This window comes from Trifolium pratense, linkage group LG7, assembly GCF_020283565.1.
Source record: "Trifolium pratense cultivar HEN17-A07 linkage group LG7, ARS_RC_1.1, whole genome shotgun sequence".
Taxonomy (NCBI): Eukaryota; Viridiplantae; Streptophyta; class Magnoliopsida; order Fabales; family Fabaceae; genus Trifolium; species Trifolium pratense.
The window spans coordinates 9,626,979-9,748,064 of record NC_060065.1 but is presented as its reverse complement, the minus strand read 5'-3'; the positions used below and the strand labels follow the sequence as shown (position 1 = coordinate 9,748,064).

At 32.5% G+C, this 121,086-nt stretch overlaps 11 protein-coding genes and 2 long non-coding RNA genes across 20 annotated transcripts; 9 read left to right on the top strand and 4 right to left on the bottom strand.

Annotated features, from left to right (window-relative positions):
• Positions 1 to 4,664: 4,664 nt before the first annotated feature.
• Positions 4,665 to 6,525, top strand: LOC123894855 (BTB/POZ domain-containing protein At3g56230). 2 transcript variants are annotated; one of them, XM_045944935.1, is made up of 3 exons: positions 4,665 to 5,010; positions 5,108 to 5,284; positions 5,915 to 6,525. In XM_045944935.1, the coding sequence occupies exons 1-3, from the start codon at positions 4,828 to 4,830 to the stop codon at positions 6,377 to 6,379; spliced, it is 825 nt and encodes a 274-aa protein (XP_045800891.1). In that variant the 5' UTR covers positions 4,665 to 4,827; the 3' UTR covers positions 6,380 to 6,525. The 2 variants fall into 2 exon arrangements, with proteins under 2 accessions (XP_045800891.1, XP_045800892.1); XM_045944936.1 differs by having other exon boundaries at positions 4,840 to 5,005.
• Positions 6,526 to 11,184: 4,659 nt separating this feature from the next.
• On the top strand, positions 11,185 to 13,791 carry LOC123894854 (7-deoxyloganetin glucosyltransferase-like). Its single transcript, XM_045944934.1, has 2 exons — positions 11,185 to 11,830; positions 12,583 to 13,791. The coding sequence occupies exons 1-2, from the start codon at positions 11,311 to 11,313 to the stop codon at positions 13,509 to 13,511; spliced, it is 1,449 nt and encodes a 482-aa protein (XP_045800890.1). The 5' UTR covers positions 11,185 to 11,310; the 3' UTR covers positions 13,512 to 13,791.
• A 6,071-nt stretch (positions 13,792 to 19,862) lies between these two features.
• LOC123895809 (protein FAR1-RELATED SEQUENCE 5-like) lies at positions 19,863 to 20,645 on the bottom strand. The gene is made up of 2 exons (XM_045946294.1): positions 20,624 to 20,645; positions 19,863 to 20,539 (listed from the first exon to the last, which is right to left on the bottom strand). Exons 1-2 carry the CDS (start codon positions 20,643 to 20,645, stop codon positions 19,863 to 19,865), a joined length of 699 nt encoding a protein of 232 aa, XP_045802250.1.
• Positions 20,646 to 21,133: 488 nt separating this feature from the next.
• On the top strand, positions 21,134 to 23,932 carry LOC123894853. Its single transcript, XM_045944933.1, has 6 exons — positions 21,134 to 21,404; positions 21,525 to 21,591; positions 21,910 to 22,017; positions 22,131 to 22,229; positions 22,895 to 23,020; positions 23,663 to 23,932. The coding sequence occupies exons 1-6, from the start codon at positions 21,375 to 21,377 to the stop codon at positions 23,806 to 23,808; spliced, it is 576 nt and encodes a 191-aa protein (XP_045800889.1). The 5' UTR covers positions 21,134 to 21,374; the 3' UTR covers positions 23,809 to 23,932.
• Positions 23,933 to 25,712: 1,780 nt separating this feature from the next.
• LOC123894852 (amino acid transporter AVT6D-like) lies at positions 25,713 to 30,702 on the bottom strand. 2 transcript variants are annotated; one of them, XM_045944932.1, is made up of 7 exons: positions 30,156 to 30,599; positions 28,476 to 28,479; positions 27,866 to 28,311; positions 27,434 to 27,586; positions 26,971 to 27,174; positions 26,408 to 26,873; positions 25,713 to 26,090 (listed from the first exon to the last, which is right to left on the bottom strand). In XM_045944932.1, the coding sequence occupies exons 1-7, from the start codon at positions 30,514 to 30,516 to the stop codon at positions 25,964 to 25,966; spliced, it is 1,761 nt and encodes a 586-aa protein (XP_045800888.1). In that variant the 5' UTR covers positions 30,517 to 30,599; the 3' UTR covers positions 25,713 to 25,963. The 2 variants fall into 2 exon arrangements, with proteins under 2 accessions (XP_045800888.1, XP_045800887.1); XM_045944931.1 differs by lacking the exons at positions 27,866 to 28,311; positions 28,476 to 28,479 and having other exon boundaries at positions 30,156 to 30,702.
• Positions 30,703 to 35,334: 4,632 nt separating this feature from the next.
• LOC123894851 lies at positions 35,335 to 37,526 on the top strand. Its single transcript, XR_006803929.1, has 2 exons — positions 35,335 to 35,425; positions 36,109 to 37,526. It is a non-coding gene; the product is annotated as an uncharacterized LOC123894851 (long non-coding RNA).
• A 262-nt stretch (positions 37,527 to 37,788) lies between these two features.
• LOC123894850 lies at positions 37,789 to 39,096 on the bottom strand. Its single transcript, XR_006803928.1, has 4 exons — positions 38,377 to 39,096; positions 38,174 to 38,304; positions 37,977 to 38,073; positions 37,789 to 37,871 (listed from the first exon to the last, which is right to left on the bottom strand). It is a non-coding gene; the product is annotated as an uncharacterized LOC123894850 (long non-coding RNA).
• A 10,702-nt stretch (positions 39,097 to 49,798) lies between these two features.
• Positions 49,799 to 55,478, top strand: LOC123894849 (alpha-soluble NSF attachment protein 2). The gene is made up of 9 exons (XM_045944930.1): positions 49,799 to 50,240; positions 50,808 to 50,857; positions 50,948 to 51,020; positions 52,500 to 52,579; positions 52,786 to 52,937; positions 53,382 to 53,541; positions 53,628 to 53,675; positions 53,804 to 53,884; positions 55,134 to 55,478. The coding sequence occupies exons 1-9, from the start codon at positions 50,096 to 50,098 to the stop codon at positions 55,212 to 55,214; spliced, it is 870 nt and encodes a 289-aa protein (XP_045800886.1). The 5' UTR covers positions 49,799 to 50,095; the 3' UTR covers positions 55,215 to 55,478.
• A 2,455-nt stretch (positions 55,479 to 57,933) lies between these two features.
• LOC123894848 lies at positions 57,934 to 60,852 on the top strand. Its single transcript, XM_045944929.1, has 2 exons — positions 57,934 to 58,366; positions 58,809 to 60,852. Exon 2 carries the CDS (start codon positions 59,095 to 59,097, stop codon positions 60,595 to 60,597), a length of 1,503 nt encoding a protein of 500 aa, XP_045800885.1. The 5' UTR covers positions 57,934 to 58,366; positions 58,809 to 59,094; the 3' UTR covers positions 60,598 to 60,852.
• A 9,059-nt stretch (positions 60,853 to 69,911) lies between these two features.
• Positions 69,912 to 72,645, top strand: LOC123894847. The gene is made up of 5 exons (XM_045944928.1): positions 69,912 to 69,991; positions 70,676 to 70,733; positions 70,972 to 71,019; positions 71,126 to 71,309; positions 72,498 to 72,645. Exons 1-5 carry the CDS (start codon positions 69,956 to 69,958, stop codon positions 72,580 to 72,582), a joined length of 411 nt encoding a protein of 136 aa, XP_045800884.1. The 5' UTR covers positions 69,912 to 69,955; the 3' UTR covers positions 72,583 to 72,645.
• A 5,749-nt stretch (positions 72,646 to 78,394) lies between these two features.
• On the top strand, positions 78,395 to 79,307 carry LOC123894846 (wound-induced protein 1). The gene has a single exon (XM_045944927.1). It carries the CDS (start codon positions 78,658 to 78,660, stop codon positions 78,985 to 78,987), a length of 330 nt encoding a protein of 109 aa, XP_045800883.1. The 5' UTR covers positions 78,395 to 78,657; the 3' UTR covers positions 78,988 to 79,307.
• Positions 79,308 to 93,198: 13,891 nt separating this feature from the next.
• LOC123895808 lies at positions 93,199 to 95,070 on the top strand. Its single transcript, XM_045946293.1, has one exon. It carries the CDS (start codon positions 93,199 to 93,201, stop codon positions 95,068 to 95,070), a length of 1,872 nt encoding a protein of 623 aa, XP_045802249.1.
• A 15,783-nt stretch (positions 95,071 to 110,853) lies between these two features.
• LOC123894845 (transcription initiation factor TFIID subunit 4b-like) lies at positions 110,854 to 119,077 on the bottom strand. Of its 6 annotated transcripts, none has more exons than XM_045944925.1 (16): positions 118,810 to 118,958; positions 118,553 to 118,634; positions 118,360 to 118,444; positions 117,265 to 117,752; positions 117,033 to 117,128; positions 116,040 to 116,936; positions 115,074 to 115,192; positions 114,873 to 114,960; positions 114,654 to 114,789; positions 114,477 to 114,532; positions 114,343 to 114,399; positions 114,118 to 114,258; positions 113,883 to 113,948; positions 113,544 to 113,805; positions 111,909 to 112,082; positions 110,854 to 111,609 (listed from the first exon to the last, which is right to left on the bottom strand). In XM_045944925.1, exons 2-15 carry the CDS (start codon positions 118,589 to 118,591, stop codon positions 111,913 to 111,915), a joined length of 2,700 nt encoding a protein of 899 aa, XP_045800881.1. In that variant the 5' UTR covers positions 118,592 to 118,634; positions 118,810 to 118,958; the 3' UTR covers positions 110,854 to 111,609; positions 111,909 to 111,912. The 6 variants fall into 6 exon arrangements, with proteins under 6 accessions (XP_045800881.1, XP_045800882.1, XP_045800878.1 ...); XM_045944922.1 differs by having other exon boundaries at positions 110,891 to 111,673; positions 118,810 to 119,077; XM_045944924.1 differs by having other exon boundaries at positions 110,891 to 111,602; positions 118,810 to 119,077.
• Positions 119,078 to 121,086: the final 2,009 nt, after the last annotated feature.

Sequence of the window (121,086 nt, the reverse complement as noted above, 5' to 3'; positions counted from 1 at the left end):
TTTTACCCTTATTATTTTAACTAAAATCACATTTACCCTTTATAATTTATTATCATTAGAATTTAAAATAAAATAAGTAAATACATGTTTTAACATTGCTTCATCACATGTATATAGTATGTTTTAATGTTGTCTTATTATCTATTTTCAAATATGAAGGCTAAAGCATATTTTTTTTTTTTATCAATTCATAGATACGTACCTTACTATAATTTTTTTTAAACAACGTACCTTACTATAATTAACCATTATATTATTATATTGTGAATATATTTTCTTGTTATTTTTTATCTATTGGAGATCTGCGGTTAACACAATAATCTCCAATGTTTCTTTATCTGGCAATTTATCTAAAAAAGCTTCTTTCATTTCTATGCAGGAATTCGTCATTTTGAAAGCTTTTAATGTCAGTGTCCATCATCCCAAAGCACCTGTCATTAAAGAAGTATGGTGGCATCCTCCGCTTTATAATAATTGGGTTAAATGCAACACAGATGGTTCCGCGTTGGGTAGCCCTGGTCTTGCTTCTTGTGGGGGTCTTTTTAGAGATTACAATACTACTTTTCTTGGAGGTTTCTCTATTAATATTGGAAACTCTTACGCCCTCCATGCTGAACTTATAGGTGTTATGAATGCTATCGAGATCGCTCATTCAAAAGGGTGGAACAATCTTTGGCTTGAATCTGATTCACATTTGGTTAATTTAGCTTTTAAGTCCTCCCTCATTGTTCCTTGGAAGCTCCGTAATAGATAGTTCAATTGCTTGGAGTTGACTAAAATCATGCATTTTAGAGTCACTCACATTTATCGTGAAGGAAACTATTGTGCAGATAGAATGACTGCTTTAGGCATCAATGTTAATGGTTTTTTCTGGTGGGATAGTGTTCCGCCTAGTGTTCAGGGAGATTATATTAATAATTTAATGGGTCTTCCGTCTTTTAGATTTCATTAAATCCACCGCACTCTTTTTTCCTTATCCTTGGTTTTATCCCTTGGGGTTTTCCAGGAAAAGTTTTTAATGAAGCAGTGGCAGGTTCCCTATATTATTGTTTTCTTGGGTTTTGGTCTAGTCCCCCCAAGTTTGTATTTTCTTTCTTTTTAATAAATTTATTAGGGTGCTGCAAATGATAGGTGATGATTATGGGGTGCCAACATTGTTAGGATGTCATAGTTATCATGTGATGCCTATGCACGCTAATGTTTTTTTAAAAAAATATTTTCTTGTTATTTTTTCATAAAGTATATCAACTGAAATGAAAATATTTTTTTTAAAAAAAATTCAGCATATAAAAATTAGTTTAATAATAATATTTGAAAGATATATTTATTGAATTAATAAACTTAAAATATTGTACCAAAAAAAAACTTAAAATATTAAATTATAAGTATCTTAAATAGTATTAATTTGATAAAAAAAATTATTGAATTAAAGATGTCATTTTATGTCATTTTATATTTATCAGTCAGTTGAACCGCTAATTTTTTTTTTTTTTGGCTTACAATGAGCTAGGGATCGAACCCAGGACCTATAACGTACAACCCAAACCCCTCACCACTAGACCAAACCTGGTGGCTTGTTAAACCGCTAATTTTACCAAACACTTCAATCAGCTTATCAACTAGAAGCTATCAGCCATCAGTCATCATAGCTTATCAGCTATAAGCTATTTTTGCCAAACATAGCCTAAATATGCAATTTGGTCTTTATACTACATATGCTACCTAAAACGACTTGTCTCTAAATTTTTGAAATCTTTTTTTGGCATCCTACCAACTTCTCGCGGCCTTTTAGTTTTATATTTTACTCTTCCGCTACTTAAGTAGTGGACGTTATGAAAATGAGAAATTTGAGGAAAAAACACTCCTACATGAAATTCAAGATTTTAAACGTCACTAACGTAAAAAAAAATAAAATTTTAAAAGTCATCTACTTAAGTAGTGAATTATGTCTGCTACTTTACTTAAGTGGCGGACGTTATAAAAATGAGAAATTTGAGGGGGGAAAAACCCCAAACATGAAAATTTCATGATTTTAAACATCATCTACTTAAGTAGCGGAGCCGTTATAAAAATGAAAAAGTTGAGGGAAAAAACACCCCCCATAACATAAAATTTTCAAGATTTTAAATGTCAACTATCTCGCCATATTTTTATAATTTTGTAGGTCACGCAAGAAATCAGGTAAGGTATCAAACGAAATTTTCAAATTTTTAACATGGCATGACAGCCCAAAATGGCTTAACCACGTGAATGATACATTAATGACTCAAAATGATGCATAAGCGGCCTAGACAAAAAAGTGAGGATATGTGGCCTTGGAGGCAGCAAAAAAGAACGTGAAAAGGAGAAAATTTAATGTGCACGAGGAAATATATAAGAAAGCGTTTGAATTTGTGTTTCTCCTTTTAAATTATTTTTTTAATAAAAATAAATATTCATTCATTCAAATTGAAACATATATAGATCATTACAAATTTAAGATCGCTAAAACTTAAAAAAAATGTGAATTTACAAACAATCTTACAGCACCTAGGTTAATGACATACAACGGCATCATGAAAGTGACTACAAATATGACAAAATAAATGTAACCGGAATATTCATACTCCCGAATCTGCAACGTTGATGTCCGAGTCTTCATCAGATCTGTAATGAGTTGAGGTGGATATGTCAATTTGAATCAACGAAATACGGTACCAAAACAAAAAACTAACAAACGCCGCACAAAATGATGACAAACAGAAAATCATGAAAAAAATGAAATAGATGTGAAAATCACTTACTTGAATAAAAAGAAAGGGGGAAAAAATTTAGAGGGGTGATTTTGGGTCAAAATTTGACCCTAAAACTACCTCTCTTTTGGTGATGAAGAAGAAGAGAAACTAGGGTTTGAGGAAAAAATGGGGCGACTGTGAGAGAGAGAAAAAAGAGTATTCATTTTAAAAAAAATTTAAACAATTATAAAATTATGTTACAATAGAGTAGAACTTTGGAACATAGAAATAAGTAATAAAATAAATGTTACAATGACTAATTTTAACATGAACATATTTTGCTGAGTCAAAAAAAAAAAAAATTTGCAAAGAAATATATCCAGAATAATTTTGCCTTCGAACCTTAGAAAGACTTCATCAATTATATAATCCCCTTATTACAATTACTAGGACTAGGATAATACCATATCCTAGATTTCCTACCTTAAACTAAAGATTTCCAGCTAATGAAACTTCAAATAGGATTTCTTGCATCACAAGACTTCCTTGTTTAAGATAAGTTGTTGCCACTAATGGGTGGGCTACAGAGTGAGTTTGTATATATGTGAATGTGATACAAATCATATTCTAGAATTCTAATTCACATATAGTGGAAGACTTGGAGATGAAAGGGAAGTTTTACATACTACCTGCACAAATAGCCGAATAAGAAAAAGAGTTATAGATCATGACTTTTCTGGTCAATAGAGCTAAATGATTTTTAATTTTTTTTAAAAATTTTATATGAATGATCTATATGATATAAACTTTCAATCCAACGTGAATTTGTAAAATTCATATTCGTTATAGGATTATTGATAAGTGGTGCACCGTGCACCGCTTAATCAACTTTTGCATGTCGCCAACTAACATAAATACTTTCGTCCAAAAAAAAAAAAAAAACTAACATAAATACTTATAAATTATCCACTAACAAAATTTTAAACAGCAAAGAGTTCAACTTTCTTTCTATAATTCTTGTGAAATACTAAGTTGAAACTTCACAAAACTTTTGGACAAAGTTGTTGACGCTAAGTTCAATCCTTCGTGCTGTTCTATTCCCAAATGACAACAAGTGAACATGATTGGCCAATTAATCATGTCATCAAAAAATGTTATTGCAGCTTGTACCATTAGTTATCCAGGCTGGCCTTAAATACATGATCAAAACTCTATATTAAATTAATCTTCAAATTAATAATTAATACTAGTGGTTATGGCTTTTCAAGAACTACATGAAGGGAATGAATGATAACAACAAAAGTGGTTACAACTTACATGGATAGAGAATTTTATTTGCTCTTTGTTTGATATTGTATGGTTGGAAAGTCTTCTTCTTCCTAACTAATTGATTCGTTTTGTTAACTATTTTACTAACAACTACTCTAAAGAGATACCCTACCAAACCACTTCCTAATTTACACCAATCTCATTCTCAAATTCACTTTCATCTAATATTTAATTTCTATAAAAAAAATCAACAAAAAGATAATGATTGGAGATCTAAATATTGTTACGTGGTTACATCCAGCCTACTTCTTTTTTTTTTTTCTCTCCAATAAATCAGGTATCATCTGCACGCAACTACAGAGAGTCATCCCTTTAGTCTTGTGAAACTCAAATGGATGACAAATTCTCCTTAAAAGTTTTAACTCTGTTGCATGCTCAAGTCAATGATCGAACCAAAAATTTTGGTTAAGTTAGAAGAGATCCGCGTCATCTCATGTAAGTATTTTTGGGTCGGCTATTAATAAAGGATAATGAAATATATGCAAGCTATTAATAAAGGATAATGTCATAATTAATGATGTATTTTAACTAAATTAATTGGACATGAGACATGAATCATTTCTAATAGGGTCAAAGGATCATATATTATATATTTATTTTTGAAAAAAAGGGGAACATATTATATAGTAAACACTAAACAATAAAGGTAGGTGGCAACTAAATATTTATATATATATATAACAAGTTCAGAAGAAACATATATGTATATTATCTCCTTCAATTCCTTCTTCAATATTATTGTGTGATTCAAGAAAGCAGAGGAGGGAAATTCTAAGAAGCAAGAATGGATTGTTGTGTGTGCACAACTATGCCATTGATATTAAGGCCACCAAGGAATACAATATGTGGTGCATGTTATGAAGGAGTTAGGAGCATAATCAACATGATGAATAATCTTGAAAGTGAGAAAGCAAAAGCAATCACGAATCCAAATGGTTCTCCAGTTTCGCCGCGAAATTCGAGTAAGGCAAGCTCTAATTCTTTTCATGATTCATATTATTGATTTTTAAAAAGTTTATAATCAGAAAGAGGTAATCATGAACAATATAATTTTTCCACTGCAGTCACTTGATGATTGTATAAGATGGTGTTCAGAACAAATAGACCAATTTAATCAACAAAAACAAGATTTGGCTTTTCTTAGAGGCTTTGTTGATGCCTTCAAAGAGCAGATTCACACAGATATATTGATAACTCCAGGCAATCATGGTCCACCTATACCTGCACATAAATCTGTTTTGGTGAGTTCTTATTGTTTTTCCTATTATATATTTTCCATAACTATTCTTTAAAAATTTTGATTATTCTTTGGCCATGTTTGGATGAGCAGTACAGGTAAGCACTTATAGTATAAGTGCTCATGCTTAAATTATTTCTATGGCAAAAGATAAAAATTAAAGTTGAACAAACTGTTTTTAAATAAATTTCATAAGTTATTTTCATAACCTATTCTGAGGAGCTTACTGAAATAAGTGAAACATCGTAAGTTGTTTTCGTAAAGTATTCCAAATAATCTTACAAATGCGGAAACATATTAAATTTAATCACTAATTGAAGCAGTTAGGTGCGGTCATCAATTGTGAACCGTTCAATCAATATCAGACGGTTTAGATCTTAAATAAATTTTTTATTTTTTTATTTAATAAAATTTGAGGTTGAAATCTGAACTATCTAATCTTGATCGGACAGTCTTAACTGTACCAACTACATGACTGCAAAGCTTTTTGACTTTAATGCTTATGTCAATATATAAAGAAACTTTCAAGTATACCCTTTTTTGTATTTTGTCAAAAAAAGAAATTTGAGTTTTGTATATATCTAATGAGTATATATATATATATATATATATATATATATATGTTATAATATAGGCTGCAAGATCAGAAATTTTTAAGAACATGCTAGAATGTGATGAATGTAAAGCTGCACCAACTTGTAACACAATAACAATACCTGATTTGAACCATGAAGAACTAGAATCTCTTCTAGAGTTTCTCTATGGTGGGACATTACCTTTGGAAAAATTGGAGAAACATGTATATGCTTTATCACAAGCAGCTGATAAGTACATTATTCCACACTTGATGAAATATTGTGAAAGATACTTATTCAATTCACTTAGCACTTCTAATGCATTTGAGACATTAGAGATTGCTGATACTTGTTCAAACAACAATTTGAAGGAGACAACTTTTAATTTCTTAGTTAAAAATATTGAGTATATGGTTTCTTCTCCTAAATTTGAAGCTTTTGTGCATAGGAGTCCACATTTAACTGTGCAATTAGTTACAAGAGCATTTGTGAATGGTTCTAAATTAGTATCAAATTCTGTCTAAGTGTGAAAGAGTCTCATATGTTTTTGTTTTGATTTTGAATTTTGTTTTTTCATTGTGTATTTATTGAAATATATTCATGTGATTGTAAAGCAGAAAAAATAATACTACATACGTCATTCCTATAAAATTGGTCTCTGGTTTGTTAACATGTTATCTCCCATTTTCGTTTCTTTTTTCTTTTTTTTTTACTTGTACATGATACAGTTAAAGAGTTTTGGCCTACTCATTCAAAAATCATATTTCAAACCTTAGTTAAGGAGTTTACTACTCCATGTTTATAGTAGTAAAAAATCTTGATGTAGGACTAATTTAGTTTTCTACTCGATCCATGCTAATTTTTAAATTGGTCACGAAATAAGTCGGCCTCTAATTCGTCGCTAAATGATAACTTCCCGGGAACTTAGGCTAAACTTCGACGAGGATAATCATCAAGAGCTCTATCAGCATAGTACATCAAGTAGAACATCCAGCTCGCGATGGGTGTTCACGCCATGGGGTTGAGAACCAAATTGTGTTACTCCATTTGTATACCCATTTAGAAGAAACAGCTCCAAACGAGACATGAAGGCCGCAATTGTCATGGCATTATCATCCATATGTTATACAAAGCAACGGAGACAAACACTCAATTAGTTTGTCTATCTAGCAAAGTTCGGCAAGACAAAGTCACCTCAACGGTCTACGCCTATGTCACGGGGTAGAAAGCTTCCACCGATTCCACCATGTACTGTCAGTATGTCATGTATCACAAGTATTGCCGCAACAAACAACGGTCGTTTGGTTGAGAGAGAATCTCGACTCTCACCTCAGCGAGTCTATTCGACATTAATCAAAGAAATCATGATATAAGTGATAGGGGAAAGAAAAGTTTGAGAAATTTTGTATTGGAATTAATAGAATTGATACAAATGAAATTTTGTTCGGCATTATGTTTAGTATTTGTATTATAAAATTGATACTCCCATGAGGTGCTATCGTCACCGCCGTGAGCCGTTTGCAATTATGTTTTGTTGAGATGAGTACTACGAGGAGAGTGAAATACAAAATTTAAAAAAAAAAAAAAAAGAAAAAAAAAAAAAAAGGCTAATAGATCTTTACCCCCTTCAATCTTATGTGATAGCACAAGTGATATAAATCTTTCTAAAAATTAATTTTACTTATTAACAAGAGAGTGCAACAGACTTATCATAAAGTAATTTTACTTATTAACAAAGGGGAATATCGGGGTCGAACTTCTGATTATTAGAATCCCTTGAGACTCTTAACACATCTCTTCACACGGCCCAACACTATTGGGCTTGGTACGTGAATATAAACAGTGGGTGGCCCGAAGGCGGAAACCTGATAACAATTGGCCCAGCGGATTGTGGAGAAACTCCAATACCATATTAGATTTTGATATTGGGTCTAACTCATCTTACAAAACCGGCTTGTAAGGTGAGGATTGTCTCTTCCTTATAAACACATATTCAGGTCATCTCGCAACTGATGTGAGACTCTTAACACAGGTTGGGTCTCGGGTCAACAATCTCATATACTCTTCTCTTTGTTGTTTTTATCCATATTTTGATATAAGAAAGAAATGTTATATTTTACAAAGCTTATAAATTATAATATGTTGATGAAGAAGATGCGAAAGATATTCTAATATATATTCTAGATCTATTTTAATTTCTAATTATCTTCTACTGGATCCTTCTTCTTTGTTTTTTTAATTTAGTTCGTCTATCTTTTGTTGCATTGTGTATGATGTATTGAACTATTCGAAAATTAGGAATTTTTATATAATGGAAGAGTTTTAGATACAAACAAAGTTTTAATCTAACTCGTAATAACCGACTCGTTCAACTCGACACTCGTACAATCTGACACCCGAACAAACCGAGGATGTAGTCAGGCAAAATCAGTCCAATTTAAATGATGGCAGTTTATAGAATTTTTTTTTCTACCCCAACAATCTTCACTTTAACCCAACAATCATATTTGAAATGACAAATATACCCTCATATATAATGTAAAACTGAAAAAAAAAAAAAAAAAAAACATTATTTACCCTAGTCAAACAAAGTGTACCGGTGTGAGTTTGGAGTTTTAGGAAAAGTAAGTGTACACTTTTTTACATACCGGTACACTTTTTTGAAGTGGGCCGGTTCGATTTCTTCACCGGTACACTTGAAAGAAAGTGTACCGGTATGCATATTATATATTTAATTTTCAATATTTTATTTCAGTTACCAAATATTTTGTATAATTCAAATAAACACTCGATAAAAAAATACAGAGTTGTTTCCAATCCACGACATCCAGTCACACTTGATGCAACAAGTGTGGAAAAGTATCTATCAATGGGTAGGCTGTGCGTATCATCATTATGAGGAAGGATGGAAGCATTTTAATTTCTTTGGTGATATTGTTAAATCGAAAAAGGGATCGAAAGTGAAACATTTGATATGGCTAGCAACCACTTGGTGTACTTGGAGGGTACGGAATAACATCATTTTTAGGGGTACTATATTTGATTGTAATCAGTTGGTAGATCAAATTAAGTTCATTTCGTGGTTTTGGTTTATTGGTCGGTCGGGTAGAGATTGCTCCTATTCGTACTATGACTGGTGTGTTAATCCTTTAGAATGTATTCTTAGCATTTGAGGAATTTCATTGTATTGTAAGGATTTGAGTACTTCTTGTACTCCTTATTAATACAATTTTTTGCTTATCAAAAAAAAAATTGTCTTTAATCAGTAACCTGTTACGAAAATGCGTCACCAAATTGAAGATAAGCGTTAAACTCATTTAATTATAAAAAGTTCCATAATTTTTTTTGGTACATAAACTTCTCATAATTTAATTATGGCTAAATATGTACCAAATTTTTTTTAATTATGGATAAATTATATTTTTTGTCCTTAAATTAATTTTATGTTAGTTTTGAGTCCCTTAAGTTGTTTTTATTTCATTTTAATCCATTAAGTTACAAATATTTTACAATTTCGTTCTAGCTATATGTTTATTTTCTGTATTTTAGACCCTTGAGTTATGAATAGTAGACACTTTGATTTGTTAAGTTATAAACTTTAGTCAATTTTATAGTACTCCTATTAGAAGATCAAAATATCTTAATATTTGTAATTTATGGGATCAAAATGAAACTTAAAATTAATTTAAGGGCAAAACTATAATTTGGCCTTTAAATATTGTATATTGAGAATTTTTTTTTTTTAACTATTACATTATATTAGAAGTCACAAAATAATTACTATTAACTATTTATTGTAACAAGATAAATAAGTCAAATAAGATGATAAATAGTTAAAAGTATTATAAAAAATAATTTAATAAAAGTAATCTTAAGTAAGGACTAAATTTAGAAGTCACCATTTTATAAGGACCAAAAACATATTTAATCCTTAATTTTATTTAACATGTACTATTAAATATAAAATGACAATTAGAAATACCTGAAGAGAACATGTAATAACTAGCTAGATGGTCATTGTCAATATTATAAAGCGCAACATTTTTTTCTGGACTTAAATTTGAAATTTCACAATTATGTATAATTGTTTTAGATATTTGTCTAAGAGTGCCTCCGGGATACTTAATAAGAATTCTATTTAATTTTTTTTACTATTAAAAAAAGTTCAATACATTAACTCCACAGATTTTTATAAAAAACTACTATTTAAAATATTCAAGAATATTCCACAAACTCTCGTTAGCTGATAGACTACTTGACCAAACAAAAAATTATAAAAATAATACTTATTTCGACCTTAACTATAGATCAAATACATTAGTTATCTAATGAATTTAAAAATTAAATCTAGATGAAGTATATAATGACAAATCCCTCTTCCCGATATATCCCACCCCACCATCCACTTGATAACATTGTTTATTGTTTTAAAAATAAAAACTTGTCACCGACTCACCAATAATAAATTGTTCTAAGTGTTAAGAATTTTTTATCCCTTAAATAAGTGGTTAGTGCGTAAAAAAAGAAGTAGTTAGGAGGTCGACCATTTTTTTTTTATATAAAAAACATTTGGTTAGGGGAGAGAACAAAAACACACTTGTATATCTGCTAAATTTTTCAACAAAAATTAATCATTGTTAAAATAATATAGTAAAAAATAAACTTGTCACCGTCCCATTTCATCTATAAATCTGTGGAATTTTGATTTTCTCATGCTTTCATTCAGCACCAATCTCAATCATTCATTCATTTTTTTTTTCCTCTTCTAATTTTTTTTTCCTTCTCTATGAATTTTCACCCTTAAATAAGGAGGAAAATGAGAGAGGGGAAGGGGACCACCGAATCAGCACGAGGATCCAAACTAGTCACGCTGTCCCATTTAGCGTGTGTTTGGTTCTGCGGCGGAGAGAATTGATTTTGGCAGAATTGATTCTGTAAAATTGATTCTGGCCAAAATTGATTTTAAGCTGAAGTGGTTTATGTTTGGATATATTCATGAAAAAGTGAGTTGAACAAAAAATTTGAGTGTAAAAATCAATTCTAGAATCAGAAGCTACGATTTCTAGCTTCAAGTAGAATCAATTCTGGAGGCAGAATCAATTCTACTTTTGAGAAACTAAACAAGTCAGAATCAATTCTACACGTCCAGAATCAATTCTGGATGCTCCAGAATTGAAACCAAACATACACTTATACTACTTGCACGTTCTTTGAACAAAACAAAAGGTCAATTTGTATTCTGCAGTACAAATTCAAGCTATCCAAATCCAATTTGTATCTTTCCTCTTCTTGATATATCCAACCCACCATCCACTTGATGTATTGTTTATTAATTTTTAAAAAAATTTCACTGTCCAATTTCATCTATAAAATATCTAGTTTATTGGTTGTTTGAACACAACAAAACATTATCGATCTTTTTTTTTTTTTTTTCTCTTACCTAGGGGATAACAAAATGGGTTCTTTGGACACAACAAAGAAGACTATACCTCATGTTGTATGTATCCCATACCCAGCACAAGGTCACATAAATCCAATGCTTAAATTAGCAAAACTTCTTCATTTCAAAGGTGGTTTTCATGTTACCTTTGTTAACACTGAATTTAACCACAAACGTCTTCTAAAAGCTAGAGGTCCTAATTCTCTAAATGGCCTCTCATCTTTTCGTTTTGAAACTATTCCTGATGGTCTACCTGAGTCCGATGTCGATGCGACACAGGATATTCCTTCCTTGTGTGAGTCTACTAGTAAGACTTGCTTACCTCACTTTAAAAATCTTCTTTCTAAACTTAATAATGCTATAGACACCCCTCCTGTTACTTGCATAGTGTCTGATGGTGCTATGACTTTTACTTTGGATGCTGCTGAAGAACTTAATATCCCAGAAGTGCTTTTTTGGACAACAAGTGCTTGTGGCATTATGTGTTACATGCAATATCGTCATCTCGTAGAAAAGGGCTTAACACCATTCAAAGGTAAATCGTTTTATGTTACATTAAAAATTGTTGGCTAGACTCTGTTCGATAAAAATAGTGGATTGATAACATATAGTAGTTTATAGCTTATGACCGATAACTTATGGTGTACATTAATATTATAATAGTAGGCTACAAAATAGGATCATTCTCAAACTTTTTTTTTTTAAAAAGCTAAATTAGCTTATTCAAATTGGCATCAGAGAAGATCATTCTCAAACTTAACTCTTGATTATAAGTTGAATTGCATTTTTGTCCTTCTAACTTTCACAAACTTGCAATTTTGCCTCCTTAACTTTCATAATAGTACTTTTAGTTCCTTAACTTTCACAAATTTGTGATTTTGACTTCTAACTTTAGCCTATTTGCAAAAAGATACCCAACCAATTTTGACCAAGTCAACACACATGTGGAAAATCATTCACATGTGACATCAGCATGTCTTTTCATGAGGACAATGACTTACATGTCACATCAGCATGACTTACCACATATGGTGTATAAATTAGCATAATTTATTGTAAAAGTACGATTTAGCCTTAATCATATAATAATAGTAGTACTAATATATTACCATTCATATGCCTACATTTATTTAATAAGTCATAAGTTATAAACCAGTTTATTTGTATCGGTCTCTATATCTTAAAAAAAAAATTATAGTAGTTTACACCATGAACCTGACAAACTTTTCTAAAGTACAATTATATATGTAATGTTTAATGAAGTAAATTATGTATGTTGACATGCAGAATCAAGTTTTATGACAAATGGATATTTGGAGACTACTATAAATTGGGTGCCAGGCATAAAAGAAATACGATTAAAGGATATTCCAAGTTTTATCAGAACTACAGATCCAAATGATCTTATGACTAATTTTTTAATAGGGGAGTGTCAGAGAGCTCAAAAATCATCAGCAATAATTCTTAACACATTTGATAATCTAGAACACAACGTTTTAGAAGCATTCTCTTCCATTAATAATTTGCCTCCAGTTTATTCAATTGGTCCCTTGAATTTACTCTTAAAAGATGTAACTCATAAGGAGTTGAACTCAATTGGTTCCAACCTTTGGAAAGAAGAGACAGAGTGTTTGGAATGGCTAAACAAAAAAGAACCAAACACTGTGGTTTATGTCAATTTTGGAAGTATAACTGTTATGACAAGTGAACAAATGATTGAATTTGCTTGGGGATTAGCTAATAGTAAAAAAACATTTTTATGGATAATAAGACCAGATCTTGTGGCTGGTGAAAATGCTGTTTTACCCCAAAAGTTTTTGGATGAGACCAAAAATAGAGGATTATTGTCAAGTTGGTGTGCACAAGAGGAAGTGTTGAATCATTCAGCAATTGGTGGGTTTTTGACACATAATGGTTGGAATTCAACGTTGGAAAGTGTGTGTAGTGGTGTTCCAATGATATGTTGGCCTTTTTTTGCAGAACAACAAACTAATTGTAGATTTTGTTGTAATGAATGGGAGATTGGTTTGGAAATTGAAGATGCTAAGAGAGATAAGATAGAGGATCTTGTGAGGGAATTGATGGATGGAGAAAAAGGTAAAGAGATGAAACAAAAGGCTTTGGAATGGAAGAAATTGGCACAAAATGCTTCTTCTGGTCCACATGGATCATCTTTTGTGAATCTTGAGAATCTCATTTGTGATGTTCTCTTGTAAGAGAGGTTCAAATTTGTCTTGTGATTTTACTACATGTCAATGATTGAATATTAGATTATATTTTTATTTTGGCCGTCACCAGTCCACTAGTTGAATCTAATTTGAGTGTCGCAGTTCCGATATCAAGTGGTTTCAGCTCCCTCCCGATCGTAGTTGAATATTAGATTATATTATTATTACAAGGTGAAAGTGGCATTTGGTTGATTTATCTAGAATTTAACTTTGTAAAATTAATTTTAATAAAAGTGTGTGCGCGTGAATTTCTCTTTTTTATTTGAAATTATTTATATATATGTTTCAAAGGTAATATTATCACAATTAGTGATTAAGTAAAAAAAACCAACATTAGTGTTCATAATAATGTTTCAATCAACGAATTACGCAACAATTTCCAACAATTAGGGCTCCTCATGGATGTGTTTTCATTAAAACAAAATCAATAGCAAAGGTTAAGTGTTTAGATTTGTGAGGTAAAATAATGTGAATGACATAGATAGAATGGATCAAACTATTCATAATACATGGTTTAGATAATTCAAAACTTGGACAGAGGAGGAGCATTCGATAAAGAAGTAGCCATAGTCGTGAAAGCTGATTATCAAAGGAAAATGATAATGATTAGGGTATAAAAAGGTGTCCAAAATGTGGGAGAAGCCAAAACCAAAACCAAAGTTACGAGTATAAGGAAGGATGAGGTATTTAGAAACACAACTTAAGAAAACAATGATTTTTATTTTATTTAGTTCAAAAATCGAAGTGGTTTGGTTTGGTTGCCAGTTATAGTTTTTAGAAACTGCCAAACCAAGAAATCGAACCGATGACTACGACTTGACAAGTGCACCAGTCTGTCGTCGAGTAATAATATTTATAAAAGATTCGTCTCCACATGGATTGTGCCAAAGTGACTAGTTTCGTTTAGAAATTTGAATAGTTTTGCATTGGCTTTTAAGTTTGATAAATAAATAGAGAAAATAAAGGTTAAGTGAGATCACGAGAGAAAACTAGGTTAAGTGTTTTTGAATCCCTCCCCTACTCCCGCTTGAAAATTTGGCGTTATATTATTTACTATTATTTTTATTACCTAACGGATTAACACTAATGTAGTGAAATGTGTTTTCACATACTAAAATCACTCTATTGCAATTGAGGACGTTGATACTAAATCAAGGAGAATCCATGTTGTCAAGTTTTATACTTGTACATGCTCTCACGTTAATACCTACATTGGTTGAACAACTGTAAACATGCAGAAATTAACAAGTGTTCGTTAATCCTATAGCCCCCAACCTCGGGATCTTGAGTTACCTTTCCGAATGCTGGCTATAGCTTTATATCTCAGTTCGAGATTAGTAATGTAGTCGCGAGATAACCTAATCCTATAGACTTATTAAACATATGGCCGATATTTTGAATAAGAAAGAAGTAAAGCAGTAGATAATGAAAGATAATAAACTGAATAGTTATTAATATAAACTTTTTCTAACCAAATTACATAGTCTCAAGCATTCATTGAAGAGTTCATCTACTCGACTTAACCTAAATAAGTTTAGCTACTCATAGACATAATTAAAACAAAAAAGTAAAATTATGCATGCAAAGTAACCTTGATTCCTTGTGGAGAAATTACCTCTCCAGATGGTGGGGAGAATGTCTTCCCTTGAGAGATCCTTGCCTCTTTGTTGCTTCTTCTTTGCTCCTTAAGAGGCTTGTATTTCTCTGAATTTCTGAATGAATAATTGTGGAGGAGAAGAACTCTATTCATGGGATTTTTAACAGACTTGAGCTTTGTCATCGTGTGAGTCGTGCCACGATGACGATGAGGTAGATTTTCTTCCAAAATTTTGTAGATTTTCTTCAAATAAATATCCTGCCCACAGTGGCGGATCCAAGACCTAGGGTCAGGGGGTGCAATTTTTTTCTTATTAATAATTATTTTCATATATATAAAATAAATAATTTATTTTTTTATTCTCATTTTATTGTTTATTTAAACTACTAAATTTTATTAGATTTTATATTTTTGTCAAGTGACCTAATAGTTAGAGTCACATTTTAAATTCTAACTTCGAACTCAGACCCCTACTACTAGCAGAGCATGTCTTTGGTCCTTAGATAGATTCCGAAAAAAGGGAAGAATTATAATTGAAGACTAATTCTTGTAATTTCTTTGAGAATCTTTGTGTAACGAAACACTTTTGATTAGTGGAACGGAGAACCGCTCACTCCTAAACGAAGATAATATTTGAACTGAACTAACAAACATCATGGATTTTAGTGTTTCTTTTCCTTTGCCTTGTTTAATTTCTGTTTGTGATTATTATTGCGCCCCTTTGATTTAGCTGCTATTAATTTTACTCTCATAGTATTAATGAGATTTTTCTTCTGAATTCACAATATTAATAGTTATTAATTGTTTTTAATCTATTCAAAAGAAAATGGGAAAAAATCTAAGAAACAACCTTAGAAAAGAAAACGACAAAGAAGTCGATGTATAAAAAATTGGACTAGTTATCTGCCAAGTTGGGCTACTTATGGGTCAGGTCTCCACAAAAGCTTGTGTGTTAGCAACTAAAGTGAGACTTAAGAAATATTTTAGTGGTGCAGAATAATAAAGTGAGGGTGTGCAAAACATAAACCATATAGGATAATTGCTGTAAATTTTAAAAAACCAGGGTGTGCAAGTGCACACCCTCACATGAGAGTAGATCCGCCCCTGCCTGCCCATCGTGGGACGATTTTTTCAGTTATTTTCTTCAATTTTTGCTATTTTCTTTTACTTTTGTTTATTAGTCAAGTAACTTCACTTCGTTAAGGATTTAGTTGCATTTGGTCTTGAAAAACTACTAAAACTAATAAAAACTAACTTAAAAACTACCTAAAAACATATATAAATTTCTGTCATTAAATAATTAATAAAAAATACTAAACAGTGTTCTAATCAAGGCGCCTTCTACCGTGGGCAAGCTATTCATATAGCTCACGGGTGCACCATTTAATAATTAATCCTAACCGTTTATTCATATGATTACAAGATACATGTAAAGCACCTGAATATAGTTCATGCTTTCTCATATTAAATTTTCTAATTCAACGTTTTGTCATTATTTTTTTTTATAATAATTCAACATAAATTGAGCAATAAATTTGAAAAAAAAAAATCAACAACATTTTATTTTTAAGGATTCTATTTTATAAAAAGGAAAATGATAACTAAAAGGCTAGTTGAGGATACCAAATATAGTAAAACTACATATCATTTTAGTATCATTAACTAGTTCCCGGGGACATCAGTTAGCATCATTATAAAAATTATTTATTCCAAAAATTAAGTATTTGAAATTTATTTTTTTTGGATAAATATTTTAAATCTTAACACATTGACTCCAGATACTTTTACAAATATTTACTACTCCCACCGTTTTTTTATAAGTGTCCCTTTAAAATAGTAATACCAAATTAAGAAAGTGTATTTTTGCACCTTATCTTCATATTATACCTTAATTTTAATCCACCAAATTAAGAAAGTGCATTTTCTCTTTCCAATAAATTTAATATATTATGTAAAAAAAATAAATTAATATGTTATGTGCCAAGTCTAATAATATTGGTTTGGGACCTGAGAATGTGCTCTTCCTTAAAGTCTCAAGTTCGATTTTCTCTAGTGTCAATTTTGGTTGACTAATTTAGCTTTTTTTAAAAAAAATATGTTATGTACAAAAAAAAATTTAAAAAAATTAGTTTTTCAAATATATAGCATTAATTAGTTTTATTAAAAAAGATAAGAGTAATTCACAAATAGTACAATTGACAAATCGTACATTTAAAATACCTAACGGACAGTTAAATAAAAATGCTAAATCCGACGTAAATGGACAATTAAAGAAAAACAAAGGGAATATTTAAATTTCCCGATGGTCATTATTTTCATAAAGCAAAATAAGAATTACTGACTTATCTAATGAAAATAGTATTAATAAGAGAGTATAATATTTAAAAATAATAGAAACACAATAAATAAATAAAAAAGTAAATATGACTCTATTGATTAAATCACGAGAATTAATAAAGTTGGTGATAGTACTAATAAATTTATCGATAATTGATGTTATTTTTATAAATGAGTTTTTCTAGTATGTGCAATTTTAAACACGTTACGAAGTTCATTGTATAATTTATATTAAATGCATAATTTTTTGATAAATAATTGTTGTTTTTTAATAAAAAATTACTATTTTTAGTTGCTTTAAAATGTGTGCCATTTATCAATCGTTAGTTGATTCAGTGGTGATTGGTACTGAACTTGGTAGGGATGATCACGATTTTTGTATCCCACAACTGCGATCGGGAGAGGGCTGCAGCCAATTAATGTCAGAACTGACCCGTGAACCAGATTAAACTGGTGGTAAAAAAAAGTGCACACTTTATAAATTCATCGCGTAAGAGAGAGAATTTATTTATGTTTATTTTTTGTAGATAGATGAAATGATAAAACTATTATAAACTCACACACTCGAGTAAAATTTACTTGAGAAATTTCATGCAACAACAAGAACCATTATTTCTTCAAATTAGGTATGATTTTATGGAGGATTCGTTCTCCTTAAATAGCATATCTGACCAAAGAGTTTATTGCTTTAAGATGATGCAATCCCTCTTAAGATCTTTCTGCTTAAAAGCTCAATATCTTCTGGCGAATGTTTTATCAAGGGGGTGTACCGTAAGTCCAAGACATCATTTCTGCTAATCAATCCTTTTAAAAGAACAAACAAGAACTTACATGTTTAGTTATTATAACCATGTATTGCTTGCTAATCAATCCTTTTAAAAGAACTTACATGTTTAGTTATTATAACCATGTATTGCTTGCTTTTAGCAAATGCTCTAAGGAATTTGTTCTTGTGATTTTATGCACACAATCCAACTGTTTGTGTGTCTATCAATCTCGAAACTGTGGTTGCGTTACTTTTTCTTCGAAGATGTGAAATTAAGAGCGGGTTGTTCACTATGTGGTTTTGCGTAATATAATAATAGATTTATGTAAAAACAAAAAAAAGTTGAATATATAATAATAGAATATAGAAATAAAAATATAAGCAATAACTATATTATAAAAATAAATAAATTAGTCACCTTGTGAAACATCATATTCTCTTTCAACATGTTCAAAATATGATGGATCACGATACACATCATAACCCTTTGGTGCTTTTCTTTTATCTTTGTTCTTCACTCCTCCTCTGGTTTTTATTTTTTCAGATGGTGGACACAATGAACTTGAGGCTGGATAAGCAAGTTCAAACACTTTACTCTTCAACGCTCTTTTACCAACAATATCAAGTGACCGAAATCGAGTCCATATTGCCTCTATTGCATTACTCATGTCCAACTCATATTCATCCTCTGTGTCATCCTCCAATGGTTCTTCCATAGTTAATTTCTTCCAGTGACCGTGAACTGAATCTAATGGTATCGGTACACCGCTGGTTGTATATCCACTCAATTCACAAGCACAAGGCAACTCACATGTTGACCTAAGTTTGCAACCACACAAGTTTTTATCTGTTCCAACAATGTCAATTCTCTTCATCTCATCAGAAATTAGTGTCATAGCAGCCCTGGAGACAAAGTTTCTCAAATATTGAAAAAATGGAGTGTTGTGTGTCTTCTCTAAATAATAAAAACTCTTTTGAAAAGACTTCTTAATTTTGTCAACTTGTAGTATTATGTTGTTATTCATTGCTTCCAAAGACTTGCATAAGTCTCATTTGCTGTGTTCCAACATTTGCTTCAGTTTCCAATGTGCAGACTCAACTCTAAATATCAAGTTGCAAACAATAGTCAATTAAACGCCAAAAAAAGAAAAATACAATTACAATTTTGAAATAAAAAAATCATACCTATTAGTCGTTGTGTTTCCTAAATGCATCACTTGATTGGTTCATGCTGTAGCAAATTGTTCTTTGTGAGGGGCCAACCAGGTGTTATTGACATAATCGACAAACTTGTTTGAATTAACACATGCTTGCTGAAACGCATTCAACCGCTGCTGGTACTCCACCTCATTTGGACTTTCAACATCTCTCCTTAAATTTTTCACCTTCTGTTGCATATCCTTAGGTATATGCAGGGTGCATCTCGTATTCACATTTTTGATTATGTGTCACGTACAAAGCATATTAGTAGTATGTGGAGATATATCTTTAATTGCATTCATCAAAGCAAACTCCCTATCAGTCAAAATTACTCTAGGAAATATATCTTGCTTAGTAACCAATTCCTTCAACTTACCTAACACCCAATGATAATTGTCCGTCTTCTCAGATTCCATGTAAGCAAATCCAACAGCAAATGTCATATGTTAGTTGACGTTATGCCAGTAATTTCAAGCAGTGGCTGTCTATATTTATTAGTTTTGTATGTGCAATCCATAACCAAAACAATGGGAAACAAGTTCAACAACTTGATTGAATCTGGATGCGCCCAAAAAATATCACTCAAAACATCGGAGTCATCATCTTTTCTTCTATTACAGCTGACATATTTTGTATCATCTAACCACTGCAGCAAGTGTTGCAGCTCTGTTTTGGAGCCTCTTTCCTGTATTTGCATCATGTGTCTTTTCCTATATATAAGTGTGGCATCAACAACAGACTCTGGATTTTGATCTTTCAAATCTAAAACAATGTGCCTTGGTGCTACTTTACGCTTTGTCAAATCTTGAACACGTTTGTTTTCATCAGCGGTTAAACGTGCCTTGCGAGGATGACCATGATATTGGTCAGGTAGCCCGTGGTTGTGAACTCCATGAATAACCTGAACTTTCCATCCTGAACCATCTGTTGAAGGTGCAGCTCTAATTTTAAATGGACAGTTACACTTTTTCGATGCAGTTGTCGTGGAACTTTCTGAAGAGTCATACTTTCCACCTTTGTCACAACCCAAAATCAACTTGTCATTTCTTCCTCTTATTCTGTTCTTTTTATCCGACCGAGTAATGATAATACCGACTTTATTGGCATCTCCAACATCTCAAGCCCATGTGACAACATCATCTGGGGTAGCAAATTTTTGATGAGTTGTAAAAACATCCGTAGTATCTACCAATATTTGACTTGTATCGCCGAGGTAAGCCATATCTGTTTAAAAATAAAAAAAACAAATTAAAATTAAAAAAATTATAATAACATACTGGTACACTTATTACATACCGGAACACTTTAACTACCGGAACACTTTAAAAAAGTGTACCGGTATGTATAACGATCACCGAAGACAATATAGCATACCGGAACACTTTTTAAAAAGTGTACCGGTAGAATTAACATACCGGTACACTTTTTAAAAAGTGTACCGGTAGAATTAACATACCGGTACACTTTTTAAAAAGTGTACCGGTAAAGTTAACTTACCGGTAACGATAAATACTTACCGGAATAGTTTTTTGGGAGGATGAAAATTCTACCGGAACAGTATAATACGACCAAAAAAAAATTAAAAATATATTAATTTTTAATAAGGGTGTATTGGGTATTTTAAAAAATATGTTGGGATAGATTGAAGTTTGTTGGGGTAGAAAAAACATTTTTGCAGTTTTTACCAGTTTGGTAATTTTAGGCCCGACCAATGCTCAGCCCTACTTTTCACAAATCTCAAGCCCAAACGTTGCTGGTCCACCGAATGTTCTCCTACGTCTGCATCCCAGAATCTTCGTGATTCGGGTTACCGTTTTCAAACCGACCCGGATACAACACACGAATCCGGATCTTCATCTTCGTAACATCAGTACTCTTGAAGTTGTTGAACCAATCTTGACACAGAGAGCATTGTCACTTCCGTTCGGCGAGTTTCAGCATCGATTGCACAATGCGCAACCTAGCACCTCAATTCTCTAACGTAATTTTTTCTCTAATCCCTCTTTGATCATATGCTCAATTTTAACCCTAATTTTACAATCCATTTTTCATTCATTTTCAAATTCATCTCAAAATTTGAATTTTATTTTTGCTTTTGCAGCATTTATTTAGAAGAAGAGTTGCGATCAATCAACAATCTCGTAATTTTTCATCTTCTAGTAGCAAAGGTATCACCTTGTTCTTTTTATAGTTGAAAATATTGGTGCAATATAAAATCTGTTGAGAACAAAAAAAAAAGCCCTCAAATTGAAGAACTAACTAATTTTCTGTGAAAAAGAATTGTACTTGTAGTAAATGATAGGTGCTTAATGCTGATTTTGGGGAACTTATGAGATTCAATTGTTATGTCAAAATCTGGAACTATAAAATGAAAATATATTAAACTGCAACAGAATTGTTGTTTAGGTTCAATCTGTATCATAAAATCGACATGAATTTGGTTTGATTGTGTGAATGAGCTGCTCTGTTATGTTGCATGACCACAGAAGAACTACTCTTGGAGCATGAAGTTGAGAGAAAATTTGGGTGGTTATTGAAGAGTCTATTTTTCGGGTCTGCACTTTATGCGGGATACCAGTTCTTTCCTTATATGGGTATTGATCATACAACTATTGACAGTTTTCATGCAACGATTTCCAGCTCATAAAGCCCTTGGTTAATCTTGGTGGTTTGAGCCTGACAGTGTTGTTGAAATAAAAAATTTCAGGGGAAAATTTGATGCAACAGTCGGTATCTCTTTTGCGTGTCAAGGATCCCTTGTTCAAAAGGATGGGAGCTTCTAGATTGGCCCGTTTTGCGAAAGATGGTAATTTGCAGTTGCACTATCTATATCTTTCTTCGCAAGTCACTTGGTATCTGTATTTTAATTATTTATGGACCATATTTATTTTTTTGAAAAGGAAAAAATATTTATGACCATATATTGAATCATTTTGTGGTCTATCAATCATTTGCATATTAGGTATTTGTTCTGCTAAACAAGTTTTGTGCATTTGTCTTGTGCTGGATTTGAGTAATATAGAGTACTAATCTCAGCTTGCTGATGAGATGACAAAATTCTGATTAAAGGAGAGAGTTGATGGGAGATTTTGCACTTAGATAAAAGAGTTATAGGATAAGATTTTGTGCTTGAACTGTTCCTGAAGGAATGAAACAGTTACTGAGATTTTAATCGACCGGGAACTGAAATTGTTGAGTTAATACTTAAAAGAGTTGCCATGTTGTCAGTTACGACCTATTTTGTTATTACTAAACACAGATGTTGCAATGATAAAAAACTGAGTTCTTTTCACCAACAAATAGCCTCATTTTGGTTTTAGCTAGATGGAGTATTCAATTATATTTGCTATGCTCACAAAATTTTAATTATATTATATACATCCATAGTTTTTCAATGTAAGGTATAGCTATTAGCTACCTTCCATGCCTGCATGTGCATATTCAAATTGTTCACTTTCCTTTTGCTCAAAGATGGAAGCAGGATGAAGATAGTTGAGTTGGGTGGAGATAAAGAGCTCATAAATATGTTAAGCACGGCTAAAGACGACCGTACACGGAAAGCAGCATTGAACGCTCTGGCTCAGCTGTCACACTCAGGTTGAACGTTAAATTATTAATTTAAATATCCTATGTAAATTACTTACCAGATTTTTGCTTCTGAGTAGACCATTTCTTTTTTATATGCTTATTTAACATGCTTATCACTCCACTCTCTAACTCGTCCACCCCAGCCACCAAGTCATCCTTAGAACTAATTTGCCATTTATTTATTTGTATAAAATATTCTAGTTGGAAATCAGCTGTAAGATCAAATCGTAATAAGAACTTCATAAAACTATTACTTGTTTCAAGTGTTTATCATCTTAATTCAATCCATATATTTGTCAATTGATTTTGGGACTATTACTTGTTTCAAGTGTTTGTCATCTTTATTCAATCCATATATTTGTCAATTGATTTTGGGACATTATATGCATAAGGCCTCGTGTATTTTAGCGAGGGAGTTGAACCCACAACCCCTTATCTCTCCAACCCTTATGTTCCTAGGTCCAAAACTACGAAAGCACGTTATAAGTCCTTGTATGATGATAAATTATCAACATATCTGTGTACAAATTGAATAAGAATCCAGTTCTTACAATATTACAAGGTTGAAAGATATGTAGCTGTACTAGGGAAGTGCTGCTAGCACTTGTCTTTTCTATTTTCTATTGACATGAATTATTTCATTTGTTATAGATGAAGTTCTTGCATCCTTGCATCGTGCTGGGGCCATTTCAGTTATTAGGTCTGCTCCGAGTTCACTTGAGGATGCAGATGTTGAGAAATTCAAGTTGAGCTTGATGAAAAGGTTCCAAGATCTTAAGTATGATGTGTCTTCATAAATTTTAATAGAGGTTCTATTTTTCCCCCCTCATAAGCCGTGAAGGCATTTTTAAGGTACACTGGAAATTGGTATGTATCTTTTGTCCAAAATTTAATAGAATATTAGAAATCGATTACCGGAAATTGTTGTGTGTTTTATGTCCATATTCTACTTCAAATAGTGTTTGAGTTTGTTATACATAACCTCCAACATAAAAGCAGACCTTCCTCTAACATATTATTCGCTTTAAAGCATGTTAATTCTTCTATAGTTACCGCTACAAATTCAATTTATTTAGGCGAGCACATATAAAATTACACATCATTTAATTATTTCAATAATAAAAAAAAAAATCTTTCTACTATTTTCCATTTTAGTGTTCTTAAATAATTTAGATAATTGATCATCCAAACAAATTTCAATAACTAAAGTGCTCTGTATCTATTATGCAATGTGAACATTTGGTTTATACAGTAAAATGTTTGATCAACCTCCTAAATCATGATAACCATTCAATGAGTCAACTCAAATAAGTAGTCAACAACATAATTTCTTAAGCAAAAAGTATATAATAACAGAAAGCAACAACATAACTTTCATAGTCAATGAATTTAAATTTGAAGAGCAAATTTGTGAACTTATCTTAATTTATCAGATTTTTTTAACAATTTTTAGAGACTAGTTATCCGGTTCAATACAAAGACAGATGTTTTATTGAGATTTTGGTTTATCCGATTTAATCTAGATCTTTCATGGGACTTGACTTTAGTTCAATTCGACTAATAAACCAGTAATCCAATACCATCATCGGTCTGATAACTAGTTCAATTTTTAAAACATTATCCACATCGGCATCATCTCATCATTGTTGAATAAACAAAAATCCATAACAATTGACGGCGTCATCGTTTTAAATACAGATGTTTTCTCTCCCCACCCCCCGTGATTCTTTTATACCCCCAATATTCCGATTTTGCCCTTGCAAAAAACTTCGATTCGCAGAAACCGAATTTTTTCTAGTACAAATTCAGAGTAAATTTCGGTTTTCAAGGCAAAAAAAACTTTGGTTTCTATAAACCGAAGTTTTTTGCAAGGGTAAAATTGGAAATTCAGGGGTATAAAAGAATCACGGGGGGGTGGCGAGAGAAAACATCTTAAATACACTTGCCGATTGGGGGCTAGATCACACAGTTTTGCATAAAATAATACCACCACCACATGCTTCATTTCTTTTTTGTTTTCAGCACCAGTTTAATCTGGTTTGGAAGTCAATTCTAGCATCAAGTGGTTCCAACCCTCCGATCGCAGTTGCGGGGAATCGAACTGTGGTCCTCTCTACCAAATTCAGAGTCAATCATCACTAAACCAACTAACAATAGGTATACTTCACTTCAACGGTACGTTTTTTAAATAATACTAATAATACAGCCTTTCTCTATAATACTCCAACATTATTATTTTGGATAAAGATTGCACAACATCAACATGGGACCAAACAAGATCATGGCATGGGACACTAATTGTAATAAGACACTTTTATGAAAGAAGTTTGTCATTTCAAAGAGTTTAAAACTACACACCGTAAATATAAATTAATTTTACACCAACAATCGATAAGAATGAAGCATTTTTCCACATCATATTAAGAAAGTATGGTGATGTGACAGAAAACATGGTTATATTGATTGACATCACATATTCTTTTTTCTCTTTTTTAAAACATATCCTTTATTAATATTTTTAATTTGTTTTGAAATATAAAAAGTCAACCATATTAATATTTTATTAATATTTTAAATTTGTTTTGAAATATAAAAAGTCAATCATAAATACATATATACACAAAAAGTAAACTCATAAATTAATTATGTGAAATTAATAAAATGACATAATTTAAAACAGAGATAGTAACACAGCCCAAACTTTGTCACCCTTCAACTACACTTCTGAATTTTATTACTTGGAATTGGATACTTTGATATTATACACAACAATTCCTTACAAGATTTCTACAACAATGCATCCAAAAAATAATCAAAGAAACTACACAACAAGGGGCCTAAACATACAAAGGCGCCTGGAATTTATGCCCCTTCCACGCCCCATTTCAACCAACGAAACTTTCTGTAGTAGAAAGCAACAACAAAAGAAAAGGGAAAAAGAGAGCACCAACATTATGATTTGCTACTTAAAGCATTGTATATGTTGGTGGAAATTGCAATTACACTTGTCACTACAGCTAGTATAATCATAACCAGAGCTATAATTTTGTCCTTTCTTGTTGATATACCAAGAGCATCCCTGTCATTATTGCAAACAAAGAAAATTAGGATCATGACTTATTCATTCATTCCTTTCATCTGTTTCCAATAATTTGTCATATTTAAAAGGAAGATAGTAACCTATGAAGCACAGACACTCCTCAAATTAGCCGTGTCCCGGTGTCAAACACGCGTCGGTGTCGAACACCGATACGACACCGACACTTTATGATTATACTAAATTATGTCATTTTCAAAAATTATTATGGGTGTCGACGTGTCAGTGTCTGTGTTATGTCCGGTGTCCGTGCTTCATAGATAATAACTAATCAGATTATGATAGATAGGTTAGGTTACCTTAAAGCAATAGTGCCTGGGAAGATAAAGGCAAGGCATAATGCAGTTGTTGATCCTAGAAACTGAAAGAAGTACCAAATATCTGGGATTGCTATAGCAGCTAGATAGGAGAATACTAAGAGCACAAGAGTGATAATTACAAATCTCTTGTTGTCTGTGGCTAATAGAGGCTTCTTAGGGAATAGTAGTTCATCAATGTTGGATCTTAAAGAGAAATTCAAAATAGGGAATACTAGCATGATGTGGAGTGCGTAGCTAACTCGAATTAAACTATTGCACAAGGAACCAACAGTAGAATCAGAACTTTGATCAAAATTGATTAGAATGTCTGACTGTGTTGAATCTCCAAATAAGAGGTAGCCAAATAAACCAATTGTGAAGTATATAAATGCACAAAACATTATTGCTAATCGAACTGCGGTTTTCATATCTGATGGCTTTGCAAGCTCAAACCCAATTGGATGCACTGCAAAGTAAAATAAAATGACTCATCAGTACACACAAAAAGAAAATGTTTGATTATTCACCACCAAATAATGCAATGCTAGTTAATTAGGGAGTACCATTGAAATGAAATGTGAATGCTGTGACTACAACAGGAACTGCAGTGAACAAATCAAAGAATGATGTTTGGTAATCTAATCGAGGAACCAATTTAGGAGTTTGTGTCTTTCCTTGCACCAAAGCAACAATAGCCAACCCAGAACAAATGGCAACAAATGCCACAGCAAGAAGAGTTGATATTGCAGAACTGTACTTCAAGGATTCTGAAAATTTTCAAAACAGCATAGAACCAAAAGCAAAAACAAATATGAGTCATATGCCATTAAATTCAATTCGAAATGAAAAAAGTGCATGTTCGGAATTACATGAATATGACAATCACAGTGGTACCATGATTTTGATCAAAACTCCAATATAATTTTTACCAAAATCACGGCGGCTCACACTGTGATTCTAACGAATTCACTGTCAATCCTAACAAACATGGGCTAAGAAATCATGGAAGAACATTAGAACACTTACCTACACGTCTGTACAAGACCAATGGAAGCATAACAAGAACCAAGGTGATGAGAAGAGCAACTTCTCTTGAATTCCACCAGTGAATCCCAAACCACTGCTGCAAAATTCCTAAGTGCACTTCATCTCCACTTTCCTTTCCAGATAGAACATCCCCTGTTATTCCATTACACACAATCATAAAAAAATAAAATTAAAAATTAAAACAAGTAACAACCCATTATTCAAAAACCTATCTTTACATCACAAAAAACAAAAAAGAACAAATCTTTAAAGTGAAAAAATTCACAACTCATCTGGGTTTGGCTCAAAAAGAAAATCCCAAGTTCTAAAAAGCTGTTTTGTGTTGTTTAGCTCTCTTAATTAACTTAATTAATAATTTAGAATTCAATTAAGAAGAAAACAAAGAAATGAAATTGGGTTCTAAGTTCTAACCGATGATAATAAGATAGAGAATTAAAGCACCAAAGTTTGTGACTATAACACAAACTTGAACAGATATTGCTCCATAGGACCCAAAAGCTTCCCTCATGACACCAGCGTAAGTCGTAGTTTCACCGGCATGTGTAAAACGCAAGAGAAATTCGACAGAAACTTCGGCTAACACGGCGACGATCAGAATTAAGGCGAAAGAGGGAAATACTCCGAGAACTTTTAGAATCGCCGGGATTGACATGATTCCGGCGCCAATTATTGTCGTTGCAACATTGAATACAGCGCCGGGAACTGAACCAGGCTCCGCCACCGAATTTGTTCCAGTTAATAGGGGGACGTGAGCTCCGGCAGACGGTGACATACCGGCGGTGAAATTATCGGGGAGAGTTGAAAGAGGAAAAGTGGAAAAGTGGAGTTGGTTACGTGCAAAACTACAATATGATGCACTTATGCTTATGCTCCATTTATATTTTAAAAAATAATAATTAAGGTAAAAAAATATTATTTTTTAGTGATTTTATAAAATAAATACAAGACCATTTGGTTAGATAGATATACGTCCACATCCATAAATTTCTTTTCATGAAACGTGAATTATCTCTTTTCGTACATCTCTAGGAAATCCTTTTGACTAGTTACATGACTTACATCTATTTAAGGAAGAATTTGCTTATAAAAAATAATATATTTAAGGAAGTAATATTAATATCTTTCACAAACATTATTCTCAAACAAAGTTTAGTACAAGTTAACTAATACAGAGTTCAAGTGATTAATGAATTCTTTTAAGATAAATTGTTTAAGAAAACTTTAATTTGATTCTTTGGAAAGAATTTTTTGTCATAATTTATTTATATCGTAGGCGAACTCTAGATTATATTACTATTACATATTTTCTCAATTCTAAAATTAAGTAATGATAAACCCGATTTCTGGTCAGAACAATTATTGATCAAAATTTACTTATTTCGCGGTCAAAGTTTATATTACTAGACCCCTTCTCGAAAGAACCAAATAATTAAAACAAAAATAAATAAAAATCAATTAATGTTTTAAAAAATTAATTAAAAATGATGTTAAACACAAACTGCAATTGAAAGATTTAAGATTCAACATGTTGTGGATTAGAATCCTCTCAAACAACAAAAATAATATAAGAAAGAAAATAAGGTGAATATTATTGAAATATAAAAGGAGATAGTATTAGTAATTGAAAAAGAAAAATTAAAGTAGAAAAAGTTGGCTAAGAGTTAAAATGTAAAATTTGAATAAATATGAGAAAGAAAAACAAAGAGGATTCATTTCCAACATGTTACACTGATTTTTTGGCTTTTAAAACAAAGTCTAAAGTATAAGAAGTTTTTTAGTAGATTATTTATCTCATTACAAACCTCTTTGAAATTTTGTTTATTGTATTAAAAAAATTAGTTTAATGGATATACATTGATAGTACTATAAATTAGTTTTATACTAAACATCTAATGGGGCATGCACAGCACAGTTAATTTTTCTTGTCAAACCACTATTTTTTATTTTTTTTTACAAAGTCAAACCACTAATTTAAAAAAAAAAATGTAAATTCATATTCTTATGTTATAGGAGTAAATTTGCAGATAACCATTTTTTGTTTCAATTTTTTTTTTTTTTGACAAAACTTTTTGTTTCAAAATTTTAGATAACTTTAATGTTTCTTTTGGGGTTTAAATACTTTAAACTAAGCATCTTGCATAGTTAAAGTTAGGTAAGTAAAATTGAAAAATAATTATATATGTTTACGTTTTTAATAAGAAAAAGAAAGACTAATAAAAACAATGGAAATTTTTTTTTCTTTCAACACCGGATCAATCCTAGCATAATGTGATTTCAGCCTCTGATGGCAACTTTAAAAAACAACTGGTCTCAGTTTTTAATCTTGAAAAATACTCGATCTATCCATTCTTTTTTAGATAAGTACATCAACTTCTATTGTAAAAAAGAGTATACATAGAGAATTTCAAAAAAAAAAAATATATACACATAAAGTAAACAAAATACTATATATACTCCTTCTATCCGAAAATATAAGTAAAATTGGGTCAAAGAAACTTGATGTATTTTGTTAAAGATTGAGACTAAATACATTCACTTTTTTTACCAACTTTTGTTTATATTCTTAGGATAGAGAGAATATATATGTGTGTGACTGTGTGTCATGTTTAAGTTTCATTTTTGGTACAGGTGTCATGTTTAAGTTTAACTCTAATGATATAGAATTTAATTACGAAAAGAAAGAAAGAAAATTAATTGTTACCTATAATAATAAGTAAGAGAATTAATCCGCCAAAGTTATTGATTATGACAAAAACTTTAGTGGTCAATGCTCCAACCGATCCAAAAGCCTCCTTCATAACACCGGCATACGTCGTTTTTGCACCGGCATCCGTAAAACGCATCAGAAAATCTACAGAAACTTCGGCAAGCACCGCCACGATCATAATCAATGCGATAGAAGGAAACACACCGAGAACTTTTAGAATCGCTGGAATTGACATGATTCCAGATCCAATTATGCTTGTTGCGACATTGAATACAGCGCCGGGGATTGTACCATGCTCCGCCGTTGATTTTGATCCAGGCAAAAGAGGGACGTGGATTCCGGCGGACGGTGACATCCCGGCGGTGAGATTATTGGGGAGATGGAGTTTGAGAAAGGAAAGTTGGAGGAATTGGTTACATGAGAAATTGCGTTTAACCATTCAGTTATTTATATATATTTAAAATTTAAAATAAATAAGTGCATGATCATTATTCATTTGGTTGGAATTGTGTCCACATTCATACATTTTTTTTCATGAAACACATTTTTAGTAATTTTTTATAAATATAAGATCATTTGGTTTGATTTGCGTCCACATGCATAATTATTTTTTTCATGGAACACATGTTGATTTACAGATCTACTAGAGAATTCAAGAGTAATAATCATTTTAAGGAGTAAACAATCAGTTTAAGGTAGTTAAATCAATATTCTTCTATAAATACATAATTAAACATTAACTAGAATTGTTTCTTGACTGCATAAACTAGATATTTTATCAAATCTAAAATCAATCTATAAAAATCAAACAAAACATTGAATCAGGACAAAATTATGTGGTAAGCAGGGCTCTTTGTAATAAAAAAAAAAAAAAGAAAAAAGGAAAAGTTAACTTGTAGCTTAAGATACTTTTTAGTGCACTATAAATAGTAATTTGTGTCTAAATAGTAATTAAGAGCATCTAGACATCAAGAAAAAGCCGGACATCCAAACTATGTTGGCACCCCTGGTATTCCCCATCTCTGCCATTGGCTCATAAATAGATATATAAAAATAGGAAAAAAGTATGTACAAGGTATTAAAATAATCAAATTAACCATACAGAAGATCGGTTTAATTAAGGTTAAATCAGTTAGTCAAAATTGATCTGATGCTCTTTTAAGTTTTGAGTTTGTAACATTAGATCATTTTTTTGTTTGGTAATAAATAGATTTTTAAGTTATAATTATTGCAACATTGCCCTATTTAACATTTTTCGTCCGAAAAACGTTTTTTTTTCTTTTTCAAGAAAGTTGTAAAATATAAAAACCATAAACATAAAAAAATAAAAAAAAATAAAAAAAAAAAAAAAAACACAATACGAGTCTGTTTGGATGAGGGAATATTTTGAGTTAATGTAATATTTTGAGGGAATTCAATTTTATTTTACTTTTGGCTTAATTACTATTTTAGTCCTTTGAAGAAATTTTTTGTTTTATATTGGTCCTTTAATGAATAAAAGTTTCACTTTGATCACTTAAAGTTATCTTTATTTTATTAGTCTTTTCCATAAAAAAAAATTCAAAAAGTTAATTCTTATTGACTTAATTGATGTCACTTTGTGACTGTCATATATTGTAATTGGTCCACCAAAAAACTCATTAATTTTTTAAATTTTAACCATTTATTTTTTTTGTTAAAAAGACAATCTCACATCTTGTAGGTCTAATGCATCCAATGATGAACCACCAATGCTTAAATGCTTAATCTTATTTTACTTTTCTCCATCTTCTTTCTTCCATTCATCTTCATCTTCAACAACATTTTCATATACTTAATAAAAAAAATTATCTTCAAGCAACCTCAAAAAACCCATATTTATTTTTCATTCCTTGCATGCTTCAGCTTCTTCTAGAATCAGCGGCACTCAATTCCTCCTCCGATCTGTCTGTTCACCATGGTGTTCTTCCATTCCTAAAATCATGACCACCATCTCAAAAACTTACTTTCAAATTCCCAATATCCCTTCTAACACCAACACTACTAGAATCTTTCATCTCTCCAATGATCCATCTTTCTCATTTCTCATCATTCCACCCCCAAATCAACAAACCCTAAACCCTTGGTTATTCAAAATCGGTCCTGATTCATGTGACCACATGACACACGTGATAGTGCTGCATATTTTGTTTCTACTTTCCATTTAGTTCGAAGCAATCTTGATCAGTTGTTTTCTGTATGTATGAATTTCTAGTTTCATCTATATTGTACGTTTGACATTGGTATCTCTGTTAAAAGGGTGTAACATCTGAACCTATCAATTTATCCGCGAAGGACCTCCAACCATTAGTTGCAAATAGCAAAAGCAAGAATACTAACACACGAATTTTTAATTCGGTACTCATTTGTGAGGTGGTGGTGCTAGTTACGGTGTTATACTTTCATGGAAGCTTAAATTGGTTGAAGTAACACCGCAAGTTATTATTTTCAATGTGAAAATGAATGTGAGTGAAGGTGCAACTGATGTTGTTTACAAATGGCGATTAATTGCTCCAAAATTGCACGTAGATATTGTTGTCGCGGATGACTGGAAAACAATTAACCGGAGGCGTGTAATCACTGAACTAAGGAATTATCCGCAAATATTGCGCAACTCCCCCAAAATACAACCGGTTCTTCTCGGTGATAAACGTACCGAGGCTATCAAGACACAAGAATATCAACAAGGTTGATAACTCAGACACTGTTTTATGATCTATTATTTGAAGTAAGCTATTGTGTGTTTATATAAAGAAAACATTTAACCGTTCCACACCAAAACCAATCATAAATCCTTTTTAGTATACCCGTTACATAATAATGAATCAATAAAAGTAATAATAACAAATTATTGAAAAGTTTAAGGAGTAATAATAAGCTATAAAATTGGTATTTGCTAACTGTCATATAGAAGATATTTATAATAATTCATTTGAATTAAGTGACCAGTGAAAGAAAACGTATAAGCATTATATATATATAAATTAATTCTAGAATAAAATTGATTAATTTGGATCACAATAAAAAGTTAAATAAAAATTAACTTTTGAAATAGTTAAAATATCCAACAATCCCCCACATATTTCAAAAGTTTTAAAGTCAATAATTAAACTAAAATTGTTTTAACATTGCCTGAGTTACTTTTGAGTGTGACACATCAAATTGGTGTAGCAAGCTATATGAACCAGTGCTAGAATGATAGACTTAACACACAGTGAAGTTGGTGTAGCAAGCTATATGAACCAAAGACACTTGACGTGTGTTAGCGGTCTACCACCCGCATCACACCCCCACAATTTTCGTGTTACGCGGTGTTGCGCATTTAGGCCGTGCGCGTGTCTGGTTTTCATGAGTGCTTTAGAGACCTGCCACAGTCTCATGCAAGCGGCCCCACTTGACACTCATATAGGTGATTCCATCTAGTGCATGCTACAACCATACACCACCCATAAGGGCTTATGGTAATCATTAAAAGCCTTTAAAGCTTACCCCTCAAATTTAATTTTAATTTAGCATTTCTCATAGCCATTATCATAACACATAGGATATGAACAAATTTTAGTGCTAACATAATTAACAAGTAACTTGTTTTTACCCATATGAACCTTCTTCATGGGATCTCCAATCACAAAGGTTGGGTTCCCATTACTTGTCGTTTTTCAGTGGCATAGTTCATTCCTATCAATTTTCTTCTCAGGGGTTAAGTCAACGGATCCGATCAATTCATACATATTGACTAAGACGTCTCAAAGTCAATTAATCTCAGATTTCTTCAAGTTTACAAGATAAACTTGGTTTTCACAATAAGTTTATATCAGTCTACTTAGATGGCTACTAAGTGACAACTTATTCATCAATAAAATAAATTTACTTATAAATTTATTCTTATCGGCTAATCTCTTTATCATCATCACTGTATTAATTATTTTAATACAATGGCTCCTTAATATCACTAGTGCAGAAAGGGGATTCCACTACTGGCCAAACGGACTTTCCACTACTGGCCGTGGCCGTAGTGAATGCTGGCGTCGTTGTAAGTCCAGACTTTCCACGTCGGGTCTTTTAATACCCGTCGTGGTATGTATATTTCTTCTTTAATTATTATTTAAAATTATGGACTTTCCACGTCGGTTTTTCCAATTACCCGTAGTGATATGTATGGGATTCCACGTCGGTTATAATGAATAACAGTAGTGGTATGTATGGTTTCAAATTTTTTTAATATAAATCATGGGGATTCCACTACGGGTATATACACATATCCGTAGTGGTATGTATGGTTTTCCAGTTTTTTTTTTTAAAGAATTGGGGATTCCACTACGGGTATTTACGCATATCCGTAGTGGTATGTATGGTTTCCAGTTTTTTTTTTTAAAGAAATGGGGATTCCACTACGGGTCATTACCTTTACCCGTAGTGGTATGCTTAGTTTTCACGCCTGTTTATTATAAATATCAGTAGTGGTATGTTAGTTTTAATTTATTTTTTTTCGTTTTTTTGTAGCTTCCTGTGCATTATTATAGAACATAATTTCAAGTCACTGGTAGCTAATAACGCACAACAAAATTACTAGTAGCTAATAACGCACAAGAAAATTGACATAAGTGATAAGGTTTAATTTATTGTAAATTTAATTTAACACAATAGATAGCCAATGTAATAAAATCTAAACACCAAAAAGTAATCAGCAAACAAATTTAAAGGGATACAACAGATAGAATTTCAATCAAAGGGGGGGGGGGGAGGAGAAGAATCCGTTATTCCACGAGGAGAAAAGCAAATCCATCAAAATGTGAAAAAGGACACAAATATGTTGCAGTGAGTTCTTAGCTATATCCCATTTGCTGCTGTTGCTGTTGTGGGTGTTGGTAACCAGCATAACCCGGATAACTTCCATACACGTTGGGATCTTGTCCAGCAGGAGCAGCAGCGTAACCATAATTTTCATAACTGTAACACCCCAAATTTTATAAACTAGTATTTTCCTTATATTATTAATTTTAATATTTTTATAAAATTAATTTGATCATTTAGTTATATTTTAATAATAATTTGTGAAAATAATATATTCAATGAATATACAATATCATGTTAGTTTGTCTAAAGTGTGAGAATGTTTAAGTAGAAGAGAAAACGTGGTCTCCTAATTGTCCACAATAATCATTCAAACTCCCCTATAAATAGAACCTTAATCTTTATCAATCCCACACAAACCATCACTGTCACACGAAGCTAGGAATTTCAAGGTTTGAATATTTTCTTCCTTTTCATATCTCCAATGTTTTCTTGTTCTGTTTGTTTATGTCTTTTTAAAACCTGTCTCTTTCATTCATTCTAAAAATCTTTAGACACTTAGTATTTTCAATAGCTTCCAAGACTTTTAAGTAGTTACTAGCTATAGTCTTATTACTTATGAAGGAAATAGAGCACTTACTCAAATGTTTTAGTTAATAGGTTGTCTTTTTAAAACCTGTCTCTTTCATTCATTCTAAAAATCTTTAGACACTTAGTATTTTCAATAGCTTCCAAGACTTTTAAGTAGTTACTAGCTATAGTCTTATTACTTATGAAGGAAACAGAGCACTTACTCAAATGTTTTAGTTAATAGGTTGTCTATTTTCACTTGAGAATGTTTACTCATGTTTAGTACCCTTATTGATTCTTTAAGTGATCACAAGTAAAGTGTAATTATGTAACAAGTTGGTAACAAGATACTTCTAAACTTTGGATTCATATGATGAGTTGAAAGTCTTTGTTTCATTTACTATGAAACCATATACACGTATGAGAATAATAAGTAGATGTCATGCAATTTTCTTAATTATGTTAGGTTCCTGTTCTTGCATAATTTCTTTTAATACATTAGTATTGTTAGAATTTAATTATAATTCTAGTTAGTTAAGAAATAGTTGTTTTGATGAGTTAATAGGTGTCCTAGATGAAGGTGATTGCTCGAGTTATTTTGGAAAACTTCGAGGTAAGGGGAATCGCTAATAATAAGTTTCGATGAGCACAAGAAATGTGTTACTTGTATATATATTATTAGTTATAACTAGGGGTGTTGTGTAATTTATATAGTAATTTATATTCATTAAGATATAAGCAAAATGTTAAATGATGAGTGATTGATTTTAGTTTGAATATATGCGTGAATAAATCTTCTGCAATATATGATTTGAAAATGTTCATGTGCTTGAGTGTTTATGGTGAAAGTTTGAGGTGATCTCATAAGTTGTACGGTGAGTTTTGAGGATTAATATGTCTAAGTTAGATATTGACAAAGACAAATTAAGTTGAAGAGTTAAATAATTAATCACCTTTGATAGGTGAAGAGCAAAACAGGGTGTTTCTTACAGTACTATAATGTATGTAAGACTGAGGATAGGTTCGGCTGGGTCGCCTCAAGACCTAATGGGGATCACCGGCGTTTTGAACTCCTACCAATAGTCAGAGATAGCCACTCTGACTGGAGGAAATCATATAACCCGACGTGGTGAAACCTGACTGTGCAGGACTATCTATAATAAGGTGTAGCGCTCGGGCCAGAATGGTTGAGACATATTTGATATATGTTAATTTGCAAACAACCATGTTATGGCAGTTGAAACGGCCTTACGCTCATAATAGAGGTCTCCATGGAGTAGGTTGAATAAAGATAATACTAACCAAGTTAGAAGACTAACTTTGAGTGAAAATTATGATTGGATTTTATATACATTTTAAATGATTAAATCTCGATGTTTGATATATTTGATGATTGATATATTGGATATATTCGATTATCTTTGTTTTTGACTAATTGTTGAATTGTGATATTGATATAATGTTTTGTGCAATTCATATTTTTGTGACTATTTGACTATACGTGACTATTTAACTACTTGATTCTATTTGATGTAAATACATGATTAGATACTCAGGTATGTATATATAATAGTTAAATAAATGTATATACTTGTATAATATTATGTGTAGCCTTGTGACATCATCACGATGGTAACTTGTGTACGAGTGATTCACCCCTTACAACAGTTAGTGCAGGATACTAAGACCTCAAGTTGAAGTTCATTGAGAAAAGGAAAATGGCATTGTGAGAGACATTAAAATAAAGAACGTTAGTGCTGATTGGTGGTCTAGTTTTATTTTTGGAGTCCGAAGAGAAAGATCTCTTTGATATGTATTGATGATGTCATTGGAGTACTCTCTAGGTGACATGTATCTTTAGTGTTTGACCAGCTTGTGATCATTTGTGGGTTAGAGTCTTTTGTAGGAATTTATCTTTTTATCATTTTAAATTGAAAAATTGTATGATACTTATGTGAAATGGAAATGTTTTAGATTTGAAAATCCTTTGAGCAAAATTACTAGATGATTGTTTGATATAAGTGATGCATATTATTTATGGGCTTACTTTAAATTTATATAAAGATAATTTTGAAAACTTTCTTAAATAAAAATAATAGTACTTATATTCGAGAACATTTCTCACTTATTACTTTCTTTTTACCAAAAATAAATCAGCATGATTTTATTTGCTTGTATTTAAGCATTTAAATTTGGGTAGAGAACTGTGACGCTCTTCTTTTCAGTCTCTGAAAAGGGGGTGTTACAATAACCACCTTGTGGATAACCATAGTATCCACCACCACCGCCAGCTGCAGCAACATTCCACTGGTTTGGATCTTGCTGAGTCTGAGAACAAAAGCACAGTGTCATTGAAAAGAATTGCAAGAAGACTTTGATGCCAAATCAGGCATCAGCATTACAAGTCTCGGTAAAAGTAATTAAAATAATTACCTGTTTGTTTGAAAGAGTGCGGCCCCATGAAAGGCGAACATTTTGTCCACCTAATAAAGTTCCATTTAAAACTCTTATTGCCTCTTCTGCAGAGCTCCTGATGAGTAAATTGAAGGCACAATGTTAGTACATATAAGACTAGAAAATAGTATTTTGTACACTTTAGAAATAACAATTATACAGCAAAGTTATTTTACCTGTCCGAAAATTGGACAAACCCACATCTCTTGCCTGACGGAATCTTCACATGCACTAGTTCACCATATTGGCTGAAAACTTGCCTCAGATGATCGTCAGTAACATTAGGATCCAAATTGCCAACAAAAATCTGCAATGAAAAGATGAGTCACAAACATGTAGCAAATAAAGCAGTTTCGACATATTGAAAAGAATTACGCACGGTTGTATTATTTGGATCATTCTCGCTTTGACCGCCTGGAGTGTTCGAATATGAAGCTGCATTTCAAAATAAAAATGAAGTAAAATGATGAATAATGTGAATTGCAAATAAATTCATAAACAAAGCCAAAGGACGGGACAATAAATATAGATCAACTAATTATTGTAATAACCAAGGTGCAACTATTTATTTAACTTTTTAATAGAATAAAACAAATAATTATGTGAATTACAAATGCACTCATAAACAAATCCAAAAGACGAGACAATATAAATCCACTCATTCTGAAATAATAACCAAAGGTTTTGCAACTAATTTAACTTTTTAATAGAGTACAAGAAGTCTCTTTGTTGGTGCAATTCACAGCATGAAAATAGTTATAGTTAGGAAGCGGTCGAAGAAGTAGAATGCGAAAGTATCAGAAGCAGAACAGGAAATGGCTTACATTTCATGCACATGAAACCATCAAATTATACGTACAGAGTAAATAAACAGAGTTAACAGAATATTATGATAAAGAACCAACAGAACAAGGAGTGAGATACAGATATTAATTACCCACATATGCATCACATAAAACTCGCAATTAGAATCCTACGAAGTGATACACAGCGGCTTACCTCTTTGATTTTTCTAATACAGGGGCTCTCCATGCAGCAAATGAGTTACTCACTTGCTCACAAATTACCTTAATTGGATTAACCTTTACACAAATTTCAGCCATAAAGTTGATTAACTGTCCCTAATAAACCACTCCATATCCAGCCTTCACCAAGTTCATTTTCTTTTCTAGATTTCTTTCTTGAAGTAAAACACAGTCAAAGAACAGTGAGAATTACAGTCAAAAAAAATCATACCTCTTATATACACTATCATCAATGCACCATGAGCCTATATTTTTTGCAATCTTTCTCAATCTTCATCAAACACAAACCTTCAATACCAATCTGTACCTGAAGTCTAGAAATAGAGTTGGATTATAATATAAGATAAAATTGAAACACCCAACTAGTAATAATGTACAACAAGTGTAAATAGTAATGGAAAAAAAAGAACACAAAACTAAAAAAAAATATAATTTTAGCATTGAGATAGAAGAAACCACACAGTAGATTAATCTTCATTGAGTTTTAAAAAAATTAAGCCTGCTACTGATAGCATTGCAAACAGCTACAAGACACTTTGGCATTTCATCAAACAGTTGGAGGACAGTTAAAAGCATTGTAAATGAATACCTATCAGGGCATTGGATTGTTGCGATACTAAGGGTGATGGTCACAATATCACTAACAGCTAAATTGAAAATGGCAGATAATGGAAGAAAAGCACAAGAATTAATCACATAAGTGGTAACCTTAAAATTGTCAATCAAGTGGAAATTTACCTTAGCTATAGATTACTAGAGAATGGACGAAACAGCGACTGGGTTTATGATGAGAATCGAAGAAACGGCGGCTTGAGTTCAACGGTGATGAGAACTGAAGGTTGATGGAAGGGAATCGTTGACGGCGAACAAAAGGGAATCGAGGACGGGATGAATGAAACGCGTAAGGGATGAAACCGAATCAAAACGAATGAAAACGAAGAGATTGGAGAATGATTGAAGAAATTGGGAATGATTGGATTCAATGAAGATGGCGCTTTGGGATTTTTAGGGATTTGGCGATTTGGGAATGAAGATATACGCGTTCTCGTTTTTGCAATTGGCTTCGCGTAAGGGATGAATGAACGCGTAAGGGATGAATGAAGAGGAATGAACAAATTAATTAATTAATGAACATTTCACTACCGGTGAATACCAAATCGGTAGTGAAATACAATTAAAACAAATTTCAACGTAATTATAACATTGCCACCGTGTCTACTTTTCACTACTGATTTAAGAAAACCAGTAGTGAAATCCCTTATCTATGAACTTTTCACTACTGGTATTCAAATATCAGTAGTGGAATCCTTTGGTCAAATGGTTTTAACTACTGGTATTCACATACCAGTAGTGGAATCTCTTAGCCAAAAGTCATTTTTCTACTAGTGTATGCTTCTTATGAAATAAAACTGTCTTCAATTTATAGAATCAGAGCTCATATAAGCTTCTCTAGTCACTACAATTCACAATTTGTACATTATGTAACCCCCACATTCAAACACATTTCAATGGTTACAAGATTAAGTAACCCCCATATTCAAAAACATTTCTTGAATGGTTAGAAATTAAATTCTACATGTTTAATGCACTGCATATCAAGTCACAGGTATAAAATAAACATAATCATGTATTGTAACAATTAAAAATATATAGTCTACTATAAAAACTATCTCAGTTATAGTAGTTGCATATGGTTACAATTCTTTTAAATTTAAACTTAAACCGCCTTGAAGTAAATATGCTCAATCATAAGATGCGTGAAACTAATCAATTGATTTGCATGGTTTTAATTAAACTTGCAACAATCACATAGTAAACAAAGTAATATATACACAATGAAGATTATAACAAGACCAGTAAAGAGAATTAAAGAGACATGTCTCATAATACTGAAAAACATCAAATTCCAATTCAGTTGTCAAAAAGAACATAAACGATTAATCCGAAACATTATTAATTTGAAACATTAAGAAATGCAAAACATAAACTGGTCTGAAACATTTGCGAATGAAAAATATACCAATCAAACATAAGGAATAAAAGAAAACATAAACTAGTCCGAAATACTAAGAACAAAGAGTCCCTGATCACAGTACCCCTTCCCAACAAACACATTATTCTTTGTCATTACTATCTTATCAGATTCAAATGACACTTTAACCCCTACTTTATTCAGCAGTGCTACCGACATCAAATTGGTCCTGATAGTTGGCACATGTAGCACATCACTTAAGACCAAGGTCTTTCCGGAAGTGAGTTTTGTAACACCCAAACCCATTATTTATATATTTCTACCTTTAGTAAAAATCTTTTTCAAAATACGCGGCGGAAAGTCAAAGTTTGTTATTATAAAAGTCATGGTTCGAGCATTACACTCTTCAATCAAAATAATACTAATGTAATTAATTAGTAAAAACAGTGTTTATACAAAATAATCCTCTTTATCAAAATGTATAGTTTTACAAATAAATATCGAAAGTCATAAAGACTCTATAATCTAAATACAACCCTTTTCCCGTGTCACAATCAGAGCGGAGCTTCACCGACGACTCGACATCGATAACCACAAAACCTGTGAATCTGGACCCCCAACGGTCCAGCACATAACACATAAAAGAGAGTTAGACAACATACTCAAAATATAAGTGTAAGTAAATGGTACTTAAACACTTCTCAATATTCATGCATATATCATACATCTATACATATTCACCAACATCTATCATTCCATTATAATCTACCAGACAAATTATAATTCATACATCACTTATACGTCAACAATTATCACATAATCGATCATCCACAAAATACACCAAACATATAGTTTCACGTCGTCTCGGACAATACCAAAACATCAACAAATACATTGTTCAGATTATGGTCATGACGGACCCTGCGTTGTTCATTTTATAGTCATGACGGACTCTGCTCCTCACATACAGATTAACAATCAACATTTACCAAGTATGTGTCAAACATCATTTATCATAAAATGCACACATAATCCATAATGCAATCTAATGCTTCACATTCATGTTATGTCCTCTAGACACCTCTAATGCATGTGGTACCATCGTCTTTATCAGAGTATCTCACCTCCGATATCCGTCTTTATCAAACAAATATAGTTCGATATCCGTCTTTATTGGACAAGCCAATATCCCTAAATATTCATGATGCATGCACTCAAAACTCATGAATATATCCATCAACAATTTTGGCATATAGCCCATCAACAATAAAGTGGAACACTATCCAACGTCCGTCTTTATTAAGATAATCAATACCTTAATATCCGTCTTTATCGAATAACATAATTCGATATACTTCTTTATTAGAATAACATAATCCTAATATCCTTCTTTATTAAGTTGATTAACACCTTAATATACTTCTTTGACATTTAAATAAACATCATCAACACAGTCAACAACAATTCATCAACACATCATTATTCATCAACAAGCAATCAATCATGGTTACAAACACTTAATTGCATGTTAGGATACCCTAAATCCATGTTACAAGTGCCCAAATGCACTTAAAACAATTATCAAAAAGTTGCTGTCACAGAGGCCTTCGCTGAGCGAAGGCTCAGCGAGATATGGCGAACCTCACCAGGAAGTCACCTGCTCATGGCGAGCATTGGCGAGCTTCAGCGAACTATTCGCTGAGCGAAGGCTTAGCGAGCCTAAGCGAACCTCACCAGGGGATCACCTGCTCATGGCGAGCTGCAGCGAGCTGTGGCGAGCTGTTCGCCACACGTTCGCTGAGCGAAGGCTGAGCGAGTGTCTCCTGTCAGGACAGTTCAAAACTTGCGTTTTCTACACCAAATCACCCAAAAATCCCATTTTTCATGTTATAAATCCCAAAAGAGTTTGTATTCAAGCATAACAAACATGGATGAACACAAAAGGACAATTCATTTCTCAGATCTACATCATAAACATCGAAAAAGTAAAGATTGAACACTTTTTCATCAAAACTCTCAAGAACACAAAGTTCTTGAGTTTAATCTTTCATAAACTCGTTTTTAACCATTATTTTCGTTCATTAATCATGTTAAAAGCATGTTAAACATATTAAGCATCTTAGGAACGATTTCCATCAAGAAAATCCGTCCTAAGCTAAAACGAAAATGGGGTGGAGGAAGTTCGGGTGAGGAGAAATCGACATTCTCCCCTTCCTCGAGTCACCCACGAATATGAAATCTACTCTCTTACCTGGATTCGAAGAAAACTAGGAGATTTGCTCTTGAATCTTTCCCTTTTCCTTGCCCTAGCTCCTCAAGCTCTCTTCCTCTCTCTCAAGAACACAAGAACAAAAGAGAAATGAATTTCTCTTCTCCCTCTCATGGTCATATGGGCGCCCCACACTCCCACACAAGGCCCATTGGGCCTCAAGCCCAATTGGCTTGGCCCAATTACACGTTAACTCACTCTACTCGCCTAATAACTAAAGTACTCGATAAATAACTTAAAGTTACTATCTTACTTAAAAACCACATCACCAAATAATTAAACACTTAAATAGTGAATAATAAATTTGGGTCGTTACAAGTTTCAGAATGACTTTGTCTTTGCCTTTAACTGCAGCAGTTTTAGAGTCACCAAGATAGACTTGATCTTCATCACCCCCCACAGATGAGTTGGCGGTAAAGGCAGCTCTATTTGCACAGATGTGTCTTGTGGCTCCTGAATCTACCACCCATTTTTTCACATCACTAACAACATTCACTTCAGATATTACTGCAGCAATAATATCATCATCATCATCATCTTTCTTATCATCTCCTAAGGTCAAATTTGCTTTTGGCTTATGAGGCATGTTATTTGTTTTTCGATGTCTGCATTGATAAGCTTTATGACCTGGCTTTCCACACACATAGCATTTTGCTTTAAAGCCGGGGTTAGTAACACCAAGTACGTGATTAGGTTTATTTTCATACCTCTTCTTTTTGTGAGCATTATTTTGGATTAAATTTGCCCGTGACTCAAAAGTCTTTGCCCGTGCAGCATCTGAAGGAAAATAGCGTGTATAAAAGAGATTAAAACGCAGCGGAATTAAAATTTCCTTCACTGAATCCTTGCGAATGGGCATGATCAGGGTTAGACGTTATACCTTTGTAGAACTGAAACAGCAAACTCTTTGCTTCTCTTATTGATCACAAGCACCACACAACGGCAGCACCTCTAACTAGTCCACACGAACATGTCTTCAACTTTCAGTGCTAGCTGCTACAAGATGAAGGCTTAGGAAGTGCGGTTAGGGTTTCAGAGTTTTAGGGTTTCTCTGAAAACGAATTGTGAAAAAGCAAGCACAAACTGAACTACACAAGCTTCTATTTATAGAGTTTCTTGTGTGGTCAGTTGGGTCAAACGGTGTTTGGTCTTCTTAAGCCCAAAACTGTTTTTCACTAATCGCACCCTCAAAATAAGTCTTACTTATTTCTTCCATATCGACTGTCCTTATGTGTGTGACCCTGTAGGTTCTTATGACGTTGGCAATAATATTAATCTTAATATTATAAACAGTGAGCGGTATCTAGCAACACATCACTGCTACCCAAGTCACAAGAATGTCACGTGATCTGACAAACCTTTCCGTGATAAAACTCATGTGTATAATTACCCTTTTACCCTTATGTCTATATTGAACACAAGGCATAGTACGTCACCCTTGTTAAGTTCAATATTGGGCCCATAGACATATCTCCTGTTATGTAGGAGGGGTAAATTCCATCTAAGTCACTCATGTCCCTTAGCATGATTCGTGGAATACCCATCAACCAACTTTATAGTCATCCTGTTACGGATAACTTTGAATGGCGACAAAGTACTACACTCCTACATCTAGGGAACATAGTGGTTTCAGGTCGAAGGGTGGAATACACCACTTATCACTATGAGAATATCTTATGACATTTCATAACATACTATGTAGTATTCTCATGGTGGGTCAATCCGATATAAATATTACTCTTAATATTTATATCTATGTGAAGACTTGATAACTCTTTATCTATGATCCGTGAGATGTGATCATCAGTCTACCAACATAATAGTCTCTATGTTTTGATGTTATCCCAATTCACATTAAAGCTCGAGTACGGATGTTTTAAGAATAGTGTTCTCATGTGTAATGGATTCTCACGATTAAGTCACACTTAACGTTCCATTCAATGAACTTACTATTCTAGGGACTCTATTATTATTTAACACATAAACATAATAAAGAAAAGCCTTTATTTAATAAGTAAATTATCCAATACAAGTATCATGCAATTATAAATAATTGGCCTCTAGGGCTTACACCAACAGCATCACATTCCTTTCGGCTGGTGTCTTCAATGATTACGTGCTTGATGAGATCAGTAAGGGACATCTGCGTGTGCTTATGCTTCAGCTGCTGCTTATAATCATTCCAAGAGCTCGGCAATTTTTCCATCAAGGCACCAGCAACAAACACATCTGGTAGGTCGATTTTCTCAGCCTTCAATTCTTCAAGGAGTTTGTGATACTCATTGATTTGGGCTTTGATCTCCTTGTCCTCCACCATTTGCCATCGGAGAAAGTTTCCAACAACAAACTTTTGTTTGGTAGCATCCTCAGCAATGTATTTGATATTCAGGTTATCCCAAATTTCTTTGGCACCTTTGTATGAACAGTAGACATCGAAAAGATCATTAGATAAAGTACTGAGAATTGTGTAGCGACAAACCTTATTGGCATGCTTCCACCCCTCAACCAGTTTGGGATCAGTTTTAGCTTCATCAGGTTCGGCAACGGTGAGAGCAGAAGTTACACCTTTGACATCTAGTAGCGAGAAAACACGTTCAGCCCAACGACGAAAATTTTGTCCTTCAAAAACTTCAATTTTGGATACATCAGGGAGCGATTTGGAGTAGTTAGCCACTGTTGAGGTATCAGCGCCAGCATCATCAACCTTTTTGGAATCATCGACATTTTTGCCGTTGTCAAATTTTTCACCATCGTTTCCAGCCATAATTCCTTAGATTGTTGTCGCGGATGACTGGAAAACAATTAACCGGAGGCGTGTAATCACTGAACTAAGGAATTATCCGCAAATATTGCGCAACTCCCCCAGAATACAACCGGTTCTTCTCGGTGATAAATGTACCGAGGCTATCAAGACACAAGAATATCAACAAGGTTGATAACTCAGACACTGTTTTATGATCTATTATTTGAAGTAAGCTATTGTGTGTTTATATAAAGAAAACATTTAACCGTTCCACACCAAAACCAATCATAAATCCTTTTTAGTATACCCGTTACATAATAATGAATCAATAAAAGTAATAATAACAAATTATTGAAAAATTTAAGGAGTAATAAGCTATAAAATTGGTATTTGCTAACTGTCATATAGAAGATATTTATAATAATTCATTTGAATTAAGTGACCAGTGAAAGAAAACGTATAAGCACTATATATATATAAATTAATTCTAGAATAAAATTGATTAATTTGGATCACAATAAAAAAGTTAAATAAAAATTAACTTTTGAAATAGTCAAAATATCCAACAGATATTTTCATTAGAATGCAGCCTAATGTTGTTCAAATCGGTAAAGCGGGTGAAAAGATACTGCGAGTTAGTTTCATTGGTCAATTTTTGGGGACAATTGAAAAGCTTTTACCTTTAGTGGATGAGAGTTTCCGTGAATTGAGTTTGAAGGAAAATGATTGATTTTCTATGCCTTGGGTTAATTCTACTCACTACAAGAAAATACTTGATTATTGAGGGCCAAAATCCTCCAAAAAGAGCTAAAAACCGTCAATAATTTATGCATTATTGGCGGCCCAAGACGGCAAGACCCTTAGGAAAATGCTCGCTAGTAAGCGTTATTGGCGGCCCAAGACCCTCAAATGCGTTCTTGGGAGCCTGTAGCCCTCAATAATGCTTGGTCAACTGACAAATGCGTTCTTGGCGGCCTACAACCCTCAATAATGTTGGCGAATATTTTTTTTTAAAATAATTTAATTATTTCAAAATTAGAAATTTTGTTTTAAAATAATTTTTTTTTTAAATACATAAATTAATAATTTAATATTTTTTTAAAATAGAAATTGTTTTTTAATCAATTACATTTTCATCATCAAGCATCAACTTGAACTTGCGTTTTCATCATATACACATTTTCCATTCATATGATAACAAAAGAAAAGATTTGGTAAGTGAGAAACAATCTTCATAAATGAGAAAGAAAAAATCCTAAAAAATAAATGACAGTCCACACAATATATAGAAACAATTTCAAAGGTAAAGTTTTGAAGTCACTTCTTTCTTTGGGTTCCAATCGTCTCTGGTGTAGATGAAGACAACACATGAGTAAAATCACAACCAATTTGAGGGAGAACGACACAACCCAGAATAAATCCACACCATAATAGCTTCACGACAGAGACGGGGAAGACATCGCAATTTCACAAAGGTGATAGCATGTGGTGTTGAGTTTGAGAAGAGATATTGATATTAGATGTAAATAATATTGGAAAAGAAGAAGAAACATTGAAACTTGAAAGTAATTTTGTTTTTGTGAAGTTCATAAAGCCAATGTAAAGGAGTAATGGTAAATTAATTAATAAATGGAGAACGTTAACATGTGCCTTTAAGGGCACATTAAGGGCACATGTTAAGAAGATAAATGTGGAAAAATTTTATTGAAATTGTGATGTATTCAATTTTTTAAGTATTAAATTTTTTGTATCATTAAATGCTATATTTCTATTTTTAGGTAGCTTAACATGTGCCCTTAAGGCACAAGTTAACATGACCCTTAATAAATTTAACATAATTTAACATTTATCATGTAAATGATTATTCTAGAACTTATAGAAAGTCACTCTTTTAGTCTAGGAAATAGTAGCACTAGGAACTAGGAAAGAAACATAAAAAGATCTCATCCATTCATGTTATAGTCTGTATCAGATCCAACGATGCTTAACTTGCCATGTCACTGATCCAAGTAAAAAATAATTGAGCCTAGTACATTCTAAAATTTTGAGCTAGAGGAAAAAGTTGGTAGCATGGTGTAGAGAATTGAAAATGGAGAGGCTTTTGTAAAGGGACTATGATGATTAGAGTTATGGTTTGGTTAAAGTTTAAGTTTTTGTGAGGTTGGAGAAATGAATTTCAATGGTGGTTTGGTTGAGAGGGTGATGAAGCGAGAGAAATTATTGTTGAGAGGGTGAGAGTGAGGGTGAGGGTGAGGGTGAGAGGGTAGTAATTGCTACAGTGATAGAGAGAGAAATAGCTTATATCAACAATTTGACAGATTTTAATATATTTTTTTAACTTATTGGCGGCTCCTCTATTATGCGTTTGTTATCGACAGCCATCAACCTTCAATAACGTGCAAGACAACTTTTCATCTATCGCGTCTCTCAGTGTGCATTATTGGCGGCCCCCAACCTTCAATAATGCTTATTTTATTTGTTTTATTTTATAAGACATGTTTTGTGCAATATTGAGGGCTTTTAGCCCTCACAAAATTTGGTAAACAATTTTAGGTTTTCTTGTAGTGACTCTTTTATCGTATGGTAAGCCAATTGACACTTATCTTGAAACGTTGTTGGATGAACCAAAAGATCCTCAACGAATTTATTCTAAAGGTTAATCAAATTATGTGAAGAACCTTATTCCAAAAGAAGCTATACAGTCTATCTAGAAATTGATGATTGAAGGTAAAAGTTTGTTTTTTGAATGGAATCCTTATGTTGGAAGGATGGAAGATATATTGTAATATGAAACACTGTTTCTTCATAAAGTAGAGAATTTGTTCTTGATTGAGTGTCTTCATATTTGGATTGAAAATTCTCCTGAAGGTATTTAACATCATGTAAATTTTTTAAGGTCATTTCAAGAATTCATGACACACTATGTTTCGAATTCTCTGAGGGAGGCATTCTTCAATTATAGAGATGTTGATATTGGTGCCAATCATCCAAGTAATGAAATGGTGTTTCAGGTCGTTGAATTCCAAATGTTGAAGGGTAAGCCCTACTGAGAAGGGGTGGAACCTGCAGACACTCCGACAATAAAATATGTAGGCGCCAAATGTGAGAGGTAATAAGATTTAGATGTGACATAGCTGTCCTAGATTATAAGTTAAGCTTTTATAGACGGAGAATTGAGGTTGTATGGACCTAGAGCCTTCTCTTGGACACTTGTTCCTGGTGGGACATATGGGGGAACATATGTTGGTTGATTGCCTACAAAGAGTTCCAATTTGTAAACCAATTTCCTAAAATATTTTCTCATGTGTTCCGATTTTCAATTTTAGCTATCAGAAAATATTAGCCATAGTCAAACCGTGGCTAAGTTGAATATGGTTGTGGCTAAATGGAAAATTTGCAGGAAATGTTTGTCTTCAAGATTAATTTTGCAAAATAGAAACAGAATTGTGGCTAAATCTAATAATTGTAGAATTTTTTTCCTACTGAAAATGTTTTACAAAGTGATGTGGTAGCAAATATTACAAACCACAACTTTGTAAATAAATACTAGTATTAGCCACAGTTAGATCATGGCTAAACAAAATATTTGCAAAAAAGAAAATGGTTATTGGAAATGTTTTACCTGTGATTTTAGTTATAATATTTTTCGCCAGCCAGTATTTGTTTTAAGAATTGGTGAAGTTAAATGATAAAAAACAAAATTTAAAATTATTTTTGTTTGTAGGGGTGTAGGTATAAATACTGGGATGGAGGGAAATTTTTCTAATGTAGATCATGACATAAAAGCCCAACGGAGCCCAGCATCTCTAAGCCCAAACACCAGTCCAACAACCGAGCGAGAAAATAAACAACAATTTCCAAATAAAAATAAAATAAAAATTAAAAAAATTGACAATTTTCTTTCACAGACCTTTTCCGTTTCGTTTGGTTTCTTCCTCTTTTTTCCTTTTCAGTTTTTGGGTTTAGACACGGTCTTCATTCTTCAACAGAGAGTCTAATATCTCTTTTTCTTCTTTTATGTTTCTTCTTCATCTCGTTTTTCCTAAAACACAGTGAATCGATCCATTGTTTTCTTCAATTCCGACTGAAATGGCCGATCAGTTAGCGAGGGCAGAGGATTTCGAGAAGAAAGCTGAGAAGAAGCTTAGCGGTTGGGGCTTATTCGGTTCAAAATTCGAAGATGCTGCTGATCTCTTCGATAAATCTGCAAATTCATTCAAACTCGCTAAATCATGTATTTTCTCTTTACTTTTTTTCCTTTTTATTCCGATTCATGAATCGATTATCGATTATATGTTAAATTAACTGAAATTGTTATTATTGTATTGATCGGTGATTGTTGATTTTAGGTTTTTGATTCCTGATTTGAAATGCGAATTCACTATTTGATATTTTCCTGTAATCTATTCAAGTATAAATTTAATTTGATTTTACTGGAAAAATCTGTTGACCTAAATTTATTTTTGATCAGTTAGTTGTGAGAGAACATAATTTTAGGAATATTGTGAGATACGATGGAATTATTATCGTTTTTCATTATGGATGAGATTTTTCCGATGAAAGAAGTGGATACTGTGTATGTTGTTAACGTGATGATTGATTTTCGTTGCACGAATGAATATTTTTGGCAGTGATCTAACTGATTAATCAAATTAATCAAACTCTTGCTTTAATTTTGGCTGCCTAACTTAAATTTGGTGATTTATTACTTTAATTTGTTATAAGTAAATGTGATTAACTTTATAATCGAGGATGAAATGGTTCTGTATGTTGTTTTGATTTGATTGTTATGGTATTTTAGGGGACAAAGCAGGATCAACCTACCTAAAGTTGGCGAATTGTCATTTGAAGGTAACTAATGGGATTAGGTTTTTGGCATGTGGTCTTTTTATGATGTATTCCTTTTAAGCTTGCCATGACAATGTCGTCTTCTGTTTCTAGTTGGAAAGCAAGCACGAGGCTGCACAGGCTTATGTTGATGCTGCACATTGCTATAAAAAGACTAATATAAGTGGTATGTATTTAGGTTGTTACCAGCGTATGCTCTAGGATTCTTTTTATAATTGTTAATGCTGTTATTTCATTTTGAACATGCTACTGCATTGAAATCTTACGCAAAGGAAACATTTATGCGGAATGAAGTTAGGTTCCCTATAGTTTCCACACTAATCTGGGTTTCTATTTGACAAAAGCAAACACTGCCTATTTTGCACAAACGATTGGTTCATGTTGTTTAACTTGGTAAATTTTTTATTCCCTATTGACCAACTTCTTATTGCTATGAATTTTGAAACTTAGGGATCTATGCTTGAGAAAATAATTATAGAGCCCAAAGCTCAAATGAGTGAAAACTATATTGTAGTCACCAAAATGTACATTGAATCTAGAAACAATTAATACTAATAGGATTTGATTATCTGCCATGCACTTCAAGAGAAAACTACATACATATGCCGTGAATTCATAATCATTCCATTCTTGTTTTTCTTTTGTTTTTTTGGTATCTGTTCTATTCTTTCTCATTTATAATTTCTGCTCCAAGTGCTGCTCTTGCCTCCACTGTCAAGGCCAATTCTTTTTAGCAGTAGCATTTCTGTTTATCAACTTCAATGCAAATCAGATAAAGCATCTGTATCCTTTTTGCATAATCATGTAATATGAGAAGTCCTTCTGTTTTCTCGATGATTGAGCCATCCATATGTATTTATCAAATACTGACTTCGTATATGCTTTGGACCAGCTTTAATTAGGGATTCATTTCATACTTCTAGACTTGTTTACGTCAGTTATTGAAAATAATTTGTGCAAGTTGCTGACATTTGATTTCCATCTGATTGGTGTCTTTTTCAGATGTCTTTATTCCATATTTTGATATGTTATTTTCTGGCTATTGGTAGATTGGAACCCCTGGTTATGTAGCTTAGCTTGAACTAAATATAAATCAGTCTAGCATGTTTTAGCATTTCCATTGCTTATGGGCCTGTTTGTTTTAGATTTAAAAAAATGGATTTTTTCTTTGTATTTTTTAAAATAGATTTTCTAAAACCGTTTTTCAAAATATTACAATTTTTTTATATTCGGTTTTTCTAAATTGAAACACTAATTTTGACATCATATAACATAAACACATATTATTGAAGATCAATACATAGTCAAAATCACAATTTATTCAAAAATTTGTATTTCAAAAATGATTTTTATTAAAATCTATTTGAAATAGCTTCAAAATTAAGTGATTTTTCAAAATTTTGATATTCAAAAAAAGTTTCAATAAAATGATCAAATACCTAAAATAACATTTTAAGAATAACTATTCAAACCAAATTTTCATTTGAAGCTCTTATAAAAAGTTTCTTTATAAAAATATTTTACACAAAAATATTTAACACTATAAGAATCTATTTTAAAAAAATCTATAACAAACAGGCCCTATATAGTGTGAAAAATGATGGCATTTCTAATGTTAATTTCCTTTATCTCTTTTGTGCTACAGAGGCTGTTACCTGTTTAGACCATGCTGTGAATCTTTTATGTGATATTGGTCGACTCTCTATGGCTGCTAGATATTTGAAGGTATATCTCTGCTTCTTCATTAGATATTCGATTAAGTTCAATAATTTAAATTAATGGCTTAAGGTCAGGTGTCCCCTCTTGTGGGTTGACATTTTTTATACACTCTCACCCATATCCCAAGCTTTTGGACATTGATTTTGTGACTCATCACATTGAACTGGAATCTTCGTGAACATGTCATAACTGGGTTTTACTATTGTATGCAGGAAATTGCAGAATTGTATGAGTCTGAACAAAATATTGAGCAGGCTGTTGTTTACTATGAAAAATCAGCTGATTTTTATCAAAATGAAGAGGTGACAACTTCTGCAAACCAGTGCAAGCAGAAAGTGGCCCAATTCGCTGCTCAGCTGGAACAGTAAGATTATACTTTCTGCATGTTTTATCTATTAATTATTTTTTCAACATGGATTTTTTTTTTGGTTAGTAATTTATTCTGAGAATCTTCTTTTTGGATTTCTTTTTTCTCAGTACATTTTTCCACCCCACTCTCCATCTCAGATTAACATTCTTTTAGTGCTTTGCAAATTGTTTGACTTTAGGAATTTAGTAGGAATGTCTATAATCTTAAGAGAATACTAGGATGTTTCTTTCTACAATTCATATTATGTTGACTTGTGTACATACTACATAGTGTTAACTAAAGTTTGTCCATTGATGCCTTTGCTCTCTGATATATCTTAGGGTGTGCGATTTGCTCTAGTAAGTGCAAGACCTATTCGAGAAGTGCAGTTTATTTTTATTTTTAATGGAAGGGTTTTAATTGAATATTAACTGTTCTTTTTTTATCACAACTCTTCAGATATCAGAAGTCTATTGATATTTATGAAGAGATTGCACGCCAATCTCTAAACAATAATCTGCTGAAATATGGAGTTAAAGGCCATCTTCTTAATGCTGGCATTTGCCAACTCTGCAAAGGGGATGTTGTTGCCATAAACAATGCATTGGACAAATATCAGGTTTACTAATTTTCAACAATACACATCTTGAGACTCTAAACATCTTGCTAGTTGCTCAATTCTTTGGTTCTGTATTTCTTTTGCAGGAATTAGATCCAACATTTTCAGGAACTCGTGAATATAAATTGTTGGCGGTATGTCTCTATTATTGAATATTGAATTTCATTATTCTTTTTTATGACCAAAAGATTTGGGATTATGTTCTTCAGAGTTTACTCGTGTGTTTTGCATATGAAATACTGACTTTTTTTTGGGTGGATAGGATGTTGCTGCTGCAGTTGATGAAGAAGATGTTGTAAAGTTTACTGATGTTGTCAAGGATTTTGATAGCATGACCCCTCTGGTAAGATTAAAAAAATGTAAATTTGGATTTTGGAATCATCATTTCCTATGTAGTTTATATTTAACAGAAAAATTCTCAAATGTAGCTTTTGTTCACATTTTATTATAAAAGAATAAACATTTCTCATAGCTGAATCCCCCCATTTTCATTTGATTAACTTACACCTGCTTCAAATTTTATACTGAAATTTAAGTTCTATTTGACTGACTAGAGTAAAATTTGTAGTTTCCGTTGCTTAGTCAATATGCATTATTCTGTTGAAATTCAAGCTGTCTTGACTGGAAAGTTAGAATTTTAGTCGGTAAAAAGTCACCAAAATTGGCGAGATTTGATATGCTTAGAAACATTTGTTTTATGTCCTTATTAAACCTTCAAACTTCGTGGTTAAAAGAGATGCTCTGAAGAGTTCACTTTAGAGGAGCCAAGTTTGAAGTTCTGATGCTATTCTCATATCTCAGCTGCTGTTTTTAGTTGCTTCATGATACAAAGCTCCCTTTATGGCTGAGAGCCAAGGGTTGGAGCGTTTGTGTAGTCGGTCTTTGTATTCGCTAGATGTTAATTTCATGCCATGAACTCATGATTTTCTAGTTACACGACTGCAACTCCCACTATTGCACCATTGTACTCCGTTTCCTATTTTTTATGTAAAAAGAAAGTCAAAGAAACATATTTGTTTCTTCTATCTGTGTTACACATTCTGTTTGACATACAAATGATGTGTGACTAGATGGTTTTGTTGGGTTCAAGCAGCTGAATCAATTACTTGTTTATGCAAATAAACTCGCAATGAATCTGACCCTTCCCTGGGCTTGCTATGGTGGGAGCTTTGTAACACCAATTTTCTCTTTCTTTTATCAGTCTTAAATACTACATTATGCTTTGAACTTTGATGATCGACAACTTTGTTATCCTTCTGGTTTTTTAGGATTAGGAGTGTTCTTGAGCTTTTATGAGTGTGTTCTTGATTCACACGCACCCGATTCTTTTACTGTAATGATAGCTGTGTATCTTTTGGCAAAATGCTAACAAACAAGTGCCTCAGGGACCTACAAATAAATTATTTCTTATGAAATATTGGATCATGTGTGATTGCCATTTTGTTACCAAGGCATACTGAACTGGTCTGGAAGAGTTTAGAAATGTTTTTTAGAGTTAAACGTCTGACCTTGGTGCTGATTTGTTCACTATTTTTTGCATTCATTAGTAAATATAGTGTCGGTAGTTCATCAAACATTATATGTTTGTGCAGGATTCTTGGAAGACAACACTTCTTTTGAGGGTGAAAGAAAAGCTGAAAGCCAAAGAACTTGAGGAGGATGATCTCACATAAACTGTAATCCACATTCTGTTGGTTGGACATAATATTTGATGATTTACTTTTGTTCTATGCCTGTCTGTCATGTTGTTATGCCCTATACATGTATTTTAGAGTGTACTTGCTTTGGTTTCAATTGAATCAGTTGGACTGAATTCAACGAGGTTTCTTTGAGTATGAGTGAAACTACTATGATTTATTGTTTACACATTTTCATGCGAACCTCAGTGTAATGCTATATAAGTAGAGAACGTGGTTGGACATAAAAAAGTTGTCAAATACGTTAGTGTTTTTTGTGTGTATTTTAAAAATGTGTGAAGTGATGAAAATAAAGAGAGATAGAGATAAATACATACATACGGTGTTAAATACTATTGGTATTATGATTTTCAAATAACATATATAGTATACAAGTATATTCAATTTTTTTTTTTTAAAATTATATACCAATAATAATTTATAAAAACAATAATCCTTTTTCTTTTATTATCAGCTAAAGTGGCATTAATAGTCTTTTTTGTACCAATGGTTATTTTACCTTTCAAATGATGATACCCTTTTCCCATTCCACGACAATGCTTAGTGGGTTTCCTTTTCGATTCCGTTTTGTGAAGATTCCATTCAAACAAAAAGATGTGAAATCAAAATGCAAAGCTGAAACCACATCTAGTCGTACTTTCTTGTTTTCAATAAAGTTTTACCCATTATTAATTTAAGAAAACTATTAAGGTCTAGTAATTTTTTGTTAAAATAAATATTTTGAATTTCTTTTTGGAATTTTTTGAATGAATTTCTTTTTGGAAATTGTCATATTTGTTTAAATAGGAAATTGACATATTTGCTTTAAACAAATCATCAACCAACAAAGAATTTGTCTAAGTAGTAAGTGTCGTTTTCCTCTTAAAATGTAGTCAGAAGTTCGATTCCATGCTCGGATTTTTTGACGGAGATTAGTCAACTCAGTACCAATATTATGGTAACTTTTTAAAAAATTAACAAAATTTTATTTTAGTATAACTTCTATGTATTTAACCACAATAAAATAAGTACCCTGAAAAAAATGAGTTAAAAGTGATTTCTAGAATAAAAAAATTTAGAGGCTGTTTGTTAATTATTTTTTTAGAAAAAACAATTTGTTATTAAAATAATCACTTTTAAAAATATTGCACCCATTTGCTATAAATTTAAAAAATTCAGAATCTAAAAATAATCAGTAGACAAATAATAATTTTTTTTAGAGGAGATAGAAAATAAGGTGGAGATTTTTTTATTACAAAAAAAAATCACTTTTACTTCTTATATCAAAACAAACTAAAGATTATTTTATTAAAAAAATGATTTTTGTCACTATAAATAAACACAAAGTAAATTTTATTTATAAATTACTGAATATCAAAATTGCTATTTTTTAATTTGTAACTAATACGCCGTATCTTTTTAATCTATTCTCAAACTTTATTAAAAAATGGGACAGTTCATTTTTATTATTTTTGGTTTATAATATTGGCAAGGAAATCGAACTTAAGACTTTATATATACGATCAAAACTCCATATCATTAGACCAAACTTGATAACCGATTAAATCCGCTACTTTTTTTTAGAACCAAACTTAAATCCGCTACTTAAGATAGCAAACAATTATATTTTAATAATTTTGTATGACGCGAGAAAATAGCTAGGGACATAGGGTGCAGCAGAAATTGTCCAAACTCAATTACTTAAAACGGAACAGTTCAGTCAAAAAAATAAGTTGGACCATATCCCTAGAAATTTTCTTAATTTAATTAACTTACTATTATTATGTTATGTAATAAATTCGGAATTCGGAATATGCGAAGAGGTGCGTGGCAGCAGTAGGGGTGGCAAAACGGGCCGGGCCCGCCGGGCCGACCCGTTTGACCCGCCATTTTTGGCGGGCCGGGCTGAGGTTTTCGGCTCGCTGCCTTAAAGTGGCCCGCCCCCGCCTAACCCGCCTAAAAAACGGGGCGGGGTGGGGCGGGTTAGCCCGCGGGCTTTTAAATTTTTTATATTTTTTACTTTTACTAAAAATTGGGCTTGGAATGAGGAGCCCAAATCTCAATCCAGTAATATTTTTCTCTCATATAAAACTTCACGTTTCTTTTTCTTCCAAAATTAGGGTTGTTTGTTTCATTCATTCCATCCGCCGTCGTGCTCCCTTTATGCTAGTATTTATCATTTTATCTTATATTGTAATGAATTACTTATTAACTTAGTTGATGTTTCTGTTAGTTTAATTAAGCGTAATTGTAAGTGTTAGTTTAATTAAAGGTAATTGTAGGAAATTACTTATTAACTTAATTAATGTTTTTGTTAGTTTAATTATCCCTATTCTCTGCTGCAATCTTCTCTCAACTCTTAATTATCCTTATTTTCTGTTAGTTTAAAAATAGGAGGTAAGAATTTTAAGGAATTGTAAAGTTATAATTCAATCGGCTTAACTTCACAATCTTCTCTCAACGCAATCTGCTAGTATTTTTTTTAACATCAACTAGGAGGTAAGAATTGTGAAGTTATAATTCAAACTATAAAAAAAAAAAAAAAAAAAGTATTTGACGGGCCGGCCCGCCAACCCGCCAACTCGCCAATAAACAGGCGGGCTTGAGTTGTTGAACCCGGACATCTAAGTTGCCCCGCCCCGCCCCGCCCCGCTTTTGGACGGGCTTAAACGGGGCGGGCCTAAACGGGGCGGGCATGCCCACTTTGCCACCCCTAGGCAGCAGGGTCGTGCATGGAATGGAAATAAAAGAGAAAAAAAAAAAAAACAAAAAAAAAGACGAAAAGAGAAAACCTTCTTTCCACCCACAATCAATCCTACTTTCACTTTTCCTTTTTCAGGCAGGTTTCAAGTTTCAACCGGTTTCCACCGGCAATCATATTTGAACATCAATGAAAAAAATATCTTAACACATCTCTCATTGTTATGTTATCTGCTACACCTACGAGTACCAGGAGCCATTAATGTTTTCACCAAACACTCTCTCATACCCTGTCTTCTTTTTTTTTTTTCTTTTCATTCTTTGAATTAGCACTTTAAACACTTCAGAATCAATTCCTAGCTTGTACCTAAGCTTTATCAAATACAATTAATTTTGTGAGAATCGCTTCTTCCATCCAAACGCTTTCCTTCTGATAAGTCGGTTAATAGGTATGTATGACGTGTTTCTCACTCACTTTACTATGTGCTGAGTTACTATTATTTCCTCGATTATTTAAGGAATTAAGATTGTCTCATGTTTCATTTTTCAGTTAGTAATTCTGTTTTAGAAATTGTTTGGTTTTAGTAATATTATGTTTATTTTAATCTGTTTAATGGTCATTATCACATAGTATCTCAAGTAATCAGTCCTTATATGTGTTTTGATTTTTAATTCGCTTCGAATTTGACTACTTTTTCCTCACATTGGAAACTTGGTATGTTATTATATATTTGAAATATTTTGTTTTGTTTTCACCACCGGTATTCGGCCAACTGGACCGCCTAATTAATCTGGTTCAGGGGTCGGTTGTGGTATCAAGTGGTTGCATCCCCTCCCGATCGCAGTTGAGATTTAAAATCTTAGTAACAATAGACTGTTCTGTCTTTGCAGTGTTGTCAAATAGCGGCGGAATTTGAACAAATCACTATTGCTTGACGATCTGCTATTTAGTACCAAGTGTTGTCAAGTAGCCGCTATTGCTGCGTTATTGTGTGGTAGGATAGTGGAATTTAAACAAATCACTATTGCTTCGCGATCTGCTATTTAGTACAAAGTGTCGTCAAGCGGCCACTATAGCTGTGTCACTGTGCGGTAGCATAACGGAATTTGAACAAAACGCGAGTTTTAGCGATTTGCAATTAACAACATTGGTGAAAGCTCAAAGTTAAGTATCGGAATGAATCAAGTTGATAATGGTATTATAAATCCCAAAGATGAAATTGAAGAATCTAATGGGAGTCAAGTGAAGGGGTTTGCTTCTATAGATATTCCACATACTCAAGAAACAATTCCAACCAATGAAAATCTTCACAGAAATTTCCTCAAATTTGGTTCTGCATCTGCTAAATTCAAACAGTTTGCTACTGAGAAAGACCAGATTTCACAGTCTGTGCCTTCTCCGCATTCCGATAGCCTAAAATCACGTTTTGGAACGATGTTCGGTCAGAAACTTGAATGGAATTCAGTCAAGAAAATGTGCATGGAATGGATCAAAAACCCAATGAACATGGCCCTTTTCGCGTGGATAATCTGTGTCGCTGTTTCGGGTGCAATTCTGTTCTTTGTCATGACAGGAATGTTGAATAATATGCTAAAAACAAAGTCTGAGAGGAACACATGGTTTGAAGTAAATAACCAAATACTAAATGCACTCTTCACACTTATGTGTTTGTATCACCATCCAAAGAGGATCCACCATCTTGTTCTTTTGTGCAGATGGAGACCAAATGACATTTATAAACTTAGAATGATTTACTGCAAAAATGGAACTTATAAGCCTCATGAATGGACACATATAATGGTAGTGGTTATTCTCCTTCATGTTAACTGTTTTGCTCAATATGCACTTTGTAGTCTAAACTTAGGATATAAAAGGTCTGATAGACCTGCTATTGGAGTTGGAATTACTATATCCGTTGCAATTGCAGCACCGGCAATAGCTGGATTGTACACTATTCTTAGTCCACTTGGAAAAGACTATAATGATTGTATGATGGATGAGGAATCACAGGTTCAATTTGAGAAAAATTATGCATTTGCATCTAAAGATCAACAAGGCGGAGTTATAGAAAATAGACCAAGTTGGAGTGGAGGAATACTTGACATTTGGAATGATTTATCTTTATCATATCTCTCACTTTTCTGCACTTTTTGTGTCTTTGGATGGAACATGGAAAGACTTGGATTTGGAAACATGTATGTTCATATAGCTACTTTCATGCTATTTTGTATGGCTCCTTTTTGGATATTTGTATTAGCTTCTGTTAACATTGATGATGACAATGTTAGACAAGCTCTAGTAGCTTTTGGAATCATTCTTTGTTTTTGTGGTTTCCTTTATGGTGGATTTTGGAGGATTCAAATGAGAAAGAGGTTTAATTTACCTGCTTATGATTTCTGTTTTGGAAAACCTTCAGTTTCTGATTGTGCACTTTGGTTATGCTGTTGTTGGTGCTCTCTTGCACAAGAAGCTAGGACTGGGAATAGTTATGATATCTTGGAAGATAAGCTATGTATGAAAGAAATTGATACTTGTGATCAAGTTTCAATTTCATCTTTGGATAGAGAAGATGTAGTAGTATCAACCAAATCTGGCACAAGTTCTTCTCTTGAAAGAGATAAAGATGGAACAATGAATCCACCAATAGCTTTAGTAATACAAAAAGAAGGTTCTGCATAACTACAATGTATGAGATGATCCCTTAAATTTTTGTATTCAACAATTTCTGTTAGGATAAGGATTTTAGTTATTGAGTAACCATCAGATTATATATTTAATTGCTTATATGTCTGTGTGAATAGTAGATGTTGTGTGTGTTTTCCTTTACAAGAAAATCATATGAAATATATAAAAGACATAATCATATATGAACTGATTGTTGAGTGTTTTACAACCTGTGAATGTAACTTTAATTTATCAAGTAGTGAAAATGTTTTAATCAATTTTGTAAACTGTTTTCATGATTTGACAAAAAAATTATAAAAATATGTTAAAATCAACTTCTATGGGCTAAGGGTGAAGGAGTCATCCAGCCACTGAGATCGATTACCCGGTTTACCCCGATCGGAAAATACGTCAAAGTCATAAGTTATTTTCATTAGTTCTGTGATGCTTAAACAAGTATTTTCATTACCAATAATGAATTGGTCCAAGTGCTAAAGGTCTTGATCCTCTTAAACATGTGATCAGGAATTTGATTTATGGCTCATACGTACGGAGAAAATTTGGTTAGAAGGGGATAATCCACCTTGTGCCCCCTATAGATTTCTCGATGAAGATTAATTATCTCTAGCGGTGGTGGAAACTTCATGCCAATATCATATCATGGTAATTAAAAAAAACTATAAATTTCAAATCCACACAAAATTTACCTGCTGATCTCATTACATTTAGCAGAGGCCTCAAGTTATAATAAGGAGGGTTAATTGTGAAACTATTTATGGAAGCGGAACCATACAATTACAGTACTTTTTTTTTACCATAAAATTGGTCTCAATGCAAGATTTACATTACTTTGTGTCTTAATAATACAATAGTGATCTACATTATGCAGTTAACAAACTTTTTTTCTAATTGGTCTCAATTCAATGCTACACCTATGAATGTGAGATATAATATCATATACTGAAACACAAGGAATGACACGTGCTGATCATGCATGTTGTTGACTCAGCATTTTCAAACGATTGTGGGCTGTAGTATTTTGCAATGGCTATTGCACGTGTCCCTCGATGCCAAATTGCCAATGTCCAATAGCTTTAGGTTTGCCTTATTTTAATGATTTAATGAGATACTTTAAGATTGGATAGAGTAGGAACATACATTTACTCTGTCTTGGTTTCTTATGAACATGAACATCCATGTTGTTGATATGCTTGAATCAGCATAAGTTTCTTAGGCATGGGTACCGAAAGATTGGACAGTCTATCATGTATGGGAGCTTTAGATTTACATAACTTTTTTGTTGTGATATATAACTATTAGCGTGCTTCTGAATTTACAGAAGTACAGTACAAGAAAAATTATTTAAAGTTTTTCTTGTATCAAGTTTGATGAAAAAAAATGTGATTTTGTGGAGAGGTTAAAAAATTATTTTGTGATTCCACGAGTAACAAGAATTTCAGTTTTTGTAAGGTGCTCGACTCGCGGTTTATTCAATTCTGAAAACAATTTTAAAAATGTTTGACACCAACGAAACTCATTGAAGAATAGGGTGACAATTGAATATATCCAATTATCCATCATTCATCTAATCAATTTTACTAATTTAGATTCTGTTCGATAAAAAATAACGGATAGTAGATAAATTAACTTATAGCAGATATAAAAATAGCAGATACTAACATATAAGATAGCTGATTCAATTTATAATACTTAGTAAAATTAATGGTTGAACAAACTTATAAATATGAAATCACATAAAAAAAATATTTAAAGCTAAATTGCACTTTTGACCTCCTAACTTTCACAAACTTTCGATTTTGACACCCTAACTTTCATAATAGCATTTTTTACTCCCTAACTTTAGTTCATTTTGCAGAAAGATGGCCATGCTGATTTTGATCAAGTCGAAAGTACACGTGGCAAGTGGCACACATGCCACGTCTGCATGCATGTCTTGTCACATATGCGGACGTGGGATGTGAGTCATTTGTCCACGTGGCAAGACATGCTGATATGACATGTGAGTCACTTACCACATGTGTGTTGACTTAGTCAAAGTCACTGAAGGGTCATCCTTTTATAAAAGAGTCTAAAGTTTGGGGGCCAAAAACACTATTATAAAAGTTAGGATGCCAAAAGTGAAATTTAGCCTATATTTAATTAATATTCTTTTTTTCAAGTCCGATAACATGAAAAAAATCGTAAGAAAAAAAATGATAATCTATAAACTTTAAGCTATAAACTACAATGTAAACCATAAACTCAAAATTTAACATTGCTAAATAGAACCTTTATTTTAATCCATTCAACCGGGTAAACTATCAAATGCATCCATCATATATAATAAAATTGTTGAGGATTTTCAAAAAAAAAATTAAAATGATAAACAATCCATCCTCTTAATAATAAGATGATTAGTGATTCATCTATTTTTCTAAAATCCGATATAATTAGTCTCTGTTTTAGACAAAATTCAATGGATGGCTTATTAATTTTTTTCCCTATAATATAGACACTTTTTTTTTTTGGTTAATAATATAGACACTTTAATTATAACTTATTAAGACAAAAAGTATAATTATAACTATTTTAAAATCAAATATTTAATTTGTAAGCTTGAGATTCATTTAATAAAAAAGAAAAACAAAATATGAAGGGATATAAATCTAAATCAGAAAAGACAAAAAAGAAAATAAAAAGTTTCTCACATTATATGAGATTTCTACTTCTACATTATATAGTCATTTTCTATCGGTGCATCATTCAAAGAGTCATCAATACACATATCAAGAGATATGTATTGCCTTATTGTTCTTCTATTTATTTTCTCTTTTTTTTTTTTTTGAAAGTGAGTTTATAGCATTTCATTAACTAAAATTTGTTCAATATAATTTAGTATATCAACCAAAACTATAAACTAGCTGACAATTTGAAACATATCATAAAGTAAAAAATAGATTAAATTAAACTAATAAATAATATTAACAAATTTTTTTGTAAAAAAAAAAAAGTATTAACAGAATTTTAAATGAAGAAAAAATAGGTTAATGCAATATACATACTAATAAAAAGATAAATAAGTATTAAAACATGTGTATGCGGTTTGGTTCGGTTTGGATCGGTTTTGAAAAATCAATCTGAAATTCGATCCAGCGGTTTTCACAAAAGGACATCCAAACACATTCAAAAATATTCGGTTTTTTTGCGGTTTTCGATTTTTTTGGATCGGTTTGCAAATTTTTTTTGAATCAGTTTGGATTTGAGCACCCCTAGTGGCCGCCTTAGCTAGATTATGGGCAACCTCATTTGCTTGTCTCCGCACAAACTCAACACTAGAGTTTCTATAATAATTTGAGAACATAACTCTACAACGGTCCAAAATAGTACCTAGCTCCGTATAGTCACATTGCGAAGAATGAAAGCTATCAACTACTACTCTCTTAGAATCTAATTCAAACTCCACCGGTCCTAAGTTAAGTTCATGGACCAAATCGAACGCCGAGAGAAGGCCAAGTTCTTCGCCTATATGCATCTCACATTGTGGAGTGAACCATTCGGTCGCACGGTTTCATTGGAAATTCAACGGAACCGCGCGTTGTCGTTTACTATTATATGAACCGTGCGGTTCCATATCAGCTAAACAATCAACAATAGTTTTTGGCTATCTAATGACGAAAAATAAAGATGCGCCTGGGACCCTACTGACCCCGGGGAAAGTAAGGACCATAAAAATAAAACTCTATATAATTTAAAATTATTTAAAACATTATCCTGTCATATGTTTGGTGCACGCAGAATAAACATTCATTTTAATAAAACTAATTAACGCTATATATTGGGAAAACTAAATTTGTTGTTTTTTGGCAAAATTACACTATAGGTCTTTTATCTTATTTTTTTGTAACACTTTGGTCCTTTATCTTTTTTTTGTAACACTTTGGTCCTTTATCTTTTATTTGTAACAGTTTAGTCCTTTATTTTTTTTATTTGTAACATTTTAGTCCCTTTTTTGGTAACAATTTGGTCCTTTATCTTGTTTTATTTGTAACACTTTGGTCCTTTATTTTTAATAAATAAATAAGATACGGATCAAAGTGTTACGAAAAAAAAAGATAAAGGACCAAATTGTTACAAAAAAAAGATAAAGGATCAAGGTGTTACAAAAAAATAAGATAAATGACCTATAGTGTAATTTTGCCTTGTTTTTTTGTATAACTGCGCCCAAACGTTTGGACCTCTTTTCGCTGTAATAGAGGTGGGAACAGGCCAGGCCGGCCTACATGGCCTTAAGGCCTAGCCTACATAGGCTCAGGCCAGGCCAGCCTATTTCTTTAAATAGAGCAGGCCAATGCTTTTTTATAAGCCTATTTAGCTAAAAAGGCCAGGCCGCACGCCATTAAAAAAGCCTTTGAGGCCTACTAGGCCGGCCTATTTAAGTTAACATGAATAATATTTTTATTACGATTATTATTTATATATTAAAATTTATAATTTGATTAAATTATAAATCTATTAACTTTTTAAGTAATTTAAGTTTATTAATCTACATTAGTTTTTAACATATATAAATGTATTATTATAAACTAGAATTGAAATATGATGACATATATAGTCAAATTCTCTAAAATATCAAATGGAACATTATTTTATTAGTTCATAAGTATATTTCAAAATAAATATAATTATTTATTTAAATATGTTCATATGAAATAGGCTTTTAAACAGGCTAACAGGCCACATCAGACTTTTAAAAGGTCAGGCTCAGGCCTAGAATTTAAGCCTATGATAGGCCACAGGCCAGGCTCAGTCCTTCGATTTTTTGACAGGCCAGGCTCAGGCTTGGCAAAGCCTAGCTCGGCCTAGCCTATTCCCACCTAATGAAGAAACTGAGACAATCGTCCGCTTCATTATGATATGGTAGACAGGCAGGTAGGAAATGATAGACAAGATTTGAGAGGAGGAGTAAAGAATATCGGTTTCCAATGAAATCCATTCAGCTTTTCCCTGTTCCACCACATGAGTCTGCTACCGCCACTTGGGAACCAGTTCCATTTACTTATTTTTTGACTCAAACCAGTTCCCATTTATTACAAACAAGAAAAATGGAAAGAGAAAGCCGGACCACGACCACATAGTCTAACCACGGGTGTTCGCAGTGCGGTTTGGTTCGGTTTTGAGCATAAAAGTCATCCTAACCGCGAGATAAAAATGTATGTGGTTCGGTTTAGTTCGATTGATTTTTAAAAAGTCATCCAAACCAAATTAATCCAAATAGTATTAAATTTGAAACATATCATAAAGTAAAAAATAGATTAAATTAAACTAACAAATAGTATTAACAAATTTTTTTGTAAAAAAAAAAAAGTATTAACAGAATTTTAAATGAAGAAAAAATAGGTTAATGCAATATACATACTAATAAAAAGATAAATAAGTATTAAAATATGTGTATGCGGTTTGGTTCGGTTTGGATCGGTTTTGAAAAATCAATCTGAAATTCGATCCAGCGGTTTTCACAAAAGGACATCCAAACACATTCAAAAATATTCGTTTTTTTTGCGGTTTTCGGTTTTTTTGGATCGGTTTGCAAATTTTTTTTGAATCAATTTGGATTTGAGCACCCCTAGTGGCCGCCTTAGCTAGATTATGGGCAACCTCATTTGCTTGTCTCTGCACAAACTCAACACTAGAGTTTCTATAATAATTTGAGAACATAACTCTACAACGGTCCAAAATAGTACCTAGCTCCGTATAGTCACAATGCGAAGAATGAAAGCTATCAACTACTACTCTCTTAGAATCTAATTCAAACTCCACCGGTCCTAAGTTAAGTTCAATGGACCAAATCGAACGCCGAGAGAAGGTCAAGTTCTTCGCCTATATGCATCTCACATTGTGGAGTGAACCATTCGGTCGCACGGTTTCATTGGAAATTCAACGGAACCGCGCGTTGTCGTTTACTATTATATAAAACCGTGCGGTTCCATATCAGCTAAACAATCAACAATAGTTTTTGGCTATTTAATGACGAAAAATAAAGAGGCGCCTGGGACCCTACTGACCCCGGGGAAAGTAAGGACCATAAAAATAAAACTCTATATAATTTAAAATTATTTAAAACATTATCCTGTCATATGTTTGGTGCACGCAGAATAAGCATTCATTTTAATAAAACTAATTAACGCTATGTATTGGGAAAACTAAATTTATTATTTTTTGGCAAAATTACACTACAGGTCCTTTATCTTATTTTTTTGTAACACTTTGGTCCTTTATCTTTTTTTTGTAACACTTTGGTCCTTTATCTTTTATTTGTAACAGTTTAGTCCTTTTTTTTTTTTTGTAACATTTTAGTCCCTTTTTGGTAATAATTTGGTCCTTTATCTTGTTTTATTTGTAACACTTTGGTCCTTTATTTTTTATAAATAAATAAGATACGGATCAAAGTGTTACGAAAAAAAAGATAAAAGACCAAATTGTTACAAAAAAAAGATAAAGGATCAAAGTGTTACAAAAAAATAAGATAAAGAACTTGTAGTGTAATTTTACCTTATTTTTTTGTATAACTGCGCCCAAACGTTTGGACCTCTTTTCGCTGTATAGAACCGGAAGCTGATGATGAGGTTCCTAATGAAGAAACTGAGACAATCGTCCGCTTCATTATGATATGGTAGACAGGCAGGTAGGAAATGATAGACAAGATTTGAGAGGAGGAGTAAAGAATATCGGTTTCCAATGAAATCCATTCAGCTTTTCCCTGTTCCACCACATGAGTCTGCTACCGCCACTTGGGAACCAGTTCCATTTACTTATTTTTTGACTCAAACCAGTTCCCATTTATTACAAACAAGAAAAATGGAAAGAGAAAGCCGGACCACATAGTCTAACCAGGGTGTTCGCAGTGCGGTTTGGTTCGGTTTTGAGCATAAAAGTCATCCTAACCGCGAGATAAAAATGTATGTGGTTCGGTTTAGTTCGATTGATTTTTAAAAAGTCATCCAAACCAAATCAATGCGGTTAGGGTTGGTTCGATTTGTTCGATTTATCATGATATAAAAAATATGACAATATTGTCAACATAGAAAATTTTAATTTATTTTATTATTTACAGGTATGTATCAGAACACTTCTTTTAAAGTGTGCAGGTGCCTCGCCCCGGGAGGCCCAACCATATTAAGGGCTTTAGTGGGTCGGCCCGTTAAGCTTCGGAGGCTGGAAACCTAGGTCCGACCCGATAAGCTAAGGGCCTTAAGTCCCGATGGGCCAGCCCAATAAGCTTATTTTATTTTATTTTTTTATTTAAAAAAAATATTTGATGGATAATAAAACTACATTCATCATTTGTACCAAAAAAAAAAAAAACTACATACATCATACATATCATACAAATTAGTAGTCATAAATAAAAAGCGAGTGTATTTGATACGAAATATTACAAAACATCCACGTAAAAGTAGAGATTTATGGATCATAATCACAAAGTCTAACCTCCAAGCTAATAAAGTTTAAGCTTACTTCACAAAAAACATTTTTAACAAAATTTTTTAGCCTTTCTTTTATAAAATTGCAAATAAAAATATTTTTTATTTGTTAAAAAATATTTAGGCGGCCGGCTTATAAATAACGATAACAATAAGCATCCATTCATATACTAGAATTTTGGGACAAGCCCAAATGCTTAACAACCTGTTATATTACATATAGTAGGACATTGTATTGACTTTAGAACAGTGACAAGAGACAATTATACTTTCAAATTACTCAAAATATCAAACTAGTGACAATTATACATCTTTAAGTTAAGTATTATACAAAAAGGACGTCATTAATACTATCCCAAAAAAAAAACGTGAAAAAAAAATCAAAATAAAATAGAAAAACGTATCGGAATGCGTATCGGAGGCTAATCCAGCCGTATCGGATACGCGTATCGGTGACTTTTTTATTTAAAAATAATTATAAATTACCGATACTCTCCGATACGCGTATCGGAGAGTATCGAACGCGTATCGGTATCGGATACGTATCGGACACGCAATTTCGATAGAGGAAAAAGGATATTATAATAAAATAAATGAGCCTGATTTTGGGGTGCCCATGTCAGATGCTTTCTTCTACATAGATTTTCAGAAGGACATTTCTTTTGATATAATGTTCTTGATTAATGCAATTTTTTCTGGTGAACAATAAAGATATATTGCAAAGTATGATATGATCACAAATCTGGACCGTCCCTTTCTTCTTCATTTCTTTAGGTATTTATAGATTACAATGGGTATGTATTTCCCGCTCTTTTTCCTTCCCATGATCTTCATAGATCATGGTGTAATGCCTAAATATATGCTATTAACCGCTTACATAGTGGTGTTCATGGTACATAGTGCGGCAAATGCCGGAATTCAATGGTACCGATCGTGGAGATGATGGAGATTGATCGTGGCGTTAGTGGGTGAGAGAGACGCGAACGTGGGGCGAGTTGATGGATCGCCCACGATGCCTTGATCTCGCCTATTGGATCGCCTTTGACTGGATGGTTCTATGGAATACACACAGTTTTGCTTCCTCCTGGTTCTATGGTACACACAGTTTTCCACCTGGTTCTATAGACACACACACAGTTTTAAAAGATAAAGGACCAAATTAAGACGTTTAAAAGATAAATGATCAAATTGAGAACTAATGCAATTTTTTCTGGTGAACAATAAAGGTATATTGCCATTTTTTCTTTACATTGACACTCCTTTGAGCGGTGTCCGACACCTGTAAAACACTTGGACGACACGTGTCGGATAAGTGTCCCCAAATTTTTTTTTCTTCTTTGATTATACTCTACTTAAACACATATCAGATATATCTACAAAAGTTAAAAAATCTCGAAATAACACTATTGATTAAAGAGACATTGAAAATATTACATTTGGATTAAAATATTTTTACCTTTTTCGATAGTAGAAAGATAAATTAAAGTAAAATACTATCCTATCTTGTTTTAAAACTTTTTCTAAGAAATAACTTCGTTAAATTAGATTTACATGTATATATTTTGATCTCAATTTATATAATTTATAAATATGTAACGGTGTCGGTGTCCTACTTTTTTTACATTAGCGGTGTCGTCGTGTCTGTGTCGTGTCGCAGTGTATGTGTCTGAGTCCGTGCTTCATAGGTACTACGTTTTTCAAAACTGCCGGTTTAGTCCGGTCCGGTTTTTAAAACAGTCAGACTTTAATTTTCAAACCTCGGGAAGACAAGCATGAAATAAAAATATTTTCATTCCCATCAATCTCTTCCTGCCGCTCAAATCTTCCTTCAATTTATTACCCTTCTACCCAACTCAAATTTTCAATAAATATTCTTCTACCAAATCCAATCAATGAAGAGAAATCAAGTTTCAACAAGAGAAAACCCGGTAATTGCTCCAATCGATCTTTTTTGTTTCCTTTTTTGTAAATCTTTTGTTCTTCTGTTCCAATCGATACTTTTGTAAGTCCCACTTTTGTAAATCTTTTGTTCTATGTTTCTTAAGCTTTCTATGTTTCTAGCCAGTAACGGTGTGATGTTTGTGATGGGTCTGCACTAGGGTTTAGGGACCTTTAATAATTACTACTCTTATTTGAGTTGAAGAACAACAACTATTGTTGTTACCTTTTATTTTAAACAGCTATAGTCGCAAGTATTCCTTATTTGATTAATTTGTCAAAGAGTTATTAGATAATGTGGAGTTTCACAGCTACTAGCTGCTGTGATTAATGAATTTCATTAATATTTCATTTGGTGTGAAAATGTATTATTTAAGAGATTTCATTTGCTCTTCGTTTCCACATTTCAAGATTATACAGAGGGGTTTCACAATTTTTGTTACGGATTTGATTTGAGAATGAACTCTTCTAAAACTGATTTGCTGTCCTTTTTTCATGGTTTATACTAGAGTACCATCTTTTTCAATTTTATCATAACTGGTGTTCTCATGATGGATGTTAATCAAAGCTATAATTTATGTCCATCTTCAATCTATTGCAATAAGATTTGATCCACCTTCCCCAATCGCCTCGCCACTGTTCATATTCTCTTACCTTCTCTCTTTCAATTGCAGAAGGAAGAGACGCAGGATATGTCCCAAATTTCTACTCTCACAGAAACTCATATTTCAAGTTAGTCGATCTACTACTCTTGCTCATTCATCACATGTATGTGAAAACAATTTCTTTTACAAGTGTTTATTTAATTTTTCCATAAACTTATCACAGCTTGTAATGATTTTATTAACTTATCACAGCTTGTAATGATTTTACTTAACACATTTTTCTACATCAGTGTACATGGATGCTTGTCATACATTAATTTTCATTTCTATATAGGGTTTATCTTACTTGCTAAGGATATTTTCAGGTCAACATTTGGGATGTTCCGAAAACATTCAAGATATTGATGTAAAAGGTAACAACTTGCAGCTTACATCAGTGTACAAGGATGCTTGTCATACATTTTTTATTTTATTTCTAGACTAGATATGGCTTATCTTACTTGCTAAGAATATTTTCAGATCCTGTGAGAGATTTAACTGCGGCACTCAAATATCTTGTCGAAAACCGCAGTTTGTCTTCTGAGGAAGCGCAGTTTGCTTGCCAACATTTTAATTTTGAAGTAGGCAAGACCGAAGTTGAAATGTGGTTAACTTTTAACGAGGTTACCAAAGTGCGTTATGTTAAACACTTCTTCTCCGTGAGGTCTGTTCTTCACTTCTTCTAACTTTTATTTAATTAAAATAAAGGACATAGCTTTGATTTGTTTGTTGCTAAGTTGTGTTTCATAAGTTAGTTAAATGCCCCAATACTATTTCAGCTTCAACCTTGATCTTTGCTTTACCGATTTTAAACAAAAACACCAAGTGTTTGATTGAATGCTTCAAACACTAGTTCTCCTTGATTTTTCGGCTTTTTGAATAGCACACTAAGTATTTGATTTAATGTCCTAACTCCTAAGCACCTTGATCTTTACCATATGAACTTTGTTAGTAACTTGCCATCATAGTATGTAGATGACACTAGTTCTCCTTGATTTTTCCGCTTTTTGAATAGCACACTAAGTATTTGATTTAATGTCCTAAGCACTTCCGCCCCCAAAATTTCATCTTTTGTAGAGAGGTAGAAACACTTTGTTAGTAACTTGCCATCATCTTATAAGAGGTACAATTTGTCATTCCACCTCTTGACATCTTCAAATAAATTAGTAGGAAACTTGACCAACCTATAATTCCAACAACTGTTCGAGCAATAGGTGCTGCTGCAGTCATGGTTCAAAGCTGAAAGAATGATTTTAGTTGAAAGTGAATGTCATAAAAAGAGGAATTACGCGAGAGATAGCTTATTGAAATTTGGTGTTATGGTGATGAATATAATCAAGTTGATCATATGCATGACATGTATATATTGCTGGTAGGTTGAAACACGTGTGAGTGATAATATAGCTAGTGCTTCTTAAATAGTACAAAACATAATATACTCTCCATGCTAACTCCTTTAATTTGTGACTCTCTTAGTGAGATGCTCAGACCCTACTCTCCCAGCTCACGACTTTGTATGCCATATTAGAATCTTTATTCACAACAGACAGCAACAACAACACATACTGCTCGGCCTCTCTCTCCTTTGCTCTCCAGCTCAAGCACGTCCTCTCAACCACCTCCATGTTCACTATCTTACACTTCTCTGTTCCATCTTAGCTCAACTTTCACCTATTATTTGTCGTTGGCGTCAACATCTGCGACTCACCTCACCTCGATGGCCACCTCTTCTCATCCTCATTTTGGACTATTAAACCCTCTCCTCATCCTCCTTCTACTAGGAATATTGCTTTTTGTTGTATCTAATTTTCTGTTTTGTATATTGAGGCCACTGATAGAATTTTTTGTGTAGGGACAAGGTCAAGAACTGTGACCACCACTGGATGCCCCCCAGAGGGTGTCAAGGGCGTCAACAGCGTTCTTCAAGAACAATTTAACCATGTAATGATTGAAAAATGGTGGTATTCCTTGTACTTAGTTATTTCGGGGGATTAGGAACTGTTGGCATTTTTTTAACTTAATTGTATTTTTTATCCTTGCATTTATTTTAGGTTTTAATTTTATCTCTTACGTTTAAAAAGTTCCAAGTTAATTTTAAGTTTATTTTATATTATAATTTGATCTCTTACGTTTAAACATAAATGACTAACTTAGAACCGAAAATAAATATAAGTGACCAAATATATATTTTTTTTTAATGTTACTTTTGAAATAACAAAGAGATACTAGCTAGAAATTTGAGGCCCTTCAAAATGGGAGGCCCTATGCTGCAGCACATCCTGCACTTGCATAGGAGCCGCCCCTGCATTTAACATTCAACATAAATCATTATAATGGATAGAAGCTATGAAGCTCCGATACTCCAAAAATCACGAAAATGCGTGTCCGATACGTATCCGAAAGCTAGGATAAACACACCTTGATCATCCCTCTTTTTTTTTTTTTGGTACATCACACCTTGATCATCTCTAATAAAAACCACCATATTCTATTTATTTTCTCTCTTGATTCTCCACTTTGTTAAATAAAAAATACCACCAGAATTTCGGCCACCACCACTATTATATTAAAGGTCAAACCATCGTTTTGCTCATTGAATGTGTAATTTGTTGTCACATTAATCTTTAAATATTCCACAATTTTTTTTGACAGTAAAACAGATCCACAAATATCTCTTTTATATTAGTCAAATTATATCTTTGGATATGTGTTAGTTTAGTCAATTTAATCCTTAAATATATTCTTTGCTGGTCAATTAAGTTCATAAATCACTGTCGGGATATTACGTTTGCACGGTATCTATAATTTTGAATACATTCAAAAACCACGATGAAAATAGTAATTTATTCAAATTGCAATTGCACAATAATTTATTGATATCGCAGAGAATTACGATCAACTATTTTGGGGACGTTATAGTTTTGATAACATCAAAAAATCATGCGCCGACTCATATATCTCAGTTGCATTCATTTTGGGGACGTGATTTGTACACGAAGCCAGCAGAGTTTTATACTATAGTAAGAAGCTTCATCCAAAGTGAAATCTTATAGGGTGTGGATTTTTGTTGTGACATTATTCTCATGTGGAATATGAGCCATCAAATATGTGAGATTGAATTTTAGGGTAAAGATTGTTACACATGCATGAGAAAAATAGAAAGAATTCCACTAAAAGTAATTATTAATTTCCAAACAAATTAATTAATATAGTATATGACAAAATAAACACAATACTGACATAGATAGCGATATGAATGAGCTGTGTCCAATATTAGAGCTGTAAAAAGGGTCTTAAGGGGCCGGTCCTTTAAGGGGCGGACCCACTTATTCCTGATTATTAATTTTATTTAAATTTTAAACACAGTTTTTTTAGGGTGCCGATCGTGGACAGTGCTGATTGAAGAAAAAGAGAATAAGTTCACGACACTAGAAAAATTGTTTAAAATTTAAATAAAATTAATAATCAGGAATAAGTGGGTCCGCCCCTTAAAGGGCCGGCCCCTTAAGGCCCTTTTTACATCTCTATCCAATATATGGTGGTATGACGCATTGACCAGCCACTATATATTCTATTTCAATTTGATGAACAAAACGATTTTATAGTATTCTCTTTTGGTATGGCATGGGAGAGTAGAGTTCCATCTGGGGTAGTGCTTATTTGTTCCTTAATACAAATACAAAGACAACACACATAGTGATAAAATACTAATGTGGACAATGGACATCACGCAGTTCAATTATCAATAGCTTATAGTATTAATTAGTAGTGCTGTGGAGACTGTGTAGTCCAATATCAGATGGAGACAAGTGTCAATTGTGCCATTGATGACTATTTTTCTTTATTCTTTAATTTTTAATTTAATTTATACTATATATTAGTTCATTCATAATTCTATCAAATATTGTTGTAAGTTACTATATCTCGTAAATAGATAGTATTAGCAATTAGTACAACTATAGAGAATAAACCTAGATTTTCATAAAAATCAAAAGATGGGTTAATGATTGTCTTTGCTTGTAAATATACGTCCGTGACTTTTTTTTTTGGTTAAGTTAAGTCCATGACATATATTATTCAATGGAGACTCTTAACTTACACTATTCTATATTTAAGATTCAACATTTAAAACATAATTTGAATAATTCGATATCGATAATGTGATAGTAGGTAGTTTAAAACATTTTGAATAGATTATTTTAAAATTTGAATTGTGTCTAATTCAATTTATAAAACTGATTTGTTAGATAAAAATTGTCTTTATGTTATACTTTCTTCGTCTCTTATTATAAGTCTCTATTATTATTTTTCATGTGTATTAAGAAGAATTTATAGTGTAATTAATATGTACTTTTTGGGTGTTACTGTTCGTAACAGAACTCAAGTTTTATCAGTAGAGATAAAAATGAGGGTGGATAACTCACTTGGTGGATCGAGATGGAAGAAATGTTTCGAACTGGAGGTCGAAATCCGAGCGTTGGAGATGATCGACGACACAGAAGGGGGATACCTGCAGAAAACGCTTCGACGCTCAAGTCAGTATAAACTTGAGGTGGAGGTCGAGGCTAGAGTAATACATACCTTATGAGGTTTGTGAAGGTTCTATATATAGGTCAATGGGTGTAGCATTGAGCCGATGGATGTGACATTGGGCTAAGGTACGGGCTTAAAGTTTTTGGACCAGACTTTTGGGCTGAATCAAACCCAATGTCACATCCATTGACTTATATTTACAACCTTCACAAACCTCACAAGGTATACATTACTCTAACCTCGACCTCCATCTCAAGCTTAAACTAACTTGGGCATCAGAGCCTTTTTTGCAGGTACCCCCCCCCCCCCCCCTTCCCCTCTCTGTGTCACTGGTCATCTCCAATGCTCGAATTTCGATCTCCAGTTCGGAGCATTTTTTCCATCGATCCACCAAGTGAGTTATCTACCATCTTTTTTTATCTCTACTGATAAAACTTGATTTCTTTTACGAACAGTTATAATTACTAATTTGTCTTGGTGAAAAGATGTATTTGTAGTTGACTTTTCAAATATAAAGTACGATTATGTTTTAAAAAATATTAATAAATGTGTCTAAATTTTTTTAAAAAGACATTTATTTAGGAATAAACTTTATCTTTAAAGGGGACTTATAAATTATAATCAAGGAGCATGGATATTCTCTTGGCCTGAATTTTCATTTCTTAGATGGTACAGGGGAGTGGATTATCTGAGTGACATTATCATCCAGTTTAATCATAGCCATACAAAAAAATAGAGAGAGAGAAAAGTTGAAGAAAGAGGTGATGATTGATGGCTCAGATTAAAACATGAGGGTATCCAGTAAAAATTCCACCAGAGAGGATCCATTCCCATGGTACAGTGTGGATTAATAAAAAATGAATAATAATAATAATAATAATAATAATGATGATGCCTTTGGTTCCTTCAAAAAAAATAATAATGATGCCTTTGGCACCTCTCAATTTTTGGCGCTCTTTGTGACTTTGTGGAGACGATGCTGATCGCAGACGCAAATCCAACGTGTTACTCATTTTCTTTTAATCACGTATGCACTTCATTTTATTATTTTTTTAAGTATACATGTGTATACTTTAAAAAGATATTATTGAATCTACTAATAAAATAATTTTGAGCCAGTAATTCTAAACACCAACCAATATTATATGAACTTATCTTAACATGAATCTATCCAAAGACGCAATACACAACAAGTAACGTATCTACCTTACTAATGTCTTTTTTTATGGTAAAGTTCTACCTTACCAAAGTCTTCAAGGCAAACTGAATCTTGTTTTCTAATTTTCTATAGAGTTTCCACCTACCAAAATTAAGTTGAGCTAAACGAGTTAGCGTGAGAAAGTAGCTCAAAAACAAAATTTTACAATTAATATTTAAAAAAGCTCATCTAAAATTACGGGATGAGTCCCCTCATATGAAAATATCTCATGTTTTCTCATGTCAAAAATCCACACCGTTAAAATTTTATTTTTTTTAAAACGGTCCAATGTAGTGATTAGTTTAATTAATTAATTTATGTTGATTGTGAAAATTGAATATATGACTTTTTTATATCACTCTAATCCTAACTTATTCATTACAGTCACATCATCTTTATATCTTCTCACACCCTCAAATATCTTAATTATCTTTGTTATTTTTAATGTTTAAAGTCTCTCTTATTTTAAGAGTGCGTTTGATTCACAAAAAGTATTGAACACAACAGTATAGAATATAACAAGATAATACTTTCTCTGATCATAAATATAAGCAAAAATGTATTTTTTAGATTTATTGAATAATAAATGTATTTTGTATTCGTGACCCGTGTATTTTATCCAATCTCATAACTATTTTCTAAATCAAATAGGATATAACAAAACTTGTCAAATCTCTTATTTTTTAGCATATCAAACTCATCCTAAAGATTTTATTATCTTAATATGTCCCTTAATATAAGTTTTATTTAACATTTGTAACATTTGTAAAACGGTTGTCAAAAAAAATTTAACATTTGTAAAACAAGAGTAATAACCAACAAAAAATTATCATAAATAACCTTTATCATAAGTAACCTTAATCCCCGTCCTAACAATCATAAGGACGGGGATTAAGGTGCGAGATAAAGATAATCTTAAGTAACCTTAATCCTAATCCGTCCCAATCAAAAGATCCGAGAATTAGCCCAAAAATGCTTTCCCATGTATCTTCGCAAAAACTCCAACAAAAGCCCCGTGCTTTCTCATTTTAATCCCGTCAAAATACTAATAATTGAAATTATTGAAATCAATCTACTCCAGCTATCCCAAAGCAGATGACTCGAATTGAATAACATCTTACGAAATACTCCATCCAATCTTAATTATAAATAAATTTCCACTTTTTAAATTCATTGAATAACTAATTGTACCAGGGTACCATTCGCTTAAGGCCCAACTCATCCATTTGAGCTCGAATCATAGAACGAAAGGCCAAATATGTCTTAGGTATTGATATCCTAGGTTTATTCTATCATCCCATTGGATGGGGATGGACTCGGTCATGCTTAGAGCGAGATGAGACCATGAAAATATGAACACATTGAGTCACTTCCTCCCCCATGATCTCAACTACCCAGCTCACCACTCTCATCATATTCTTCTATATATTGGCCAAACATCCATAAGCAAATGACGTTTTTTCTTTCTTCCACCAATCACAGAGAAAAACCATGCCTAGAACCCATCGATTTGCAAGAGAACTATGTGTCTCTGATTCGGTTATGTCTCACTAAATATATACCTCATAGAATACATGAACACTAATGTATCTGATTTTAATTATAAATCAAATAAATTAATTATCCAATAAACCTAAAAAAAAAAATGAAATTTTGCTATAATTAAGGCAAAAGGAGTAATATTTTACAACTACTTTGATGACTCTTGAATAAGATGTGAAGAACTTATATGAAACCACTAAAATGAGATGGAAGATAGTGGTACTAAGAAAACAACCCTACCTTAGTAGTCAGTGTTGAAAGGTCAAAAAAGTTGAGTCTATTATTGTGTCATCGCTTTCGTGTTCCAGCTATACTATAGCATAGTACACGTTTCACATCAAACTCCAAAACTTCATCCTCAACCTCAATCACACCAATCAAAAACCACCACGTCATCACACAAAAAAGTTTCACGTAAAACCCCCCACACACAACCACAAACCTCTCCCTATAAAATCCCCTCACAATCACTAGTTCAATCACAATTGAATTCTCATCCAACCAACAACTTATCTTGATAATCACTTACCCAAAATCCTTAAATCGAAATTTCTAGATAAGCACTTTTCTCGAACTGGCTAACTCTCAGAAAAGCAGTGAAGACACTGATTCCAGCAATCAAAAGCTGGTTCTCAAACTTTATGAAGCCTTAAACTCTCGAGATTCCGATACCGTGGTCAAGATTCTTGCATCTGATCTTGAGTGGTGGTTTCACGGTCCACCTTCTCATCAGTTTTTGATGCGCATGCTCACCGGCGATTCAACCGCCGTCGATACTTTCCGTTTTGTTCCACAATCACTCGTTTCGTTTGGATCCATTGTTATTGTTGAAGGTTGTGATAATTCCCGCAAAATCTCTTGGGTTCACGCTTTGACTGTTGTGGATGGGATAGTCACTCAAGTTAGGGAGTATTTCAACACTTCCCTTACCGTCACACGCTTCGCCGGGAAAGAATCCGGTGAGATTGTGCCGGCGGTGACTGATTCTGGACGTTTCCCTTGCGTTTGGGAAAGTAGCGTTTCCAATCGGGTCGGGAAATCTGTACCCGGTTTGGTTCTCGCGATATAAAATTAAATATTAAAATTAAATAAAATAATAAAATAAAGGTACTGTTGACGTGGCAGTTGGTGATTGGATTGGTTTCGCTTTTTTCACGGGACGTGACTTTCGGTGTTTTTTTCCGCGGAAAATAAGAAACCGCCTTACTGTCGGCGCGTGTTTAATACTGTTGTGGTTGTTTTTTTCTTGTTTGTTTGTTTGTTTAATTGCTTGTGTGGAACAATTATCATTATCATTATGAGTTTGTTAAGTTGGTTGTATCCTTGTGAGTTTGTAATATGGTGTTTGGAAGATGGAATAAAAAAGTTGTCTATGAATCTTTGTTTTAAGAACGGTGTGATGCTAAATTTAAATAAATCTATATTTACTAGTACTTGTCTTGTTTCATAATGTTAAAATGGTTGTCTAATTTGTGATAGCGATCGATACTATACTATTACTAGTCTATTAGTCGGACAATGAATTAGTCAATGGATCCTAACGATTAATATTTTTAACTTTTTAATTATATAATAATAAAAATTATAAAAAGTTAATATTTTAAAGGTTTAATTAGTCTATTGGTCCCTTAAAAATATTTTAGGTTTCATAATGGTCCCTTAAAAAAAAAAAGGCTCAGATTGGTTCTTAAAGAAAAAAAGGCTCGGATTGGTCCCTTAAAGACATATATGTTTGCCATATTGGTCCTTTCCGTTAAATTTTAACTCCAAATATAACAAAAAATTCCGATGATTAAAATTTTTAAAATTAATAAGGTTTTTGGTAGACCACTTACACTTAATGACATCCACAATCCAATCAATTAAAACTAATGTTTTTTGTAAAAAATTGATAGAAAGGACCAATTGAGAAACGAATGTGTCTTTAAGGGACCAATCCGGACCTTTTTTCCTTTAAGGGACCATTGTGAAACCTAAAATGTCTTTAAGGGACCAAAAGACTAATTAAGTCTATTTTAAAAATACTCATCAAAATGAATCCAACAATATATTATATATTAATATTATACATTAATTTTCTTTTTGATTGATAGACGAAATGTTAAAGCCATTGAAAACTCACACACACAAAGTTGAATGACCGCGATTCGAACTTCGGTCCCGACATCCGACACTAGCAATTTTGATATTTCTTTCAGTTGAGCTAAGATTTTTTTTTGGTACATAGCTAAGATTTGTGGACATATTATATATTAATATTTATTTTTACTTATTAGTAAAATTTAATGATTGAAACTTATTTTTTAGGGTACTCTTATAAGGCAGAGTGTATTTTTTATGTGAGAATGAGACAAACAATTATTAACATTTAAATTAAAATACATTTAAATTAAAATAGTGATTAAAAGAGTCATTCAAATAACATATGTGTCTCTACTTAGTACTTCACCCCTCTTTAATATTTGGTTTTTTAAAGTTGGTCACATGAATTAATAAGAAATAATAAAATTTGCATAAGTTAAGTTCATTTTATTCTTAATTTAAAGAGTACAATTTATTTAATGAATAATTTTATTTATTTTTTTGATAAAATAGAGGGCCTATGCCCTTTTAATGAATAATTTTAGTTTAAATGGTAAGAGTATAAAATGTAAATTAATTGCATGGACGGACCTAAGAAGGAGACTATGTGGGCTTGTGCCCCACTTTGTTTTCGATATTTTCTCTTCCCCCCTCTCATGAATCTTTTATACCCCCCAATATTCTAATTTTGCCCTTGCAGAAACATTCGGTTCGCAGAAACCAAAATTTTTCTAGTGCAAATTCAGAGTAAATTTCGGTTTTTAGAAACCGAAATTTGTTTTCAAGGCAAAAAAAACTTCGGTTTCTACGAACCGAAGTTTTTTCAAGGGCAAAATTGGAAAATTCAAGGGGATAAAAGATTCATGGGGGGTGGGAGAGAAAATATCTTGATTTTTTTACTACTACTACTATACATACATATTATATACTCCCTCCGGTCCTTTTTATAAGGAACACTTAGGGCAAAAAATTTGGTCCTTTTTATAAGGAATATAAAATAAATTAGTAGGTAAATTTGATAATAGTCCACACTCATTTAATCCAAAACTTACTAGGTAAATTTGAGAAAGTTTTAAATTTACATCATTTGTTTTATGAAGTGACTTATCGACAAATTCAAGAGTTGAATAATCATTTTATAGAAGTGAATACCGAGTTACTTCTTTATGTAACTTGTTTAAGTCAGAGACATTCATTTTTTTCCGTTGATAAGGGGATATTATTTCTTAGATGTATGCTATGACTGTGAATTTTCAGAATTAGAGGGGATTAGCGACCTTTCTATAAAGCTATTGGAGACCATAAAACATGTTATGTACCTAGTGGCATATTTACTTTTGGAATTATCTTTGATATTACCAATGACAACTGCAAGAGCTGAAAGAACATTCTTTCTGCAATGAATATTATCAAGAATCGGAAGGAGAATCACATGAAGATGACTGGTTAAATAATTGTTTAATCACTTGTATTGAGAGAGATATTTTTATGGACGTAGAAATAGAAAAAGAGAAAATCATTCAATGTTTCCAGAATATGGAAGGTTGCAGAGAACAATTATGATGTAGTTTATGCTTTTGAAAATAAAATGTTATATCTATTTAATGATGTGTTATAGTGACCCACTACTCAAAACTTCTAGTTCTGTCCCTGATTAATTGTATATTAACTTTTTTAAAAGAACCAAAGTTTTGGAACAAAATTAAAAAATCAAAAGGATTGAAAGTTAAGAACAAAAGGAGTATAATTACATGGTAAAAATAAGGAATTTAGCTCAATTGAAGACAATACAAGAGTTTGAAGAAAAAAGACAAAATCAGGTGAAACTAATGAAAAATCAAGGAAACTGTTTGTCAAAATCATTCCCCGATGGGATCCACGGGACACGATCATAGTTGATCTTGCCTTTATGTATGTAAAAAACCCATCCCCCCACAATGGAGCTTTAAGGGGCGCAACCGGACGCGTGTTTTCTAAACCTATATAAGGAGAAGCAAGCCACAATGTTTAGGGTAACAAATTTTAGAGAGAAAAAACGGCAAGGAACTTCCTAGAGACTAGAGAACTCGTTTTTCATCATTGGAAACACTCTTGAAGATCATTAATTCGTCTAGGGTAACAAATTTTAGAGAGAAAAAATGGCAAGAATTTTCCTAGAGATTAGAGAACTTAGTTTTCATCATTGGAAACACCCTTGAAGATCATTAATTCATCTACTATTCATGTATAATTTTCAAAACTCTTTTGTTATTATTATTGTTTTTTAGAGCAAGCTTGTAATTATTATTATTATGAGTAGTTAAATTCCTTAGGTTAGGTTGGTTAGATGAACTTCCTTGGATTTATCTGAACCGTGTAATTGTAGAGGATCATATGATACAATTTAATTCCTAATATTTATTCAATTATCTATGTGTTTAATGTATTTTATAAGTAGACATATTTGTGAATTGCTTTTAAGTAAAGAATGATTATTAACCCTAACTTTTGAAACTCGAATTGAGATAATCGTTCAATCAAGTGGTTGCTTAAGACATATCGAACTTTTGATTGTGACTTTAGAATTAACGTAATTTTGGACTCGCCTAAAACATTAGGGTGTTGTTATTAACGAATAGGGTTTTGAGCTAGGACACAAGTCTCAATTATTTTTGTGTTAATTCGTCGTGATATTAAGAATGAATTGTGATGCATAACCGCAATGACCAAATAGTGATAGGGAAGGGATTCAAAACAACCAATTGTTTCCCTCATATGGAATTCAAATCTCTTTTATTTTTCTATTTTATAATCTCAACCAATTGCAAACTCCCTCGATTTAAAGTTTATTTTAATCCTAAATGTTTTGTCGAAATTCATAATTCCTTTGGAGAGGAACTTATTATAAATATTATTACTTGACAATAATTTTAGTACACTTGCTAAAAAGCCATCAGCATCTCTATGGAAATAGCCACGCAGATCGAAGGAATCTTGAAAATCCAGCATAATGCAGCTGTCGTGAACGAGGAACAACTGAATGGCGCGTAGTCGCAACTAATTAGAAACGCCAGTTCAAGGCGGAGGACGTCGACATCTCGACGCTAGAATAGTGGAAATGGAGGCGGAAGAGATTCACCTCCTCACAACTCTGATGACGTGGAAATGGCTATACTCTGTTACCACGTCGTGGAAACTGGGAAAATGCAACTTGAAACCTACATCACAAAAAGCAAGATTTTGTTTCACCCACGTGAGGACGTTCTCATCACCATCGTGGTCATTTTGCTATATGAATTTTGGAATCGACCACTCCAAGAGCACTTGAAAAACCACTAAAGCTAGAATCATACGACAGGACCAACGACCCTAACGACCACGTCTAGCATATAGACATCATCCTAGACTACCACTACACTAGAGGGGAAGTAAAGTGCAAGTTGTTTGTACTCTAACTCAAAGGCTCTACTATGACATATTTCAAGAATCTACAAGAAGGATCAATCGATTCCTGAATAACACTGTGCGAGGAGTTCACTCCCATTTTACCGTATGCTAGCGCCAGCCAAAGGCAGTGCGTTCACTCAGCGCCATTATCCAGGAAAAGAAGGAAACCCTGCGTGAATACGCCAAATGCTTCACCGGAGAAGCAGTGGAAGTAAAAAGAACTGATGACAAGCTCAGATACTATATTTTTTAGAAAGGCTTGAGGACAACCTCGATGTTTAGGGAGAAGTTAGGGCTGAAGGAGCCACGTGACATGAGTGAACTGCTCACCATGGTGCATCCCTACATTAACTATGATGTTTATGTGTGCAAATTCCTTGTTCAAATCTCAATATTGCTATTTTTGACATAATCTTAGTTCTAGTCATTTCAAATTAAATTAAACCCGTTAAATTTCATTTTTGTAGCAAATTTAATCCTTGATTATGATATGTTTCTTTTTTATGTTATTTACAATGATAATTATTTTGTGTGTCTTTTATGTTAACGATTTTTTTTTTTAAAAATTTTGGTGCATTTTTATTTATTTTTTATGAGCTCATTTTTTATATTCAAGTCAAACCTCAGTCTTGAAAAGAATGACTCTGAAAGCAGTGAAGAGGTGGGACATACTAAGATTTTTTTTTCTACCCCTACATTTAACCTTTCACCCCTACATACCACTAAATATTCCCATTTTACCCTTCATATATAAACTATTTTTATTTTCTTTACAATGAGCTGGGGATCGAACCTATGACCTATAACATACAACTCAAACCATTCACCACTAGACCGAACTTATTGACTTATAAAAATAAATATTATTTCCCCATTCTCCGATCTATAAAAAAGACCCATCTTGCAAAAAAAAAAAAAACCCATCTTGCAAAATTGGGTTCTTCTAGATATTGTAATTTTTTTTTTTATCTAATTCTGTGTGAAACATTAGAAAAGAATTGTCTAACGTCGGGTTAAAATAGTTTGTCAAAAAATGTTAGGTTAAAATAAATTCTTTTTCTTATTTGATTTACAATTTGGTCAATAAGAATCGAACTTAAGATCTCATCCATGCTACCAAAATCACTTACCACTAAACAAAATTTAATAGCTTACAAAAGAAAAATAGTCCATATGTAATGAATCAGAGACAAAATTATCTCTCGTATAAAAATATTAAGAATTAATTTAAATTTTATTTTTATAAAAAATTAATTTGTGTTGCGAGAAAATTGAGGGATGAAATTTAATCATCACTCTAAAAGAATCAAAACATAGTAGATGCATGGCACAATCTTTAACATTTCTTTCGTTTTGTCATATTATTTCTTTTTTTTTTTTAGAATATAGGAGTAAACATTAAAAAATTTATTTTCTTAAAATTAAGTGTAGGTCTCTTTTCTGTTTTCACACAACCCACAATGCGGTGTGTGGGGAGGTCCGTCATTGTATCATTTGTATGTCGACGGTCCAATTATACTTTAAAAAAAAAATATTCACTGGTTTTTTATTAACTGATTTTTTTTAGAAAAACCAGTCGACCTCACTCTCATAACTCATGGACTACTATAAACATAATGGAAAAATAATTGGGCTAAAATATATTTGAAGTTTGAACAGTAGTGATCATATGGAATTTATATATAACAAAATTTATTTATTTTGAAGAAAAAAATATTTAGATAAAATAATATTTTTAGATAATTTACTAGTATAATCTACAAGTTTAATTTGCTTTTAAAATTATAAATCACATATTTAAACTAAATATATCATGCAAATGCTAAAGTTATAAGATTGAGAACTTGAGTAGGACATGCATCATGTCCCTTTCTCACACACTACTAATGTGAGGTGACATAATTTTTTTTTGAAGAAGCCAAAATGATATATATTAACACAAACAGCCTCCTCAGCACAAGACGTACTAAGGTAGACTATAATAAATACAATAGAGTCAGAGAAATACAATCAAAGTAAAATCATACAAGGCCCAAACACAACAATGGACTAGACCACCAGCTATGGTAGTTTAAAACTAACATGATGTTTGTCGTCTTCAACCACCTGAAAGAGAAAAGCTTGATCTTGTCCAATAAAATATGAGGTGTGCCCGTTGAGCCTTTGAACAACCGATGATTTCTCTCTGTCCATATCACCCAAACACAAGCAAGCCACACAAGCTGCAAAACGGACCGTCTCGCTCGAGATCCGCCTAATGAGGCCGTAAACTGAACAAAATGATCACGCAGAGAAGTGGAGTCCACCAATGTAATGCCAACCCATGCGCGAATTAAATCCCAAAGCGATCCAGCAATACCACATGCGAGAAATAAATGATGAGCCGACTCAGCCGTTCCACATCCAAAAACACAAGTGGCAACCGTAGTAGACAAAACGCCACGAGTAACCAGGTTTGCTCTCGTGGGCAACCTGTCCCGTAATAAACGCCACGCGAAGACGGTAACCTTCAAAGGAACCTGAGAATGCCAAATAAGGTTATCCGCATCATCCAAAGTAACTGAATCCTGAGACGTCAGAAGCTGATAAACTCCCCCAACCGTATAACCTGTATCAGGGTCAATGCTCCACTGCCACCTGTCAATAGCTTGATCCTGCAAAGAAATGTCAAGAAGTAAAGACTGACACTCCCCCAGCATCTCCTCCTCCCACACCCACAGACGCCTCCGCCACTCCCACGCCCCCCCACCTGCCCCCCAACCTAAAGCAAACATCTCTGCGACCGAACGAGATTTGGTCATAGTCAACTCAAAAAGGCGCCCAAACCGCTCCCTCAACGAAATCCCATCCAACCACGGATCGGTCCAAAAAAGAGTATCCGACCCATCCCCCACCCTCCTCGAGACATGCTCCCTAAACCAACTGCCTCCTGGCTCACCAACACCCTCCCTAATACGCAATATCTCCCTCCACCACACCGATCCTCTCTGACCGCCCGCCCGAAGACTGCCTCCCTAATTATGTGAGGTGACATAATTAAAGTGAGAATATGGACAAGGTTTGATTTATTCCTCAAATCTATGAATTGATAGGTTCATTTTCCTAACCTATAATACGAATAAGTCGATATGAAAATATCTAATACTGTGAAAATAAATATTTGTGTAATTTTTATTTTGGGTAAACTAAAGTTAAAGGTTGATTTATTTATTTTTTACAAGGAGTGACTATCCAAATAATTGAATGATCCAATTTTTTACCATTTCGATTTTGGTTTATGATGGAGCTGAGATCGAACCCAGAACCTCTAGCATACTATTCAAACTTCTCACCACTAAACCAAACCTAGTGACTTAATTTTTTACCATTTCTATCGCACTATATTTGATGATATATATCATGTGTAATTTAATCAGGATATTTGTTGTCAATATTACCATATACCGTAAAAAATATGAAGAATCTCCTTTTGTTCATGAAAAAATAAATATAAAATTATCAACAATTATTAGAAGATTTTTGTAAAAAAACAATAAATTTGAGACATACGCTGTCGTTGGCAACAATCTCATCAATTTTTATTTGTGACCGAAATAAAAAGATACTTTTTTTGAAGCAAAAAGATACTTATTCATTGAAATTAGTAGAATATATTATATTCAAGTATAGATTCAACACAATACGTTAAAAATGAAAAGAATGTGATTGGATCCTCTCATTCACTCTCCTCTCCATCTCTCTCAATCCTCTATATTTTTCTCTTAATTTCAATTTCTCTCTTCAATAAAAAATTTTAAATTAATACTGAGAGAGAGAGATTAAGAGAGATATAGAGAGGATTGAGAGAAATGGAGAGGAGAGTGAAGGAGAGGATCCAAATCCGAAAAGAATAAACCTGCTAATAAATTTTTACCATTCACAATAATATATTTTGCTGTTAAAATAAAAATAAAAATATACTCATGCATAAAAATAATGTGACAAAATCAAAATAATCATAATACCTATGTCTTCATATGTACATCATTGTTGAACTTAATTAGTCACAGTGTGAATCAAACCAAGTTGACCGAATTACTCACTACAAAAAATAAGATTTTGGCAACGATGTTCAAATTGTTGATAAAAACATAAATATATAGTAGCAACTAATTTAAGTCGTTGTAATAAGTTAATTTTTTTCTCAACAATTTTATTATTGTTGGGAAAAGTGACCTATCCCAACAACAATTATTGTCGCTGAAAATAATGCAATTTTTTAGTTTACGTATTATATTAGTAAATATAGTAGTAATCAATTTTATTATATTAGAATAGATTAATTAAATCATGTTTATTTATATTAAAAAAATAGTAGTTTGTTTTCTTTTCTTCAAAACTCAACTGTACCACTTCATACCCTTTAAAAAAAAAAAAACCAGTACAACTCCATGCATGTCTACATTGAGTAAAGAGAATCCATTAATTTATTTTCTATGCATTTTGGAATATTTGTTAATTAATAAAATCTATTTAATAATAGTTATAAATTTATTCACTTGGATCATGTATTGCAAACTTTCTCTACCTAGGATTATTATTCATCCAATGCTCTTCTTTCTCTTTTGTTCACTTGATCTCTCCAAAATTTAACCGCCACACTTCTTCATCATGTCACCGTTATTCATCTTAGGCGGTCAGTTGGTAGTGGAAATGAATTGAACATGTACTTGAACATCAGGGTACATGGTTCGATTCCCCGAAAGGAAAAAACTCCACTGGGTGGAGAAGATCGTGATGTACAGTGTCAGGCCACCTACTATACATGAGGTGTGAGGCCCGAGCTGTTACAAAAAAACACGTCTTTTTTTGTAACAGCCCAAGGCCCCATCTTAGGCGGTCAAATTGGTAGTGTGAATGGATTGAACATGTACTTGAACCCCAGAGTACATATGGTTCGATTCTCGCAGAAGGCAAAAACTTCACTAGTTAGGGGGTGGAGAAGATCGTGAGGTGGCAGTGTCGGGACCGCCTAAGATGGGGCCCTGGGCTGTTACACCAACGACATGCAACAATAATTTTTTTGCTGGGAAAAGCACATTTCGCAGCAACTTTGTATTTTTCTAAACAACATATGTCACTGCCAAAGACCTTATTTCTTGTAGTGACTTCATCTTTTTCTTTTAATTTAATTGTCACTTTTTTGTAAAAAAATGACTTAAATGTGATTTTAATCTCTGTAAATATGATTCATTTTAACTTTAGTGCATGTAAAAATAAAATTTTGATTTATACCTATGCAAAACTACAAAGGTTTTAAAAACGTTCTTGAATTAAATTTTGAACTAATTTGGTCAATTTTTGCTTATGTGACAGCTAATTGTGTAACTTCTGATGATGTGGCATTTACAATATCTTTAATATTTAAATTAATCAACTAAAATATTATTTGCATAAAAATAAGATTTTTGTTAGTTTTTTTTTTTTTTGAATTAAATTTAATGGAGAAATTAGTTTTTGTTCCTTCATCTTCATCCTACAAATTCATTCAGAAAAATCCAACATCTTCAAAACTAATCTATTCCCAGATTTGGATATACAACCACTTACATATTATTAAATTCTTCCAATTTCATCTTGTCACTCTTACTATAAAAAAGATCAATAGCCCTAAAAATAGAGGGAACAAAATGCAAATCTTGCAAATAAATGCAGATCAAACACCAAATTTATGAAAATCCAACGTTGCAAGCAAAGGAGAATCATAATACAGGCAACACCACAAAAGACACATCGCGACAGTGAATCAAGAATCAATGAATAATAGATTGAACAATGAATGGCAACGACAAAGGGCGACCGTGGACAAAAACGTGGCGGCGATGGTGAAGAAAAAGGAGAGGAAGAGAAGAAGAATGGATAGTTGATGACAGTAGGAAGTAGATGACACTAGGGAGTTGATGGGAGTTGATTAGTGAATGAGATTAATGAAATTATATCAGGAGTAGATAGTTGAACATGGATTCAATTTCCATTATTTTATTTTATTTACTAAAAAATATATTCATTCATTCAAATAGAAAAATACATAGATCATTACAAATTCAAGATTGCTAAAAACTGAAAAGGTGAATCTACGGTGATGTCAGTGGTCCCGATGGTCCGATCGGTGGTCGCGGTGGTGTTAGTGAAGGTTGTTATGCGTTCCTCTGTTTTTTATTTCACATGTTTATTTTGTGTTCGCGCGTGCGTGTTTTGCAAGCTTTTTGGAGGGAACACTGAAAAGGTAAGAGGAGTATAATGGTCTTTTCATATCCTAATTTTCCCCCCCAGGGGGGCATAGCCTTGCCCAGCCCAACAATGGCTCCACCCCTGAAGCTAATAGATGACACCGTTATATTTCACAAAGTATGTTTCAACTAGAATGACAATTGTAACATAGCATTTACAACTAAAACTGAGAATTACGCATAGAATTATCCATGTTTTCTGCCACATGCATAATATTCTTTTTTTTTTTTTTTGTGAAATATAGCGGTGCCGTAATCAATTAGTAGTATTGTTGATCAATTATTCATGTTGTTTATGGGATATAATTTGAATTCTAACCTTGATCTTATCATTAGAGAACATACTTTAAGCATATGTATAACCCTTTCGATTTCGATTTTATTATTGAAAAATCCAACATTTATTCAACTCAACTATTTGTGTGGAATCTGAAAGGTATATATATATATATATATATATATATATATATAGGGAGGGATCAAATTACACCGGTGTAACATTTAAGTAATGTTACACCACTTAATAACAATTTAGCGAATACAAATTTTACAAAATCCACCGTTGGATTGAAAGTTTATATCGTATAGATCATCCATTTTGAATTTTACAAAAATCTAAAATCGTTTGATATGTTATTGAGACCGGTGAAGATTAATGGTTTATGCATTTTTATTGAATACCGTTAATCTTGATCTATCTCAAAAACATATCAAACGATTTTAGATTTGTATACAATTCAACATAGATGATCTATACGATATAAGTTTTCAATCCAACGGTGAATTTTGTAAAATTTGTATTCGTTAAAGCGTTATTGAGCGGTGTAACATTACTCAAATATTACACAGGTGTAATTTGATCTCTCCCCTATATATATATATATATATATAGGGGAGGGATCAAATTACACCGGTGTAATATTTGAGTAATGTTACACCGCTCAATAACGCTTTAACGAATACAAATTTTACAAAATCCACCGTTGGATTGAAAACTTATATCGTATAGATCATCCGTGTTGAATTTTAAAAAAATCTAAAATCGTTTGATATGTTATTGAGACCGATGAAGATTAATGGTTTATGCGTTTTTATTGAATACCGTTAATCTTCATTTGTCTCAATAACATATCAAACAATTTTAGATTTTTGTAAAATTCAACATGGATGATCTATACGATATAAACTTTCAATCCAACGGTGAATTTTGTAAAATTTGTATTCGTTAAAGCGTTATTGAGAGGTGTAACATTACTCAAATGTTACACCGGTGTAATTTGATCCCTCCCCATATATATATATATATATATATATATATATAAGGATTATATATCATATGTGTGTTGCATTCATATAAGTTGGGGGGTTGCGTTGTTATATAGAATTAGAGATTGACAATAATATTTTTGAGATATAGAAGGTGCTACACATATCAACTTGAAGTTAGATGGATCCAACCGCAAAGTAATTGATGATGATTAGGCTACAAATATCGTATTGATTAAGTGGCTTACATGAAAAGCACAAAACTATGATGACTTTAAAACATAAATCCTGAAATTACTACTGTGTCCATCTATATGCGTTTAAGCATAGACACATTTTAAAACATAAACCCTAAAATTAAACTAAACATTGATAAATTCAACAATTGAAACTAGAGACTCCAAAAAAACTACAAATGAAGAACATAGTTGTTTTAAAAGACTTGTGGATTAAGGCCATAAATCATTTGGTACATTATTACCATTTTCAAATGGCAACACATCATCAAAATTATTGTTGGTCATGAAGTTCAATGACAAATGTTGTGTCTGCATTGAACCAACATTGTTCTCCATCCCATGCGCACTTCCAATCACATTTTCAGCAGGATTTTCGACCAGCGCTGCAGCTTCCGTCTCATCCATACGCCTGTCAATTTGTTTCATATTTTGATCAATTATCCAAGAGAGACCATTGAGATCATTCATGTGATAAGTGCCCAATTTGAGTTAAAAAACATCATGAATTATGGGCACTTAGCAGTACATTTATAAAGAAATCATGATTAAAAACCCCTTTTGATGTAAATATAGCATTGAAATTAATCCCAAGACATTTTGTTAGGAATGGCTAGATAGGCAGGATTTTGAAGCCTTCGCTCAGCGAAGCCATGGCGAGATGCAGCAAACAAAACCAGTGGGTTCAGGGTCCATGGCGAGCTTCAGCGAGCTTCTGCGAGCAGGGCAACAAAATCAACATTCGCTTAGCGAAAGATAGCGAGAGATGGCGAACAAAACCAGGGAGTGATGATCTGATGGCGAGAGATAGCGAGCTTCAGCGAACAAATGATGAGTCAGGCTTTTTACTACGTGTCAAGAAACCCCTTGCTTAAGTAACTAGTTCGCTTAGCGAACTCCACTGTCCTGAAAATCTATAAATAGCACTCAGAAGCCATTCTCTTAGATATATCATTTTGTAATAGATCAAAAACGTGAGTAATATTAGTTTAAGAGTTCTTAAAGGTGGATTCATTGTACTTGAGAAATCAAGAGATGTTCTTCATCCCTTTTACTCATTATTCTTGTAAGTTTACTTTTATCATGTCTAGCTAAATTCCTTTGTTGTTGGGATTAGATGTAGTTATTTTGTGATCATGTAGTCGATTCGATCTTAATATATATGTTTTATTTATCAATCATTACGAGTGTTATCTTGTTTTAATTGTTTATTTCTAAAAGATTTGAATGGTATACACATATATTGTTTAAATCAAGAGTAAAGATAATCACTTATTAAACTTCAATGTTTAGACATAGATTTTGAGTTTAATAATCACTTCAAATATCAGATCTTAATGCTATTATGTCGATTAATGATTCGAGACATCGAACGTTAATAGATATAATAGATTTCACGGCGTAATCCGGACACGGATACGTTCGATGCGTGATATGTGATAATAATGATTGGTAAATGAAATATATATAGTGAGGTTGATTGATACATGCTAATGAGATAATGAATCTAGTCCCGACAACTTCTTTTTATCCGAAAGTTTCAAAACTCTTTTTAATCAATCACACTTTTATGTTTTCGAAACAAAACTTACAAAAACCCGCACTTAAAATCATGGAAATTGCAAATCACCGTTCGATATCACACTAGTCCCTGTGGATACGATATTAAGAAAATACTTGCTTTTGTACTTTCATCAAATGGCGCCGTTGCCGGGGACTGGCGTTTGATATTGATAAGTTTGATTATGATTTCTGTCGTTTTAAGCAATTTTGTACTTTTTAGTTATTATTTATTATCCTTTGTGCACGCTAACTTGTCTGGTTAAGTTGTTTATGCGAGGAAAGATTTCTGCAGAAAATTTACTTTTTGATCCAGAAATCGAAAGAACAGCAAGGAGAAACAATAGTTAGAGAAAGAAAAGAAAACAACTAGCCAAACAGAAGAAGCTGCAAGAAGGAACTTCAACTTCTATTTCTTCAACATCCTCAATTTCCGAAGAGATGGCTGACGATCCGTCGCCACGTAACGAAGGTGGAGGTATAAGGCCATGTCACAACAGTCCACGGAGACTTGCTCATCTTGCAAGGCCTCCCAGAGGTGCAAGACAAACGGAGATGAAAACCGGACTCTTGCAATTGTTATATGCTAACCCTTTTACAGGTTTGTCACATGAAGATCCGTACAACCATTACGTCAAATTCTATGAAATTGCCGGTTCACTTGGTGCTCCTGAAGCGGAGGAGGAAGCGGTGTTCATGAGAATGTTTCCACATTCATTGATAGGAAATGCCAAAGATTGGTACCTTGATTTACCAGCTCAAGTTATGACAAATTGGAATACCTTGGACGAGAAGTTTCTTGATCGGTTCTTTCCACATCATAAATTCATGGAGTCAAAGACATCAATTGCGGTGTTTTCTCAAGGCTCCAATGAGACTCTATGTGAAGCATGGGATCGATACAAAGCAATGCTGCGTAAATGCCCTAATCATGGATTTGATGAACTAACCCAAATTCATATTTTTAGAAATGGTCTCTTGCAGGATTCGAAGCTCCTTTTAGATGCAACAGCAGGTGGTTCCCTTTTATCATTGAGTGCTGCAGATGCTACAACAATTATTGAAAAGATGTCACTTAGTGATCGACAAGGTGAACGCAGCAAAACTCAAAGGAAGCCAGGAATTCTTGAACTCGATACATCAGATGCTGTTTTGGCTCAGAATAAGCTTCTTACCAACACGGTGGAGGAGTTATCCAAACAAATGTCAAAGTTGATGACTCTTCAAGAAGGGTCAACTAAAGCCAAACAGGTTGCAGCATGTGAATTATGTACCGGAGACCATCCAACAGGTCATTGTCCTCCGTCTAATGAGGAAGTGAATTTCATGGGAACTCAACAAAGGCAAGGTCAGTACCAAAATGCTGGCTATCAAAGAGGGAATAATTCAAACTATGGCCAAGGTTGGAGACAAGATGTTGGTTCGTCCAATAGGCAAAGACAGTATGAAAGCTATAGTCATCCACCTCCACAACAATCTCAACAAACATGCTTAGAAGATACATTGAGATCGTTCATGGAGATGCAGTCCAAGCAAAATATGATGCAGCAACAACACTTGCAACAGTTTCAACAAGAAACTCAGACATATCAACGAGGCAATGATGCGGTGTTAAGAAACTTGGAAACTCAGATTGGTCAAATAGCAAGGGAAATGTCCAACAACAAGAATCAAGGAGGTACTTTTGCAGCCAACACCGAACCAAATCCAAAAGAGCAATGTAAGTCTATAACAACTCGAAGTGGTAAGGAGGTAGGCAAGGGAATCGGTGACAACTTAAAAACTGAAGGGGAGGTGTTAAGAAGAAAAGAAAAAGAGGGAGTAGAAGAAAGTGAGCCAGGAGTTGAAGAAAATAAAGAGGGAGACTTAGTTGAAAATGAAAAAAATGAAAAAGAAGAAGAAGAGCTTGAGGGAGAAGTGAGTAGTGAGAGGAAGAAAAAAAATCAAAAGGCAAGAGAAGAGAAAAGCATTCAGAAAACTCCTCCTGTTCAACACTTACCATATCCACATGCTCCATCAAAGAAAGACAAGGAAAGGCAATATGCAAGGTTTCTCGACATATTCAAAAGGTTGCAAATCAACATTCCATTTGCCGAAGCCTTAGAGCAGATGCCGACGTATGCGAAGTTCATGAAAGAGATTCTTACAAAAAAGAGAAAGTATGATGATGATGAAGTTATCCAGTTAGATGCAAGCTGCAGTGCTATCATCCAACGCACTCTTCCGACAAAAGAAAAAGATCCGGGAAGAGTTACGTTACCGGTCACCATTGGTAATGTAGATGTTGGAAAGGCTCTCAGAGGATTTATATAAAAAAAAATCATTTTTTTAATCCAAAGACATGAAATGCTGGTAATAGAAAAATCATCCAAGCTATGTTGACACTACTACAATAAATTGTTCAACAGAAACTGAATATTTTAAAATAAAAAATAAAACAAAATCTCAAGGGCATAAACCAAACACAAATAAAATATAAATTCTATTTCTCTCATTCAGTAACTAAATTTTGTGAGAAGCAAATTAGTGACAATTTCAATTTATACATCTCTACTTTTTTTTCTTTGTTTTTGATATGTCTTTTTTTTACATAAAGGGGGCAAAGCCCAAGACATGTCTTGTTCTTAATCGTGGTAACTGATAATCCTATTAGAGATAATATCAAACAGTAAATATAAATATATCTCAATAGGAATTTAAAAATTAGGTCTAACCCCTCCTTCCGACGGGATCAACCTCAATTAGTTATCTATCTCGAGATCTAACAGTTATTATTGTTAGATTTAATTGGGATCAACCCCAATTAGTTTATCATTAATCAATGGTAATTAAAATATATACGTATTGCAAGGTTGATATTAATGAAAGAAAGATAAAAAAAATTCTAACCCTTTTTTCTTTTGATGAATGTTTCCTTCCTCTTTGAGTCATTAGTTATGTAGGCGAGCTTCACTTTCGTCCTAGTCATTGCAGTGTCAACACTTAACACTAGAGAACAAGAGTGAGAAGGGAATTCTACGAAAAAAATAACAAATGAAGCTCGTTTTGTATTCACTATAATTATGTAATATTTATATTGATAAACTAGAGATGAGTTGAATTTAAAAAAAGAATAGCTAGAGATAATTCTTTATTAAAGATTCAAATTACCAAATTGGGTATTATTGTAAGTTCATTTTATTAGGACTGAATTTCATAAATAAATTTGTGTTTATCATTAACAAAAAAAAAATAATTGTATTATTATACTCATTCGTATATTGTGTTTATCAATTAAAATAAAAAGATATTATATCTTTAATTTTATAGTTAATATTGTGTCCTCAATTCAGCTGAAATATTTCTCTAGAGGTCCAAGTCATGTAGCAAAGAGGTTTTCGGGTTACCTCATTAATGGAAATAGATTCCACACTATGAATAGAGATGCAAGATGCAAAACTCAAAATTCTGGTGTAACTTTGGTTTCATTGACTCCAAGTTTTGCAAGCTCTAAGGATGAAAATCCTAAGACATAAGCCATCACTTATTATGGATCAATTAGTGACATAATAGAGTTAGACTATTATGGCCATTTCAACTTTGTGTTGTTTAAATGTGATTGGTATGAGGTTGAAGAAGAAAAACATGGGATTACTTGTGTATATTTCAACAAAAAATGTTATCAGAATGATCCTTTTGTGCTACCTTCTCAAGTCCAACAATGTTTCTATGTCCAAGATCCACTCAATGCAAATAGGCATTTTGCTATGAATACATTTCCTAGAGATATATTTAACATGGGTGACAAATCAGAATTAATGGGCCAAGAAGCTTATGAAAGTGATCTTTTTTATGGTGAACTCAATTGGATTCGGGAAGATATACCTGCTGCAATTATTGAGAAGTCTTCAATTGTTATGGAAGAGATAAGAAATGAAGATTCTGATTTTGACTAGCCCCTTGCAAATATTGAGAAGTCTTCAGTTGTTAATTTTGTTCCAATTTTTATTATTTGATGCATATAATGAGGTCTTCTTTTTGACAAATATTCTTATTTGATGCTTATAAAAACATAGGATTACTTGTGTATATTTCAACAAAAAATGTTATCAGAATGATCCTTTTGTGCTACCTTCTCAAGTCCAACAATGTTTCTATGTCCAAGATCCACTCAATGCAAATAGGCATTTTGCTATGAATACATTTCCTAGAGATATATTTAACATGGGTGACAAATCAGAATTAATGGGCCAAGAAGCTTATGAAAGTGATCTTTTTTATGGTGAACTCAATTGGATTCGGGAAGATATACCTGCTGCAATTATTGAGAAGTCTTCAATTGTTATGGAAGAGATAAGAAATGAAGATTCTGATTTTGACTAGCCCCTTGCAAATATTGAGAAGTCTTCAGTTGTTAATTTTGTTCCAATTTTTATTATTTGATGCATATAATGAGGTCTTCTTTTTGACAAATATTCTTATTTGATGCTTATAATGAGGACCGTCTGAACTTGTTTTCTTATTTGATGCAAACCATGTAGTTTATGGTATAACTTCATTCTGCACTAGTCAACATTGTTCTTGTAGTTTGTTTTTTTGCTGCAGAAATCATGTAGTTTTTAGGATATCTTTATTGTTGGTAAATTTGGTGCTTTTTGATCTACAATTGATTTTTAATTTTTGGTGTTGTTCGCCTATGGTTGAAAGGGTTGGTGCTGAGATTAGTACTGTTTTTAGTGTTTTTTCAATTTATGAGATTATTGTGTTTAGTATAATTTTATCGAGAATGATGCGTAAAGCATGACAACTACAATTGTATCACCATATGGATATAATAGTGAATTAATTGGTAAAATAATTTAATTCTGGTTTTAGCCAACAAGTTTCAGACAATGCTTTCAAAGTTGTTGCTTATAGGATTTAACCTACAGACAATGGTTTCAAAGTTGTTGCTTATAGGATTTAACCTACAGACAACGGTTTTTATCAGTTGCTTGGTAAAAACCGTTGTCTTTCCATATATTATACGCAACAGTTATTTATGTGTTGCCTGAATAAAGCCGTTGACATTTATATTTTAAGCAATGATTATATATGGTTGCATCTGGGGAACCGTTGCCTGCAACTAGAGAAAACACTGTTGTCTTTGCACATGTTCAGCCAACAGTTTACTGAATGTGTAGGCAAAAAGTCAAAAACCGTTGGTTGTTCGAAAAGGTAACGCCCGTATATACCACACCTGATAAACCGTTGACTAAACGTTTAGACAACTGTTTTGGTACATTTTGCAACGGTTTTCAGTGGTTGGCGAAAGCGAAAAATGTTGTAGTGGCAGTCAAACGACACATAAAAAGAAAATGATGTAGTACATAGTTTGTTTCGATACAACTATACAATCTTGCAGCACCTATGTTAATAGCATCATCATTAAAGTGCCTACAAATATGACAAAAATAAAAGTAACTGAAATATTCATACACCAGATCTGCAACGTTGACGTTTAAGTCTTCATCAGATCTGTAATGAGTTGAAGTGAATTTGTCAGTTTGAATCAACGAAACACCGTAATAAGACGAAAAACCAACAAACGCCGCACAAGACGACGACAAACACAACACCGCGCTAAGACGATGAAAACTTAAAAAAAAACGAAAAATCAAATTTATGTGGATAACCACTTATTTAAATAAAAAGAGAGACAAAAACGGTATTGAGGGGGTGATTTCAGGCAACAAAAAAAAAAGGCCAAAATCACCCTATAATATAATATAAGAATAAAAGGAGAGAAAAATTGTGAGAAAATGCGTGACCGGCTAACCTGTTTTTCAATAATTCTCACTTTTGATTTCCATTATTTTGTGTTTAACATACATTGTAAATAATATATTAATTGATTAATTTAAATATTTAAGATATTGTAAATGCTATGTCATTATAAGTTACACAATCAACATCTACCACATAAATAAAAATTGGTTAAATCAGTTCAAAATTTAATCCAGGGGATTTCTTAAAACCTTTGTAATTTTGATGGGGTATAAATCAAAATTTTTATTTTATAGGAAATAAAATCAAAATAAACCAATTTGCAGGACTAAAATAAGTCCAAAAAAAATAATTAATCATCACTTTTAGCTTTTTACATGTAATAAAACATCCAATAAATTGTCTTCATGAGAGTTCACTTGGTTGATGATTTGTTCTTCAACTGAGAGATATTCAGTTCGAGACCTGGCACCAAGAAAAAAAAATCCAATAAATTTGTCCCCGCAAGCTTAGCTCAATTGGTAGGGATATTATATTTTATATGAAGGAGTCAGGGTTCGATCCATGGACACTCCACTTATTCATCTTTAAAAAGGTGAAATTTTAGCCACTAAACTACTTACCCAAAAAAAAAAAAACCAATAAATTTTATTGTTTTTTATATAACTATTGCTCCGTTCCTTTTCAAGTGTCGTTTTTAACCACTGTGCACTATTCATGTGCACTATTCACATACACTATTCACATAATCTACTTTTACCATACATTTTTATTAATATATAAAATCAAATGTTAACAAATAAGATATTATTTAATTTGTCTCGACGAATATTTTCAAAATATATAATTTTATAATTTTTTATAATAGATAATTAAAAATATTAGTAATCATATGAGATATCTGTACATTGGTCAAAAGACACACTTAAAAATCAACCGGCGGGTATTTAGCTAAACATTGTTTTATCCTATACCTTTGGTCTTTTGCTTCATGTTCTTCTAAAACCACTATGGATGGCTTCATGTTCTTCTAATTTTCAAAGGAATCACAAAGGAAAAAATCAAATGAAATCATATCCTTTGATTCATTTTGGAATTGACTGAGTAATATTATATTTTGCAAAGTAATATTGATATACTTGAATAGAACTTTGCTACGTAAGAGTTGTCTAATTAGTTATAACTTATCCTTGGTCCATATAATCTGTCTGAATATTAACGTATTTAAATTTTTATCAAAAATCCTAACGTATTAAAATTGTCATATATATATATATATATATATATATATATATATATATATATATATATATATATATATATATATATATATATAGGGGTTTTCTAACTTAGACCCTAGTTAGGTCTAAGTTAGCAAGGTGCACCTTTTGAGTTGGACAAAAATACCCATTTTTTTTTTTTTTGAAACAATAGAGCAACTGGGGCATGTATGTAATTTGCATCATAAAAATACCTTTTTTTTTTTTTTTGAAACAATAGAACAACTATTACATTTTTTTAATTTCTTCCAAATTTCGACCTCATTTTACGTGCGAATCGAACGCCGATTTCAAAAACTAATACCCGAAACCTTTGTAAAATTGAAAAACGATCAAAATCCATATAAGGAACGTCGAGTTTCGTTGAGTATTGAGGGAGATCGAACCGGGTCAAAAACCGGGTCGCACGACCCGTTTCTGCATAAAACGGGTGGGAGGGACGATGAACAGTGCGCGTCGCCCACGCCCACTCTCACCGGCGGCGCGTGGGGGCGCGTGCGGTCTCAGGGAGGCTCTAGTGTTTTTTTATTTTTTCATAATAAAATAGTAGATAATATTCTGGAAATTTTGGTATATTGTATGAAATTTTTGGAGACCCGAAACTATTTTTAGTTAATTAAATGAGTAAAAAGGTAATTAAAAATATTATAATTCCATAAAAAATTTCCAAAATTTTATGTAAAGTACTATGAATTATTTAGAACCCTCTTGTGTACCTCACTCTCCCTAGTTCAAGTCATGAAATTATTTTCACAAATTCCGCTGATTATTTAAAACCATTTAACAAATAATAATAATAATTTCATAGATTTGTACTCTGAAACCAATTGTTTTTTTATTTGTTTCTAATAAAATATTAGATAATATTCTGGAACTTTTGGTATATTTTATGAAATTTTTTGAGACCTGAAACTATTTTTCGTTAATTAAATGAGATAAAACGGTAATTAAAAACTATTGTTTGCTTCTGAAACCATTTAGCTGGAAGAATGGTTTCAGAGAGTTATACTGTGAAACCATTCTAGCAGTAAAATGGTTTCAGAAGCAAACAATTAAAAATCAACTCCCCTGAAACCATTCTATCAGTGAAATGGTTTCAAAGTACAACGCTCTGAAACCATTGTACCAGCTAAATGGTTTCAGAATGGTTTCAAAAGCAAACAATTAAGAAATTACTCACTGAAACCATTCTACCAGTAAAATGGTTTCAGAGAGTTATACTGTGAAACCATTCTACCAGCTAAATGGTTTCACAGTATTATATAAAGATAATTAAAGGTAGTGAAAAATTGAGTTTTTTTTTTGTGTCCAAATCAAACGAACCAAGTCTCTATTTGTAGACAAAAAAAAATTATGAATTTTGGTATAAAAATAAAAAAATAAAAAATTAATTTACAACGAAATAATTGAGTTTAAAGTATTAAATGAAAAAAAAAACACGCCAACCACCCAGCAGTTGACACGTGTCCTGCTTTTTTAAAATGAAATTTTCTCTCTCCAGGCGCAGATCTACTGTGGTGCACGCGCTGGCTTATCATGGAGATGGATGATCTGGACTGTCTGATTGATCCGACAGCCATGATGAGATCATCTCTTGGCCGTCTGATGGAAATCAACGGTCTGTAACGGTGGTCCTGCGGTAGGCACGCGATACTGGATCAGCGCCAATATGTTTTTTTTTATTTTTTTTTAAAAAAGAAAGGGTATTTTTGTCCAACTCAAAAGGTGCACCTTGCTAATTTAGACCCAACTGGGTCTAAATTAGCAGCCCCATATATATATATATATATATTGCAACGAAAAATTGTCAAATCTGTAGTTTTCAGTTTTCATGATCAAAGAAAATTTTGAAAGTGCAAATCTTGATCAATTCTATTCTTGTGACAAAAGTCATTTTCTTAAGCCCCACGATCGCACATCACAATATTGACATTTTCCTCCAAAACATTTCGTTAAGAGATAAGCTAAGAATTAGTCTATTTTTTTTTTTTCCGGCTTTTCACCACCAGTTGAATCTGGTTCGGGGTCAGTTCTGGCATCAAGTGGTTCCAGCCTCCTCCCGATCGCAGTTGTGGGGGATCGAACCGCGGTCCTCCCTACCAAGTTCAGCACCAATCACCACTGAACCAACTAATGATTGGTTGAATTAGTCTATTTATTTATCACCACTAATAGTATATTAGTTTTTTTGTGAACAATGCCCTTATCACATATCACATAACTTTTTCCTATATTAAAACACTGATTTTTTTTATTACAGTTTACAAGTGATACATTAATTTAACCCGAGCTATCTCCATCTCAAATCATATATATGGATCGTCCTAAAATTTATGTAGATCAAGGTTAAGTCTTGGATAACTGTTCTTTTAATGGAAAATATATTATATATAAATAAAAAAAATAAAAGAAAAAAAATATGAAAAATAAAGAGATACTAGAAATGAAATACACTTCATCAAAACCTAACAATTTTTAAGTTATATATAGAAAAATAAACCGACAAATAAAACTACCAAACTACCTCAGAAAGATAAGGATAAGAATCAACCACAAGAAGGACAAAGCAACAAGAGGACTCCAATCCTCGTGACCCGTCAAAACCCAACATGACATTTCAACAAACTCTAACGATTTCAGCATAAAATAGGGTAGCTACCCCACTCGTAACAGGAATTATAGGGGATTTTTTTTTTTTGGCTAAGTTAAAATATTTCACTTATAATCTGAATTATTGATGGTTTAATCTTTTATGTTATCGCGGATTAATCTCATCTTCTTGATAAGCCTGCCCCTTGTAATTTTTTTTCTTGTTTTTCTTTTATATTTCCTTCTCTTGTACATCCATTTTGTATTCTTTGCACATCTTATACTAGAAGAGACTTTTTAATATAATTAATATGTTTTTCTTTATAAAATAAATAAATAGAGTAATACATTAAACTAGTACTATATATATATATATGGGACTAAGTTCCCATGAGCTTAGCTAAATTGATAGGGTCATCAAATTTTACATGTATGAGTCGGAGTTTGAATCTCGGAAACTTCAAGAAATTCTAACCACTAGACTATTTGTCCAAAAAAAAAAAATGTTAGCACAAACTAATGTTCAAAACCAAGACATTAACTCCTTATATTTAATAAAAAGTTTAAAACATTAGACATATAAGGCATTTCTTTTATAATATATTGTTCTATTTCATCTATTGTGAGAATAATATAAAAGTAACCATTTAGATTTGAATTTCAACAACTCTAGCTAGATATGTCATGATCATATTTGGTAACGTTAGAGTGGTTATAATTTGTAGCTTGTGGTGGTTAGTCGTAACGTAACTGATGATAAGAATCTAATGTGGCATGAAATTATGTTATTCCATGGATACCCTTTTATGGTTCGAAGGCCGACCAAGCATAGTGGTGTATGTAAGTGGAAGAAGAAATCAACAAATTTGTAATTTGCTTCTTCAAAAAGCAGACCTAGCAATGTGTTGGAATCAGATCAAACATATGCTCATTAACATTGTCCGAGTGGATAATCCACAATAAGCATGTAAGATTAGGAATATATTCGCAGTGAAAGTGCAGTATAACATACACAAAAATACTTGATTGAGACATACCTGTCACTTATAGTTTAAGGAAGCATTTAATCTGCTAAAGAATAAGGAATTGTATATGATAATTTTAGTTGTACAGTTAACTGTATTTGATTTTAAAATTATTTTTGGATTGGAAAAATTGGAGGATAAGGAATGGACAAAAATTGAAATTCTTGTCCCATACTGAACCACGTTACACTTTTTGTCATATGCACAATTTGTCTAAAATATCAAAATAACTTTTTGTCTATCAAACATCGTACAAGACAAAATTTGTTCAATATCTTAATTTTTGTCTTGTGATGTTTTGCCCAGCAATACTTATATTTTACAGATCAAACGAACCATAACTAATTTTTTGATCGAGTTTTAACATACAACAAAAAATACTATAGAGATTTGCCCCTCATTTGAGGCTCACTATTTTTAAGATATTTACTCTGTAATTATGTACCAATGATATCCTATTTACACTAATAAAAGTGCAGTATAACAATATAGAATATCATGATTGATATTATCAATTCTTAACGAATCCAAATTTAGTTAAACATGTGATTATAAATTCGATGCTTGTCAATTGAGAAGAAAAAATCAAACAAAATAGTAAAAAATTCATATGTTATTGTAGTAAGGAAACAAAAAAGCATTTGTAAAAATGTGAGCATATTCCTTATAGCAATGAGTGGGACATTAGTGGGCGCCCAAAATGACATAATGGCATACAGACATACTCCCTCCGTCCCAAAATATAAGGGAAAATTGGTCAACAAAAGTTGATGTATTTAGTCCTAATTCTTAACCAAATACATCAACTTTCTTTGACCAATTTTCTCTTATATTTTGGGATGGAGGGAGTATAAGTGAACATTTCAACATAGACAAATGTATGTCATAAGTACTTTTTTTGAGGAATTTATTTAGGATTTTTTTTCACATGCTTTTTTTCTTCTCTCTTTTGTTTATTTAAAAAGTATGTTCACACTTATTATTAATTATTTTTTGAAGAAGGTAAATTAGTCCACTTAAATTGACACTAGTGAGAATCGACCAAGAGACCTTAAGGAGGAGCACATTTTCAGGTCCCAAGCTAAACTAGTCCACCTAAATTGACACTAGCGAGAAGCTGCTTTTTCATTGGCATATGTTCGCCTTCGCAATTGTTTGAAGACTCTCCTTCCAGTTTAGCCTTCTCTTTTTCCTTCTGAGTTACTGAAGCCGCCTTTCCTTTAATTTCTTTTTCAGTTGCAGAAGCTGTTTTTTCATTGGCATATCTTCTGCCTTCGCAGTTTGTTGAAACTCCCTTCCATTTCAGCCTTCTTTTTTGTTTTTTTTATTTGTGTATATAATATATTAAATTTATTGGAAAGAGAAAGTGTGTGCAAAAAAATAGGAATATATTGGTGGATTAAAATTAGGGTATAATAGAAAGATAAAGTGTAAAAATACACCTTGTCAATTTATTGTTACTATTCTAAAAAGACTCCTAAAAAACGGAGGAGTACTTTTTATGTAGCATAAATGTCTCAACAAATAAAATAATTTTTTTTTTTGTTTTTTGATATATCTTATTTTTAAAACCAAATTTTTAAATTGCTTAAATTATTTGTTACATCTTTATCTTTTAGTGTTGTATTCCAAAAAATAAATCAAGTAAATTGACAAACAAAAAATAAAACTATCATGTATTGTTTAAGTTAGAGATCAATTTTGAATACTCTTGATTAAGAATTTTAATTTTGTACTTATTCTAAAATTGAAAATTTTACTTTTAATTTATAAATTTAAATGTTGCAAATTTTAATTATACAAATGATGAAAACACAAATAGTATATAAGAACTTTTAAATTATTTTTTTGAATATTAGATAAATATAGTAAGCAATTTGTTTTCCTCATTTTCATGTGTTAAATTACGTATCTATAAGTCATACATATCAATCACTAAAAACACCACCAACCAATTAAATGCTTGACACCACCACCAATTATAAAGTTTAATTTAAAAAATTACAATTTTAATATTAATAAACCATACACAATTCTCTCATTCTCATGTATTAAATATGACTCTTTGAGTCATGCGTATCAATCACCAAAAACACATGGAACCAATTATTACATGCATAACATCATAAATTTATTTGATCTCTTATTTCTTTTCATATTTTTCTCTTTTCTTTCCTTTCATCCGTCTTTTTTTAATACATTCGTAAAAATAAAAGACAATTGTACAAACTTACAAATTATATTACTATTACAAAAAAAGGAGAATATAAATCTTCTAACTATTTACAATAATTTCTTAAAAAAAAAAACTATTTACAATAATATTAAAATAAATTTATGTTCATTATAAAAAAATTATGTTGATTCAATATTTGTATATATTATATGTATTACTAAAACAATTATTTGACGCTTCTTTAAATATGGGTCCTGGACAGTCGTCCATATCAAATCGTGCTCAGGGCTACCATTGTTTATGGGTATTTATTAAATAATTTTATTTTATCTTTATGTATTTTTAAAATATTTGTCTCGTGCCTATGCTAGATTTTATCCACAACCACGACTACCATGTATGATTTTTTGGTATCCCTAAATTATTTATTTTAATTAATTTTATATATGTATAGTGAAATAAATTTTATATGTACTCATTTTATTCAATCTAAATATATATATTCTACATTTTTATTTCAATTTCGACAACCAAAACTTGTTCAAAATTTCGACAACCAAAACTTATTCATTTTATGTATATATTAGTAAATTTTTTACTAAATTGTGAGTTATAATTTGATATTCCTTTTCTGATTTTTTTTTATAATCGCCAATTAAAAGGTAATCGTCTTTCAATTTTTTTTATTTCTCATATATATATATATATATATATATATATATACTCTATCCGTCCCAAAATATAAGGAAAAATAAGTCAAAGAAACTTTTGGACCAAATATATTCACTTTTATTGACCAAGTTTTGCTTATATTTTGGGACAGAGGGAGTATATATATATTAAATATAATAAATACTAATTTTTTATAAATTTAACCCGGGCAATGCCGGGTGTCTAAGGTTTTGTTGAAGCCTGATACACCGGAAAATGTACTATTTATTTAGTTAAATTAATATAATAATTCAGTTATTTTTATTTCAATTTCGTAGCTTTATATAATAAATCGTTATTTATTCCTGGTATTTTATTTTATCAGATAAAAATCACTCGAGTTGAATAAAGGAGCAAAAACGAGACAAAAAGGACCACACAAGTGCAGCCCATAAGGACCACACCTGTGTGGCCCAACAAACAAGACTACACGTGTTCACCACACCCCTCAAAATACTTGTGCTGCCTAGCACAAGCTTAAATGTTAAGGAAAAAGAAAAGAAATGGGCCTTACTATTAGCTACTAATTTTATTGTCTTATTTATTTCTTGTCTTTATTTTATTGTTTTTATTTTATGCTTTTAATTTTTGTTTTTATTTTTATTATGTCTTTTTATTTATTTGCTTATTTTATTTTTATGTCTTTAGTTTTAGTTATGTCTAGCTAAATTTAGCATTGCTAAGATGTGTAGTTAGTAGCTAATAGGGGTTCGGTAGTTAATTCGTGCTAATAGTTTTCAACCACCAGTTTTAAATAATACGTTTTCAAACAATTTGTCACGAGAGTGAGGATTGTCTTAAAGGCAATAAACCAACATTGACGAGAGTTGAGGTTTAGGGCCGGATAGTTAAAACTGACCGCTAGTTCTAAAGTCCGCAGGAGCTATTTAGGATTGATGAGTTTTATATTGATTTTCAAAGGTACTTATATAGGTAAGTGAGCGCGTGAGAGCAGAGCATTTATTTTTATCTAAGTATAACGCTAGTCAAGATTTGCGAGAGCTGAGATTAGTGTTTTTAAATCAAATATAATTCTTGAAAACTTGCGACTGTTTTATTTTCTTAAGCAGTTTTTAATTAAACGTGATTCTAATTCGTCACGAGAGTGAGAATTAATTAAAGTAAAAATCAATAGAGCGAGAGCGTGAGATTTCTACTAGATAGTAAAAACTGAACATTAACTCTAATTCGCAACGAGAGTTGGGATTAGAGTTAATTAAATTATATTGCTTTTCAAAGAGTATTTTATTAGCGGATGTGAGAACGAGAGTTAAGCATCACCTTTATATTATATAATGCTGGTCAAGATTTGCGAGAGTTGAGATTAGTATTTTTAAATCAATATAGTTTCGAAAATTTAACAGTTTGTGTAGCACGAATTAAGTATTGAACCCTCTGAAGCAACTAATAGCAATATTTTATTTACATATTATAAAAAAAAAACCTAAAAAATATTTATTTCTCTTATTTTAATTATTCAATTATTCAAAAACCCTTTAAATCATTAGCCTTAGATTTACAAAGCAACACTAGATAACGGTAGGTCGATTATTGGTCCTTTGGGTTCAATAATCTTTTAAAACTACGCGACACAACTGTATACTTGCAGTTAAGTTGATAAACACACTTTCAAAGCCGCATGTCCTTCGATTATTTTTCAGTTGCAGAAGTTGTTTTTGGCAATCCCTTCTATTCTAGCATTTTCTTCTTAGGATTTCCAGAAATCAACAACATCAAGAACCTACAAATTAACGACACAACAAATTAATAGAGATTAATAAACAATATACAATTATTTTTACTCAAGCTTACCTCAACCACTTACTAATTATTTTTAAAAAGAAACGTTGCGGCGAAATAATCAAAACATAAATCTTCTTTGGACGATCAAACACACAAACAGACACAATTATTTAAATACAACAACTTAGGAATTTAATTAAATACAACTCATCAAATTTAATGATCCAACTCAATAATTAAAAACAAATTTAGCTCAAAGAAGTAATACACATGCGATATCAACGATTTATCAACTTCATTTAGCAAAACAAGCATCAAAAAAAGATCATCAAAGCGGATGACTACACACATTCATAATCAACAACAATTATCACATACAACAGTTCAAATGCATGGTCTAAACTCCCTAGATGCATATAGTACCAGGATCAGCATCAACGGTTTTGACATTAATAAACAGCATCAATAGCTCGGCATCAATAGAAACTCGACATTATTGGAGACATGAATGAATGCATGGTAATTGCAATGATATAAACTCAACACAACTAACAAATCATGATTTTAACATCATTGTAATAACATAGTTTCAACACCATTAATTACAACTATAACAACTTCATCAATCATAATGAAAATCTCATAATAATATATATCATACACCATCCCGTTCTATAAATAAAATAAATATAATTTTTTTTGTTTACATTGGAGCTGAGTCTGAGGATTGAACCCGAAACTTTTAGCATAATACATTTACCACTAGACCAAACCTAATGAATTAAAATAGATATAATTTTAATCTCCCACAAAAATACTTTTTTAAACTAAGGAAATAAAGTGCCAGTTTAGGAATAAAAGCATATTAAACTACCAAATATAATGCTTTATTTAACCAAAACTATTTTGAATGCCAAAATCACGTAAAATAAATATTTGAATCCACTAATTCAAATCAAACAAAAGGTAAGACCATGTAACCAAAAAAAAAAAAAGGTAAGACCTTTATTTGAAATAATTTCAAATAAAGCAAGCATATATTTTTTTTTGGGAAAGGCAAAAGCTAATATATTAATAAACTCAAGCATAAGGAATATTAAGGTAAAGAAATAACAGTACAAGAATTCATTGTCTAATACATGATATACACCTCCCATAACACTACAGGAAAATATGAAAATTTCCAAGTTGATGCACCAAAGCAGAGAATGAGGAACATCACCACTACATAGAATTAAGCTGAATCACCGATACTGAGATTAGAAAACAGAGATTTACTCATCCAGGCATAGAATCAAATTAAGGATAGAACAGAGAATCTAAATATGGATCGAGAAATTTGGATCTCTTGGGATCTCGCTCCAAGTCACTAGTAAGCATCCAGACGGTTGAAGAACATGCGATGATGCAAGAACTTCAAATCTAGAGCCAAATCCGGACAAGGATTTTGAGATTCAACCAAAAAGATACCGAAAACTAAATCACCTTTCCTTTACAAAATTCTACACCACATATTAAAAGTATGAGCACAATCCACTTCCGGTACCAATTTGATTCTCTTAAAAATCGCAGCCGCAACAGATTTAATTGTCCACACAGCCAAGACATGCTCTAGGATTCAAATACCAAAGAGTGAAATTATAGTCTATGCTGCTTGATTTAACTTTTAACCAATTCCAAGACCACCTTTTCACATATTCAACCATATTGATCAAATTAATTTCCTTATTTTTGAACAGCTTCTCATTTCTGGACCTCCATATGCACCAGATGCAAGCGAACCATATCACCCTAACTCTCTCGGTGAAAGCTCTTCCACTTCCGATAAGACCTTCGAATTACTCTAGATGATTCATCCCTCAATAAAACAAGAGATGCTTTAAACCCCCTAACCACAAAACTCATGTTACCAATCTTATATCAAAGTCATGGAAAATAATTTGGATCAAATTCACATGCTGAACTAGCAATTTCCTGGTTCAAAGGCTATATGAGAACCGATCGATGACAAGTTTAAAAGATAAAAGTCTTCGGCATTGAATTTTGCGATATGCCTTTCAGTTTGCAAATTTAAATTTTAAACTATTCAATTAATTTTCTTGAATCAATACTCAAAATTTAAAGTCTCAGCATCATTAATAACAACTAAATGTCTAAATGAACATCATTAGTACTTCTAATTTCAACAAGGTAAATCACAGGTATACATATAAGGATATAGAAAGGTTTTAGGTTAACTTTTTCCCAAAGAAAAAGGATATTTACTAAAAATTCTGTTTTAAGTAAAAGGAAAAGATAAGAAAAAAATATAGGATGTTGTTACAAAATATATTTTTTTGCCGGTGCATACACAATAAGAATTTAATTTGTATATATTGTGAGGTTAACCTATAAATTAAGAAATTGATGTTATTATGTTATTAAGATTCGATAGCATTTTATCCAAAAAAAAAAGATTCGATAGCATTTTACATTGACCCTTTTTTTTCAAACATTATTATATTTTCAAATTTCAGAGTAGATATGTAGGTTAAAATACATACAACATACTAACGAGAAAATAAAGTAATGCTTAATTCACGAAGTCATTCTTTCATGTAGTTTGAAGGAGAGTTTGTTTTGTTCATTTTTTTTTTTGTCAAGTAATTTAATAGCTAAAAATCCAATTGTGAAAAAGTGAAAAATCATGGATTCAAACCTCGACCCTTACATTTAAAATGCAATATCATACAAATTGAACTATACTCACGGGGGACATTTCGTTTATGATTTTATTTCACCTTAAACTCGTTATTGTTCAAGCCTAAGAAACTAATTATCGAGCTAATTGACCATTTAAGAATGAATGGGTTTATAAAATTTGTAACAATAAAATACAATCTTTTTTACATACATGTTTAGTTACATACTAACACCTTTGACCAAAACAAATGTTGGAAAATAATGCAGTTAGACCGTGCAAAAGATCATATATGTCAAATAAAAATATAATTACAACTTATCACACCTAGAAAAATGACTATTAAATTGTCCTTGTGAGATTAACTCGGTTGATAGGGACATCGCATTTTATATGCAGAAGTTGAATTTCGAACACCAGACACTCCACTTATTCACCTCTCCACTTATTCACCTCAAGGGTGAAATTCTAACCACTAGACTACTTAACAAAAAAAATAAAAATACCACTGAATTAAGCAAAACGAACCAACATCTCATCTCAGTCAATTCAACAAACAAGCTAAACTTTTCATGTCATAAATCTGCTAAGAAAACCTAGCAATGTGCAAGTTCGCAAGCTTAGCTTGGCTGGTTCCCTACCTTAATAGTAAATATCACTAGTTAGTCGAACGATCGCAACATACATTTTCCTTCCAGTTGTTTCCCGCAGAAGAAACACTCATGTGTGTAACCAAAACATAAAAAGAACACAACAATTTCAGGTCTTCTTATACTTAATGAGTCAAATCTTTTTACACCTGATGCAAACATCTTGTTATCTACAGACACTTGAGCTGTACGATTGAAGTCAGATGGAGCCAGGCATGCAATAGTGTCAAGAGACATAGCTCATAGCTGCAAACTTCAACTTTCCCAGTGATGAGTTTCAGTTTAATTTCGCAATTTCCAAATTACCCTATAGTGAACTGAATACAAGAGAATAGAGAAGGAGGACATAAAACGGGGCTAGTTTCATTGAAGCTGATTTGAAAATGGGATAAAATCCAAATATAAAGGAAATATCCAGGTTAATATGAAGTCAATTTAGAAGATCTCCAACTTCTGACCAATTGATGTCATCGATCAATCCATATGCATAAGATGAGAGTAAAATCAATGGTAATATAAAAAGGAAAAAATGACCTAGATATTTCATTTTACCTTGTTAAGTTGAAGTATCAGAATGAATTCTCTCATGCAATCGATATAAGAGTGATGATTTGGACATCTGAGGTTCCCTCTCCAAGACTGCAATCACATCCTTCACAGAGATGCTACGAGCTATGCGAGTTTGAGATCCAGGGGATTGATTTTTCCCAAATTTCTTAGCAGCCGCTGTTGGCAACAAGATCACAGGGTAGTATCAACAAAAATGTTGCACGGTGTAATCAGAAAATGGGGATACACACATATTGTATTGTATTTAGAGACCATGGGGATATAAAGTTTTACTGGTGCAGTTTGAATTTTATAATACATTTTATGCATCAGTTTTTCAAAACTCCAGACAATTTGATCACAGGGAACAGGGGGAAAACAAACAATACTGTCCTACACTGTTATTTAACAAAAAAGTTGAGAAGAGAAAGATATTCCACATTTAGTTATCTATATTTACCACTTCAGCCAAAAAAGCGAATATAAACAAAAGCTTAGTTCTTTCCATTTATTTAATTTATCATCACAAGTCCTCCAATTTTCTTGTCTCAAGAATCTAGATCTACTTGATCATCATATCAATGTTTGTGCATCACTAGAGCTACTTGCAGTTGCTCGGTCCTTTTGTTGCATGTTTAAAAGTGAGCTGACTTGGGGATTCTCTTCTTTTTCAGCTCAGATTTTCTTCGCCTCGGTTGGGTTTTATCTACTATATGTCTTCATTTATTTGGTGAGCTGCTATTAATTGTGTTTCATTTTAATTTAGTATAATATCCCTTTTTATTTCACCTGCACCTACTTTTTTATTTTGTTTGAGTATAATATTATTTCATTCTACAATTCCCTGCATTTTGCTATTGATGGACTATTTATTTAATGCACATTGTATGTTTCATATATTGATTTCTATGAACATGATACTCAAATTTTGGGATAGTTTACATAATGAGTATAATTAGCAAAATAACAAAAAAAAAAAAATTGCGGATTTTTTTTAGCTTTGGTTGATTTCATGAATAGAAGTACAAATAATAATTTAGTTTAACAATGTAATGGTCTTGAAACAGTTTGCTAAAATTTCCTCTTCTGTATCAATTGGTTAAACAATATTAAATTTGCGAATCAACAAAATTTAGCCTCACATACATATGTTTTTGGGTTCCATATTGTGTTCCTTTTTAAATAGGTCACACTCAAAAGTCTGTTTTCATAATTTCTTTCAATAGTTGCCAATTCATATTTGAAGTAGGAAAATAAACCAAAACACCAATTCTCAAACAATGTAGAAAAATTGATGTTTGGCAAAAAATGTATAATTAATGTTTATTTTCCTACATTGACATAAGTTATTGTATTGCAACAACTTATATGTTAGTTCAATATATACTCGCTGGTTTTGGGTGATGGCAGTACATTAAGACTTTGTTTTGCTCTACTGATTTTCTGCTAGGAAAGTGTGAATTTTGCGGAGTTTCCATTCTGCTTACTAAATTGGAATATTAGGCAATATATGTATAAAAATCAATGAAACTCGTGTGAACCACAAGGTAACTAACTAGTTTGAATACGACGGTAAAGATAGAAACTCCATTGAATTTGTAGACAACTGAAGTGGTAGGGAACAACAAAGAAACGCACCTGAATTCCCAAGAGAAGTTGGCCCTTTTCTCTCCCTTTCTTGATTATCTTTTGTGTTCCTTCCTGGTGACGGTGAAGATTTGCGACCAACATCTTTAGTTGGCTGAGAACCAGATGCAGCGTCCGTGCCCCCTTCACGTTTTTGCTTAGCTTGCTCAGCCATAAGTTGCCACTTTGACGTCATGTCATTTCCCCCAACAGCAGCTCGGGCTGCAACATTTGCAGCATTTGTCCTCATCTTGTCATCTACTTCCGTGTTCACCTAGAACAAATTACCAATAAAAAACAAGACTTCCCATAGATAAAGGTGAATTGCATCATCTAAATTGATAGCAGTACCTTTGTTGCTTTATTGCGACCATCACCCTTCTCCTTGTCACCATCAACTCCGGAACTACCTTCTACCTATACATAAAATAGATTACAATGTTTCAAATGATAAGTACATAGGTTTGACTCTAAGTTGCAAAAATATAAAATATATGCATGCACAAGAAATGTGCAAGGACAAGAGTTATATTATGTCGTCATCAACTAAACAAAAACTTCCACAAAGTGGCAAAGCGGAACCCACATCATTTAGTTTCCGGAGCTTGTCTGCTTCAGCCTTTTTTTTCTCCCACTCTTCCCTTGCTTTCCTATTCATTGTCATGATTTGCTGTCGAACATCTGATGTGACAACAGTCCTATGTCTTGTTTTCTCAATATCAACCCGCTGGTACAAAAAACTATTGGAATTAAAAAACTTTACAAATTGACAAAAGGCTACTCATGCAAGCAGTTAGAGAAAATAACTGACCTGTTTTGACATTCTAATTATGTTACTTATTACTCCGCGCATTCTCTCCTCCACACACTGAACATTCATTTTCAGCCGTAAGATTACATGGAATCCTACTTGTAATAAATATTGAAAAAAAGGTTTAATCTCACCAGTGACAAGCATCTTTCCACATCATTACTCACGCCTTTCAAGCCACACTCAGTCACTGCCAAGGTGACAAAATAAAACAGCTATAAGGCTTATAAAGACCCAATTACATATCTAGATAAGTTTGAAGAATGGAAAGAAAATCAGATGAACAGAGTAATGGCATAAATATGACTAACTAATCTCAATCAATTTTCTCTGCAATGGAGCTTTCAGCAAAATTAGACTTTCCTCCTCTTCTTGCACAACTCTTCGAGATGCTTCTGAAACTCGATTGTCTTCCTTGGGCCTAGAAAATAACTGTTCTTCCTCTTCCTATAAAAACAGAACACAAAAATAGCCTGAGATTTTGACACAGAAAAGATTATGGTTTTCTTCAATATGACAAAGTATCATACCCCAAGATCAACACCACTAACAGCAGTAACATCATTAAGCTGCTCAATGCTTTGTTTCAGAGACGACCCAGACACCTTTTGTTTCTTACTGCAGGATAACAAGCAGATATGCATATAATTAAAATCAGTAAGAGATTTCAATAACTAACCCAGGAAAAAAAACACATACAAATCATGAACTAGCAGAATATTGCAACTCGCCTTGGAGGAGTGGGTGGAGAACCAAGTGCTTCAAGTGGTTTCTTCTGGCCAAGAGGAGTTTTATTTAGAGGTGTCTTTGACATAATACCAGAAGTGCTAACTGGGATCTGAGAGCTTAACTGATACAAATGGAGTCGACGAAATTGGGTATCAGCAGAAGTATTAAGATATCATTAAAAACATGGATGGAACACGCCCTTGTAAGCAGAACGATGGCTTGGTATTCAAGAAAAACTTGCAAAAAAGAAAAAACTTAATTCATATTTCCTAACAAAAAAATGCTTTAAAAAGTGGAAGCACAGTGACATGAAACGGAACCTAACACAAAATTCAGAAAGAGAATAAGAAATCCTCTTAAACAAAAGAACAAAAAAGAGAACAACCAAGAAAAGGAGAAAGTGAATATAGCAAAGCTGATTTTAGTAGAAAGCTTTTAATGCAGAAAACTTTTCTAATAAAGTGATATTCCAATTAATGCACGGAATATTGGAAGATTATAGAAAGTAGAAGAAAATCAAAGAAAATTTTCAGAGAGAAATGCAGAAACTCTTCGAAGAAAGTGATATTCCAATTAATTATTAACAGGGTGCATATATTTATACTAGTGCTAACAACAAGCTGCACACGGGGTGGTTATATTCTGTTACAAGTTACAACTGTCTAATAGAGTCGGAAAAAGCATCTAACTATGTTAGGAGTCCCACGTCAAGTATATCAAAGTGCTCAATGTGGTATCCGGGATTTTTTTCAACTCGAGACTTGATTTTTTTTCCAATACACCTCCTCCCGCTTAAGATGCATATAATATATAACACCAACATAGGGTGCATCAAGCTCATGACCAAGAAAACAAAAAAGAACATTCGGATAACTGTTTGATCCCCAAAACTTTAGGCATGGCATCTTTTAGACAAAGACGTGCATTAGTTTATATCTAATGTTAAGAAAAAAGAGTTGATAACTTACAGAGACAGTTGGATCCAGTTGAGATGCAGAAGTGGAAGCAGAATTTGGCGGCAAGCTGGCAGATGTTGTATGTGGCATGCTAGTGGATGCTACAGAACCTCTTGAAAACTCACCCTTTACAGTGCCTTGATTGATACCACTACCCTGGTCATTTTGACCAGAATTAACAGAAGGCAACCCATGCAAGTTAGACAAATGATGCCTATGTTGCTGCTCAATAGAAAGATCATTAGGTTCCTTTTTTACATATGACATAGATGTAAACAAGCCCGAATTTTGTTCTGCTGATGGTTGCCAAGACTTTGAATTTTGTTGTGATGCTGTATTGTTTACAACGGTCGACACAGATCCACCTGGCATTCTCTTAGGATCATTGAAAGAACTCTGCCGGTCTACACCTAAGTGACTTAAACCAATGCTTTGATGTGGAATTTGCCTTATGTGCGAATCATGAGGATGAGGTTGTGGTCTGAGAGATGATGATGAACTGGTGGTTGTTCCAGAAAAAGGGTTATAGTTACCACCACTGCTTCCATATGTCGATGGGAAATGTATATGCTGTTGTTGCTGCTTATTAAGGCCTTGTATGTGAACTGAGGATCTTTCGGTTTCTTGATTAACGGCATTAGAACTGGATGATGGTAATTGATTTGGTTGCACTACTCGAACATCATGTTCCTGAGATTTTTTAGCACTAATGTCCATAGTTGAATAGGTAGGCTCACTCTTCACTTGGATAGCCGAAGAAGTATTATGAGAATGGTCTGGAGCAGCATTCATACTTCTCTGATGAACTTGTGCTAATGCATGGGGATCATTAAATTTTGTTCCACTAGAAGTAACACTTGGCATCCTTACAGGGTGCTGCAGTCTTGAAGAACCTGTGTTGCCTTTTGTCTGCAAGAAAAAGGATGGTTCTTAGCATAACGGTAATATTCAACCACCGTAAGAAAAAACATATGTAAGATTGCATAAACCATCTACTCTACGTACCTGTTGTTGCACTTTTGCTACTGCCATTCTAAGCATCTGATCCCCCGCAATCCCTTTCATACGCCGTACAAAATCATCTTTAGGTATTTCATCTCTCTAGAACAAAGACAACAAAATTGGCAAAACAAAAGACTTGGTAATATGAAAAAGCTTTGCATTAACAAACTTTAATTGTTTAGCACAGAAGAGAGGGAAAAAGGACATGATAGTGAAACTGGTTTGAGAAACTCACCTTCAATCTGTTATATAAAGTTTGAAGTTGCATGGCTCTGTCTTTGGGAAGTTGGGGCATCAAAATAGGGAGAAACAAGCAAAATGGTACCTGATTACTACTATTAACTTGGCTACTAGGTTGTTCATTGACTGTGGCCTGTTGATTACTCATCTGCTGCAGCTTTGCATACTGAGATTCACGGTTGGGATTATTTTCAGATTTCTGAACTTCATTTGTTTGAGAATGTTGGTGGGAAACAGGTACAGTCTTGCCTTGGAGACATTCATCTTGAGACTGTTTGTGTGATAAAGTAAGATTATTCGCATCCTGTGAGGCAACATTCTGTATCTGTTCTACGACAGGTCCTCGTTGCTTCAGCTCAGTTTCAGATAAAGGTTGGTCTTGCTGCTGTGCAATTTTAGGCTCCTGATTTTGACAGTCAATCTGGTTGTCATGGCTAAAAGTTGGCCAAGTTGATAATGATTGACTGAATGAATTATTGCTTCCTTCAGAAAGAGAAAAAAAAATTGAAGCAAACACCAAAGCACTATGTGTCAAAGTGATATAAAATTTATCATGCAAACAGAATAATAACATTAATCAACAGTCAATATAACATTTCTATACTCGGGTCCAGGTATTATGATTATATATTAATACCGGACTCTTAAATAATGAACAATCAGATATAAAAGTGCAAATTCTTCTTTTTAAACAGTAAATGAGAATTAGAAGAAAAATGTGATAAGGAATAGTGCTGAGACTTAAATAGAATGTTAGCAATGTTATTGAGAGTTAAACACACAACTCTTTATCTCTTAAACCCTTATGCTCCTCCCACACCCGCAAACACCTTATCACTCCTTCAACTAACTAACTAACTAACCCATTTCTACAATCATATCTTGATTCATACAGATTCAAACACAATCGATACAGATCAAACTGTGAATCTCTTTTGGACTTGAAATGCAGCATGGAAAATGTTGGTAATCAATTGTTAGCATCATTATTGGGAGGGAGTTAAACACACAAACCACCTTATCACTCCTTCAACTAACTAATTCATAGGCATTATACTTATTATAATGTAAAAATTGATGGATACCATACCACCAGAATCTGCGGTGCCGCCTATGTCTCTATTCAATGCAGCTTGGAATGCGTCGACATCTGCTCCTGAATGCATAGTTTCATCCTGTGGACATGAAAACACAGTGATGGTAAAAGTTAATCCCCAATTCAAACAAATTCAACAAATGTTTGTTTTGTGGAAAGAAAGTATATACAGTAGAGAGGTGAAAACCTCATCATCTTCAAGAAGCTTCATTATAGATGGGTCCATAGCGTTTTCTTTGTTGCTCGTTTATTTATAACAACAACAACAACTGCAATTCAGATATTTTCATTACGCCGTTCGTAAAAGAAAATGGTGCCATCACATCAACATATGTATTATTAGGTTATACTATAGGCATCATCAAAAAATTTGAAGATTATTAGGTTAAAAGAATTGATTTGACAGGAAAGAAAAGATGAGATTTGTGATTGAATTAGTACTACCTGAACTGTGGGCAGCGTCAGAGGAAAGGGAAGGGAAGAGAGATCGATGATGATGCGATTGGAAGAGTGAGATGAGAGAGAGGGTTCAATATTCTGTCTGTTTCGCGGCAATATTTGTTCAATGCTAAAATGATGTGCTCATATTCTTTAGCGTAATAGTAGTATGTATCTATGTGAGAATTTGATCAATGTGGGATTTGAGAGGGTTCCACAATGTATTCGCAAGCAAAATTCAAAATCAAATGCGGAAACCACAAAGAATAATCTCATGAACGTTTTTAATTAAAAAAAATGTTTTGAAATATTAAAAAAAATGTTTTGAAATAAAATACTACTAAAATGCGAAGTTCGAACCCGGTCATTTCACTTATCGAATTTCTAGTCACTAAACTACTTGGAAAAAAAATAATAATAACATTTTTAAGTGAATTTAAATTCTTTTATTTAATTTTTTTGTTTTGATGATTGATTAAAGGTTAAATTATTTTCATTCTCAATAAAAAAATTTACCGGCACTAATTTTTGTCTCCACTGTTAAATATTGTTAACAGATGCTGAAATGTCACATGTGCGACATGGTTATTAGGGTTGGGAATAGGTCAGACGGCCTACAGATGTCTTCGGCCTGGCCTGTGTAAGTCTGGTCTGGCCTGACCTGTTTATTAAAAATGTCAGGCTTAGGCTTTGAAAAAAGTTTGTTTACATAAATAAGTCAGGCTCATGCTTCTAAAAAAGCCTACAAAGCCTGATAGGCTGGCCTGTTTATATTTAATTATTATTATTATTATTTATATTTTTTTTTTGCCAAAGAAAAAATATATTATTATTTAATCATATTTGTTATTTTATTAACTTTTAATTATTGTGCTAATCATTTTATTAGCTTTTTCTTAATGTTAAAGAAATTATAAAAATTTAAATTGAAATAGGCTTTTAAGGTCTGTTTAGCCTATTTAAAAAGACTATATAGAGACCTTTATGTAACACAGACTTTTAAATAAGCTACAAGGTTAGGCCAGACTTTAAAAAGACTTAGGTCATGCCAAAATAAATAACATTTGATAGGTTGTATGCCAGGCTCAGGCCTGAAGAAAAATCGTAGGTCAGGCTCAGGCCTGACCTGGCCTGTTCCCAACCCTAATGGTTATGACTTGAGACACTTGTAGACTTTTTTTTTGGTATATTTTCATCATCACCATTCTATTCATCTCAAACCCAGATTTTTCACCATCTTTTCATAAAATTAAAAACCGTAAAATGAAATAAAAAATAAAAAATTCACTATTCTTCTTTCTCAGGACCACGGTCCAATCTCTTTAATGAAATTCAACCAGTCATTAAGTCATCTTAACCGATTTAAGATCTGTGCAACCTAAAACGTGTAAACTACCTGGTTTGAGATCCGCCCAACCTAAAACGTGTAAACTATGATCTACTCCTATTTAAACATCAAAATGTTCAAGATTCAAACATAGAATCATAAACAACAACATTTCCTTTATAATTTCAACATTTATACATTTTAAAAACCCAAAATTTAAAATCGAAATTTTCAGATCAAATGAAAATCTCATAACTAGGACAGGAAAATCGTGTGATTAAAATTTTTAGAGGGACTAAAAACAAAATTTGAGTAATAAACTTATTTAAAATCATAATTTATTTAAGCCATATAGTTACAAAATAAACAAAAACAACTAAATAGTAATAAACTTATTTAAAAGCATAATTTATTTAAGTAAAATGCTAGTAAATATTAGACATATGTCACATATTTTAGTACTATCAAACTCCCACATGCGTGAACTATTGCCAGGTATCTCTCTTCATTTAAGTCTGTTGAGATAAAATTCACTTTTAATGTTTTAAAGAATACAAACATCTTTAATTATATTTTAAATGATTCTGATCATTTTGTTATCTAACAAGTATTTTTGAGTGGTATAAGTTTAAACAGATTCTAACAACTCACTTGCAAAGTTAAAATCCTGCAATGTTGTTTTAAGATCAATTTAAGATCATTCTTCAGACACAGACTGCATTTTTGAATATAAGCACGTTTTGGTATATAAGTGCTTTCTGATCATTCAAGTCAACTAAGGACAAAATAAATAAGCACTTTACAATGAAATAATGGATCAAATCTCTACATGAATTAATCTCTTTTGGGATCAACAATATTGATGGAATTTAAGCATATATTTTTCCTAGTCATAATTCATGCAATGGATTTAAGTTTGATCCTTCATGATCTTTTATAGTATTGATCAACCAATG

What these genes read in the sequence shown, in the direction of transcription:
- LOC123894854 (XM_045944934.1), top strand. Translation starts at nt 11,311, where the DNA reads ATGGGTTCTTTGGACACAACAAAGAAGACTATACCTCATGTTGTATGT. An exon ending in GGGCTTAACACCATTCAAAG is followed by an intron (nt 11,831 to 12,582) that starts GTAAATCGTTTT and finishes GTTGACATGCAG; the next exon opens with AATCAAGTTTTATGACAAAT.
- LOC123894849 (XM_045944930.1), top strand. Translation starts at nt 50,096, where the DNA reads ATGGCCGATCAGTTAGCGAGGGCAGAGGATTTCGAGAAGAAAGCTGAG. An exon ending in TAAAAAGACTAATATAAGTG is followed by an intron (nt 51,021 to 52,499) that starts GTATGTATTTAG and finishes TTTGTGCTACAG; the next exon opens with AGGCTGTTACCTGTTTAGAC. An exon ending in TTCGCTGCTCAGCTGGAACA is followed by an intron (nt 52,938 to 53,381) that starts GTAAGATTATAC and finishes ACAACTCTTCAG; the next exon opens with ATATCAGAAGTCTATTGATA.
- LOC123894846 (XM_045944927.1), top strand. Translation starts at nt 78,658, where the DNA reads ATGCGCATGCTCACCGGCGATTCAACCGCCGTCGATACTTTCCGTTTT.
- LOC123894845 (XM_045944922.1), bottom strand. Translation starts at nt 118,591, where the DNA reads ATGGACCCATCTATAATGAAGCTTCTTGAAGATGATGAG. An exon ending in TAGCAAAAGTGCAACAACAG is followed by an intron (nt 116,937 to 117,032) that starts GTACGTAGAGTA and finishes TTTTTCTTGCAG; the next exon opens with ACAAAAGGCAACACAGGTTC. An exon ending in GTCGCAATAAAGCAACAAAG is followed by an intron (nt 113,806 to 113,882) that starts GTACTGCTATCA and finishes AATTTGTTCTAG; the next exon opens with GTGAACACGGAAGTAGATGA.
- LOC123895809 (XM_045946294.1), bottom strand. Translation starts at nt 20,645, where the DNA reads ATGGCTTACCTCGGCGATACAA. An exon ending in GGCTTACCTCGGCGATACAA is followed by an intron (nt 20,540 to 20,623) that starts GTCAAATATTGG and finishes CATGGGCTTGAG; the next exon opens with ATGTTGGAGATGCCAATAAA.
- LOC123895808 (XM_045946293.1), top strand. Translation starts at nt 93,199, where the DNA reads ATGGCTGACGATCCGTCGCCACGTAACGAAGGTGGAGGTATAAGGCCA.
- LOC123894853 (XM_045944933.1), top strand. Translation starts at nt 21,375, where the DNA reads ATGCGCAACCTAGCACCTCAATTCTCTAAC. An exon ending in TAGCACCTCAATTCTCTAAC is followed by an intron (nt 21,405 to 21,524) that starts GTAATTTTTTCT and finishes TTGCTTTTGCAG; the next exon opens with CATTTATTTAGAAGAAGAGT. An exon ending in CCAGTTCTTTCCTTATATGG is followed by an intron (nt 22,018 to 22,130) that starts GTATTGATCATA and finishes AAAAAATTTCAG; the next exon opens with GGGAAAATTTGATGCAACAG.
- LOC123894855 (XM_045944935.1), top strand. Translation starts at nt 4,828, where the DNA reads ATGGATTGTTGTGTGTGCACAACTATGCCATTGATATTAAGGCCACCA. An exon ending in CGCCGCGAAATTCGAGTAAG is followed by an intron (nt 5,011 to 5,107) that starts GCAAGCTCTAAT and finishes TTTCCACTGCAG; the next exon opens with TCACTTGATGATTGTATAAG. An exon ending in CTGCACATAAATCTGTTTTG is followed by an intron (nt 5,285 to 5,914) that starts GTGAGTTCTTAT and finishes GTTATAATATAG; the next exon opens with GCTGCAAGATCAGAAATTTT.
- LOC123894847 (XM_045944928.1), top strand. Translation starts at nt 69,956, where the DNA reads ATGAAGAGAAATCAAGTTTCAACAAGAGAAAACCCG. An exon ending in TTTCAACAAGAGAAAACCCG is followed by an intron (nt 69,992 to 70,675) that starts GTAATTGCTCCA and finishes TTTCAATTGCAG; the next exon opens with AAGGAAGAGACGCAGGATAT. An exon ending in AAACACTTCTTCTCCGTGAG is followed by an intron (nt 71,310 to 72,497) that starts GTCTGTTCTTCA and finishes TTTTTTGTGTAG; the next exon opens with GGACAAGGTCAAGAACTGTG.
- LOC123894852 (XM_045944932.1), bottom strand. Translation starts at nt 30,516, where the DNA reads ATGTCACCGTCCGCCGGAATCCACGTCCCTCTTTTGCCTGGATCAAAA. An exon ending in GGTCTTGTACAGACGTGTAG is followed by an intron (nt 27,175 to 27,433) that starts GTAAGTGTTCTA and finishes GAAAATTTTCAG; the next exon opens with AATCCTTGAAGTACAGTTCT. An exon ending in CCAGGCACTATTGCTTTAAG is followed by an intron (nt 26,091 to 26,407) that starts GTAACCTAACCT and finishes CAATAATGACAG; the next exon opens with GGATGCTCTTGGTATATCAA.
- LOC123894848 (XM_045944929.1), top strand. Translation starts at nt 59,095, where the DNA reads ATGAATCAAGTTGATAATGGTATTATAAATCCCAAAGATGAAATTGAA.